Source organism: Centroberyx affinis, unplaced genomic scaffold, assembly GCF_046629955.1.
Source record: "Centroberyx affinis isolate AG114_WGS23_722 - 3 ecotype Tasmania unplaced genomic scaffold, CSIRO-AGI_Caff_v1 ptg000934l_1, whole genome shotgun sequence".
Taxonomy (NCBI): Eukaryota; Metazoa; Chordata; class Actinopteri; order Beryciformes; family Berycidae; genus Centroberyx; species Centroberyx affinis.
In genome coordinates this window covers 1-135,474 of record NW_027279511.1, presented here as the reverse complement: position 1 = coordinate 135,474, position 135,474 = coordinate 1, and the positions used below count along the sequence as shown (strand labels likewise).

Genomic DNA, 135,474 nt, shown 5'->3' with positions numbered 1-135,474 from the left:
TTCACTATCATTCATAAATACAGCAGTCACTCCCAAAGACTGACAGTGTGCACATGCACGTTCTGATTTACTACATTTCCCAGAATGCCTTTGACACTGTGTGTTGTACATGACCGGAGTAAAGTTGATATTTTGGGTATTGGCTATTCTGTGGATATATTTTCTTAAATATTGCAACCAGTGGCTGTAAATTGTTGTTACTTTTCCAGTTGTCACAAATATATTCATCAATGTGGTTTTACCTGGTTTTCTTTACAAGCTACTGAAGGTGGAAAAACAAATATCCACCGAATATCCAATGGCAAGCTAACTTCACTTTGGTTATTACGTGTAGGTGGAGAGAGCAATGAATGATTATATTTCTGTTGTGCACTAGGGTAGAAATAGTCCTTCAAATGCTGTTGCCTGACTTTGAGATAGATGTCTAACAAACCTTCACTTTTCAGCCATATGTAGCCCAGTTGTAGCCTAGACACTACACAGCTTTTCACTGGCTAATGCTCACTCTGCACAGTCTTTTCCTGGCAAATTGTAGCTGTCCAGTACATCAACAGTCTTCTGCTGTTGACCACTGGGAGCTGCCCAGTACAACAACAGTCTTCTACTTTTGGCTACAGCAGTCACACGCTGTGATTGAATGGAAGTTTGGATCTGTGCGAAGGAACTTTCAGGGATGAAAAATTCTCATGCATGTCATCACTGAAAGATCCTCCTCACTCAGCCACTGTTTATGTTCAGTAAGGTACTTACCTGCTTTCTCACGTCCCTGTAGTTTGCTCTCCATCCTCCTCCACTGGCAGCTCAACCTGGAAAACAGCTGTGAGGCCTGCTGCACCATTCCAGCACGGCACGTTTAAAGCATCAACTCACCTGGGTAAACTTGCATTAGAGACACTGTGTGTTTTTGCGATACGAAGACGGTATATTATGAAAAACTGCAACATTTCTGGAAATGTAACATATCCCGACCAATATTTTTGAACAATATGAATGATTTCTGAGCAATGTCCGATTCTCCCTCTCTCTTTCTCACAAACACATTCGGACATTGAACGCAACTCAAAGTACACAGAAAAGATCTGGATTATGATTGGTTGAGGAGGCTTGACAATGATTATTGTAGGAAAAAAAATATTGTCACCCCAGGAAAATTTGCCTAAATGAACCTTAAAGTTGTCTTTTATAGTCTAAAACTAAAAAACTGTGTTGAATTTGGCTTGAATTTTGCTAATGTATGCTAGCTAGGTAACAGTGCTGGTCTTTGTGCTGACTGCTGTGCTGCTAGCTAAGTTATGGGAGGCAGGTACTGTAAGTGATAGGTAAGTGAGCTTGATCTTGAACACAGCCTGCTCAACTGTTCAGAAGATACAGTGTACCAACAATCAGGTTAATTGCCTACCTCTGCTGACTTGAAACAGCCCACTCAACACTTCAGACAACTAGGAATCATGGCATTTGATTGGCTGTTGCTGGTCACATGTCTAAAACAACAGTAAACATGTCATCCTACATGAATGATGCAGGCACCGTTTTGGGCCAATCAGTGACAAGATGTATCATCCCTCCAAGTTTCAAATCAAATTTTGACCATTAATTATAGCGCCCTCCTCAAGCCAATCAATGTAGTTTTTTAAATGCCAGAACACAGTGCCAAAATGCATCATCCTTCCAAGTTTTATCAAAATCAGACCAGTGTTGTCTGAGATATCATATTGAGTTAAAACACTTCACCTTTAATTATATTATATTAATAGCCAGATGAATCAATGTTTAAAACTGCCCCTGCTGTGAACTTTCATAGCTTGTTACTGGATTTAACTTGCTGTGTCTAATGGCTGCTAATTTTGTAACTGTTCTCACACAGTGGTGACCTCATAGCAATAATTTCCTAATGTGATAATACGATTAACAGGCTTTCATTTTGTCATTGTCTTTGTTGTAAAAAGTAGCAAGGGAAAAACTGAAGTCATGACATCAGTTCACCTCAACATCATTACCCCATTAGCAGTGTTTGCTGCTGACACAATCGAACTGCTTAAAGAATGACATAATACTGTATTTAAAACATGAGAAACAAATGTAACGGGATGGGGCTGATAGCAAGATTTTAACCAATGTAAATAATAAAATTGTGGTTCTCAACGTGGGGTCAGGGGACCACCAGGGGTCCTTGAGGGGGTTCCACGGGGTCCCCAACAAATTGGTGAAGTGTTAAACTAAACCATTATTTAATTTACAAGAAGTTAACACCATTAGAGAATGTAGAAAAATTACTGTTTTGATCATAGTTTCACTGTTATCGCTCTACCTGCAATACAGACAGTCATGGAATTCTGGACAAAATCATATCTAACAATACAAATAGTCTCAGATTTGGGTCAGACAGACAAAATTGCATCAAATGGGGGTCCATGGTCATAATGTGTACTAAGGGGTCCTTGATATGAAAAAGGTTGAGAATCACTGCTGTACTTTGGTGTAAATGCTGCTGTTAGAAAAACCCCAGTGCATGTGGTCAAGTCACTGTTGTCACTCTCTCTCTCTCGCTCTCTCTCTCTCATTGAGCATGTGCAAATATCTCTTGTTGAACTCTAAGGATGTACCTAGCTAACCTCGGGAATTTCAGCCTCTGCTGACCACGGACAGCACAGGGATTTTGCCTTTTCCAGCCATCAGTGGGCTTCATGAATAGTTTCCATGCAAATGTAGCTCCCAGGCTTGATTTTCCTCTCATTAAAAAAACAGGCCCTAAAACTCCAGTTCAGCACGACGAATCTCTCCGGTCATCACATTTCCCCACTAAAACAATGCAACGGTGTGCCGACTCAGCACTTCCTCCTCCACCTCCAGCTTTTGTTGCAGGAGCGTGCCTGCTTCTCAGGCTGTCATTTTATTGACTGTTGGTGAGAAGGTTCAGAGCCGTGCATGGGGTGGTGATTCATGCTCAAACACACACTAACACACACACACACCATACACACACTCAAATGTGCATTACATCACTGTGGTGTAGGAGTTTATGCTCTTGACCAGTGAAGTTGAGTTAGAGATGAGGCTCAGCTATAGATGTGTGGGTCTTGCATTACCAGGTGTAGCTACCACTGAGCCATGTGTTCTGCATTTCGTGGCCATCTGAGACTTAATTTCCCAGCTTCATTGCATCACAGTTGTGCCGAAAGAGTTGTGGTGGCGGTGATGATAAAACTCGTAACATGCAGTGGAAGCTGGACTTTGTGTATGGGATGAGATTGACGTTCTTGTGTGAGCAGTCACCAATGATCACATATGCAGAAATCATCACTGTCCGGCAGGAAATGGTGTTGCCTGAAATGGGTCCGATCATTACTTTAAAGCATGACCTCATTTGGCTCTGGCCAACCTGTGTTGGACTATAATTGGCAGGTTCGTAGGAGTGAAGCTGAAACCATCGTTATGAGCTCATGAAGTAGATTTTGAAAGGTCACCCCAAGATTTACACCCCCTCAGTTTTTACCAGCAAACAGTGAGAACTGGGCTATATGTGTTATTTTACTGTCTAACACATCTTGAAACAAGAGTAACATTCAAATTCACTCCTACAATGGCACCTTGGTTGTGTAACATGTTTATATGGTTGTGCGCATATTTCAGTTGCCCAAATGAAATAGTTCAAAAATGTATTAATCTACAGGCCATATGATAAATAATACAACTAAAAGGTCCATCCACATATTTGGATAATGGTAGTCGCCTACTATCACTCAACACAGTGTATGCTAAAGTGTTAGCATGTAGCACCAGAGACAATGATCTACCGGGGACACATTGATGATTCTGGTGTTCTCATCCCTCAACAGGTAAGTTGACCAACACTCCAAAATCTCTCTGAATTCCCTCAAGTATAACAGGGAGTAGTATGATGAGAGGAAACCTCCCCTGATAGCTAGTGGTTGATTGACATTGACACATATTGCTTTCTTAGCTGGCCCAGGTTATTAAGGATGTGTCTGTCCAAGACATGTTGGGAGAATTATGACATTCTCACAGAAAAGCCTGCATGTTTATTTTCCCATTGTTAAGCATCCAATTATGTAAATAATTCATGATGACAATGAACTGTTTTGAGAAATTAGAGACCACACACATCCCTACATTTGATCTAACAGAATAAACATATTCCAACATGTTTGAATTTGGGTTGCATAGAAAACTAGACTCCAATTGGATGCAATATTTATTCTAATTATATATATATATTTTTAAATCTTTGTCTTGTTATCAGACATCTGTTTTTGTAGTTCAGTTTTTCCACAAGTGATATTCAGGGAACTGTGAAAAAAAAATGTGTCTTTGAATGAGAATCAGTTATTCCAATCATGTGCTGTGTATAGTTCCAGTTTACAGGAATCTCAAGAGAACACACTGCAGAGAATACACTGCACCTGGAACAGAAAGCCGGCTTGTTGTAGGAAGCATTGTGCTTTGTCATACATTACAAAGTCTTTAGCAAAGCTTTCCCTGAAGTCCAAGCACGTCACTGCAATTTCCGTAGGAACGCAAGCTTAAAAGCGAGCAGCATCATTTAATCAGAATGTGTTTAACCATAATGTCAACTCAGTGGAGGATTACTTGTAAGCTGCGACCAGACGCTGCCTGCAGCCTTTTTGCTTACTTGCCGAGGCTGCAGTCGCGCAGCCTTTCTTCTCTCTTAAGGCAGGATGTCAATAAACTCACAGAAGCTTTTGGTCAAGCCAGACAGAGGAACTGCTTGGAAGCGTTTTATGGAGGATCTCGTAAGTTCAGCGCACAGATGTTGAGTTTATCCCAGGCTGAAGGCAGAGCGGGACCTGAAGATGGAATCTGCAAAATCGTGTACATGAAGCTTGTGATCGGTGCGGCATAGATAACGCTATGTAGCAATATGATACCTGCACTTTTGCTGTGCAGCCAATGTATATTTCAAGGTGTCAGAAGAAGGTGAAGCTGCACTCTTGTGTTGTTGGTGCCATACTCCACCAAAAGAGCAACACCTTCAGTCATTTTTATAGCCAGTCACCCACAAAGGGGCTACAGTGTATGTGTACAGTAGACCCAGCCAACATTTAGGTATAGAGCAGAGTTTGACATAGTTACCTCTGGCTGACTCTTCCCCAGACCTACACTAATACCAAGAAGAAAGACAGGACGCTACAGTGAGTAATGCACTGCTTAACGGAGCTTTTATTTGTTATCTTTTGCTTCTTAAACCTTTAAAGGGGTCATGGGTCAAAGAAGTTGCCTGGGGTGAGAAGTAGCCAGTCGCTTAAGTAAACACCGTGCTCGCAATATCAGCTGAGCGCACAGAGAGAGAGAGAGATAAGAGAGAGATAAGAGAGAGAGAGAGAGAGAACAGGGAGCCCACATTAGAGGGCCAGAATCTGGTAACAGGATCCAGTGAGGTGGAGGGTGACATCATGAAGAAAGACAGATATGTAGGCAAGCAGGGAGTTAGACAGGCAGGTAAGGGTGTGGATGGCTTTGATCAAGTCCCAAGTCAGTCTCAAGTCTTAATGTAGATTACCAAGTCAAGTCCATGTCATCAATTTCAAGTCTCAAGTCTAAATATAGAACAGCAAGTCAAGTCAGAACAAATCAGTCCAGTATCAATTTCATTTCTTAAAGAAAACTAAATATCTAGGACTTTTCAATGCAATATGGTTTCAATAGGGTAAAAACTTTGTAAGTGCATCTTTACACATAATTAACACATAACACACAAACACAAGATCTTTTGTCAAGACTAGAGAAACCTTTTCAAGTCATCAAAGTACAAGTCAAAGTCAAGTCCCAAGTATTCTCCTCATGCATCAAGTCAAGTCTTAAGCAATCAAAATTGCATCTGACTGGAGTCCAGGTCATGTGACTCGACTCCCCACCTCTGGATTACATAGAGCATCATGTATCACCACTAACACTTATTTTGCTACAGTGTGAGTCTCCTATTCTCACGAAGCATTTCAAGTGTAGTTGTGCTTCATCTCGTGAGGAGTAGTGTGTCACTTGATGGGGGCCTTGAGTGCGGAGGGTGGGAGGGGGCCCTCTCTTAGGGCCAGTAGGTGTCACTGTTCCTCTGCAGCACCTCTCTTCCCACAGTGGGAGTGAGACAGAGACGCTGCAGGCTACTCTCATTCAGCATCATCGCTCCTGATAATAGATCACGTCTCCCTCCCTCCTCGCTCTCAGCACCAGCACTTCCCAGAACCGTCTGCAGTCCTGCTGCTGCTCTGTGACATATTTCACCCTTTTTCCACACACCACAGCTTGCCTACCTTGTGCTAACCCCCTCTCCAAGGAACCCAAAGAGAAAAAAAACAGGACTCTGTTTGAACAAGTGATGCGAACATGTGGGATTGGATCCGGCATTCTGCCCTGTTCCTCACAAATGGTGGTGTGAGAAGTAGTTCCCTCTATAGAGAAAAGCAGTTGTTGAAGGCAGTATGAATAGTCCGTCGACTGATGGTGTCCGCCCATTGACTATTATGGTTCATAGCATGTCAGTAAAGAGAAACATAACTCTAAATGTTAGCTTTTTTCCTTTACCTCCAAGTAAGAGTTTCTAGCTCTTTCTGGTCTGTTTTTATGTTCATTTTTTTCCATTTTCTCCCTTAACCAACCACCTGGTGTGTGTTCTTATCATTACAGAAATGATGGGGTTAAACATTCCACTTCACATCCGTGTTGGTGAGCTCCTCTGTATTTTAAACCATGTGAAAGCAATTTTCCATACTCTCCATACGTCCAAACCCTTGCCTTTCCCATTTCAAGCATGCATGTATTTTATTCCTGTAGCGTATGCTGTGTGCCTGTGTTCAATTAATATATGAAAACACGTATACCGACCAAGAAACTGTACATTCTGCAACAGTTGGCATTATTTCTTCCATCCTTCATCACAACTTTTATCCCACAATAAAAATCCAGACAATGCATTTGCTTCCCAGAAATGATAGAAGATGCTTATAAAAGGCTATATGAATGGGACCAGGCATTTTAGATTCTTCATGCCTTTACCAGTTTGTCTCATTTTATAACAGAGAATGATTGGAACTGGTCATTCAAATCACTTCTTCCACGTTAACTAATGCATGAGTCGTCCCAACATTTCTGAGCCAGCTATGTCATTTGGTTTCAATAGAATTTAACTTAACTGCACTTTATTACCCACAATAAAACTGCATTTAGGGCTCCCCCACCAACTGCTGTTGCCCCACCACTTTAAATCTCTCTCATTAAAATTAGAATGAAATTCAACCAAATTCCTGCTGGATGAGATCTAGAAATACCACATTTGAGATAACAATGGACAATCTTAAGTGTTAATTTTATTGGATGTCAACTTCGAGAATAATTGCATTAACATAAATTAAATGTAAATGTTGCAAGCCAGTTTTATGTCTTTCCTACAGAGAGTATTATGAAAAGTGACCTCAAAGACTCTGGAAGACAATAGAGCTTTTGTGCTTTTTGTGCCTGCCTGCTGTTCGAGTCAGGACAGTTATCAAAAAGATAGATCACCAAAACGCCATGGGACGCTTCTCTAATAGCTTACTGCTGACACAAACTTCACACAAACGCTCATGGATTTTTTGTTTTTATGCATTATGAAACAATTAAATCCTAAATGATGATCGCTGGTTAATTCAGAAAACATGTTTTCCTGGAGCGGACTCCGTTCCAGATGTGATCACCTGGCATTTGGATGAATCATTTTCGGCATCAGAAGACCCCCGACTGGGAGCGTTTTAGCCCGAAGACCACGTTTATGAGTAAAAAGTCCCAGTCGCATCCCTTTGATCTCACGCTTATTGCCTTACTGTCATTCAATGTTTTCTATCATAACGGCTCGAATTTTCTCAACCATCTTTCGTCTTCATCATCTTCTGGTGTGTAATGGCGTCTCTGGAGGATTTAGTGTGTAAAGACTAAGGGACGCTGTTCTCTGTTCCGTCAAGATGGGTGGACAGCTGGGTCTCTCTCTGTCATCTGCAGCCTTACAGGCCTGAACCACAGGCCACATGAAGCTCTGTGCTCCTGATACACATCTGCTGCGCTGAGGTCTAGACGTCGCACGACACACACACACACACACACTGCTCAATACCCACACTTACAGATGCTTGCACACGCACAAACACACATGCACGAGTGCACACACACAGAACCACAGGCATGTGTTGCCTTGTTTACAGCATGTGTGCTCGCACAAATGTGGACACACACATTTTTGTATTGCTATACTTGTGAGGACCTTCCATTGACTACATTCATTTTCTGACCGTTAATCCTAATAACCTAATACCAGACTCACCCTAACCTTAACCTTAACTTAATTCTAGATCTAATTTTAGCCCTATCCAACCTTAAACCAAACCCCAATTTTAACCCTAACCCTAAAGTAAGCCATTGTAGAAGTGAGGACAGGCAAAGTGTCCTCATTTTGGAGGAATGTCCTCATCTTTCTATCCTTGTGAGGACTTTTGGTCCTCATAAAGACGATAGTATAATGACACACTCACACATAGTCTAGCTGATCCCTTTTGTTTTCCATATAGAGGATAAGCAACACCATAGCATCTACAGTAAGCATCTACTGTATAAGCAATAATAATAATAATCTGGGATTCAGAGGAGAGAGGAGAGGAGGAGATACTAATATCTGTATCTGACTTTGTGTGAGGCGTGACACTTGGCTATTGACAGTTGTTTACTTAACCTCGGAATCAATTCAGGATGTTGCAACACATGTCAGCATAATGTGTGACGATTGCAATAAATCATTTGAAGTCATTAGGTCTTCCTCTGGTGCGTGATGTTTTTGTTTTGAATCAATCTGTTTCTGCAAATTATCTAAAGGGGTCTCAGATCGTAAGCCTCGGGATGCAATCTTACTCACATCTGCCTAATTAATGTGAGATCCTTGGCTCCAGATTCCAAACACACCCACCAGCCAGACAGATAGACAGATAGAGAGATTAGTCATTATAATTTTTTTGTGCTTGCCTCTATATCTGGACGCAAGCCTCGTATAGATTTGTGAGCCGTCTTTGAGGTCTTCCCAGTCTCACTTCCCATGTTGACTACTCTGGTCAGTTTACTTTTGCATGTAGTGCTGAGTTTACCAAACCAGACTGACGTGTTGTAGCACAGAACACTTTCAATGATGCTTCTGTATGCCATCTCTAAAACATCACGGTTTGCCTCATCAAAGTTTCCTAAGTTTCCTAATGAGGTGCAGCCGCTGCAGGCATTTTCATAGGTGATTATCGAAAAAAAGTTCCAAGATGCTTAAAACTGCGAAGCATTTCTACTTCTTCACCATTAATCACATCAGGTGGAAGCAGATTTAAAACATGCTTGTTGTTTGTGAAAAACAACTTTGGTTTTTCCCACATTAATCTCCAAAGCACTTCACTGACGCCAGTTCTGGAGAGCAGAGATGGAATGAAAGTACTGGCTCTCCTTTGAGGAATCCAGCTCAGAGAACAGACCAACCAGTGCCATGTTGTCTGCATATTTAAACAGATGAAAACCATCTTCCAAAATGCTCAAATTGTTAGTACACTCTATAGACAGAAAACCGTACAGGGGGCAAGACACCCTTGTGGTGTTTCTGTGTTCTGTTCTGTTTCTGAGACTGAAGCTTGGGCAAAAAACCCAAGTAGTCCGATGATAAGTTTAAAGACCTGTAATAGCTCATAATTGACCTCTTTGAGTACGGGATGGACCAGAGGGCTGACCAACATGTTGTAAGCTAACATGCCTGAACATGCCAGTTGCAGAGTTGGTACTTGGTTTGAATACAGCCACAATGGTCAATTAATTGGCTTCTATTCAAATACTGAAACCTTGTCACTGCTCTTTATGGTACACAAGAAGAAAACAACTTGAAGCCACAGCCTAATTACGCATGATTTAATGGCAAGCTCTGGTAAGAAAATGCTAAGGCTGAGAAAAGGGGCAGCAAGGCTGTGAGAATGCGATTAAACAATCACACGTTTCGTGTTGCAACATTTTCCAACAGGCTTTACTGAAAAATTCTGTTATGAACTAATGGATTTTTTTTGCCTTTGCAGTTTTCTCAGAGACTGAAAGCTAAAAGTAGGTATCTGATGAACCTCCCTCCATATGAGCCAATAGTGAACATTCCGATATAGAAGAATCCATACAGTAATGCAGCAGTGAGAGAGGCCAACACACATCTGTGTGCCATTTCCAATGGCAGCCTATCACTCCCCAGTCATGTGCAGCAATTAAGCAGCCACAATACCAATCCCAATGTTGATTTATGATACCAGTAACCATACACCAGTGATATGGCATTCTGCTGAACGCCCACCATTTACCAAACTCTATAATGATGGCCAAAGGCAAACCCCTGCTCTCTGTATTCCATCTTTACTGGCTTCTATATGGAGTACATCAAATCCAGACAAGCAACCCAACCAAAAGAGATCTGTGGCCATGCAGCTCTCAGTTGTGGCAGTGAAAGGGATTTGAATGGGTCCCTCACCCCGGGGGCGAAAACAAACCCTGAAATTTGCACCATGTATCCCTCTCTGTTTCTGCCTGCCCAGCACTTTCTGTTAATTGTCGCAGATGCTTGGAGAGCAACAGACCAGATTTGACGGTGCGTGAATTCACCCCGACGCAAAGTAACGTTCGTTTACGTTGTGTTAATTTGTTGAGTGGGGGAAAGTTGTTCCGAGGATCTTGGATCAATTTTTTGCATATTCATTCATTAGGGCTGTGGTTTGGAGTGGGGGGAGGGGGTGGGCATGTAAGCCGATCCTAGCTATCTAACAAAGATGGCTTCACGCTGGAGTCGGAGCCTGGCCATACATGAGGCTTGGCTCGCTGAGAGAGACTTTCCATTCCTCTGGACACCGCAGGTCCAGCTGCTGCTCTGCTGCCTGCTCTGTATGCAGCACCTAGCCACATAAAAGCCCAGCGCGTTCTCAGAGAATCGTACAGCCCCCCGGCATTTTACAATCACAATCGAATGTTTATTTGGGGCCATTATATAATTCTGTTACAAGGGAAACCTCAAGGTCCAAATTTAGCACGGCACTCTATATAAGGATAATTGGGTGGTACATAGAACAATGGATGTTGTGTGCACTTATCTTATCGCGGATGTTTATCCCAGATTAGCGGATTAGTCATCATTTTCACATAATTACAAGCAATGAATCATGCTGTTTTACTGTACATCTCCTGACTTTTCGCTTTTTATGAAGTACATTTGAAAGATTTCTATAGTGGATGAAATACTGCTTTGATTGGCTCAACATATAATATCTAGTGGTCACTTTTTTCAATGCAGGCGATGCACTGAAAATAAACCGATTCATCTCACGATATAGTCACGCCTGTTCGTGCAACTGGATGGGAATATGGTCTTGATGCGTTGCCATGTATCAACATATGGCCTTGTGGTGTGAGGAAACATTAGGCTGCTAATGATCTCTCTTATGTACAATCCAGCAACACCATTAGCTCTTCAATGAGGGCTTAATCAAGCCACAATCATGTGAAACGCTCCCCATGTTCACTCAATCATTCAAGAGCCGGGATGTAAATATTTAAGATTTATGACTTGCTGATTTTCAGGTTTCCTCTCCTTCTTTAGATATACCAACATAATGATGGTTGGCCACAGACAATACTGAGTGGATTGTTCTCACAGTGCTGGCAAGTGTTACTCAAGGTCTCCACAAGACATTTTTATATGACAAAGAGAGGATTTATAAGCTGCTATAGAAAATAAGCAATGCTGCGGTGGTGGGTCTGTCATGAAATGATAGGGCCATATGCCTCCCAGGTCTTCTGTTCAATTAAAATCCTTTACTGTTTCTCAGTGGTGAGAAAAATATCCCTCTCCTCAGCAAGAAGCCCTTTCATTTTTCATAAATAAAGCATATTGTTGTTGCTCATATTGTTGTGGTTTTAATGAATATTCTCATTTTGATACATCGATCCCTCGGGAGCTTTTAATTTTTACTTCCAACTGAGGAAAGTGACATGGAATGGGCCTGTTTATTACATACAAAAAAAGAATGAAAGCCGCTTTTCTGTATACTTAAGTTCTATAGGGACAAATAATTTTGAGAACAATAGACAGCATTTATTATAACTGATCGCATCTGGATGATTTATCTTCATTGGGTAATGTCTAGTGTGAGAATTAAAGCAGAATGAATGGATTATGTATAATCATTCAGCAGATGATACAGCTGTGATATTGTAACCTTTGATGTATTGTGAACTTTCATATTGCGATTCTGATGTCTAAAATACTAAGCTAAAATGCACTGAGAAAGTTAATGTAGTCAAGCCTGCTGTAGTCAAGCTGTCAATGATAGTTGTTTGATCAGAGTGGGAGTGTGAAGAAACCCTCCATGTCAGTGAAGATCTTTGAGAAGCGTGTTCCCCTTGAATTTCTACCTACAGAGGGTTCGATTTGAAACGTCTGACTGGACCTATTCATCTCAGCTCCAATGTTTTGACGTGTGCACCTCAACACACAGTGGACACACACTTTGTAAATCATTTGATGAGTACTGGTGAGCTTGCTAATGGTTCCTTACTGACTGAAAGCCTCATATCAAAGCTCAAGTTGATTGTGAACAGTGTGTGACGCCGTGTGAAAGTGTTGTATGCAGCCCATGGCATCATCTGGACACCAAGGCAAAACAGTAGTGTCCATTAATAAATGTCATTTACTGTTAAATTCTAGTTGCAGAAGTACAAATTGATGCCCCCTACTTTATAATCACACAGCAAAGCTTCCTTGTGAAAGGCCATTTCACTGACCAGATGTGAAGCATTCGCTAGGCCTGGCCAGTTGGCCTGCATTGAAAGGGGTCAGTTGAAGTGAATCCTCACAGGAAGATGATACAATAATTGTCAGATCAAATATCTCCGGTGCTATTTCACCCAGACTGAACTGCAGATATTCCAAACTGCTGACAGGAAGGCAGAGAGCACTCTGTTCGTTTCTTGCTTTAAAACTCAGGACCTGAGGGAAAATTACTGTTCCTGGGTTGTTTGCATAAAAACGAACATCAGACAGTGTTCAAAGGGACGTGACATTTTAAAATTTTTTACTGTAGTACAGTGGCAGCGCTAGGGTTGAGCGTGCGTTTAATCTTGCATGCCAAAAGGCTTCAATTACTTCTCTATAGAGAGTGTTGCCAGTTTGCACAGAAGGCCCTCGCAAGTTTTCCCTGCATAAATCCTTCCTCTATTTGACACATAGAGTGAGCAGGACTGCCAGCCAACAGGTACATTACTACTGTTTGTTATAGGAATAGCGGTGAGCAACATGCTATTTTCAATTCATTAAAATGACATTTTCTAAACATACCCTGCCAAATTAGTGGTAGCTGGAAAGAATAAAGTTAAACATTGCTATGAATATTGCCTAGTAACCATAACTTAAACAGTAGGAGTGTATTCCACCATCTTTTGTCTTTGAGAGGCTTTAGGCTAATGTATGTTTTTACTGGAACAGGGAGCTATAGCAATAGAAGCAAAACCATAAAGAAAAAAATGATACAGTAGGAATGAACATGCTGCAATTACATAACGGCACGTGAATTCTGACATACCCTCACTTTAAATGTCCTATACTGTACCACACTCCCCACACGAGCAATTTAGCTGTACCATCCATGCTGCTGGCGGTTGCCACATCATGGGAAAGAAGAAGTAACAGTGCCAACATCTCCACAAACACACCAAGCTGCTTCCATCCAGACCTCCAACCCGCTGTGTGATTCCTATCGGTGCTTCCGCAACTCTATGTTGGCACATGACACTGTACCAATGTCAACAGTAGTTATGGGAAGACGTCAGAGCCTAATAGGGAAAACATGGTTCCACTTCATCCTGGTAGGTGGGCTCTGAGATCTCATCCTCGTCCCTCATCCTTGAGTCTGTTTTGATCGGGACACTTCTCGTCCACATGGACCGATCGGAGGAGACGTCAACAGTGGAACTGCTTGACTGCACATTAACACCATGATTCTTGTTGTTTCAGCTGGTTATAACTCATCATGTGCATGCTGGTTAGTTGCTTTCTGATGTGATGCATGGGTGTTTGCATGTTTGTCAGAGAGAGACAGAGAGAGAGAGAGAGAGAAAGACATTCAGAGACAGGGACAGAAAGAGGCAGCAAAGTCAAGGCACTTCACATTAATGCACAAGGTTAACCATTTATTACAGGCTTCATACCATTGGATGAAAAAAGTAGACTGTGGTCAAAGCTTAACTTCCACCACATTGTACCTCTGCCACTATCTCTACAAACTCAACCTCACCTCATGAGCCTGCACCCAATTACAAATTTAAAGCAGGTTGTTGTTGGTCGCAGGGGAAGAAACGCAAACTCTGCATTCCCCCAATGTTTAGCTTTCAGCTAGATGAGATCTCGAAATGTCGCACCATAGGAAGTCTCATCTGCAGTTAATTACACCAAAAAGGGAAAAAGTTGATATTTCAAAATGTATGCTGCCTCAGGGGGGAAAATGAGCGGATTCTTCACAAGTGTTTGAAGAACAGCTGCTGTTCGTATTTTTGTTGGAGCTGACCATCGTTCAACCTTTTGGACTCTGTATCTGGACAATGTGGACACATGAGAAGATGGAATTAGAAATGTATTCAATATTCTGCTCTATTTCATGTACGAGAGTAAATTTACAGCACCTTGGACCTCCAATTTAGCAACTGGCAGAACAATACTGTAACTATAGACGTGTGTAATCACTTCCATCTTATGCCACAATAATCCAGGGGTCGATACATGTCTTCCCTTCTCTCTTTGTCACAGCTCTAGGGACGTGCTGTATGGAGTATTTTTACCGGGCCAGATGAGACTGTTTAACGTGCATCTGGTCTGAGGTCCAGATGAGCTTGTCCATTCAGTAAATTCCATCCAGGAAGTGGAGGCACACAGCCTTTCACATCACTCTGCCCGTTCCCGTGCTGAAATAATACCCATAGAGGCCCGTGGAACATGGGACCAGATGCAGAACAATCCATTTGACGCAACACGCCGTGAACCATCTCATTGAATTATCGTGCTTTGAACTATGAGGTCAGCGGGCCGACTTAACCAGAGCACAGGGACATTTAGCAAGTTCCCCATTTGGAGTGTCAGCGACGTGACTGATTGTTCACACGAGTATTGCACTTCATGCGCTTTCATTCGGAGCCAATGAATATTTCCTGAAGATGTCAATGAAGACACAGAATACAGCGCTGGGCTCAGCTGTGAAGATCTATTACCGGCTGCATCCAAGACAAGCTCAGCGAACTGCAGTATGAGCAAGTCTGATAGGAAATACACAACGGGGTAATGAAACAAACCTTTCCATGTATCACACTTGCCTCACTGGATGCTTATCAGAAATATACAGAAATACAAAGTACATAAGAAAATTACATATTTGGTGGTCAACGCTATTTAATAGCTAAATTGCAAACTTGGGGTTCCCCATACTGTTCTATTGCAAGTGTTTCTGTCCCTGTAGAATCTATCCTAACACCCTCCTCATGCAAATCTTACAATAATGAAGCTATAATCCTTTATTATTCTAAACATATTGAACTAAATGTAGGTCCATTTTTGCCCTTTTCAATAGTTGATCTTGGGAGTTTCAAATACCAAAGCTGCACATGACAAAACTCGACAAGGGTTATGATGCTTCAGTGGCATCTTCTTGGCTAAAAATGTGCAGAAGAAGCACATAGACACTGTATTAGAACATAAGCATCTATCAGGTAATACACAAATTCACCACATCTGCTTATTTTGTTTCATATGCACCTATTTTAGGGATTGACGTGAGACACAGGATGCTATTCTTATGAAAAAGGAGAGTGAAATTAGTATTTGTTAAAATGAACATTTTCCTTAAGAGATAGACCGGAGAAAGAGATAGATCAGAGATGCAGAACTGTAAACAGTGAAATCTGCTGGCAATTGACAGGTGATGGGAGACTGACTTCATGGACTCATGAAACGTCTGTCTAAACTGAGTGCTGCTATCAGTTCCAGACCAGGAAATGAACCCTAATCGCCAGAAAATGATCCTAACCACTGTCAGAGTTTTCATTTTTTTCTGATTTATTCTCCACAGAGCTACACATTCGTGTGATATCACAGATGAGAAGGGTGGAAAGACTCTCCTCTCCTGTCACTTCCTCCTACTAGTTATAATGGAGCAGCAATCAGGTCACTAATATAACTTGTGCTCTTCCAGTTTCAAAGTTGAGATTCGGTGGTTTTTTCCCTTTACAGCCTGTGGGCAAGCCGTTTATCATTCCATAACTATGTTGAAGGAAAACAAACACTAAGTGCAGCCATGAATCTCCATAGCTGAACAGACATGCTGACTACAGTATTGAGATTTATGGAGTAATTAATGCTTGGAGAATTTCTCCACATATGAGTGCATGAAGTATAGTGGTGTGTGCTTGTCCTCAGAGTTTGAATGCACATTCTTGATCAGAGGAGAATATAATCATATACTGTATATCATTATATTCACACTTTTTCAATTCATACACCAAGGTTCAAGTAAAGATGAATCTCCTAATTCTCCGTGACAGCTCAGAAAACATGCCAGCGCAAGTGAAGAGAAGTGTTGATTTTTCCTCAGATCTGCCATCATTAACTCATGTGATATTTGCTAAGTGAGAAAGCGTCTTGGCTTGGCTCTTGCAGAAGAACGCTCATTATCTCAAACGGAGATCGAGGCGGCCACGTATCCCGCTGAAAGCTTTACAGCCTTTTTTTTTTCTCAATGCCATTGCATAACGAGTTATTCCAGTCCAGACAGAGAATATGAGAATAAGGGAGTTTTGGATGACATAACGGTGCCATCGCAAGTTATTTATGGTCATTTGGATTGGACAAATATTGGATAGTAATGAGCCTGTCATACAGGGAGAAAATCATTTTCTTCGAAAGAATGCGGGCCCTCATGGCTATTAAAGAAAGACATCTCAGTTGAAATCAGTCTGGGGGATAGATCACGAGCAGAGGCCAAAACTCAGGACTTGTGTCTCTTTTAGTTACCAGCATTTCAGAGATGGACAGTAAACCTCATCAACAGCTGCTATCACTCTCTGTCTGTCTGAAAGTCTCACGACTCTTCCCCAGAACTTTCCACTCTGCGGTTATTACAAATACGAGCACACGGACCCAAACAGTAATCTGTCTGCTATGTTGCTGTTACGCCATTTCCCGGATCCACTTAGGAAACAATAGATTTGAGCGGACTTCTCCTCTGCAGACGGGTGACCTTGTTGAGAAAGTATTACGGTGGTCTGGAGGTAATGAACTGCCTCTGTGCAAAGTAGAACTCCAACATGTCAAATCTGCAGACCTGCAGATGCACATGCAAATGAAGACCCTTTCAACTCGGTTCATGCTCAGGTCATTAAAAAAAAGTAATTTTAGAACTTCAACAGATATTTCAAGTGAAATAATTCAGCGTGGAATATTGCTTCATTTCCACCGCAGCATTAAATCGCTCTGTTTTATCTACTGCAAAATTGCCAGAGATCCGTGTCTGATATTGTCAGACACAAGTTTCAACATAAATTAGTTTTCACCCTCAATCCAAAAAGTAGTTTATCAAGCCCGAGAATTTCACAGTCTCTCTTCGTTAAAGAGTGGATCGGACCTGCTCATATTTCTTCCAGGATTCTAGGCCCACAATTAATCTACGGCATGCGGGTTGAATTAATTTACTTTTATATCTTCCTGTTTGGCAATGGCAATCTCTCTTTGGCTCTGCTGGCGGCAAAGGGAGTGATGTTCTTGCAGGCATGCCAGGGAGGATAACAGTTTGACCCAGTGTTCAAATGTTTTTTAATATAAGGACACATCATTCACTGATTATCTCTGAACGAGTCTGCTCAAATGGTGTAAGTGACGTGGATTTATTATACGGCACCAGCAACGATATGCCGTAAAATAATGTTAATGTGATGGTGGTGTTAGGCTGTTTGCAGAGGCTGCACCTTGAATGGATGTTTTAGCTTTCAGCACACTCTGTTCATTGAAATCTACACCTTCATTTCAGTGTTTTTTATTTGCACTGCATGCAGTGAAATCCAAACTCTGAGGAGGGAAACCATAAAGCGGAGGAAGTATAATTAAACACGCGCAAATGTGTAGATCCTGTTGAAAGCCCCGCACGCTGTAATCAACAAATGTCTTTGTCAACACATCACAGTAATCATTTCTCAGGATCGACTCCCGGCCCATTTACAGTGTTGCAGTCCTGTTGATGTTTTTCAGCTGCGAGAGGGCTGGGAACGAGCCTTTGTTGTGGGGGCTCAGCATTCCCAGGCGGCCACGCCATTAAACACACCAGATGATTGACAGGCGGCAATCAGAGGAAGCCAGGAGGCCTGTTTCTGTAACTGATCCCAAAAATACACAAGTCAAGCGCTGCTGGATGGAAAACAAATGGAAGGGGGTTTTTTGGGGGGGGGGGGGGTTCAGGAAAAGCTCACCGCACGATAAGCATCTGAAAATGAAAAGGAAAGAGAGCGATAATTACATTTAAGCTTTAATTCGGAGTTCTGTTTAGTTTCACGAGCATCCAGCGAGCGCACCTGCCAGAGAGGAGACATGTTGTTCTGCCGCGAATCGGACAAACGTCGGCGCTCGTGTCCCGGTCTGCACCTTTCACCTGTGAGCTGCTTCCTCAACTCTCTTCAGCTCTTCACTTTGATCCTGACAGAGCAGGCAGTAAAAGCCTCACGCTGCACGGCCGACACGTCCAAAGCACTGAGCTGTAAAACCGGCCGCCGTCACATTCCTCCATCTTGGATTTGACTGTGCGTGACCTCTGCATGGCATCTGTGCCAGGATTCGCTCTCCCTGAGAAACAATAACACATGTCCACGTTACGATGGAGGGAATCCCTTTACTGGAAAGGCCCTTTCCTGCCCTCTCTCTCTCTCTTTCTGTAAGATTGCACTGCACTATACGTCCTGTAGAGGCTGTAGATGAACGCATCACATCTTCACAGAGCGTGTTTGAGCTTGAAAGAATACACCTAGCTGGGCTTTATATTGGCTTCGTCTCAGGAATTCCCTCGCACCTCCGCTCTTCCTTCCACCTCTTCATTACAGGTACATTTACAAGTGCTGCATGGCAGCACATCAATTTAAACCCACTTTAAATTACAGTGGTGCTGTAGATGGAAGCTGTGAAGCTTCGCTCTGACAAGATATGTATGTGTTTATAAGGCTACAGAAGATTCACAGCATCTGCGTCTGATGCAATACACCCTTAATTGTATTGAACTTTATTGTAGGATAAACCCCTTGAGATGAATCATCTCGTTTTCAAGGAGGTCCTTGAAACACAAATACATTTACAATACAACAAACCGAAAGAAAATCACAGGTACACATAGACACGTACAAATACATATACAAAGGCTCCCACGCCCTCTCCACCCCCAACCAACCCGCACCCCACAAACCCTTTATAATGAATTAAACATAATTAGAAAGAAGAACAAGTTGCTTTAAGATGAGCAAATATGCTAATCCTAAAAATGCGAAGCGAAGACATGGATCAATGGATTAATGTGATGCTTTGATGTGTTTCATTCATTAAAACTCCACAGGAAAAAAATAAAGTTGTGTTTGCTGATGACTTCTTTAAAGTATAAAAAAAAGTCTGGATGTTATAAATGATGAAAATACTTCAAGCTGTCTTTGGTATGAATTGGAAATATCTTCCATCCCTGCAGAATGTCAGCTTACAAAATGCAGACCCACTCAACAAGAGATAGCAGGCACTCTAGAGACTTTACTGGTAATGAGCAACAGGCGCCAATCTCTCTGGTAATAACCGCTTGTTATACATCATCCAGTCAGTATTCCTGCTTCAAGGCAAGAGGCGTACCGGCTTAACCTCTTACCATCGGAATCATCGGGAATATGCTCATCAAAACGGAAAATATTTGTGAGGCTACGGATCTCAAACTGTCTGTTAAGAGTAAGGATGCTTCTGTTAAGTAAAATTTATGCAACGACGAGAACGCCTCCCATGGTAAATATGTGAGGTGTGAGTAAAGATGACCAGAAAAGCTGACCCACACCTCTCTCATTTCCCATCATCCCCCCCAGTGGCACCTATCCACAACTATAGCCACAATAAAACAGGGAAAGACAAATAGCTAGACAGATGGAAGGACACCCTCACACACACACACACACACAATTCCAGAGAAAGTCAGACAAACAAGAAAAAAAAAGAAAAAAAAGAAACAAGAAAAAAAACCCCAGAAAGAGTGGGTCTGAGAACATCTGCAACTAACTGTCTATGCAAAAATCTGTTGAAAGCATTATGATTTGTTCATGACCAATGGCTCTTCACTTCTATGAAACATGGAAAATTTATTGACTGAGTTGAGTTGTTGACAATGTTTTCATTTGTGCTGAGCGAATTGGCACGCAAGGTTTTTTTTTTTTAGAGATTTTCAGAGGGGATAAAAGAGGAGAGAGGTTTCAGATACACTGTATCTGCTTCACTGCATCCTCCGCTGAGTCTGCCCACGGCCTCTTCAGCTTCGGTCTGCGCTGCGCGATCTCAGCCCGGATGGAAATGTGTGAAAAGCGTCGGGGGAGCTTTCCCCGCGCTCCGCTCTGGTCGGGATCAGCTCTGACTGTTTGGCTGAGGTGCGCCGGGTGTTTTGATAGGAGGTGGGTGACATGATGCCCAAAGGCGAGAGCGGATTATATATCTCCCACATCTGTAGAAACTCTTAGAGAGACTCACGCACCAAGCCATTTGGAGATCCCGAAGCGCCGAGGGTGCCAAACCAAGCCGTCCAGTTTGTGTTGTAGCCGCTCCCCTAACTGTGAATATCATGACCAATACCAAAGCATTCATTCTGGAGCGCGCCATTGATGATTACTTCAAAATTATGATGTGAAAATAAGAAATAGACACGGGAAATTGTGATCAGTTCAGCAGCTACATCGGAAAAAAAAACAAAAGTTACTAGACCAAAGGTGCTATATCTGTGCGGTGGAAAGTCTAGGCTTTAAATCACACAATATTTTCCTCAACACACTGTCAGAAAAGGAAGATGCAGCCATTAGCTAGTATTAAGTTTATGCTCCCATGCTGGAGAAAATAACTGGAAAAAATGGAGGATGCCAAACCGAAAAAGAGACGAGAGCACGAAGTGAAGTAAAAAAAAAAAAGTGCAGACGTGTGATGGAAGGCTGGAGGCTGAGAAACGTGCTTGTTGGTGATAGCTGTCTGATGTATATCTGTGAAAACCAGTTCAGCATTCGGGGGCAAGCGATGTTGCTTGATTTGTGATATCTTTATTCTTTCCTATACTCATTCATATACTTATCGGAAAACTTACTCTACTGCTCATTACGCAACTCTCGTTTCTGCTGCAGTGTGGTTCAAGAACAAAATATAGTACTCTGAATACAGCGAGAAAGAGAGAGCCTTTCTCTCATTTTTCTTATAGAAATGGTGTATTTTATCTGAAGCTGTAGATCTTATGTAAAGGTAAAGTGAATGGTTGGCTCCTTGCTAGCAAAACAGAGCCAGCTGTCACAAATGTTATTACATATTGTTACTGTCTAATTACACTGTAATGGTTGGCGGTAAATCATTTCCGAAAATTTTTAATTTGCGTGAGCCGAAATAATGCACCGCCAGATGTCTGAGTTGGAGTGAAAATGCAGCATTCACCTAGGTAAGAATAGACAATTCAATAGACGAAGCTTCAAGCCAACTAGGAATCGATGTTACCATGCTTTTAAAAGCTTGGCTGCTTTCATAACACAAAGAAATTCACCTGGGAAGATCATTATATCGCCTTGTTTACCTTGGACGCCTCAGAGGAACTCCCAGATCTTTCCTACCATTCTGGCAGGAGACATAAACAGGGCCTGCCATCGCAGAAAATCCTTTAAATAATATTATCATACTTCATCCAATTTGTTTACAATGGCATCGGGGTTGAAATTAAGAGATGCTCGATAAATTTGGGGGGAAGATAAACAACAAGAAATGCCAAAGGTTATAATAGCACAGGCTTTGTGGAGACCTTGTGTCGGTCGCATCAGCGTGACTAATAGAGTAAGAACAGGCCGACGATGGTAGTGGAGGGTTTGCAGTGTGACGTCAGCAGTAGAGCCATTCCCCTCCAGCTCACAAAATCTATTAACAATATGATATATTATCAACATTTCAGCGCTTACTTATTCTGTGTGACGGTTTAAAAACAAAACATACATGAAGAAAGTCAAAACTGACTCCCGATCTTTTGCTTTTATTGGAACGGAAAAATCCACAAACCCAAAACGTTAACGAATCGCTCAATGAAACTGTGACAGGAACAGCTATTTGTCTCCGGTAATAACGGGAGCGTTCTCTGCAGCTCCCAAACAACTCGTCTCCCGTCTTTCCCTAACCGTCTCTGTCTCTGGCCGGTGGGGCTTTTCTGCTGATTGTGTGCGTTCGCCCACCGGTCTCTGATTAGGCTCCAGCTTAATTTCAAATCCAGTTGAGGTGTTTCCAGTGTTTGTTTGAAGCCTCAAACAAATCTTCTGGAAATACAAGCTTTCCCATAAACCGCAGGACAGAAAACAGAGGAAACGGTTTCAGCACATGGCTGGCTGGAGATGGGGAGAGGCTCAGACAGTAATATATACTCTGTTTGGATGACATTGCCAGAAACCGCTGAACAACAAAAATGTATATATTAAGGCTACCGGGAGACCGTGCTCGCGCCGCACAAGGTCTTGGAGGACTTCGTGTTGCATGTACTGAAGCTATTTGTGATATAACTGCACCAACAGTGGTAAACATGTGACTGAAGCCAATGCTGTAGGTGGTGCGCTCCATGCCATCACTGAGATATTTGGGGCGATACAAGAAAAAACCTAAACTTTGTATGTTATTGCAACTTTCTGCTCCTGTGCTTACATGTGTGATATCTCTGACAAACTGTGTTCTTCTTAAATTGATTGAAAACCAAAAAATATATAAAGACAACCCCTAAGATTCCCAGACGTTACGCTCGATCACGGTGGACAAAGAGGCCAACGTTTTCCATCCGATCCAGTCTCGCAAATTGGCGATGTAATCTTCACGGTCACAACATCCCAGTGAAATAAGGTACTTATCTACTTGCCTCTATTATCATCATTAATATCCATTTGGTGCATGCAGTGTAATGTCATTGCCAGATGCAGAGCTGAGTGGGAGTCAGAGAGCAGGGATTCTGGCCCTGCGCCCACTGACAATTCAGAGGGATCACTGGATCTGCAGACACATTAAGTGTGTGTTTGTCTGTGTGTGTTTGTCTGTGTGTGTGTGTGTGCATGCTACTGTGTGTAGTCGCATATGTATCTGTGTGCTTGTGTATTGGATTTTTGCCCCTGCTGATTTAGCGCTATGAGCAGACGGGAGGAACCGTGATGTTCCACCCGCTCGCACCTTGATCTCCGCTCGGCTGGCGTCACCCAGCACCACGTCTAACCCTCAGACTCCTCAGGCTCCTCTGTGCGATGGATATCACCTCATGATGAACAGCTTTGGTCAGAACGGTGGTTTGCAGATCAGCATAGCCACTGTCCTAACCATACTGCGGGGGGAAAAAATACATTGGATTTGATTGATTGCCAGAGTGCGGTCAGAACTGGCTGGTGAAAATAAAGCCAGAGAGACAGGTAATTGATATGAAATGCTTCAGTCTAAATGTATATCTAAGCTCAGCTGATAGCATGAGGATGCCAGAGACTCCCATGTCCCACATTTCAAGTGAGGTTAAAGAAATAATCTGCAACTTTTTTATACAAATAAATGTCCGTTTTGATACTCTCTGTCACCGATTGATACCAACCTATATCCACTTCAAGAAAGCTTTTGCATTTTTGTTGTCTTTCCTGGGAAAAATCAGTTTTATGTTTCCTGCAGCAGCAACATCAGTTTGTTTGGAATAAGCAGATGAAGAACTGGGTAGTTAGCATGAGCAGTGATAGCCACCATGGCTGAACAGACAAAGAAAAGAGAAACTCAAACTGCATCAACAGAAAATCCAAGGAAAAGGATTTATTGTTTTTTTTTTTTAAAGAAAAATCGTTTTGCTATTGTTTCTTAGCAGCAGTCTCCATTGAGTGTCTTTATGTGCCTATATTGAGTGCAAAACACCAACGCAACGACCGCTTATTACCAAAGGTGTCGCCAAAATCAAGAAAAACAAGAATCACTTTAATGTATAGTTATGAACAAAACAAAAACATAAAGAAGATTGTACCTCTATTACAATTTACAAGAAAAAATCTTTCTCCTGTCCCTGACCTTCAACGCACAATGCCAGCAATAAAGTTCTTTGTAGAGCAGATCAATCTTATCAAATACCTGTATAAACTCCCTCCAGAAAGCTGCAGTTCATTTGCAGCTTATGTGGTTGTTGTGCTGATTTGTTCCTTACGTGGATTTTGTTTCCAATCTGTTGCTTTATTCACCGTACATGACCTCACCGCTGGCACAAACAACCAGCGCCAAGCAGCTAATAAACTTTGATTTTTAGCATCCCCCATATGCTACGTGCTCTGACACCCCTCCCTCCCTTAACCTCGGAGTGTTACACAGAGAAGTCATAAGGAAATATACCGTATCTAGCATTCTTATTCCTGGAAGGTGATTAAAAGTGATGGAAATGACTCTCCGAAGGGGTTTAGCGGTTAACAGAAGAAGGAGGTTAGCTCAATATTTCACGGTCAGTGTGCATGTCTGGCCCAACGCTGGGGAATTGTTTGTGAGTGCGTCTATTTAGCGCTGCTTTTTTGCTCTCAGCAATGGGGCAAAGGAAAGACAGGCTAGGAAATGGAAACCTTCAATACGGGAAGGGCTTTATTTTATTAAATCTGGAACAGTGTGGGAGAGTCCAAGTTCTTGTGGCACAGATATCCCTCAATCAGTCTTTTCTCAAATAACAAAGAACAGTCCTCTAAAGGCAGTGCAGCAGTACAATGACCAAATGGAAGATGTCCACATATGTACATAAGTAACCGAATTGTCCTACCTGAGACATAGTAAGCCCAAATATTAGTCATGTAAGTCACTCTGGATAAGAGTGTCAGCAAAATGCCTTAAATGAGAAATCAAGGAAAATCAAGTTTCTTTTTTGGTCCTGTGGGTTTGTACGGAATTAAGGATTAGGGCCACAAGTGAAAAATGTATTTGAGTTCTGAGATTCTCAGAATGCTGACTTTATTCTCAGAATTCTGAGATTAATCTCAGAACTCAAATACATTTTTCACATCAGCAAGCCTCAAAGCCTCAGAGTTAGCCTCAGATATAGTGGCTGCAGTCATTGTTACTATTTGACCTGACTGATGACTGGGGGAAGTTAAAGTGTGATAAGTGGATGTTCTGTGGCTGGAATGTCCTTTGGATCCAGGAACACTTGTTGTTGCCATTTCATTCATTCTTCTGGCACCATCTTCTCTATTTTTGGGTGTTGACTCTCACTTTCTCTATGTCCTCTAATTGGTTTTCTGAGGACAGCAACTACTTACATGGTCACTGTGTTGTAGAGCTGCACAACAGGACAGGGCCCATATTTTGGGACACAGTTATTTTCTGTGGACTAAGTGTTTGATATTGTTAGGTAAATTAGCATCACTCAAAAAGCATTTGATCAAAGACGTCTATGAATTCTATAGACTTATGTACTTTTCTCCATATTCTTTGTCTAACAAATGGAAATTTCAGGAAAATTGAGACTGATTTCCTTAGTGAGAGCTATTCATCTAAGTATACGCTATTGGGTCTATAGATTGGTTACAGATGGAAAGTGTTGCAGCAGCAGCCATTTCCTGCTGTCTCCTCTCTGTGTATCATCACTGTTTTATGTCACAAAAAATACAACCTGATCGATAATCAGGCAGCGGAGATCCACTGCCGTGGGACCGGACTCGTAACGTGACAAGCCTCCTGACATAAACAACTCCGTACCCTCATTTTTCCCCCATCACTCCACTTCACAGACAGTGGTCCAATTCTTTGGGATGGCTGTGGGGCTTCTGTGAAGCTGTGGATGAAGAGCGCTGGATGCGACCCAGTGGTGTGACCACCCTGAAGGAGAGATTAGCATGCTTATAGCCTGGGCCAGCCAGGCAGTAATTCAGCCTGTCAGCTCTGGCCAGGCCACATCTCTCTGCTAATGTTGAAGGATTATCAGTGACTTACGGACCAACACAGAAAATCACGATTGCCTCTGCAGCCCCATAATTCATCTGCAATTGTTACATCCGCGATGAATATCGCTAATAGCTACAGCTGTTGGTAACATGGTGGATAATGTCTGCAGGATGATGTCATTACTGACATGCAGCTAACATTGGATGCCTGCCACAGAGGAGAAGAGGATTATGGTTTTATTGGTCAGATTGTTGTGAATTTACAAGGGTTTCGAGAGAGGATGAGGCAAACATAAAAGTGTGTCAATTGTAGTAAAATTTCTAAGCGTTTTTAATACTTTATTAGTATATTGTGAAAAGAGGACAAACAGGAGAGATAAAGGGGATGATGAGTGTGTGATGACAGTCTTTAGCTGGATTTGGACCCCCAGCGTCACACGGGATGCCACCAGGACGCTTCAATTGTGGTAAGGTTTTGAAGAACTTTGAATCTTCCCTCAATAAAGCAGGATTAAATGCAGTAGCCACATTAGTCTGTGCTGTTGTCTTTCCAGCTCACAGGCTTCCTCCTCTCCACTCTCCAGCACATGTGTTGTGAATTAGCCTGCTGGCAACAGCTGTAATCTGGAATCTTCCTCCGATGGATGTGGCCCAGGCAGACTTTTACTCATCCCCTGCTGACAGATCTTAGTGGAAAGTCTGTGTCCAGTTATGCTGTAAAAATACTCAAGACCAAACCTGACCAGAGGTGATCAGAGGGAAAAACAGGTCGGTAGCAGAGATGCCACCGTGACACATCAGGGCACGATTATTATCGCTCTGTTACATCACTGCCTGAGGAAAAGTGAGCTCTCCAAATTCACTGTGACTCTCTTTGTCTCCATGGGGAGCATCAAATTCTTTCACTTTAAAATGGCCTCACCTCACACAGTTAGCCCAATACTGGAGCCTATTAAGTTAATCTGTTGCTGGCTATCATCACTCGTGATAGCTATGTTATTTTGATGTTACTTTGCTAGCTATCGCAAGTTTTCCTTGTCTGTATGTAGAAGCGCCTCATTAATAAGAAGTCCTTGTGGCATATGTTTCCAATTATGCCTCATTAATCTCCTAGCTACTGAGTTGCTAGATGGGGTGTCTTTGAAAATCCAGTGACAGGTTTACGACCATGTTGTGAGATGTGCAAATGAGTAGGCAAGTGACTGTTGGAGTAATGACATTTCATGTTCAAGCACACTCTAATTTACCTTGGGTTGTTCCAAATGCTCTTTCCAGCTTCCAGAGGATTATGGCTCCTCCGGACACCTGCTCCTGCTGATTCAGCAGAAACTGCCATGGAACGATACCTCGTTCAAATGATGAATTACACTGTGAATTATGTGTCTGCATTTTTTCAATGTGTAGCTTCCTAGACTCGCTGCAGTTTAGAGAGTCATGATAAAATGGTGACTACCTAGCCAGCCAAGTAGGAAACAAATCATAATTGCTATTTTAGGAAATTGTGATGCTTAGACTTGGGATGAGAGATGTGTGTTTTTATGTATAGATTGATGAATCACTGAATGGGTGCAAAGAAAAGCACTGACAAATGCAATTTTGATCTCTCATTTGTAGGTTGTCACCTACAAATGATGCAGTCCCATCTGGGCCAGTCAGTGACAACATGTCACCTTGTTTTGAGCTGTAATTGCAGCACTCCACGTGGGCCAATGAAACACGGTGGTGCGATGCAGCAATTCCCTATGTTTCGTCAAATTTCAATCAGTGTCTGAGATATCACGTCATGGATGAACAAATGAACAAACAGAAGAAGACCAATCCATAGTCCCTGCTATGTTTACATTCCCACAATAATGCTACTATTTCCAATAGTCTGAGTAAGACAACAGTGTGATCAAGCCGTTTATATGATTCTAAAAAGTGATGCGTCCCATAATAATCCTTGAGACGTGGTTATTGCAAGTGTTATGTTTTCAAGTTAGGCGCCATGCACTGACAGAACAACAGTCACCAACTACACATGCAAAACTTGATCACAATTAAAGAAATGTGATTAAAGTGTATGCTGTATGCATGTGTGTGATAGAGCATAGTGACACTAACATAATCAGAGTATGGTGTTTACATAGGTCATGCCTGACTCGCATTGTTGTCGTAATCGCATTACACTTGCATTTTTGTATCCATGTAAATGTGGTCACTAAGACAGGACTTTCAGCCTGTTCCTGTTTAAAGGGAGGATAGATGTTTAATGAAAATACACCCCAAACAAGTCACATTTCAAGACACTTGGAGGTACAGAGAGTTTGTCCTAACTTTGAAGCCCCTGACCACTCGTCTCCTTCTCCGGGTCCCTGTATGGCTGTAGGAATATTCGACCAGGCAATCACTGGAGACAGAACGGTAATTTCATTTCTGAATCTGATGGCAAACCACAAAGCAGAAACTATCTGTGCTTGTCTGCATTTCTCCTGTTACACGATGGTTGCTTGATGTCTACATGGACATGTGGCAACACTTAGTTAGATTAGAGATTTTTTTCCACTGGTGCGAGGATCATTCAAGCTTTTTTTTTTTTTTTTGTTCACTTCACAGCTAAGGGTTCAAGGCTCCAGGTTTAATCAGACTTGACAGAAATGTAAACCTGTGTATTTATGTTGAATATGGCTTGTTTAGTTCTTAAGCTGCAAAGCTTAAGAATCAGACAGTCGGTTGTGTGCCAAGAGATCCCCAGACAGTTGATGGATCAAGTTATCTCAGTTGACTGATCCATGTCTTCTTTTGTTATGATTGGACAATACTTCCACAAGACAATAGATCATTTGTATTACATATTCAAACTTGAGTTGGGTTTAGACAATATAGGTAACAGAAAAAGATAAAACTGTATTTAAACGCACAGTATGCAATTTCTGCTGCTAGGGGGTCTCTCAATCAAAACAATAACAAAAGACGTCGTGAAGTAGTGTGGGATTGTGGGAGTTTTTTTTACGGGGACAGCTTCGGCGACAGAACGCGCAGCAAACGGGAATGAATAATCGTGATCTGTCACGAGTGAGCGATAAAAACAATAGAATGGAAAAAACAACAGAGTGGCTAGCTAGCTAGTTGGCCGACTTCCTTCCTCACTCTCTGACGTATCATCGGGTTTTTCCCGTGTTTCCCCGGAAGTTAGGGGGTAAAGGGGATATGACGCCATTGACAGGCGACCAAATGAAACACACCGTTACCTTGAATAAAATTACAGATTCCTTTGGGTTTGAACATTGTTGGAAACATTTGGGATAATGTACGTACACAACTCAAAAAAATATATAACATAGGTCTAGTCGTTTTTAGATATTTTAATGCGGAAATGTTACATATTGTACCTTTAAGCCACAAAGACTTTTTCACCTTGCTAGCTAATTCCCTATGTCATAATATATACTGTATATATACCTATTTAACAATAGGCTATATATCTCATAATTTACAACATTTTTTATGTTCTTGTATTTTTATGTCAAAACCCCACCACTGAAGTTATTTGCTTATCACTGACTGACAGCATAATTGACAAACTGTTTGCCTCATGAAATCGCATCTGGTCTGCAGGCAGCTTTTTAGCTCTTTGCAGGTAAGAAGTAGCTAGCTAATGTAAACAACACCAGCAGCAGCACTACAAAGAATCCTCATCCAAAAACGAAATGTATTGATTTTTTGCAAATGTACGACCATCTAGGAAAAGAAATGATATGCCAAAAATTACAAAGAAAAAGGGGTAAGGGTGTTTGTGGAGTGCTGGAAGACTGGTAGGACTATGTACAGATAAACTCACTATATGAGTTCAGCCTGTATATAATTGTAATATGTATATAATTTTAAAGCTGATTGATTTTACTTTGTTAAACTTGAAAATTACATTGCTTATACTGAGCTAATAATAATAAAATATGAAATATAAAACAGAGAACAAAGATTTATTTTAGAGCATTATCTGCCTCATTAAACTTGAATATTACATTATGAAGTTAGCAATAATTTGTCCGGACTAATAGAAATGTATCCCTAAGTTCCACCCCTGTTTATACTTTGATCTGATGGTAGCAATAGTTTGTTGTTTCAGTATTAAGACATTGTATATCATCTCCAAATGATTCTATCCAGTTATTAGTTTCAATCATAATTTTCCAATTTTAAATATCCACAGTAAGCTTATGTACATGGAACATGTTATAGTAAACTTGTCAGCATACACATTACATGTAAACGATTAAAGATGTCCTCACATATACTGTTTTGACCATTTTCATTCAAATAACTGCACTTTCAAAGGCACGAAACACAAGTAGTCCAAAGCATGTGCATAATGAGCTAAGTGATTTATTGGTCCAGCTATGAATGTGCGTGGAAGGCATCCGAGCCTCGGACAGTATGAGTCACGCATCCCGGACTGCCTCAGGTCCTTCCTCTGCAGGTAGCGGGCCCGGCGATGGCAGAGCCGGCTGCTCTGCAGATCGGCACGATGGAAACACTGCTTCTGTGGTTCATTTAAAAGGACAACAGAGCAAGGCCAAAAAAGCCACCTTTATTTATAGCTTTTGCTCACAGACTACCATTGAGAAGCCTGGGCAGCTTTTATCCTGGACATCAATCTGCTTAATAAGCATCTTGTCTTTTTACTGTGCTGCAGTTGGTGGGATTATGTTACGCATAGCACTTGAGAATGGCAATTATTGTTTATTATTATTTTGTGAATGTATATAGAATGCTATACTTGAGGTCTTAAGTGGTGCCAGACTCTGTAGTAACAGACAATTTATGCAGTTCAAATACAACAATAGCTGTTTAAAGCATAATTTCTCTCTGGATGAAGTTGTGAAGGCAGTCATGGTTTGCTGACTGTTGCCGTCATAAAGTTAACACCAGACAACACAGAAATAAACCATTGCACACTAGTTCTCATTTCTCCTTTCTTTTTCTCTTGATATGATTTCCATCTATAAAATTCTAGTGTTCAATTCCAGGAAAGGAAAGGATTGTTTGGAGTCAATGAATCAGTGGAATATGAGGCTGGCCGTGCATCATATCATGGAAAGCTGACCAACTCATGTGGAGTAAATGTTAGTTTGCAATGGAGACTTATTAAGCATATTCCATTTAATAAACAAGTGTTATGTGGCATTAGGTATTTATGGTCTCCCATTATGGTCAATGAATGTTGCTTTTAGAAACATTGTTTGTCATATTTATTGATGAATTTCAGTTGCAAAACCCCATTAGCGGCATGTTGTTGTTATGAAATATATGTTATTATTAGGTCAGTGGAAAAAAGGTCACCTAGGCACAAACTGAGTTCACAGCAAGGCAGTGAAAAGGACTATGGGAGCTCTCATTAATCACCTTCCTAATGTAACTACCGCATTTGTTTTCCTTTTTATGAAATATGTTATGAAATATAATATCCCCATGAGCCCTCAAAGCCTGATATGAGCTCACTGGAGAAAGATGTCACTTGGGCACTAATTGAATTCACCGCTTAGCAGCAAAACCAACTGTGGCAGCTCTCATTAATCATCTACTTCACCTAAGTACTGCATTTGTTTTCTCTTTTCATTTTAAAGCTTCAGTTTGGAAGCCGTATCCTGTTCATTTTCCCCTCTGTTCTAAAGACTGGAGCCAGTTTCCGTACTTCCACTGGGCTGTCAGACACTGTCGCTGATGCTTTACTGCTGTACATTAAACAAAGATTGGACTTATCCATTGTTAGTTTCTGCACAGCAGTTCAACATTTCTAAGAGGGAGGTTGTCACTGTGTTTAAAGTGGAACTATTGGATTAAATGCATAATCAGCAGTGCTTTGATTAATATGCTAAAATAATCAGAGGTTTTGGTCTGTTAACATCAATAATGATCACTGAATGTGTGTCGCCACTGGATACATACTGTGTCCACTATGTGCCTAGAGCTATCTACTAAATTTCAAACTATATGATTGACAATACTTAACTGCTCCACCCCAAAACAGCTATTGGCAATGAACCTTGCATTTCTGGGTCCTTTTTGTTGTTTGGTGATGTATTTTGGGCCAAACGTACACAATGTGACGTCACACTGAGATATTTAGTACAGTTACAGTTGAGTTTGAAGGAGAAAAAATTGCAGCTATCTAAAACTTTCTACCCCTACCAGTTTCCATCATACAGGGAGAAATCCACTGTAGAAGAGGCAGAGAGACCAGTTTCTCCACCAACAGTAGCCTCAATAGACCAGAATGCAGTCCAGCCACAAGACATGTTGCATTTTGAGTAAGAGGCACAGCCGCAACCAGACACGCCCCAATGTTCACAAACTAATTGGCCACCTAGACACAGTATATTTATATGTCCACATGTTCACCTTTGATTAAAAGCAACAAGTTCAGGCAGTTCTCTGGAGGTTGTTGAAAGGCATTCTGGGAAATGTAGGAAATCACTAACTGAAGTCAAAGTAGAGGAGGCAGGTTGAGGGAAAGTGGATACACCAAAAAAGTAAATGACAAAACTTCATCACAGAATAACTTATGGAATGCACTGAACACAAATCACAAATCGATATCTAAAATGTAAGCGTGTCCAAGGGTGGATTTCCCCTTTAAGAACTCTACTGCCCACTGAGAACCCAGCAACACATTCAGCATGGGTTTCCACTTGACACAACAGATGGTAAGATAACCTTCAAACGCCAGACTGTGTGTAAAAGTCAATTAAGAAATCAAGACTAGACATTCCTCAAACCACAACCCAGGGCTGGGAAATTGGTAGTGTTTGTTCTTTCCTTTCTTGCTAAGCAGAGATTGGAGCAATCTGTGCTATTTTCAGCCTTACAAGCTTCCTACTAATGTTGAATTAAAGAGTGAGTCAGGACTAAGCTATTTACATGGGCTAATAAGAAGCACTCTCTGACACACTGTAGCTGACTGGAAGCCAGACTGCTAACCACACACTGAACGCACACATGATGTCATGTAAGGACACATATAAGGATCAACTACTGAGCTAGAACACTGTTTCTGTAACCTCTGAACGGATCAAACATTAGACCATTTAGGAGCATGTAAGCCACAATTACAATATTTCTCCATATTTGCAGGAACAGGAAAGGATGTTCGATTTTACTGCCTGTTAAGTTAAGTACAATGCTGTAAATACCCGAACCCCAGATCTCTCTGACGCCGATGCTCATGGGAGAGAGAGCAAACTCCTTACTCCGCTCTGCGTCGTCACAAAATGCAAGCGCAATGAAGTGCTGACATTTTTGCAAAACCTATAATTGCACGGTTCTCAATGCTGGTCACCTAAACAGAGAGATCAGATGTCAGCCAATCTAGTTAGCATTAGTCTGTTGTCTTTCATCCAAGTTTCCTCTCGTTGCAGCATCTTAGATTTTCAAGTGTGTGGGAAAGTTTTTTTGGGTGGAGACCGACCCCTTTCAGCCCAGCGGAGTATGACCTCAAACGCAGTAACAATGGGAGAGTGTCAAAAGGTCAAAGAGATACCCAGACCACCAACACAGATAATGGTGTTCTTTGTTCGACTGAGTAACCTCTATGGCTGCCATAAACATTAAATCCTGGATATGAGCTATAACTGCCCCGAGGCTCCGATGGTCCCACTTGGGGGATTGTTGCTAAGTGGCACTTTTGTGGTTGTGGTTAATGAATAGATGCTGTTCACAGAAGGAGGGCATTGGTCATTCATTCACTATGATGGTGCTAAAAGGCCATGGGTTCCTCCATCCTAGGTGCAATGGCTCTCATTGTTACCAAACCTAATTAAAATAAAAATAAAAACTTGATTAAAAAAAACACATGATTGATAAGAAATTTGCCCATTGGCTTCTTTACCTAAATGTTCCATACATGACCAAAGGACTAAATGACAGGACTCAACATGCAAAATGATTCATGTAACCTAGAGCAAAAATTTATTAGAAGTGAAGCTATGGAGCAGGCTACATGCACTCCTGTTTATATATGCAGAAAGCAAAATATTAAAGATGCTAAATTGAGGCTTTTACCATTATAAATCACAATGAAATTAGATGCAATGACATTATAAAGAGAGTAGAGAAAAAGTGCGACCAATTGTCACTATAGAGAGCTTTCAGGTGACGTAACGCACCCTCCAGCATCTGTCTCCGCAAAATTGAATGGACATGGTTAATTTCTGTGCTGCTTTCATTTCAGTGCCACCATCTTATGCCAAAATATTGTTTCCATGAGTGCTTTGAGGGAAAATCCAAGTTCAACCCTAGACATATAAGACCTGGCGAAATGGTGGAGAATATGTTACCTGCCATTGAGTCTGACATCATTCAGCCTCCCAATTTTCTTGAACTTAAACATGACTATGAAGTAATTTCCCCTGTGCAATACATATAATTTCAAGCCGCATATATACTCTGTAGGATTTAAAATTAGGATTCGATGATCATCATTCATTTGATGAGCAGCCTAATTCAGTGCTACTTCATTTGAAGGAAACAATAATGTCAGATGGTGGCATTACTATAGCTGTAATGCCCTTCAATCTCTGTGCATTGATTATTTTCTTTCAGGTATTACTAGCTCAATTACCACAGAATAGGGATTTGCAGCACGGGCAACAGAAAATTTGACAGAAAATTCAAAGTCAAAATCCATGCCAATAGTCTCAGCCACATAAACTATAAATAGGTTCATCACTAACGGAAATTCATTTCAATTTGAGCTGTTTCATATCCCCAGATCACAAATATAAAGACATTTACAAGGCTATTTCAGATTTTAATAAAGCTTTGTGGCTTACAAACTATATCCAAAACATACTGCATGAGGACGGTTTAACTAGATGCCCACTTCTGCTCCTTGGACTTGAGCTTCTCATGAACTCAGATGACCCCTTGTGCTGAGTGAGCAATAATCAATGAGGAGTATAATGAGACTGTAATTGTATGACAGCAAGACCATTTACACAGGTGCTTCCTGTTTCACTGGAGGAACCGAAAACATGCAGAAGAAGAGCTGAACCTGGGATCTTGCTGTAAGAGCAGCGATTACTATCTCATCTGGAGGAGATCCTCTCTTCAACGAGTAGAAGCACCAGATCTTGTCAGTGAGTGACCCCAATCCCCAGCCTGCGTCATCTCTCAAACAGAGGTTTAACGCAATTAGGAAGAAATTCTGCTTGTCTGCTGCTCCCGCGCAACTCGGAATGGCACTGGCTCGGAAGAATGTGATCTTTTCACCCTCTGTTCTGTGTTGCTTCAGCTAATTTGGGCAGGAGAAGAGCGGAGCATTATGGTTTTGAAACGAAAAACGCAATCCTGGCAGCGGCTCCTATAGTGGGTATTGTACCCCCATTTTATGGTGTAGCGTTTGGGGGAGCCTTTTATTTTTCCATCAAAGAAAAACCTCAAATGTCCAGGGCCATTGCATGAAACAGGAATTGGTTTGCATGTAATTACCCACTGGAAAGTTCACAGTCTCTCCTCTTTTGCATCATTTCATGTTCCTAGACCTCTAAGTACAGCATTAATCATCTACAGTATAGGTCAGAGTGAAGCTTTACACAGTACATGGCAGTCCTTCTCAAACCAATAAAAAAAATTATAATAACAGCATGCAAGCTTCACAAAACTGCGCTTCAGCTCCCAATTCCCATTGCATTCTGTTTCTGAACAGTTATTTCTAAGGTATGTGCTGAGTGCTGAGCGTTTCACTCAATTGTTGATCTAGAAATCAAAGCCAGAGGGGAAGTTTGGTGACAATTTGTGTCTGAGTAATATTTGCATGGCCAATATAAGCTGTCAGCAGCAGGACTTGGACATGCTCTGCGTGTAAATACGCACTGTGCTCAAGCAAGACGTGCATTTTGGGTACAAAGTTAGGAACAAAAGCAATGTTCTGCTGCTTAGAACACAAAGGAAGCATTCACATCAAAGGACTCATATTTTTAAGGCAAGAGTTTCATTGATCTGGACAATGTTTTCCAAAAAAGTGAGTAAAAAATTCCACTTCACAGTGCCTCAGTGATTCTTTTGGCAGTAAGTGATTCTCCCTTTTCATGCCAGATTGTATGGCTGTATCTAATGTTCCCGCTAGAAGAGGCAGGTCAGTTGATTTCTTCCATGAACAGGGGCATCACTAACACCCTTGTTTCTCTTCTGACTGAACTCTGATACATTTTCTGCTCTCTGGACAATCCCTCATTCAGTAATGCATATATCTATACAGCTGCTTCCCCGGCGGCTTGATCCAAATGTTTTTTTCCTCCTACTATTCTTTGGCTACACCATCTTCCCCTGAGAATCTCATGTTGTCTTTTTATACATACTTGTCCAACTGTAGGAGGATTCATCACTGCATAAAATATGTTGGAACTCAGCCATCATTCAGTGACGCCATGACAGTTACAGATTTCAGGTACAGAAAACAGGCAAAGCTTTACATAAGCTCCAGTTTGTAGCACCTGAACATGAGTCCAATGGCTATCAGTTGTCCATGGAAACCAAACTTCATGTAAAATGCCTCCAAAAACATCCCTCTAGTAAAATCCCGCTCTCACTCAAATGTCTGGAGAAATCATTGAATTAGAGAATGAGACAGTATGTAGTGAAACCTGCCTTACAACATTTCTTGAGATGACCAACAGAAAGGTTGTCTCAATAAACCAAAACTGTTATTAAAACCCATCTTATATTGACTGAAACACAACTAAACCAAACCTGAAATATTATATCAAGAAGGGCCTCTCGATGTATGATGGTGAACTCCCTCCTACCAATAAGGGAGGGGGTTGACAGTGGTATTTGTGTTTCCCACCAACTGAAAGAGCAGCATCATACAGGCGGCTCATTTTGTGCCATAATCTACCAAAAACCAAAACCCAAATGATAAGAGCATCTGTATCCCCGCCTGGTTTGACATCATGACGAAAGCTCGGTGCCAGCGAAACGCTCACTCTTCTGCTATTTCTGGTTTCCCAAAAAGGTTTTACTGGAATGATTGTGGAAAATGACACAAGAGAACATCTGAACGTTTTCCAGTGATTCATGCTTTTTTTCTGATGCATAATGTGATAGGGGGTAATTACAAGGCCGCTATAAATGGGCAGTAAATAGATGTTTTAAGAGGGTGGAAAGGGGGACAAATGCCATAAAACCATGAGACAAACAGCAGTGCCTTAGGGATACATACTAAGTTTAACCATAAAGTTCGAAACTTTAAGATTAAATGCAACAAAGATGCACAAATCAAAGAATAAAACTGTTAGAGCCGTTACTAGAATAGTTTCCAAAGTCATCCCAGCACCATGCCATGTCAGCATTTTTGATAGCAATACATGTTATTACATTCAGACAGATATGTGAGATTCAACAATGAATATAGCATCAGCATATCAAATGACAGGTTTTATGGCCTTTTTATCCGCTCTAACTACGAAATAAAGAGCAAAGAGCGAACTCCCTGCTCCTGAATGCTTGAACTGAGACTTCCATGGCAGATGGAAAATGTGAGTGGATGAAGAGAAAACAGTGGAAAAAGTTCCGGCCATGGTTTGAACATGTCTAATTGAAGCAGACAGTGCTTGACTGCAGAGACAAGGATCCCATTTTCTGTACATATTTCACAGCAGGCATGGCAGCCCTTCAGCCCATGAATAAATAAATCAATAACAACTTAAAGGTGTAAAAACTCTGCGGAGTGCCAAAGCAGACTTTTCATGGCCACCTCATTTAACAGAAAGCAGACATAACATTTGACAAAGAATCCTATTAAATACAGTTCTCAAAGAAAAAATGAAAGTCTCTGCTGGTCCCGTGGTCTGGCAGGTCAGAATTTGGCTAATTGCGGGACAGAATGCATTCTGGGTAGTGACAGTACATCCACAGATGACTCCTGTTGCAGCACACAAGGATCCCTTCACAAGTCTTCCCTTCACTAGGTAGCAGCCAATTCTCTCAGCTTGGGCTTTCCTTATTCTCAGGTGATCTATTTTTATATCATCATGACTCTTTCCCTCATTCAGTCCCAGTAACACGTGCAGAGGAACCTTACTTTAACAGAGTGAACCTGTCCGATCAAGAGTGTTTCAGTGGGGATTAATGAAAGGCCTCTATTTGCTTTTGGTATTTTGACAACAAAACATAATTACCTTAAGCACCAATTGCATTAACATTGAGAATTACACAATTCAACCTCAGTCGGAGATAATTTGATTTGAATTAACATGTTGTATTGATGTAAGCAATATGCTGCGTGTCTTTTACTTAATGTCCCATGGTCTGTTATAGGACATGACTTTAGCTCTGGTGAGATTTCAGTCTTTCTGTATACTTTCCAAAAACACATCGATTTTGTCAGTACTAAGCCACACAAATCGTTGATTAACAATGTCAAAGCAGCTCTAAAAACCTGTATGTGTCATGGATGTAAGTAAACTACATTTATTTTTTGTGATGAACAACTAAAATTGCAGCACATAACCCAGCACTGAACTCCTAGTTGCTTTAGGCACATAGCAGCTAAAGCTTAATGCCTATTACTACTTTTGGCATTGTCACAGCCCACACTGAAGTGACATGAGTTCCCTTTTTTTCCCATAACAATTTGTTGATAAGATGGTGATTTGGACTATAGCATGGCTATGGACTGACATGGGACTGGACTGTTTGAATCAGCTCAACATTAATGTTTTTAAAGCAGTTGTTCATATCAGGACATGGAACTGAATGGCAGCTGAGTTCCTGCTGCCTGAGTTTCATTTACTTTAAATTCCTGATGACCGACCAAATATAGTGCTCTGTGCTATATGTGTTCAATTGTTTTGAAGTAGATCTCTGTGTAGGAGAAATGGAAATGGATAAATGTCGCATGTTCACATTGAATAGACCATGAACATGCAATGTGTGGGTGTACACAAGCATGAACGCTTTTGAAGACAACGGTTTTAGTGAAGACTAAATCCTGGTATAAATATACAGTAGGTCTTTTGGACTCATAGTGCAATCGTTTGGCTTCAGAACACTTGGATTATGCTGCACGAGCTGTTTGGAGTCATTTTATGGTCACTTTTTGCCGTTTTTAAAACTCTAAAGAACCAGTTCCCATTCACTTCAGTGGAGAAAGATGGGGAAAGATGGAGTGTGTTATATGGACATAGAAACTTCACAGTTTTCTTTTAGATATTTATTCATGTATGTATGTATGCATGTATTTACTTATTTATTTTGGGCGTACGTGGTCGCAACTATTGCAAATTCGCGCTTGTTTTCTTTTATTCTATCCACTCTCTGTATCCTGTGCTAACTTCTTTCAATTTCATTGCTCTGGACATCCTGGCTGATATAAGTCACAGCTGAGACTTTTATTGGTCCTGTGAGCTTTGGGGACAGCAGTGATGGTCAGCAGAGCTGGCAGCTTGGATCAAAGAAGTCACACACACAGACACACAGATACACAGAAACACATACACACTGGCTGACTGGCCTTTTCCAGTCACTTGGAGGCAGCACTGTTCCTCTAACAAGCAGTGTCTGAGAGCCTGTCATCATAAGCTTGGTCTTAGTGGCCCAAACAGGTTGGCTCCCAGCCAGGATCATGGTGGAAGTCCGCCTGCTGACTCACTGCAGAAGGACATGGAGTGAACTCTCAGCCTCGACTTGAACACACACCGAGGGGTCTCTCTACATCCAGGGTAGCATCCAAAGAAAGCAGTTACGAATTAATAATTATCTAACTATTCCTTACAAAGGTCAAGCCTGTCTGGATGTACCTCCAATGGCCTGACTTCAGCTCACTTCCAATTTACATGTTGCGTAAGTGCTGCCTCTTGAGACATCAGACTGAGTAATATTCAATGGCAGTATTGTTTTTCATAACCTTCATCTGTGCTATTAACATATCACTGTAAATTGGAAATAGTCTGTAATGTGCTGACAATTTGCTGAGTCATGTAATTGCATCCAATCTTGCTATTAATACATTTGTTATCTATTACTTTTCTATCGAAGATTAATATTACCATCACTATCATTATCATGAGATATGTGGAACACTGTGTGAAATTTCTTTGTGAACTTCAGAACTAGACATTTGTGTTCATGTGTGTTTATATGGCAGGTGCTGCTGCCTCTTTGGGTCTCACAGATGTAGATCAGACACCTTGCCTCCTCTCAAAAACAGACTTTTATGGACACTATTTTTAAACAGGGCCCTTGTTTAAACCTGGGAAAAGGTCATGGTTGTCCCGCTCAGACAGGGAGGGAATCTGGGTCAGGCGGGAAGACTTGGCTCTTCCAATGATCACTATTGTATCCAACACGTCACTGCAGTCATGTGAAATGTCTTTCTCAAAGAGCACAGGATATCATTTCTTTTTATTTCAGCAATTCACTGGATGACACCATGGTTTAAAATAAACTCTGGGCACATGCTGCTGACGGTCTGCCAAAGTTTGACTCCCATCAGTCGAGAAAACAATGTGAAAGAAGCCCAGGATACTCCGTCAAGTCATACTGAGATGATATGACAACATAACAAATCGTTATCAATTTCAAAGACAGACATGATCTCCATTGTCTTTGGGAAAGGGAGGAAAATGAATAAACAGGGAGGGGAAAGGAGGAACATTTCTATCATGATGGCTTTTTAATCTGCAGACAGGAAAGTGAAATCACCTCAGGGTCTCCGTGCAGGTCTGGATGTGAACATGGGGAGAGAGTTACCTTCGAGGAATCCCCGGGATTAGCCTGGAACCACCTCTGAATCACGCGAGAGCCGCGGTCATTCTCCACTTCCCTCGTCGTTAAGCCAGCCTGGGAGAAGAGCGATAATTATCTGGCTGCGCGGGGACCGAAGGGAAACCAGAGGGAGGAGGGAAAAGCCGTATGCTTCCATTGCGCTCCCTCAGATCTGATCAGAGCTGTTGTTGTGCACAGTAAAACCTGGTGGGGTGGAGGGAACTAAGAGACAAAACCGAAGACATCTGCTGAAACCTGGCCGGACCTTCAGTCACAGCATTGAAATACAACTAGCGTCTGGTAATGCAGAACACATGGCGCGCAGAGAGAAGTTTTATAGATAGGTGAAGTAAATATGACAGGATCCAGTGGATCCAGTAGATGAATGATGAATGGGAGAAAACCTGATTGCCATCTATTTAGCGCCGCCTGTCTAAGATGTGACCAGGACCAGAACTCTGACTACAGGCTGAAGCTGTAATGCTCTGGCTGTCACCACCAGTCCAAAGCCCAATTCTGAGTCATCTTTGCCAAGGCAGAGAGATCCCAGGAGGCGGCCTTGTTCATTGTATTTGCAGTGTTACACTTGGAGGTTGGCAGCATCCCGAGCTCCTAAACCCCCCCAGCAAACCTGAAGCCAGAAACATTGTCAAGTACTGTATTGTATGTATTGATCCTACATTGGACAAAACCCATGGCCTGGAAGGCAACTTAATGGAAACATTTGCTTCTTTATTACCTGGGTGACCCACAGTGACTGGAGGAGGGGGAGAAACACACCGCTTTTACATAAGATGAGCATAAGAAAAAATTGGAGCGGACAGAAGTGCTAGTGTGAGGCTTTAAGGCTCCTGATTGCTTTTTCATGCCTTTGGCTCCTATAGCTTGGGAGAACAATGCAGCAGAAGGCGGTAGCTGCAGATTATATCATAGTGTCTGCAAAGCAGGAGCAAAATAGGCCTATAAAACCACAAAATAAGCTCCACAGAGGAAGTAGGTCAGACACATGAAACGGCTCAGTCACAGTGACCTAAACATAGAGGACATGTCTGACAGCCTCTAGCTCCTACATGGCGACAATGATACTTCTACACAAATGATCAGCGGCTGAACTTGAGATGTACTAATGACAGCAAGTGGTGCAACAAGCCTCTAACATGGGAAGTGAGGGGAGTTTTAAACCCCTGTGCTAAACTAAAGGAAAACACCAGGTTTGCAAGACAAGAAAATCACCTCCTCCATCGGGAGTCTCTGGTGTCTCCTGAAGTCCTCGCTTATCGCTTAACATAACACTACAGATTTCTGCACAACCAGTGGAAAGTTTGGAAAGGCTGATGCTATTATCGCAGATGGGCTTTTCTCTTCATAAGACCCTGTCAGCACTGAAACTGACCCTCACAGTTGATGGTCAAAGGGTAGAGGGGCAGAGATCCATGACAGAGCTTTGAAAGTTTTAAGAAAGATGACCAAATTTTACAGCAGTCAGGCAGTTATATAACCTATTACACATGTCAGAACTCATTCAAAGGCAAAAACGATGCCAAACACTGTCCATATGCGCAATGGTACATATGGACCTGCAGTGCAGCTTGGCCCAAAGCCGAAGGTATGGGGGAGATACAAAGTGAAAATAGATGAATTCTGAGGGAGCAATGGGAGAACTTGAGGGGCTGAGAGATGGAAGTGGGTGAAAACATATGCTCCTCTGAAGTGGAAAGGGAGTCAAGTTTTTTTATCTTTTCCTATCTAGATCACTCTTTGTGTGAATTGACTACAACTGTCTTTGCATCAGTGCATAGCCAATTTGTACTGCAAATTGGAGGCATACAGAAAATTTGAGATTGTGACATTTAATTGAAAGCCAGGCTGTAACATTGCAGAAAAAACATGTAGAACAAACTGCACCATGTCAAGGGAAAGTACAGTACATAAAAAGATGAAAAGAAGAGAAGGCCAATTGCTCCTGTATGCAGCGCACTATTCGTTGTACTAGATTTTACTGCAACATGTAAAATCAAACAAAACCAAAGTTCTACACATCTGCCAGAGAACTCCAAGTCATCCGATGTACAGTATAATATTATGTTGAGTGGTGCCATTTGAACTGTTGAAGGCGAAACCATAACCGCCGAACCGCTGAAACTCTCTCTTAATCGTCACTTATCTGACATCTTGGGGTAAGGATTAGGCACAAATTACAAACTCCATCAGACATCAAAACCTTCCATTCATGATTCATTCTAAAACCAACATGAGAGCGCACAATGTTTTGACTATTTTATTTAGCAGCAGTGCAAAAATTGTGAGTGAAAATTTGATTAACTTTGGCAACATGGTCGACCTTTATGCCAGTGAAAATGACATAGGGCTCTCAGCCTTAATCAGTTTAAACCCGTGATTGAGTTTTCCATTAGATTACTAAGGCTGTGCTTTTTCCAGAAACATGCAAGAACGTCAACATGTACCGCTGAGTCGTCAAGCTGCACCATACTGAAAAAACAAGGTATTATTAGAATTGGCCTCGTTCACACAGGTTGGAAAAAGCTGAAGAAGAACTGTGTTTTGTCCATCCATTCATATTAAACTACAGCATAATTTTACGTGTACAAATCTGATTCTGGTTAAGCTCTGGTTGGATATCTACAGATGATTTTGTTTGTACATAGACTCACAGCTCTGCAGCTGCGTCTGGACCTGGGACATCTCTGCGTCTCTGGGATGTCTTCCCCTAACTCTAAACCAGAAATTCTAAACCCAGGAGGGAGAAAAGACTCTTTTTGCTCAGACTAAGATTAATTAGAACATTAAAGAATAGTGATTAATCGTGTTTCAAAGAGACCCGGCCTTAATTGCAGTAGTTATAGTAAATTACAGGGATATTATGTTGTGTTTTGGTATCGCCATTTACCTCATATTGAAACACGAAATCCATAGAACAGCATGATTCAGACTCGCTTTGACTGGAGCCAAACACAACAACATAGAATGGACTACTGAATATGTTTTGGCTGGATTTGCTGTAATTACCCAAATTAATTATAGATCAGTGTTTTTGCAACAAATCATTCAACACTTTGCTCAGTAATGGCAATTAAACAATCAAACAATGTTGTCATTTTCTTGAAGTTCAGTAAGTTTATAAAATTATTAAATATAGTTTCTGTGCAACAAATTTCAGCATGGATAGACTTGGGTTGTATTCCACATCTGCACAGTATATCTAGTGTCTCTCTGTTGTACATTAAAACCAAAGTGCTGAAATGTCAAACTTTCAAATGCAAAACAGAGCCAGCACTTCTGGGTGCTCCGTATGCTGCCATTGCACATTATTTGGTGAGGATGTCTGATGTGTGTGTGTGTGTGTGTGTGTGTGTGTGTGCGTGTGTGTGTGTGTGTGTGTGTGACCACAACTCTGTAGAAATGGTTTTCGTCGGGTCCTGCTCCTCAGACCGTAAAAGCACAGTAGTGAACGCTGAGCGGAGCCGACAGTGAGCATCTGTCAAGTCCATCACCCATAGAAATGGGATTATGAACCTCCACTATCATCTATGTGGAATGTCCCTCCCACACGGATGAAGACCATCGGGCTCCATAGCACCTTCATATTGTCCGCCCCCCCACCCCCAGCTCCCTCATTTGTTGCAGACATTACTCATAGACGCATGATATCAACCCCAGACTTCAAAAGAAGAGATACACAGAAATCACACAATGATTCACATGATATTTCCAAGTGTGCAATCTAGGATAATGACACAAAGATTAAATTCTGGATTCTACTGAAGACTTTTTTTAAATCTTAAATAGATGATGCTTGAGCAAAGGTCACCACATTCCATAATGATGACTGCTTTAATGGCCATGGTGGAAACACCAAGTCAAAGCACCAAGCCTTGATGTATGTTCTGTAATCTAAAACCGGCGTGTTCCGCTGAGACGTCCGACGATGACTTCAGTGTGAAGCTGCAAAATGCCTCCAAACGACCGGCGAGGGACACATGGAGCGGCCTGTAGTTTTATTTCCCTGGCAGTTGACTACTTGTTAACTGTAGCAGTATGGATAAAATTAAGAGTGCTTGTCTGAAACCATGTTAATCTGTAATTCTAAAGGATTGTGATAAAATAATGTTTGCGGAGGGGAACTGCTGCCCTTTAAAGCTAGAAACAAAACAAATCAGTGCTGTGATGACATCAAGTCAAATACACAAATACAATGAATGTCTTCATCAATAGCATTAGGTCTAAGTAATGCAGGCTCAAAATCCTGCACAGCTTTTCCAGTTTTACTTCAATACTTAAGTGTCAATTAGGTCTACCCGCAAAAAAGGAACTATTTTAAGATCAAGTTGAAGAAGAAATCCAACTAGAGTTTATAGATGAAGACCCAAGGAAGCCACATATGGTCAGAAAATTGTTATCTTTTGTGCATATGTACACTGAAGATACAAAATATTACGGACATGTTCCTGATACTGAGTTGCAGCCCCTTTTGCACAATCCACATCTCAACTGTCTCAAAGCTTCAAAATCCTTCTTAACTCATCTGCTTGTCTTATGCCTTATCTTGCCTTTTCCGGTGTAGATTTAAGAAGGGAAATCAATAAGGGATAATGGCTTTTACCTGGATTCACCTCATCTGTGTACTTCATGAAAGGAATTAAGTATCCCCAGTGTTTTGTTATTTCAGTGTTAACGCAGCCATTGTGTGGCCAGTGGTTCTGAGGCAGAAAACGTGCCCACATCATCCTCAAACCACCCTGGGTCCTGTCAGTGTCCACAAACTAAATCGCTATGTCACTAATTGAGGAGCTTGAAAAAATCTAGCTTGAGGACAATACAGTTTATTGATGAGTGAAAGGCTTCATGTTCACAAACTCAAGGTGAACTCCTGTATGTGTGGTCATACTTAAACACATGGGAGTTCTAATTCAAGGTGGCTTTTTGTGGTTCAACAAATGGCTGTTAGTCTTGTAGTGGTATGAGCTTTGTTGAAAAGGAAATACTCATCCAAACCTCTTCTACTTCAGCTGGCTTTTGACCATTATGTCTAAATCTCCTGAACAATTTACTGTTTGTACTAATTTCCTCTCTGCAAAAAAGAAAAATCAACAATTCTGTATGTACAAGGGAATGAATGAAAACATGACCCATGCTAAAACACGAGGAGGACTTTTTCTTTTCTTCTCTTGCCTTTCCCGGCACAGCCGGCATTTTTCCTCCTCTCACTAACATTCACAGACGCCCCTGGGAGCTGAGTCACAGAGACTCTTCCACCTCTGGGGGTTCCCCTCCTCCCCTCCGCCCCCCTGCTTAGCTCATCCCTCCCCAAGGCCACGGGTCATCATGACCAAGGCCCCGCCGGCTGCCAGCAGACGAGAGAGGGTTTTCTCAAAGGTCGCTCTGCGAGGGGAAAAAGTGACACAGCACAATGTTGACCGTGGTAAGCGTTTTTCCTCACTGCCCTCTGGGAGGGGGAGTCATTTGAGCTGGTTTGGCTGGACAGCGGACTTCCAGGCCCCCTCACCGTCACCCACACTAACATCTGAATTATCTCAAAATGTCTAGTTGCAACATCCGGCTCTTTGTCTTGGTGTCTTTCAGTATTTATTTCAGTATTCATTTTAGAAATTCAATTAGATTAAGTTAAAATTTAAACTCTCCTACAATGCTTTAGGGGCTCTAATTTGCTCCATCTCATTCATTCATCATTCTATTCCTTGACTGATTTACTTGAGATCAGGACATAAATAGAAGTTTCCATCTCGACTTTGCACTCACTTTTAAAAGAGCAATGACTGTTAGGACGGAAGATTTCTCAACATGAGGCATCAGACAAACTGTTTTCATTCCAGCAGAGCAATGTGAAGCACCTACAGTATCTGTTTATCATTTAGCGCTTGTTTATAGGAGCACCCCGTCCCACTTCAGCGCAGACACAACGTATGAAGTCATGGGGCTTCGTCCCGTCCTCAGAACTGAATCTCTCGCTCCGAGGCATACTGTTAATTGCGTCGCATCTTATCTTACATTCGACAGCTGATTGCATGAAAACCCTCAGCCCGCTCCAGACCACTTCAGACAGCAGACGACGTTAGCGTGGCACAAACTTGTGGAACTTTAGAAACAAGTAAACCTTCCCTCAATCCTCCCATGAAATCACTCTTTCTATATTTGCAAGTGGTTTGTAACTTAATCAAGACAAGCTGACGCAATTGACGGCGGTGCCTCGGGGAAACCATGTCAATCTTCAGTCTTCTAGTGTTGCTACATCAGATCGTGGAGATACCGTACTGCCATCTTTGCCACAGTTACTTGACGAACGCCAGATCACACAGAACAGGAACTGCTTCGGGATGTCCGATGTTGTCTTTAGCATGAAGTATAACTAGAGGCTGCAGCGCGCCGCCGCATGAGGCTTGATTTCTGCATCATTTGGCTTGTATTGCTGTGAAACCTCACTGGGCTTATAGGATTGGACAGTTAGGCTGTAATAAGTGAGCCCTAATAGAGGCAGATGGACCATGTCAAAAGTTGGAGATGACTTATTGCAATAAAATATTTCACAGCTGCCTGGCAACATTGAAACAGCTCCCCAAAAAGGAAGAATAAACATATAAACTGGTTAGCGTTTGGATGACAAAGGCTTAGGAGAAGATTGAATTCATTAGATTGGACCTTCAGCGTTTACAGGCAATAACTCACCAGATGATCATTCATAGCTACATTCTTGAGACCTGGAGGACCAGTCATTTTCATATTTTAAAGTGCCTATAACATTCGATTGCTGCCTCACACACACAAAGATCTCCTGGACTATTTTCACCTCACAAACCCTCTTTAAGACACAACGACTAAAAAGACACCAGAGCATCTGGGACCACTACGGCTCGGCCTCACACACACAAAGATCTCCTGGACTATTTTCACCTCACAAACCCTCTTTAAGACACAACGACTAAAAAGACACCAGAGCATCTGGGACCACTACGGCTCGGCAGTAAATACACGATCAGAGCTCGCTCTCCAACAAGGTCAGACATTTCGCAAACATCAACAAGACCTTTTGTGGGCTAGGCAGAGGAATCAAAACACTTGTTGGCCGCCTACCAGTCCTCCATCTCCACAGCTGTGCTCTCCATGTGCTGCTTCCTGCAAAGGAGGGCAGAGCTCGGAGCCGGGGTGGAGGACCATCATACCTTGCAGTATGGACAGCAAACAGGGAACAGGGAAACAGTTCAGTTAAACTCAAAGACAGTGAGATGAAAAAGGCTAATGAGAGGCACTGGGACCATTAATATCAGACCTCGGCATACATCTCCATACCTCCTCTGATGACGAACAAAGCATTCATAACGTTTCATGGCCTTGCGAGAGCTATATATCACGGTTAAGATAACGATGAAACAAAAATAATATGACATTTATGCAGCCGGTATCTCTTATTAGCGTTTTAAGGGATGTGTGGAGCAGTAACAGGATCCTTTGGAAGGGATACGGTGTGTGATTTTATCGAGAAAATATACTGCGCAGCTCTTTGTTTTGTTTCCACTCTGTGGGACGTTTTGGGGACAGGTAGCGGGGCAGATGAGGACGCGGGTTCTTGAAGAGGAGTAATTCACGACTGGAGCTCTTGGTTTTTTTTTACCGGGTCAGCTGGAGAGCTGCTGGCCTGCCTCCTCATCGCGCTCATTTAGCATATTCAAAGGGGAGCGCTGCGGGGCTGTTGCTTTTGGCTTCTCCGCCGGTGGAAACCTACTGTCTGCATGCTGAATATTTGCCCTTTAAGGAGTCAACCCCCTTCAAGTTCAAAAGGACTAGTTCATTCCTTCCTAAAGTGTTGTTTGGCAAGCCATGAATCAAAGGCACTCACTCCTAATGGGTGGCTTCTGAGGCAGAGCATTTTGTATACATTTGTTGTCCAACTGTCCAGTGATTTTCCTTCGAAACCAGATTCAATATAAGCTGAGATGGTGACTGTTTAACAGTGTTTTCCAATTGTAAAGTAGGGTTGGACCAATACATCAGGCCAATTGGCCTTTTATTAAGAATATCCGCCAGCCAGTGTCGTCCACTTCCAGTATGATGGATATGATGCAGTGGTTCTCTGTGGGAAGCCCGTAACTTGAATTGATTCTAATGACGTTTTGACTGGACTCCACACAAGTATGCATGAATGTTACTCTTATTCTTATTCTCCTGGGTTTCAATGGAGAGTTTTAATGTCGCATGCTGTTCCAGAGGCTTGTCCACCCTGCCAAGAATACAATTCTGTGGGAATATAATTTTTTTGAGATTTTTTGAGCAAAATAGCTGCTGCTATAATTGCAGCTATCTGCAGCTGCAATCCAAAAATATCTGTATCAGTATCGGCCTTCAAAAACCCATATCGGTCGACCCCTATTTATAAAAGTCCACTGTTGTGGAAAGGCAATATATGTAATATGTAGCTGTTAGGGAGACCATTTTTCAACCAATGGACCTGGGTTCAAGGCCCTGTGTCTGATCCTGACCTTTGACCTCCATGGAGGGGGTAAGAGAAAAGAAAATATCTGTACGGGGATAAAAAAAAGTATCATGTTGTTATTAAATTGATCCTGGCTGTCAAAAATGATGCATGGTATGATGTAGGCACATTATAGCAACACTCATCTGTCTTTGCCTCCCCTCCTTCCCCTCTCACCCAGTCACCCAATCAAATTCCATGATCTGTTTCCATGTAGAGCCTGCATCGTAATAGTAGATATACTGCACAGTATGTCACATTTATGATAAGCAGAGCTGTAACATGGTTTCATGAAAATATGAAAACTTTCCACATGTTTTCATGTTCCACTGCATGATTTCCATTATTTTGGCTGCGATCCCTACAATTCTCATGCCAGTGCTTTCACTGCCCTCCTAAAAGTCCGAATAAAATTTTACTTCTCTATCACTTATGATTACTTTTCAATACCGGGTTCATTTCTCCCGTGTGCTGTCCGGTGCCCACGCATGGTTCCATTCTTTTATCATCATGGTATTAAATCCTCATAAAGCGTCCTGCAGGAATTCACCGTAAATCACGCCGCTTGATTAATGGCATGCAGCGGATTGTAAATTGTTTAACAAAGATACAAGGAAAATGTCTCGCAACATTCTTTAAACTTTTACTCCGCTACGCAGTTCCACAATAAATCAGAAACTGGTGGGAATGGCAGTGGTGAAGTCCTGCTTCCTTTGAACCTCCATTCACTCTGTGTGTTTTGACATGCCAGCGGGACTGATATCGCGTCACACGGCTGATATGAATTTGCTGCTGTCATACGGAAACACTGTGAGAAGCCTTTGAAAGTCCAGGGTGCCTTATGGACACTGACCTTCTGCAACTGAGCATAAAAGCGTCTCGTCATGGAGCGAAATATGACCTTACTTATATAACATTAAAGTTTCGATCATCCCAGTCCACATTACATTTATTAAGCATATGGTAAGGATTTGAAATTGTTTTCTCGGTCTGAAATTCTGACTGGAGATTTCTGCGTGGGGAAGAAAATTGGCCGCCCTCGGCCTCCAGACTTCATCACAACGCTAAAAACATCCTCCAAAGCCAATGGCTTCAGTTGTAAATTATTCTGTCTGCACATGCACACACACTATCATCATTTGATTAAGAAATACCCCTCCATTTGGAAATCTCATACCCCATAACACTGTCAATAAACCTACTTGAAGAGAGACAGCATATAGCATCTGAACTGCATGACATTGAGGGGGGACAACTGGAACTTAAACAGGGAGTTCGTTAAAGTCCGTAACGACCACAGAGTCTGGAACGCGGCCCACTTGAAGCTGCCACAAAGTGATCACAGATGCACACTGAGATCGTCATCGGGCTCGAAGAAATCAGAAGACAGAAAGCAGACAGAGTAAGACAGGATCTATCACTGGGGACAATTGAGTTTTGTGACTTCAGGGGGGAAATACAATCTGATTGAGTGTGGTGGGGAAATAAAGGACTTTGTGGCTGCTGTATTGTCTTGGTGGGCTGACGTTAAAACACAAAGCAGGGACTGGTGTTGAGGAATTGTATGAACAGCTAAAGTATCACTCAAAACAGGTGTCAACAAGTTTCAACAAGGTCAAGTTTCATGGAGCGTTATTCTGAGGTGAATATTGTAAATAAAAATAAGTGGGTTAATGTAAAGCATTTGCAGTGCAGAGACTAAATGCAAATGGAAAAATGATAAATATAAATAATAAAATTACACCCACTTTGAGTAGCTTTAAAAGGAGGGTGAAAAAAATGTTGATGGATAAGGATTTAAGCAGAATTTATTAATCGTCTTTTTGTATAAGACATGTAGTATTTGTATATTACTGGTCTGTTGTATTTATTGTTATATTGACTCATTGTCACTGCTTCGACTGCCATCATGCCCATAGCCTTCTTGGACTAGAGCAGTAGTTCTGAACGCGGGGTCTGGGGACCACCAGGGGTCCTTAAGGGGGTTCCAGGGGGTCCCCAGCAAACTGGTGAATTGTTAAACTTCACCATTATTTCAGTTAACACAGAGAATGTAGAAGAATGACTATTTTGGTCACAGTTTCACTGTTATTCCTCTACCTACTCTACAGATAGTCATGGAATTCTGGACAAAATCATTTCTAACAATAAAAATATTCTCAGATTTGGGTCCGAGAGACAAAATGTCATCAAATTGGGGGCTAATTAGGGGTCCTTGATATGAAAAAGGTTGAGAACCACTGGACTAGAGGACCACAATGGAAATAAGTCCTGGACTTTCTTGTGTTTTATCTTTGATTGTGCATTACATTATATTGCATTTATGTAACTTGTTTTAAAACGATCAAATAAATCAAATCAAATCAAAACCTGTGCAAGTAAAAGTTTAGCTGTGGTATCATGAAGTGTGCACTGAGAAGACAGAGCGGTGGTACTTGGACAATCTCCCTCACAAGACAATCTATGGAGAGATGTACATGGCTGTCTGTGTTCTCTAGATTTAAAGTGCTGTCATGTAAGCTCATCTCCAAAGTGCTTTCACAGACTTGCCTCTGCCTCTGCCTCCTCCACCACTAACATGTACCAGCTGTTCAGACTCGTACTTTACCTGCAAGCATTCTCATCAAATGAAAACCTGTATCAAATTTATTTCAGGAACCAAGATGCTAAATTAAAGGCTTTTGCAAAGGCTGCTTTGCATGTTGTGTGCGTACGTCAGGAACTAAGAGTGAAATCACAGAGCGAGTGTGTCTCTTCTAAGCAGTTGAGGGGCTCCAAAGAGGAGTTCTCTCCCCCATGTGTGCTTGTGGTGCTGATCTCGACTTTGATACCACGCCTCCAGTTGTTATCTCTGGCATGTTGTGCACAAGTCCTCCTCAGTAATGCTTTTCCCTTCATCACGATGAATACAAATGGCGCCAGTTGGTCGTTACCTCATGCATCTCTTATTTTCCCATTAGATATGCCTAATGAATGGAAATCTGTGATTTTTTTTGAATATCTGCATGATCTCTTTTTGCATAGTTTCCTAATGGAAATCTATGCATAATCTTTAAAAGCTGATAAGACAACAAAAAGCTAAACTGAGTGCTGAGTGGATGTAAAAGGCTGTGAAGGAGTTTCTCATCGAGGAAAATCACACAATTTCAGACTGTTGGTCTCACATCTCGCCGCGCTCCCTCCTCCCACTTCTTGTCGCCCTGACATGAACTCACATTCCGGACTGCTCAGGATATTTTTGACTGACACAAGGAGGACAGAGGTTCCAACTTCAAAGCATACTTCTCCAGGCCTTGTATTAGGAGGAACAAGATTGGTCACTCAAGGTCAAAGCAAATATGTTATTTTGAGAAGAATTTAGTGTATAAGGAAGATCATTCCTTGTTGAGGTGTCAGTGAAGGCAGTCTGTTAAATAAGGTGATGGTCTCATCTCAGTGTTTCCATCTATAGAGGTAATGGACTTTTCAGAGCAATTTATCATCCACATACAAGCAATCCTCTGGTCATCTTCTGCTAAATGGACATTTCTAGAAAGTGCAACCAGTGCTTTGGCTGTGTACAGCTACTATGGCTAGTTGTATTGGATCGAAGTATATTGATTGACATTGGCATTGACCAGTCAGAGCTATCTGGTTGAATAGCAGAAGGTGCATTGTGTGTGTGTATGCCAGTCGAGTTGAGATCTAAAGTGCTTATAGAGGACATTGCACTGTGTCATATGCCAGCTAACCTGTATAAATGTTATCGGAGTACAAGTGAACATTGGTTCATTTGTGCATTAGTGATAAGAGAATTTCAAGAATCATCAGTGAGAGACATAAATGACTGGAAGACTGAAACAAAATGCTACATTTTCAGTAGTTTTATTGAAAAATGCCTCTTCTGTTTCAGAAATAAATAAGAAAATAAGGCTGTGGAATTCACAAAATGTGCAGTTAAAACATGAGAAAAGCAATTCTATGTCCATAGTCTTGCAAGCAAATCCCAACTGCAGTGATACAAAACAACAACTATATTCTGATGTAGAAATCCTCAGTAAATATACAACACATACATGCAATTCCACATTCGGTAAAAAAAAAGAAAAAAAAAAAAGAAGTGTGTTTTGTTACAATAGGTCAGATTAACATTTGGTTTACAGGTCTTATAAAACACCACACTGAACAATCTTTGGGAGGCGTACGTAAATGTAAAGGGATAAAATCAATTGTCCTGTTATTGATATGGAGTATGGCAAACAGCTTTACATAGTGAAATTTGCTACTGACTGTGACAAAACATGGGTATTCTGACAGGGTTCAAAATCATACATACTTTCTTCCGTATATTTGCTGACTCTCACATGATTAGTGCATTACACATTGGACTCCGATAAACAGTTGATGCAGTTATATTACAAGCAGAGACACTTAAGGGAACACTTAGCAAGCACACAGGTTTCGTAATGACAGAACATCTAGTGTTGTACTCGTCTTGCTAGACTTTCTCATGTTGCCAAAAATATATGTTCAATAAAGCCAGGGGTATCAAACCCGTAAGTTCTGTTTTTTTTTTTTTTGTTTTGTTTTGTTTTTTTCTGAATATCACTTCATTCTCACATCTGTGATCATGGAACTTATTTCATGTAACACTTTTTGCAGCTATGACGCTATTCTCTCTGTATCGTCTCTGGGTAGTGACCTCTTTCCTCGTTGGTTTCGTGAGTAACCGGGCGATTGTATTGCCTCATATTCTTCGGCTGGCTCCTCGGGTATAGACACTACGGCAGGTTCGGGCTCGTAGCGGTTGGCTAGAAAATATTCGGTTTGGCCAATCAAAAAAAGTGTTCCTTCTACAATCTTTCACATGCACAATTTAAATTATATTGCACTACGCTTCCTAAAATGGACTTCCTAAAAATGCCCTACGTCAGACTATTGCATTGTTTCTTTACTCTTTCCGGGAAGTCGGAAAGATTTTATTGCTCGTTCAAACATGGTATGACTGAAAAATACATATAAGTACCAAAAGAACTGATAGAAAAACTGCTTCAAAATGTTGTGATGAAATTTACAATAACACCATCAAGGCATTAGATAGATAATAATGGCTCACCATTAAGTAAAATAACCACCTGATACTAAAAAATATAAATGGAAATGGCAGGACAGCAACATTTAGCACTGATTTGGTAACACAAAGAACATGATGATTAAATGTACAAATGGAACATGCTTCAGTCTGGACCAGAGCATTAGCTGTTTAAATCACTTAAGGCATTGTAAACAGAGGTTATGCTGGTAGTAAGTAAGCAGAGGGTTATAAGGCTCAAGCTCAATACAGATGTTAACTTGGATTTTTTAGTGAAATGTTGTGGTTCATACATCATTTACAAGGCAAAAAATTAGTTTATTTACAGGTATCACCTCTACATTAATACTTCTCTGAAATCCATTTTGTTAGTAGTTGTTTTTGGGTGGTTTTTGTACATGCTCCTTCCTTCGTAGAAATGCTCTCTCTCTGTTTTTTCCCCATCGGATTTTGGTTCAAGATGCAAACAGGCCAGTGGGTTGCCATCACTGTAGCTTGTAGCTGTGAGATGATGTTAGTGCCAGTCCACTCCTTTCTGTTTTGATTTTTTTTTATTGCTTGTTTTAATGTCGTTGTTGTTAATTGTGTCCGTGGTGATTATCCTTACATGCCCCTTAGCAAATGGGCAAACATCTCAGAAACAGGACTTCAAAGTGTAAGCAGCACAGGCGACTTAGAAAGTTTACTATGCCGAACCTGAAAATAGTTCAAAGAGGGTGTGAGTATTCTCTGTGGAACAAAGTTATGAGCATCTAATTCTACATAAGTGATCACAGGCTACTAGGTAGAATGCTTTACATGCCAGTTTCAATACTCTATATCCAATGTATGGATTTCTTGGAATATAGTGGTTCCCAGTAAAACTTCTTATACTTATAAATAGGAATTTCACTTCTTTCAAACATCAATACTTTTGGAACCCTTATATCCATACCTCCATACATTATCAAAGCAAGTAGTAGTGCACTGAGTTGCAAATGAAATTAGTGTGCATACACTTAGTCTTTCATCTAATATAGTGCCATGCAGGGCCTACATAGTGGTGAGTGTACCTGTGTATCCTTGGCCGTTGTAAGGGATGCCGACACACTGGGAGGAGTCGCAGTAGCCAGGGGGGCCGGGTGGTCCTCTCACCCCGGAAGTACCCTGGCGGCCTGGAGGGCCACGGGGTCCGGCGGAGCCTGAGGGACCTGGGGGGCCTGTTCTGGACTCGCCCGGTGGCCCTGCGAGAGACAGAGAGAGACGGTGAGCACAATGGTTTCAGCGGGGAGTCTTCAGGAGCCGAGCACTGACATCACCCATAAGTCTCCAGTGGAAACGGTAGGGGTACCACTGGGCTGTAGCACTGTAATTTAAATATTTCGAAGGCTCAATTAAAAAGCTTGACCAAAAAAAACAACAGAGATGGAGTCAGGGGCTCTTTAGGAGTTAGTAGTTACCCCCTGGCCCCGTCTGTCTAGACGGTAAAAACTCAGGATGGAATTTTCCCCCACTCTCTCTCACTCCGACTCCCCTAAGTGAGCCCATGTGTTGTCAATGAAGCCACCAAAGAAATCTCATTGTACAACAATCTGATTCTCCCACACAACACAAGAGTGAGTCATCAGCGTGGACTTCCTCCTACTGGTCCTCAGTTGTTTTTCTCACTTCATTCACAGAAACAGACATGGCATGTATGGTGTGGTGGGGCAGACATCAAGAGATGGTGCCTGCTGTTTTCCCCAGTATCCTCACAGGGACAGGAAACCTTCTGAAGTGGCGAGCTTTTTACAGAAAACATATTGGATATTGTTTGCAATTGAGGGCGAAGCTATGGCTTTCTTCATGCCGACAAATTACCCTAATAACAACTTTCAACACAGAATCAAAGGTTTCAGTTGTTTCTAGAGCTGCATCATGACCTAAAGAGAAGACTGATCCAAGATTGTAAAAATGCAGAAAAACCTCTCTCTAATGACGAACGTAAATACATTCCATTTACAGTATAATATTTCACCATTTTTGGGACTTCCTATGATATGCTGTAAATGATGCTAAATATACACATAAATCCTTATGAAAGGAAAGAATTGGGAATATGTTTGGGGCGTTCGCTAAGAATTTATGCAGTACAGCTGCCCAAACGAAGGTCCTGGAGACATATAGGTAAATCTTGGCCTCTCATTGGAATCTGTCATTTTTATTGGACTAAGGGGAGTACACTCCGTGTCACAGAAAGTCCACAAGAAAGGTGAAAAAGCTGTCACTGTGGAACTGGGTTTGAACAGAGTTTTAAAAAAAGCTGGAAGAGAACAGTGTGAGAACGGCAGACCGTCTCCAGCTGCTGCAGAACAATGTTCTACAGAAAGCCTTCAGGCGGATGCTTGTGGCCCATGCTTCATTGTAATGGGAGATGGCGCATGATAGCCTCGGTGTTGGACTTTGCATCTAACCTCACAGTTTTACTGTAATGGGAAAACCAGACTAAAAGAGTCTGAGATGGGCTGTTTTATTTAAAGATAGAGAACAACCAATTGTGTTACCTGGTGGACCACTTAGTCCTCTTTGTCCTCTGGTTCCAGTTCCTGGAGATCCTCTCTCTCCCTTCTCTCCTGCCAAACCTATATAAACCAGCCAGAAGAGGAGAAATCAGTATCGACAAAAACTCAACAAAGCTCCTCTGGAAAGCCACAAATAACCATATCTGGAAATGAGTTGAAATCTAAGGGTCAGGTATGAAGCACAGGAACAGTGAAGTATGATGAAAAAGTATTCCGTCATGCTAACCAGATCCTTCATGTGTAGACTACACAAGCTAATGCAATTATGTTGTTATTCCCTTCATGCTGGACCAGCACTACGGTCTCATGATGAATGCCACCATGTCCTTAATTATTTTATTGCTCAACATTTGCTTATTATTTCCCTGGTTGCTGTGCTGCAACAATTCCAAACATTCAGAAGATGAGAGGAGCAGTCAAAAGCACCTCTTTCTCCTTGATTTCCAGGTAAACCTGGACTTCCAGGGAAGCCAGTTCGGCCAGGCTGTCCGGGCTCTCCGCGAGATCCCGGGTTGCCAGGTGGGCCAGCAGGGCCGGGTGGTCCTGGACTGTTGCTACGGTAACCAGAGGGGATCTGGTTGAGCATCATGTCAATTCTGCTCATTTGGCCTTCAAGAGAAGAACAAAAATACTTGTAAGGGCCAAAAATATGGATTATAAATACTATAAAATTCCCTATGGATTAAGAAAGCTTTTACTCACTGTTCACAAGCTGTTCACAAACTTGTCTGGCAATGGAACGCATCATGTTTTGGGATGCAAAGTCTCCCTAGAAAACAAAGATATTACCATGAAACGAGTTGGAATTGCTCTTCTTGGGTCATTTCACAATGGTGTATAATTTCTTAAAAACTTATTACATACCCTCTCTCCCTTTTCTCCTTTTATGCCAACTGCTCCCTGTTAAAGTTGGAAGAAAAACATGTTGTTTGAGATTTGCAACAACGCTTGACGCAATATAAAGAACCACAAATGCAAATGGCTTTAAAACTATGCACTTGAGGTTAAATATCTGATTAATTTGAGATGAAATCTTCCCATTTTTGTAAGAACACGTAACAGCAGGGTAACCAAAGAGTCTCATTCTCAACATGTCACAACATTGTCCTGACTCATCATGGTCATCGTATCTTCACTGCAAATGAACATGCATCCTCATGCGACCATAAAGTTGTATGATGTTATACAATACATACTGGATTTCCTGTGTCTCCTTGTTTCCCTGGTTTCCCAGTAATTCCTGGTACTCCTGGATTTCCAGGACTTCCCTGAAACAGTCAGAAAGAGTAACATTTATCTTTAAGTTACTGCACAGTAAACATAATTGCAACAGTTAACTCCTGCTCCCTATTAACTGTTGTGTAACAAGCTTTACATTAGGATGTATGCTTCAACATCTGCAGCAGAGGCACGTCGTACACTGTGCCAAGAGCACTAAAGAGGAGGTGGAAACACACACACACACACACACACACACACAGAAGGGATGGGATGCACACACCAGCCACTGCTAATGGCTCTTGGAGCAGTCAGAATGGTATAGTGCATGTGAATGCAATGCTGGCACGTTGCCTGTTGGCATCTTGGCAGGATTAAGTAGACACAGACCTCCTCAAACCACAGAAAAAGAAAATGAGATGCATGCTCCATTCTCATAACAGTGGAGAGGCCGAGAGACTACAGTCTCCTTTTTTATGTGCTGTTCCAGCGGAGTGCAACTGTGGAGCCAGAGGAGTAATTGTTGTAGATAGATCAGGAAGTAAAGCACGCTCCAAGGGATATTTACGTCTCTTGTATGTACAACACAAAGACATACAGACAAACACACACACTCACCATTGGCCCTGGTGGGCCTCTGGGTCCAGATGGTCCCTCCTTTCCTGGTGGTCCCTGTGTAGAAACAACATACAATCACACATGGGGTAACAGCACACTGGGGACCCTATTTGTGCAATACATCAGTGTCATGGAGTTATATTGGTTTCAGCCTTGAGTCTGTCTTTATACTGAAAATGCTGCTGGAAAATAAATGACCATGTCCCAGTCCTGGCTGACTCAAGTGAGAACATGCAGTGCAACTGAAAAAACTACAAGACAGTACTTCTGTGCACGCTGTGCTAAGTAGGTGCTCACATGCAAAACATATGCTTAAGTAAGTGTTGGATGTATTCGCAGGCTTTCAACAGTGTGTGTACATAAAGCAGGCCTGGAGGTCGATCTTACCCGCACTCCGGCTGGTCCGACGGGGCCTAGACGACCGGCAGGCCCAGAAGGACCCTGGGAAAAAGTAGACACACTTAATCAAACGCTAATGATCAGGAACAACACATTTATATAGCTCCCAAATGTTCCTCTGTTGAACTAACAAAAAAATTCCCAGTGATGAAGCCAAAGATGATAGACCATCTTAGTTCCCCGAAAACAGTGACTATTTCCTTTTTGTCTGTTGACGCATGATGTTAACTGGAAATGTGCATAGACAAATGGGCTTGATTGTTTGAAGTAACCAACCACCCCCATGTCTGATTTCCCTTATAACCAGTGATGATGTTCTCTCCACTTGAATGGTGGGAGTTGGCTGAATGACTGGTTCCTCAGCCACGAGATGACAATGTAAAATGGCCTTCAGATACTATAGGAATCTTCTCATAATGCCACAAACAAGCTTAAATCTGAAGGTCCATTGTCTTTGGACTTTAAACAGCAATGATGTCCAAAATCTAAAGAACCTTCAAGAACATATTCAAGAAGTCAGAGGGTCACCTTTGAAGGTGATGGTAATTCAGTTGTACGACTGATCTTGTTAGACTGCTCTTCCATCCAAAGTCCCCAAGACAACATCTGAGTCAAAGATGTTCTTGAACAGTCTTTGAGTCTTTACTAAGTCCTCATCATCTTCAATTACCAGGTTGTGGAAGAACATGTTCCATTCCTCATTTCCCATTGGTAACACGAGTCTATGCTTCGTAATAATTTAACTGCATCACTGGCCTTCTACTGTGTGTCAATCAAAGGGGTTGATTTGAGAGTCTGGGTCTCCCTGGGGAGGGCATGGTCTACCTCCCACTCTGAGTGTGGTTTCAACCTCGCCATGTGGACCGAATCCAGGCTCCAGTAGCAATGCTGCTCTCCGTGGATAGTCTCCTGTTTCCTGTTCATAAACCACAGATGGTGAAGGAAATTAGACAACAGTACTTACTTGCAGGCCAGGCAGGCCTGGGTCTCCGGGATCTCCCTTTGGTCCGGGCCGACCCTGAATGAGGGGGAGGAGGAGGAAGAGGAGGAGGAGGAGGAGGAATAGACAGGTTTGAGTTAGAGCACGAAGCGAAAACTTGGCAAGAAACTTGACTGCTTTGGTCTTCCTCTTATCCACTTAGTTTGTAATTGTGATTGATTTCATACCCATGTGGTGACAACATCCGCAGGTATGAAAATAGGGAAGAAGTCTAGCTGCCTAGGCAGAATTAATAGGAACCTTCGCATTGTAATGCCCAACAGCGTTAGGTGTAAATCCCACTCACTGGTGGATTTCTAACAGAGAATATTTCATCTGTGCTACACTTTCCCCGCAAACTATAAATCCACAACATGACCACTAATCATGTGTGAGGCTAACCACGGTGGCTGCCCTATACATTGAATATTCCAGCTACCACTGTGACACTGAGCTATTTCTACACTACTTTCTGTGTACCTAATGTAATATGTGAATAATGGTTGGAGGTTTTATGGTGTAGGTGAACTTGACTTACAGGTTTCTCCGGGTAGAGACAATCCGTTGGGGCCTTGTGGACCTGGTGGTCCCATTGTGCCTGGGGGTCCTTGCTCACCACGTGGACCCATTGAACCCTACAGCATTGCCCAAACACAAAACAAAACAGTTAGAAAACACATAGTCACACTCTTTAAAGAGACCCCCCCCCCCCACAGACAACTGTAATCAGCCGTTCTCCAGCACAGATAGAGACAAAGAACCTTAACAGTGTTGAGAAATGGGCCTTCAGACCACTTGACATACGCCGCCTTTAAATCAAGTTGAGGAAAAATATACAGCAGTATTCGATAAGTGAATTCAGATGTGTGCAATTTGCTTTGTCTGATGGTGCATGCTAATGTAGTGCTGTGCAGTTCAGCAGTAATTGCTTTTGAAATACCATGGCACTGAATGTAAGTTGCCTTTATTATCTACAAGTTTGGTTTTATTAGTAATGTAAGCAGCTTTCTTGGTTATGAAACTGGTTCAATATATTTGTGTGAAACATAATTCAACGTAATATACTTAAGAATTCAAGGACTGTAAATAACCATGCATAAGAATGTAAAAAAATGTGATTCAAGATTGAACTTACAACTGGGCCACCTTCTCCTCTCTCTCCTCGTGGTCCCTTAGAACCTGGGCTGCCCTGGGAAAGCGAGGAGAGTCAAAGACAGAGAGTGAGTGTAACAACAGGAGCAGATTCCAGAGGCCCTAAAACCCCAAGCCATGAGAAATCCTCACTGGGGCTTAGTGAGGTTACCGAGCGCACATATTCCAGACCTCTCTTCAAGGCTTTTGCCGTTGTTTTTTCCGACGGGCATTTATCTTTTGACACTTCTCCCTAAGCCCACACCTCGCTGCATGCCATTGGTCTCATCCCCCTCTCAACTGCTCTTTCCAAGGGAAAAGAAAATACCAATCCTGATGCTAGGGATGTCCTCAGTCTACTTAAGCTCAGCCTGTGCAGCAGGCAAACAACGCTAAGGAGCCCTGTATTGCTGCGAGGCTATTGCAGCAGTACGCCTCTCTGTCGAGATCATCAGAGAAAAGTATGGTATCATCATCATCATCAAAACACGGATGACTTCTGAGAAAAACCTTTGCAATCGGGCGAGAACAGACAGAGGAAGAGGAGGTGAAGAGAGACAAGGAGGGACGGTGGGATGTGTAATGTCTTTACCGAAGGTCCAGGAGGTCCCTGAGGGCCGATGCTGTCCTGTGCGCATGTGCAGGAGTGGGGAAGGGACGGGCACTTGGCCTCATCTCTCTGAAATGGAAGAAGGAGAAGGAGAAATGAGAAACGAGAAATATATACATACAGACACACTTCAGAGGAGTGCTGTTATGGTTCATTTGACACCCCTTGTTAATTGGGACCATGTCTTGGCAGCCCATAAAATAGAGGGTAAAAAACTCAAAATTCTCGATGTAAGTCGGTGACATTGTCCTGGCAAACAGTGCCTTTGACTTTCCTCAGAGTTTAAGAGGAGGAGACAGATCAGAAAGCCTGGAAAGGTCATGATGGAACAGTGGCTCATGCTGAAATGTGACTGGAATCAGCAAAGTCAGTATGGGGGTTTAGCACTAAACGCTTCATGACAGCTGAAAACCTTGTCCATATTTTGGGAAATGAGCATTTGACATAAGTTATATAACTGCAATCATTGACATGATGCATTAATATCTGATGCAAATTATACACAAATGACTTATAATTGGCTAACTGCACATGCATCCGGTATTTAACATATAACAAATGAATGTGATTTGCTGTCTGCTCCGTGATCTGAAGGAGCAGTCTTGTTTTCATGTAATTGGGACGGCATATTGGCAACACTCCGATTAGTGCAATTACACAGGATACAATGTTCTATTCAGTTCAGCTGGGGCAGTTTCTATTTAAATAGCAGTCTATTTCTCAGCCTTGCATTTAGCCTAATGACTATGCATCCTAAACTGTAAAGCCTCTAGAAGACATGCATGTGTAAGTAAGAACACTGGTTCTCTTACTATAGTTTCTAAACAGTGGGTGGTGGAGGATAGGAAGAGAAAAAGTACATTAGTAATGTCCTATTCTATCTTTCTACTCATGCACTTTTTTGTGTAAAATAGATACAACGTGAAAGAAACCTGGCAAAATATCCCTCTAATATACCTTTAGATGGCATTTAAATTAGAAGACTGGACAGCACAATTATATTTATGTGACTCAGAAAAGACCAAACGACTCTAAAATGAAGCTTGTTCTTACTGTGGAGGGCAGGTCGCAGCATCTGTCCCGGCTGGTCCAGCTCAAGCTGCAGACAATATCGAACATCTGGAGCTGGAACTACACAACAGAGAAAGGGAAAAGGGTGTTACAAATGGCTCCCATTCAGGATGAAAAGGCACATCTTCAAAAAGAGACCATAGCAAACCAAGATGGAGACCCTCAGAAAGATGAGAGTGAGATTCAGCCTTTCATCCTTTCAACACTCACTGGGAGTAGTTAAATCTTAATTGTGCATCTGCGCAAGAGGTTTTGGGCATTAATTCTTTGGAAAGTTGTGAGATGCTCCTCCAAACTTGTTTTTTCCAAGCATTTTTAACAAGTTTTAGTTTTTTCACTTACTGTTGCAGATTGCCTCTTTCCGCCCCCAGTCTTGGCCATCTTGCCAAGCACTTCATAGCCATCCAATGTGATGTTGTTGGCCTCCTTGATGGGCTTCTCTGCCACCTCTTGGCAATCCACGTTGAGCTTGACTTTCTCTGGGGAGATGCTGATGTGGAGCTGCAGGAGAGACAGGATGGAGAGAGGGCACTGTTAACAAAACATTCTTGTCTTCTCAATACTCAACAACTGCCAACTTTGTTGCAATACAATTGCTTGGCAAAGAGTAAGAACATTTAGAGCTTTTGAAAAGCTGGGTTTGGCATTCAAATCTATTTGGAAGGGGCATGATTGCTCTTTAAAAGAGAAGGGACATTCTTTGAGAAACTGCAACAACCTCCTTGAACCTATCTGAACCATGTTGTCTGATGCTTCTAAAGATGCTGATACTCTATTCCACATAATTACTAGATGTAGGGAATTGTTTAGTCTTTGCAGAACTATGTTAATTACAGATTCTGATATTACCCCAGAGTGGTCACTGATTTGGCCTGAAACTCATGTTCACTGCCTCTACTGATGAATGGAACATTAAAAAAGGAAATATACAACAGTTGCCATTTCCATGTAGCCTCAAAGCTATAGGCAGTGATTGTATAACAACATACAGTGCAATGACAAAGTGCCAGATTTTGAAATTTCCTGTCGAGGGAACCCTGCTCCACATCTTGAAATTATATCATTTGTGGTGCGCCATCAAAAGTGCTACACTTTCCATACTTTCCCTTCACAGTTGCAAATTTTCCCCTTCTGAACAGTCAGACAAGCGTTCTTTCTGTCAGAAAAAGCAAGCTAACATTTCTTTCTACAAAGCCGTGCCGACCACAGCCTAGGCCATAGTTCTTGGCAACGAATCACAAAATTACAGTTGACTTCCTTGGCAACAGAACAGACTATCTGGTGGACCGCAAGGGGAGAGGGTGTCGGTTATCCCAGGATCCTGGCATGGATATATTATACCATGATGCTCTTGAGGGCTTACCAAAATAACTTTCAATGATATACTGGGAGGCAAATAATGAGTATGTATATATTACCTCACTGACCAATAAGTAAACATAATAAAAAACACTTCAGTCACTGGAAAATAAGGCTTCATGAAAACTAGTTTTCTAGTGACCACTGCTACCTCAGTTGATGGTACTTGCTGTCAAGATGATCTGGTCTTGGTGCGCTGAAGTGATGAAAGATGAGTAACTTTCATTCATCAACTTCAGTTCTAAACACTGTGTTTCACTGTGTCAACACTCTACGGATACATATGGTAAGATTTCAGGCCGCCATTGTCTTCTTTCTCGCCAATACACTTAGCATATTTCCATTATTTCAACCACATTCCATTCCATTGTATTGTCCTTGGCTTTGTGTCCTTGCTGTTCCTCCATTTTCGTAATCCTGAACCTTCAAGTCTTCACGGTCACAATTTTGTGCATGCACCGTTCTACTACTCAGCAGGTGGTGTGACTCCTCTTCATAAAAATGCAACTAAGATTAAATTAGCTTTCACTGAAAATAAGAGGAAATGAAAATCTCCATCAAAGGGGTGTTTTAAGAATGCTTGGACTGATCATAAAATCCCCATTTGGGTTGATCACTTTCAATTTATCATTCCAGAAGGTAAGCTCCCATGTCCAATCTGGGACGTGGGAACAGACAATGCAATTTTCCAGGCCGGGCTTCTGATGAATTTAGGTTAGAAAAGTTAATATATAATTTCCTGTGTTTCTAGTGTGGTTTCTTGGGTCATTAAGTCTACTTGGCCAGGTCCCAGAACGAAGACGTCTTTACGTCTACGACAAAGTGCTGTCACGAATGAAGAACACAAAGAGTGCACTCAGGATACTCTGGCAAAGAGTCCATTAGGCCTATAAAGAACTGAGAGCCAGCATCATGGAGTGCTGTGGCTTTGTGGAGATCTCTGTTCACCTCCCCCTCTTTCTCAATTAGCGCATGCATATACTGGCACAGCCTTCCCAACCCAGTCCCTGAAAGGAAAGTTTGAAGGACTGAGTTCAAGAGTTCTCATAGAACAATAAAGTTTGTGTATTTTTCAGCATGGGGGCGAACCTGTACATTGTATGGGCTGCAGCCACTGAAACGGTCAAACTTCGACTGAACTCTGAATACATACTGTAGGTCCACAATGGTACCAATAGTCAACATGAGTTATGGAAAAATGTCTTCTCTTTGGCTAAGAGGAAAGATCCCTCTAAAGACCCCCACCCCTAGAGTGCGGGAAGGGATTCCCCAGTGGGCTAGCGAGTGGCTAGCATCTGCTAAAGCAATCTTTGAGAGCTTTCCCACATGTTGGACCAGCGGTGAAGCAGACCCCGACCTCTCCAACCTGGGTTACTCTTTATTCACTGGCCACTCTCTGACACGGTGTTGCGATATCAAAGTACACAAAGTGCACGCTATATATTTAACACTTGGCAAAAACACAGTTCAAATGAGTTGAATGGGTTGGGTGGAGGTAGGTTAATGGGACCTTTGCAAAGAATTCTCATGGAAATGCTAAATTACCGATACCGACCTATCTGACACTAGTAGTACATAAATAAATATGTACTGGAGTGGTCCGTAACTCAATGCTTTAGGGTCAACATTTGGTCTTTTTCTTTGACGAAGAGTCCCAAATGGTGTTCTGGACAATAAGCCCAGCTGTCATTTGTGACAAACCTCACCACTGGTCACTGCGGTGTCAGCGCACACACACTCAGGTCACTCAGTAATAGCCATGGACAAAGTGTTGGGAAACCACTGACAACACATAAACACACACCACCACATTAGTCGGCAGTGGCACTCACTCAGTAGACCAGCAAATAAGCAGGTAGGTAAACCACTGCAGACTCGCTTGTTCATGGAAAAGCAACGACTGCACCACAAACTAGCCACCCAGTGTACATTCAGACTAGAGGCTCCACCATGGCCACAGACTGAGTACACACACACACACACACACACACACACAATCACACACACAATCACACACATACACACACCAGGCTACTTTCCAACTAGAGCAGCAATGATGTCATTTTGGTGATGTCATTTACATCTAGCCCTGACCCAACATTTTCCAGGGTCCCATTCATTCATGGAGTTACCCTATAATTAGATGTGTGGCTGCACAATGGTCAAACTGGGAAGCCATTTACTGTAAGTTCTGATCAGGAAGCCAATACATCGCTCTCATCAGCTTTTCACAAAGAAAAGAACTGTGCTCTGTAATAGCAGCAAGTGGGCGACTTTTGATGTGGGATAAGACCCTAGTTAAGGAAAAAGGGTCATTCAGTTTGATTACCTTAGAACTACGGAAAAAAATTAACTTTCGTACAAAATAGGGGGCACATTGTTCTTCTTGGGAACAAAGTTGAGTGGATTGGACATGCCTCTTAGTACATTAGAACCAGTCTTTTTTCCTCCAGTGATGAATCTAGCATCTTAAGCCATTCCAGGTCAGTATGAAAATATACTGTCCTTCATTGTTCTGCTCACTACGCCCTACAGTGGTGGAACATAACAGAGGATGTTTTATATTCACTCCTCCTTTGAGTTGGAAGTGAAGGCATTTGATGTCTTCTTTTACCCCTCGAGAGACTCCATACTGTACAAACACTGTTTATCACGGTTGTTAAGCTTGGCATGTAGGCCTAATGCAGTGGCTAAATCATTAAAGAAAAACGATGGGTTTCAAAACAAAAATACCATATTGGATAATTATTTCAAGTGAGATGAGAAGTTTTGACAGAATGATTGATTGATGAGTAATTCTCATTTTAATGAATCATTCACTAAACGTTCCCCTAAGAGACTTTATTCTCAAATTCTACCATTAAAGTCAGAGTGGATGATGGCATGAATCATCTTCAGAGTCACGAAAATGTAGACGCTAGACAGTTGGAAACATCTGAGTTCAACCTTTAAAGTCTGTGGTGGAGCCTTATTCCCACAGCTTTAAGAATAGAGTGGGATTCTGTTTCTGCGGTCGGCAACCAGTTTCAAGAAGGAGATTCTGCTTATTTAGTGAAAAATATGCATTCAAGGCTTCAGGATGTGTTCTTGAAACGATACCTCATGCCACTTAGTGGATGTTTCATTTTTTGCCAGCGAGAGCCTGGCGAGTTGCCTAATACAGTCATTTATCAAAAACAAGTTGAACCCAAACAAATAGTGATTCAATCTGCTCCTGACCGCTACTACAGAATGGTTTGGAGCTCGGTCAACCGCTACCATGACAGTATTGAGTCTGCACATGGTCAGACCTCCATGACTAAGTGTAACAGTTTGCACATTATGCTGGGTCACTAAGGTATCGGAATCACCCTCCAACCTCTCCGTAACCTTATTTATAGTCTCCCCGACCCATTCATCAACATAACTGCCCATGGTCTAAGAAAACAAAGCTTGATGCCAAATCGTAAAAAAGGCCCAAAGACTACTTTGACATCAGACCTACACCACTGAAAGATGGATAGCAGAGAACTTCAGTCAGGGGAAACAAGATACATAGAACTCCAGTCTTGGCATTGACTGATTGCACGATCTTCACATTAAAAGGTAATTCGGCCAAATTAAATGAGGCATAGAAACCACACATGGAGATATGAAAGGATTTGAAAAGAAAAAAAAAAACAATATGTGAAAGGATTTGAAAAGAATAATCAGCACACAGGTGACTGCAAAAGATTCTCAGGCAGACTAAAAGCCACCAAGTCTTTCCCTTGCCAAACTTTAATGATATCACTATGCGGCACACACAACAGTCCTCTCTTTAAGAATTATGCATAGTGTTTACCTTGTGGAAGCTCCCATGGAAAACTCGCTTCACTTGCTCCTCATTAAATGTGGCTTTTTGGATCTCTCCTCGGGTGTCCTTGTTGTAGAACGTGATTGTTTTGCTGGAAGCTGAAAAGAGAAGAGCCTCTGATGAATCCCTGACAGTGTGTTACGATGCGGTGGCACGCAAAGCACATACAGGACTATAGAGAACACATGGCTGTACAGAGAGGAGAGGGATAAAGAGAAGTCTAGGAGGGATTAAGTCCTTACGACTGATTATTAGCATGCATTTAACACACATTTGTAAAAGACACTTATTTAAAAGTGAATACCTATGTATTATGACTAAAAGCCAAACCAAAATCAAAACCAAACTTGAAAGCAGTGGATTGAAGTAAATCACTAAAAAATGTAATTAATTCCAATATTCCTTCACTTCTTAGTACTTCCTATCGTATCCCAAAAAAGATCAATTAATTTTGCCTCTGTAAAAGAGGTAAGAGAGGACTGAAGGGCAAGTCATTTTTAAATAAAGAGTGCACAGCTGTGTATATGTTGGGTCAGCCACAGCGACTTCCCCCTCCAGCTGAGGCCCAAAGCATGATGGGGGGGGGGGGGCTTACGGTTGACGGTGACCCCGACCTCGGGGTTGTTGCTGCTGTCGGAAATCTGCCAGATATCAAAGGGTTCGGTGGTTGTGTCGGGCAGGAGGCGGAAGAGCAGGATGATGGTGTAGGACGGGGGAAGACCCTCTGGGTGGATCTCCCTGTTAAACACATACATCTGTGCTGAGGCATGGGTCAGAAACACAGGACACCAACTTTCCACCGCCGCTGACAGAGACTGACTTGTCACTGTGCTCCCACTAATCCTCTCTGACAGGCTATCACCATGTCAGAGCTATTCGAGTGGTTCAAACAAGAAGTAAACATGTTTGTACAATTGTACAGGTCCATCAGCCAATATGCAACACAAGACCCATTGTGAGTTCTCAAGGGCCAAGACAGAGATGTAACAATGCTGTCAATGCGGCACCAGCACCACTAAATCTTACTAAAAAGACACAGCATCCAGTCTGTCACATATGCTGCAGAACCTGTAAATGATTGCCAGTTCTTCCCTGGCCTTGTAGAAATTGCCCACATACTGAAAGTATTTTCTGTCCCCTCTGCTTCGGCTGCGGCTCGAAGTGTTTCCATTTGTGCACATTAAGTCAATGGCTTAGCCCACGCACACAAAATATGCATCATTATAGACAAATTAACAAAGTATGCTAAAGAGGTTGAATACTTGAGCGGTTCTGCAATTGCCTAAGGACATTTTAATGGGGCCCAATAAAGAGACAGAGTTCTTGAACCAGGGGTGATTTGTTTGCTCCCAATATGACATATGTGGGAGGGCGGGCCTGGTCCAGGGAGTGTTCAATTCTATGACCCAAATCATTTTCTCTTGCTAACACCTCATATTCCACAAGCTGCAACAACAAATAGGGCTGGCGTGTGGGCTTAGGGCCTAAGGGCACTGGGGAAACCCCCAGGACTACAGAGGCCATTGAGCATCATTATGAATAATGACTGTGGGCTGGGCAGGATTATGGTGCATGGGAGAGAAGAAGAAGAAGAGAGGCCAATGGACCGGGAACATGCACAAAGAAAGACCTACAAACACACAGGCAGGAACACGAACATAAACGCACCCCCACTTGCCAAGATATGTGCAAAGACACCAACAGAGGTGCAGAGGAATGCGGTACAAACACCAGTACATAAACACTCTCTCTTTCTCACACACACATATAGCCTTTAACCCCAGGTCTTACTTGGTGGGCTGGTTGATGAAGGAATTCTTGTGCAGCCTGTAGGCGATGTAGCTGTTGAAGGAGCCCGGCTCCATGGACACACCGTTCATGCCGGCAAACGTCCTGTCTGTGATGTTAAAGGCCTCCAGCATCCTGAAACCTGCAAGGAACAAACAGCTATGTTGAAAGTTTGGGAATAGAAATAGTAGCTGTTGCATTTTAAACTTCAATTCCCAGATCATCAACTTTACATGCAATCAAATGATATAGCTAGAGGGGATTTTTTACTTCAAAATAAGAGCGTTTTATTAACATTAATATGCTCGGTAGGGCTTTGTCAATGTATTCAGTATGTATGCATGGTGATGCTGTGTGCTTACCAGGTGTGGTGAAGCCATTGATGTAGATCAGAGGACAAGCTAAAAAGAGGAGAGAGGTTGTTAGGAGTTGATAAAACAGAATGAGGATCAAACAGAGTGATTCATCTCTCTTAGTACATCGCCTCTGGAAAGAAATCAGTTGAAAGGCACAGCAATTGGATAAGCTTCCTGTTACCCCCTTCAGGTTTACTAGCAAATCACCAGAGCAAAAAGTTACAACATCAAAGTCAAAAGAACAGTATTCCTCTGGGGGTGCGATATTTTCACTTTGCTTTTTTTTTTTACTGTAATGTTAATCTCGATGTGCATCTCTGCCTTACTGGAAGTAGCGGTTTCACAGATGAAGGTGATCAGGTTGTCCTGGATCTTGGCGAAGGCGTCAAAGTCGTCCACCACGAAGACATGCCTCTCACTAGGCTTGCTGCCGATGTTTCTCAACTCTGTCATGTCCACATCGGCCACACCGACCACAAACACACTGTAGCCTGGGGGGCAAAACACACACACACACACACACACACAAACACACACACACAAAATACAAAGACCATTGTTAAGCTTCCAATATCCAAGGGCAGTTCCATCACTATAGGGATCATTACAGCAGTTTATTATATTGGCCAGCAAACATTGGCCCTGACAGAGGAAAATGAAGCTTGGAAGCAAATAGAAATTTACGATAATTCAAAACAGCTCTGTTATATATATGTACATACAACACAAACCAAATAGATTTCCATTATTGTGAAGATGAATCCAAACATACCGGAGTGCTGCAGCTTTTCAGCGCTCTTCTTGACTTCGTCCTGGGAACGTCCGTCTGTGACCACCACCAGCACCTTCGGGACGTTCCTCCTCATGCCGCTGTCGGAGGTGAAAACCTTCTCGTAGACATGCTTCAGAGAGACACCTGGGCGGAGGAGGAGGAGGAGGAAGGAAAGAGGACAGAGAGGGCATCAAATCTGAATTCATCTTGTTTAGTGCGTCTACTTTCCTTAGACGCATTCCTTAGATTTCCAATGCCAGTCGAGATATAGATTCTGTAGATTCTGATCAGTGATAAATGGATTCATGTACCTGTCTTGGTGTTTCCTCCTCTGTAGCGGACTGTCTTCAAAGCTGACAGCACTATGCCCTTGTCATGGTAGGTGTTCAGCTTGAACTCGGTCTTGGCGTCGTCACTGTACTGCACAAATGACACCTGTTCCCAGAGGAGAAGAGAGAACAAAAAAGAGAGTTGGATGACAGTGACTGACAACAAAACACCAAAGCATTCAGGAAAACATCTAAAAAATATCTCCAAATTCCAACACCTCCCTACTGAATCCAGTGAGAAATAAACATCAAACGCAGCGGCAACAGTTGTGCTAACCTGCATGCCCTTAGAGCTGATGACATCGAAGGCTCCGGTCATGCTGACGACGAACTGGATGACCTTGTTGAAGCTCTCGTCTCCGATACTCCAAGAACCATCAATGAGGAAGACCAGGTCTGCCTTGGCACCTTTGCACACTGTGGTTCGGAAACAACGACATGAATGGCTAATTTAGGCTGCGGTAGATAAGGTATGGATAACTGATGACCAAAGGTTTCCATGTAACATCGCACCCCATGTCCTGGCATAATATATATAATATATAAAAAGCTATTAGAGAAGTAGAATAATCTTAGCACAAATATGCTAACTTCAAACCTATCCTTACCGTCGAGAGCAGGGGGAACCGTTACTGGAGGAGGGGGGGGAGGGGGCTCTGTTGGCAGCTCTGTGGGTTTGACCACTGCAACACACACACACACACACACACACACACACACACAGTTGAAGGTGACATGGTTTGACGAGCCAATATTCATGTGATCATTCAGAAATGGGGAATTCCTTTTACCAATAAGCTCAAACACTGAATTTTATCTTCACCTTACCACAGATTTAAATCAATCAAATTGGACCAAGTGCGCTTTTATGTGTTAGACTGACAATCATTGACAGAGAAGGCTTTTTCTCTTACATGTCCTCTCCTTGACGCTGACTCCGGGTCCCTCCAGGTTGGGGGTTTGGGTGTAGACGGTGGCGTTGTAGAGGGCGTCGGGGGTCAAGCCATTGAAACAGTAATTACTCTCTGAGCCTCTGACAGTGATCTCCTGGGCTCCACTGTTGGAGGCTGGAGGAGAGGAGGAGGAGAAGGAGAGAGAAGAGAAAGAACGGTAACGATACAAAATGAGAAGAGAAGAGAGCCGAGGGAAAGGAAAATTTAACAGAATAGGAGGCAATTATTAGAGACACACACCGATGGAAGCAATAGACTTCCAGTCTAATGTTTAATATTATTTGACATCGCTCATGCAAACAGGAATTTGCATAATCGCCTTGAGTGTTCTTCCATCCATCTGTAATGGCTACCATACAGTAAACATTTCACTCTACCTCAGTACTCCAATATATTTTCTTTCCTTTCCCCCGTCTCTCCCTTTTTTTATCTGACTATATTGACAATTCACTTGGAGAATTGGTTTTAACAAAATCCAGATTACATAAATCCAATTTGCAAACCTCTAACTCACTTGGACCAAGTCTGTATAGACAAAGCTGGGATGTAGTAGAGTAATACACTTACGGTCAAAGGGATTGATTTTGAGTCTGTAGGAGGTGGCTGCTCTGTGAGGGGCCCAGCGGATGCAGAAGGAGTCATAGCCAACGTCGTAGGTGGTCAGGTCCGTCACATTCAGGTACACTGAAGGAAAGACTCATCCTTAGTACACATTCACGATCACAACAATACCTATTTTTGCATGAATAACTCAATGAAAGTGAATGATATTTTCCTGGAGAAACTGGAGACCATCAGTCAATCCTTCAGTTTTATACAGATGAAGCAGTCGCCCGATAAAAGATGGCGATATCTACGTACATGTGGTGCCTTGTCCGATCAGAGGTGCGCTGACGCCTGTCTCATACTGGGCCAGCACCTTCAGGTCATAGGTGGTTCCGGGCTTCAGGTTATGGAGTTGGTGGGAGGTCACGTCTCCAACAAACACCTCCAAGGACTCATCTGAGCCTGAAGGGAGACATAAACATATTTGTAGTTTGATCCTCATGATTAGTCTCCACATGTGTTTGCAGAAAAAAAACTCCCTATGACTTGGGAACTGCTACTGTGAAATACATGTTTCCTGCTGCAATAACACCAGTCCCTGACACTGTGCCCCTTTAAAGACATCTCCATACCTTCAGGCTGGTAGATCAGCTTGTATCCGTTAACCCTGGAGGGGGCGGGGTCCCAGGACACCCTGAAGCGGGTGTACCACTCATCAGAAACGCGCAGATTCCTGGGGCCAAGCATACCCACTGTGGGGAAACAGGACACGACAGCATAGTCAACACAGGCTTCAGTTCACTGCTATGGGACGCAAATTCTTCCAATTCCAATGTATTTATTATTAGTGAACTGTCAGCAGGGTAATTACTGCATTATGGTTCATTTTGGTTTTTGGATTATGAGTAATTTATCTTAACATGCAATCAAGAAGATTGTAAAAAAAAAAAAAAGAGTGATATATGATATGAGGTAGTCTTTGATTTGAAAGGCGGAATTAGGCAAGACACTGGGCAGTTATACTAATGTGAGCGCTCCTCTCACTGGAGGACAGCCAGTTCATAATTCTCTGGCAAAGACTCTTAGTGCTCTTGGCCTTCATGACAAGTCAAGAATTTCACTTATTTCACTTTTGTTACAATGATCCAGGATCATAATCAATGGATCAGTCTATTCAGATTTTCTGCTGGGAATTCTACTGTGTGTGTGTGTTATCCTCAATACGTGTCTGTGTCCACATGCCTCAATATTATGTCCTTAAATGCTCTCTGCCTCAGTTAATTAGATACTCGGAATGTATGTGTTAAAGGCTGCATCAAAATTCCCCCAAAAAGTTGGAAGGATTATATAGTTTGTACCTGTGCGCCCGTCTCCTTCCAGCTCTCCTCCTGGTCCATCAGCATAGATGGCAGTCACTTTGATATTATAAGGCGTGTCTGGATCCAGGTTCTGCAGGATCACATTGTTCCTGTTCCCTGGTACTGTAGTCTGCAACACAAAACACATATCAGTGTGTTAGATATAGATTATTAACAGGGACAGAGAGCCAATCAGGGGTAACTGAGATAACTTTGGCTAAAAAACACTGACTATCTCAGATAGTCAGACAAGCAACACAGTGAGCTTTATGTTCCTGTGGCAGTGTGCCTGCTTACGTATTCCTCGATGGGGTCTCCGGTGGTCTGGGCGTAGGTGATGCGGTACTGCATGACAGGACCCTCGGCATGCTCCCAGGTCACAGACAGAGAACTGGTGGTGGGATCGTACACACGCAGGTTCCTAGGGCCACTACGGGGAACTGGGCGAGGGAACACAAAGAGTTAATATAGAAAATAAGGACTAACTGTAGGTTCCATGCTCATTGTTACCAAAAGCCAAGTGAGTCACAGAGTTCTTCTCATTCAATGTGATAATTTGATAATGTGTGGAAAATTAAGCAATAATCCACAAGAGGCCGTCACTTACAGTGATTTGAGAACAGTTAAGAGGTGTTGTTAGTTGGCATGACGCAAAGTGGAGTAAAACCCTCGTAGTTGTTCCAAAATCTCTGCAAATCACAGCTTCGCCTGGCTCAAAGCTTTTAGGGCGATAACACATCGCAACAACAACGCAAATTTTCAATAAATCCTTTAGTCAATAATAATCAAAGATAATAATAATTGTAATAAAATGATACTCTTTCACCAAGCGATATAGTTCTTGAACAGTAGCTAAACAAAGTGGCTTCAGACATGACTGAATCAGAACAGATGACAAAGCAGGCCTGGTCCTTGAAATGGAGGCCCAGGCACTGTACATGGGATCAGGATCACTGCAGGTCAGCGTTCTCTTATCATGAGTCTGCAGGTTTTCTTTCCAGCCAAACACTACAGCCGCTGATTTCAGTGATTAGCTCCTTCAGCTAAAGAGGGTGGACTAATCAGAAAAAAATGAGATGCTGTAGTGTTTGGCTGGAATGGAAGCCTGTATTCTCTTGGGCCTCGATGGCAAGTGACTGAAGGCCACTGCTGCAGAAGACAACTGCAGCAAGTCACTCATAACTGAAAATCGTATACCAGACCTACAGTCTTACTCTGAGAGCTTTGGTGCATATAGTCCCTGCTGACTGCTCTCAGACTATTTCTCCCACTTGATGATGCAAACTGGCCCAGGTTCTTACGTGTTATGCCGCTGTCGCTGATAGTGGGTCCCTCTCCATCGCTGTACAGAGCAACCACCCCGACATTGTAGGGGGTGTCTGGGAGCAGCTGCTGCAGCAGGGCCGTGGTGGTGGTTCCCGGTACCACAACCTGCACAGACACACCCAACAGGTCAGGAATAGAGACTCATTGCAGAAATGCCGCTGTAATTACTTTTGGAGAGCTATAGTGCAGCTGCAGTACGTGCAAACTCATGTCTTAGCTCAAGATTGAAAAAATCAAATTGATTCAACGGATATAGAGGCTAGTAAAACGCCTGTGGTTGTTTTCAAGAACGGGAGGTGCTGACAATTTTCTGTATGGGTGCACAGACATAACGCAGAACCCCCCGCCCGATACATACACACACACGCAAACAGACACCTTTCCCCCTCTCTCTGACAGCTGTTTGTGTTGTACACGCCCTCTAACAGCTCCCTCGCACTCAATGACCACTTTGTGTTGTCAGCACCGAGTGAAAGGGAGAGCCGAGTGTGCCTTTGATGTCAGGGGCCCTCGCTGACAGCCAGTACTGTTGAGAAACACAGTTTAACGGTACTGACAGCTGATTACAGTGGGGCCGCCTCCTCTTACCTCTCTCGCTGTCTATCTATGGGCTAGTTGGTTAAACCCTGTAAGGTCAGTGCTGCTTTAGGGCTCTGGCCTGGTGATACGGATTGCGCGCGTGTGAGTGTGTGCGCTTTTCTGTGAGCCACCAATGGAAAGGGAGAATCTAGGGTTGTGTATGCGAGAGAGGAAACACACTTATCCATGTGTGATTGTTAGGCTAGCGAGTGCGTCTGTGTGTGCGGTCAAATAAATCTAGCTAGCCTAGCCTCTCATCTCCTTAAACCAATCTTCATGTCACATGCCAATGCAACTACAAAGTCCCGTCACATCTGCTTTACTTCTCTTTTGAACGTAACGACCCATTGCGACACTTGCAATACACTCCAGTGTCCACTAATGTTTTTCACAAAAATTTACTGTTGGGAGTTGGGAGTTCAGAAATGTTCCCATTGCTCAAAACCAATATTACAAGCTGCTTGGTTAAGCTGGTAATTCATGCTACAAATCTCCAACCAGTGTTAAATTTGATGGTGCTGGCTGAAAAAGGCCACATTGGCGGCGATGCACACCGCTGGCTCCGGCGGTGGAAAAGGCCTAAGCCTGCCATAAATGTATAACAAACAGGGATAAAGGCAGCGAGTACCTCTCTATCAATAAAATGGAAAATACTTCACTCTTCAAAGACCTAATGTTCCTAGAATCCCAATAAAAGCAACGGGTCTCGATGGCGCAATCTTTCTGGCAGATGCCGGAGTGAGCTGTTGGTGTGTCATGTCAAATAACACTTTAGAAGTTGTTTGTGGATTCTCAAAGCACCAGCAGAAATCCTTTCCACGTGAAGATGTGGGCACACTGATGCCAGATGCCACATACCGTGTAGAGGGAGGCGAGTCACAATTAAAGAATTTCTGCTTTAATTAACACATCTTGGTTTAAATCTTTAGCAGTTAGTTAAAAAAGAATGCAACTGGCAGTAACTGCACACACGCACGCATATGAACAAATGGTCTCAAGTACACCATTTGGTTTGCAGGTGTGTGTTTTCCTCCCAACAGGTCCGGGTGAGGCAGCTCCTTTCCCCACGGTTAAATGACTCACGGTATAAATGCTGTACAAAATCTGAAGTGGGTTGTTGCTTTGGGCCACACCTGCACACACCTTCGTCTGTAAGTGCTCTAACTCTCTGCTCTCTTAATGAATGCCTGTATGTGTGTATGTGTGTGTGTGTGTGTGTGTGAATGAGATAAGGTTTCAAAAGCATCAGCCAAATCCCTGTATGCAATGCGTTTGTGTGTAAACGAGCGATAAGATGTTTGCTTGAGTTGCCAAAACTTTACTTGAATTTATGGTACATCTGTGCACCTGAGTCCATTTTCTTTGCATACATATGTACTGTACTAGACTGCCTTTCCCCTTCCCACACAGTGGGTGGTGGTTGACTCACCGACTCGGAGGGCCTGGTGCCGGTCAGCGGGGCGTAGACCACCCGGTACTGCTGGACTGGGCCTGTGGCAGCCTCCCAGCGCACGTTCAGAGTGTTGGTGGTGGGGTTGAAAACCTGGATGTTCCTGACGGGGCTACGCTCCACTGGGGAGGCAGGAATGTAGGGGGGGGAGAATGGAGTGAGGGGGGTGAGAGGAGGGGGTTAGAGGAAGGGAAAGAGATAAGAAAGTGAAAGGTTATGATCGGGATAAGGTAAAGCAAAAAGAGGGTGGAGAGTGGGAAGAGGAGTGATGGGAGGAGGGGTGGACAGAGAGGAGAGAGTGATGACAGGGTGAAGGATATATTGTACAGATGGGGAAGATAAAGAGAAATGACGAGAGAAGGCAGAAGAGAGAAAAGGGCAGTGTGTTGGGACACATTTACAAGTGTCTAAATGGCACTCTTGTGAATCTCCTACTTAGAGCTACTGTGACGCTCACTTTGTCTCAGCTGACAATACATGGTCTAGACTAGTTTAGTGGACAGACAGAGTAGTTCAATGAACACATGAGAACATTTCAATAAAGTGAGAACAATACTCTCCAGCACCCCACAGAGACAAGTTTAAGACATTGCTTAACAATATTGCTATCAACAGGACACTTCCTTTTAGGACGCTAGAGGAGATACAAGGAGTTTGTGCTGCCCTCTGTGAAAATTGCCTTCTAAAAACCAAAGCAGATGTTTGCAGGCTTTGTACCGCTCTGCATCGAAGTCTCATAAACGCAGAGTGGGAAAAACACAGCAAGTGAGCTTCCTTGCTTTAAAGTTTCAGAGACCAGAGACTGCTGCCTACAAAGCTGCTTTGAATTTTAAGGCGCATTTTACACAGTCAATGACTAAGCAATGTCAGCTGAAATAGTAAAAGCAGATCCTTGGTTAAATTAAATAAGCTGACTCAAGACTAAATTGAAATGCGGTAGTTTGCTTAGATTCACGTCAACACTGAAGAGGCAATGCATCCCACGGAACCTCAAAACCACAGGTACTTGGCGTCAAAGTCTTCAAAGTCACGATGTCCCAGTTTCATAGGGGTACAATCTGATATACAAATAAGGTTTTTGCTTTACATGTCTAGGAAAAACCCACTTTGAACATTAGAGACCATTGCTACTCAAGGGAAAATGGGGTAACAGTAGCAAGTATGAAGCATGACCTTAGCCAAGTGAGTTGAGAGCCATAAATAATATAATACCCTCCATTCATTTGTATCCCTCCTCTGTTTCTTTTTCCCCAAAGGGAAGCCAATTACTCACTACATACCCTCCACCATCCCCCCAACCCTACCATCATCCTGACCACTACCCGCCATTCCAGACTATAAATGGACAATATTACGGTAAGTAGAGAGGAGACACCATTATAATGCTGCCAACCCGGAGGAATTCCTTCCTACGCAATCACCCCTCAAAATGCTGACTCATTCCCAGCAGAGGTTGGCGGTTTGAAATTGTGGGACAAACTGGAATAAGACCAACGTTCACAAAGCTGACTGCAAACCAAGTTGATTGAACTTTATTCTGGTGCCATTTCAGTGCCATGTTAGATTTTACGCTCATGCAACACATGAAATGTACATGCAAGACGTGAATCAAATGTACATTAATTCAGTCCATGAGAAACAAATGGCATCTAATCTGTTTGGCTTGGTCTACAGGTATTGAAAGACTTTTGGATGATTTTACAAAGCAAATCAACAGCTACGACTAGATGCCTTATTGAAGCTTACTGACATACCGTGAAAGAGTGCCAGCAACTGAGGCCAGTGAGTTCATTCTGGACAGATATGAATGGATTTATGCTAGCTGAGGAAAAGAATCCCACTGCCTTCATACAGTATATCATTCTCAAAAGTCTTTCAAAGATGTTACCGCTCCCTCTAAATGTATCTTCTCTGCAGTCATCTCCATTGTAACTTACGTGTCTTGCCGTTCTCAGACATGCGTTGTCCCTCTCCGGCGGAGTAGACAGGCATCACAGTGACAGTATAGACCGTATCAGACTGCAGGTTCTTCAGGACTGTGTTGATGGTGCTTCCAGATACTTGCTCCTGGATAGATACAACATACAACCAGACACACATTGGGTCATGCTCTGGGCAGTGGAGGTATGGGCTCTTCATTGTTATAAAACGAAAAACATTTCCTTCAACCTTAATTGGGTGGTTTATAGGGACAGAAACTAGAGGGGGAGCCAATTTGTTTTAGTTATACAAACACTGAAGCAGAGCTGCTCTGGAGGAAGAAAAAATGTCACTGGTTGAGTTAAATCTCAATGGGCAGAGCCAAAGAACCACAGTTCTTCTGATTAAGTAACATTAGACTGAAGCCCAGTGAAAAGATAAGGGGTAAGAGAGGAGGTAGCTAATATTATGAAGCTTAGCGCATTTGTTACTAACTGAAAAAAAATGCAATCTAGCTATACTAGTGTATCAAGGTAAGCTAGTTAGCTTAGCTGACCTTCCAAGATCGTGAATGCCATGGTCATGAAAGAATGAAAAAAGAAGTCATTGTCATTTATATTTTTCATTTATATTTTGACCAAGTTCCTTCTTTGCCATTCAAGTTTGCCAGTTACGTAGCTAACTTGCGCTCCAAAAAACTATTGTTCTTTGGCTCCACCCATTGAGGTTTAACTCAACCAATGAGATTATTTCTGCCTCAATGAAAGGTTTCTATAGATAAAACTCCAAGACTCCAGAATAAACTCCAGCCTACCATCTCCTCAGCTCCTCCAGCTGCAGGGACGTAGAAGATCCTGTACTGACGCACGTTGCCTTCAGCAGGCTCCCATTGGACATTCAGGGTGCTGGTGGTGGGGTCAGTGACCTGCAGGTTCCTAACACCACCCAGAGGCTCTGGAGTGACATAAAAGTAAGATACACTTAGGAATAGCAACATTTTTACTGAATGGTCATATAGTGCTTTGTTGTGCATATTCATTGCAAGATCGTGGTAGCTATCCAATTTTTAGACACTAATGCTCTGAGAGTATTTCTCTGAGTGTACTACTTATCTCAGTCATACCATCCTAAAACCATCACAATTACACAAATGTATTCTCTGATGTCACTGCTATTATGTAATCCATTTATCATTTGATTTGTTACAATGATTGACAACAACTAAAAGGCAAGACAATCACCATGACATCTTTACAAAGCAATTGCCAGTAAAAAAGAGTTACTTACTGGTCTTGCCAGGGCCGTTCAGCTCCCTGCTGACTCCTCTGGCGTAGACTGCTACCACAGTGATGGAGTATTCAGTGTCAGGGGTCAACTTGGGAAGCAGGACTGTGGTCTTCTTCCCTCCAATCTGGGTCTGGTTGGGGGGGGGAGTAAATCTTAGCTTCCTTGGCTTACAGTATATTACTGTCACTTAGAAACTGTCTCCAAATGACAAAAATCACTGATTAAGTTAGAAAAAAAGGATAAGTTACTCCAATAGTTCACTAGTTCAGTGGGTTAGAAGTTAACTTGGCAACAGGATTCCCTTGGAAGGCTGTTGTATCTCCTTAACAAAATGTCTAAAGAATAAATCTGTCTTGCTTAAGCTTTAAAAACAACCATTTGCAGCTCTAGTATCAGCTGAGGGAAAAGATATTTGATCTGTGTCTAGGATGGGATACAGAGTTTAACAGCTCCCCCCTGGGTTCCTTAAATTGATGCCGATAACCTGATGGAAAGAATTTTACCTGAAAAACTGTAGACATTTTAGAGGAGGGATGTTGTGACTGTTTTTGGATATGGTTACTAGAGTGTGTGCCAGCCAAGGTAAATCTATACCCTGATGGCCGAAACCGTTGGATGTCTTGTCATAACGGGCATGAGTGGTGGTGAATTTACTGCATTGCTTTTGGCTTAAGGGATGCTGTAAGGAGTGGGGTTTGTCTGTGTCTGTATGTGTGCTTAGACCTCCTCTTTAATCCTCCACGGATCTATTTAATCACCGACAGCTTTTCTGAAATGACTGGCTAAAAGTCTTATCAGCAAGCCATAAGAAAACAGAGGGACGATAGTCTTATCATTCGCCACCGCCACAACTTTCCTTGTACACAAGTGCAAAGCATGTGTCAGCCATTCCCTAAAACAGACTTGTTGTCCCAGATGAAACAATGCAAAGCCCTGTGGGCTAACTATACTTGTTGAAATCCTGACAGTGAACCAAGAAGACTTGGCTGATGTTGGATTGTAGGCTTCCAGTTTTCCTTCAACTTTTCAGCGTGATATCACCCAGGCAATCAGTACAACTAAGTTTCCTCCAATCATAAAGAAGAAAACGTTCCGTCCCGTGTTAAAGGGAAACTAGTGGTCAACAAATGACCTACATACCACCAGCTGTGCTTAAGTTGAATTTTGTACAGAATGTTTGACAAGGTAAAAACTGAAAAAAATCAATGTACACCTTCAGCTGCACTCTTCACCATGAAAGAATGTTGGATGCTAAATTCCTTAACATCTGGGCCATATAAAAATAAGGGAAACAACAGTGAACTGATAGCCAGGCTTTGTGAGTGCAGCAGCAGCAAGAGAGTTTTGCTCAGTAGTTTAAACACACACTATAGCATATGACCCCTCTCTCATTACACAAACATACACTGACCTGGCTGGGTCAATGCATTTCCACCTCCCACTGCCTATTTAAACACACACACACACACACACACACACACACACACACGCACGCACGTGCGCGCGCACACACACACACACACACACACACACACACTGATAACAGCACCTCTCATCTCTAAAGTATCTGCTCAGTGCCTCCCAACCCCATAGTGCTGATCAGCCAAGGTTTGGATTTTGTAGATCTCTCTTAAGCAACTCTTTACATCCTATAAACACAAAGTACTGAGGGTTAAAAAAAATACTTGACCTCAGCCCAAGACTGGTAAAAAAAACTTGGGAGGATTTAACAATGATATAAGGGGCTGTTAAATGCAGCTGCCACAGCTTATCTGTGCAGGTGTGTGTATGCGTGTGTATGAATGTGTGTGCCTAAAGCGCTATCATTTCATTTGTTCATGGGAATGAGACTTGCTTGTGGATATTTCCTTAAAAGCAATCAGAAATGTCTGACAGCAAATTGAAACCAAAAATTACGCTGGCGGCCAAAAAGCCTCTTGCTTATTCAGTAAGGCAGCCGAGTGCATGAGCAGCAGGAGCCAGTCTGCAGTGTCAGGGAACATTGAGAGAAACTAGGAGGGGTTTCCTCAATATGACTGACGCCATATCCCAACAACAGATTAAGTGATTAGACTTAGAATAAACTAAAATAATGCAATTTCCAGTGGCATATTGGAGTTTTAGTTATACAAATATTTCTTGGAGGCAGAGTTGCTCTGCAGGCAGAAATAATCCCAATGATTGAGTTAAAGCTCAGTGGAAGGAGCCATGAACCACAGTTTTTCTGGCTAAGTAACATTAGACTGAAGCCCAGTGAAGAAAGCAAAGGGTAAGAGAGAAGGGAGCTAATATTTCAAAGTCTAGCACTCTTACTACTAACTGAAAAAATGCAATCTAGCCATACAAGTTATTTAGGTTAGCTAGTTAGCCTAGCTGACTTCCAATTTCAAACTAGCCATACTAGCCTATAGCTATCTGGGTAAGCTAGTTAACTAGACCTTCCAAGATCATGAATGCCATGCTCAAAAGGGGAAGTTACTGCCATTCATATTTGTTATTTATATTTTGACCAGAGTTCCATCTTTGCCATTCAAGTTTGCCAGTTAGCCAACTTGCACGTGGAAAAACTGTGGTTCTTTGGCTCCGCCCATTTAGGTCTAACTCAACCAGTGAGATTATTTCTGCCTCTAGAGCAGCTCTGCCTGAGAAATGTTTGTATAACTTAAACTCCAATCTGCTTTCCAGAGTTTTGGGATTCTCTGTATGAGAAATAACAACACATTGTCTTCATATAGGTCATTTTGTGAAGGTTGATAGACCTCCCAGGCAGAATATGTCCACACTGTGTCTGTGTGTGCATGTCTGTTGGTCTGTTGTGTGTCCTTACAGTCTGGGTCTTGCCTCCAGCGGTGGGGACGTAGGTGATCCTATAGTTCTGGACGCGTCCTGGGGCGGGATTCCACCTGGCGTTCAGACTGGTGGTGGTGGCGTTGAACACAACCAGGTCGGTGGGAGGTCCGTTCAGTACTGGAAACACACACGCACACACACATCATAATTACTACCATGTTAACATGTGTAGCTATCATATTTAGTAATAGCAGATGCTCTGCAGACTTCCTTAAAAAAATCTTTTAAAGGCACAATCCTTGATAATTTGGTCAGCTCACATCAACATGTCCTACATATCTTGAAGAATTTCTAAATTCTTTATGACTCATTGTTGTCACCCCATCTTGGATCAAAACATTGATGAATTCATTCATAAATAATGCACACATTGGTAGAACAAGGTAGACATGTCACTGATTTGAATCAAGGATTGCAGCTTTAAAGAAGAAAAGACAATCTTCCTCTGGGACTTTGTCTTTTCTGAAGCAGGAATGAATTCTCTGGAACAGCAATGGATTGATGGAAGGATGATTAATGGATGGATGGATTGATGAATGGGTGGATGGATATGATGGATTTATGGGTGGAGAGGAATGGGTTTTAAGCAATGATGGACAAGAAGTATGGGATGACATAGTCCAACATACGGATGAAGGGATTCAAATCCCTGTCTTGCACTGCATGCATAGTTGAGGTCCTTCATCAACCATATTGTCTGAGTAAGAACATATTTTTTGCAGACAACCTTGGGATGATTGGCAGAGACAATGGGACACACACAAACAGACAGACAAACACATAATAAAAATGGCTGTTTCAGCAGCAGCGCAGCACCACTGGAGCGGTGTATGGGTTAAGTGCCTTGCTCAATGACGCAATGATGGTAGTCCGATGAACCACAGCGCTGATGACTAGGCAAAATAATGAAACATGCTTTCATTACAATCCTCTTGGTTTACCACAAATATACTTACTTGGACCACTTTGCTTGGACACTATAGAAGCAGAAATAGAAAGGTATAATGGACACACCCTTCACTGAACACATTCATTCACATTTCATTCTTTTTCATTTTCAAATGTAAAAGTAGATAAAAGTTTTTGAGGGACAGTGACAGTATTGATTTATAGCATATATTTGGAAAGGGTTGAAGCATCATTGGTCTAGAAGTGAAATTAAATAGAATGGACATGAAAACCATCTAAAACTTGCATAAAGATCCTCAAGAGAGATCCATTATTTCCAGTGACTGAGGCAAACTTAGTTAAGTGAAGTGATTGGTGAAGTCATCATCATATGGCTTCCAGGGTGTGGATCTTACATGTCCTCTCAGTGCCCAGCAGATCCTCGCTCTCTGATTCATCAGGGTAGATGGCAGTAACAGACACATCATAGGGCGTGTCTGGCTCCAAGTTCTCCAGGACGTGGGTTGTCTCATCATTGTTAAGGATGGCCTGATGAGGAGAACACAAACAGCATGTGGGAAGGTGCTTGGCTAAAACACCAGCCAGTACAAACCAAAGACAAGATCCATATTGGATTGTGGTATTATGATCACGATTGGTGTTTGGTGCGAGGGTCTGTTTTTCACATGTTCTGACTGCCTCCACGGGAGGGTTCTGTCAAAGCATCGCCAAAGCCCTCTCTGCGGTGCTCATCAAGGAATACCATGTATGATTTATTACAAACGCAAACGTCTTGGACAGCTGCTGTTCTCTTACGTATTGGAAGTTGCTATCTCCCTTCTTGGTCCAGCCGATGCGGTAGAGGGCCACATCAGGGGCTCCGTGCTCCCAGGAGGCTCTGAAGCTGGTCTGGGTCACTTCTGAGAAGCGCAGGTTCTTGGGGGCAGGAACCACATCTACAGAGTAGAGGGAAGGGAGTTACGATGACCAATCACATTAGACAACTATTGCCAATTGAGAACTTCTTTGACCAGTGTGATCGCTATCTCAGTGAGAAGTAGGCTGATCAGGACTTTGCCATTATGCTTATCCTCATTATGATAACGACATGTGTTTTCATTCTTACCAGTGATGGCATCTCCCAACATAGGCAGACCAGGTCCCTCATCATAGATAGGAGTAACAGCCAGACCATACTCGGTCTGTGAGATCAGGTTGTCCAGTTCCCTGGTGGTCACACTTCCACCCACTTCCAGCTGTGGACAAAATCAAACACAATTGATATTGCACAAAATGTCCAATCATTAATGCCTATATATAGAGCTTTGTGAATACTGTTTCCTGTACTGGACATAAATGGAATTTCAAATGTCTCCCTCTTCAAGGCCATATTGCCAAATTTTGCCAAAGTCTTGGGAAAGTCTCATTCCATTCTCAGTGAGAGTTTCCAAGAACACTGGAGACAGAGGTAGTGTGCGTCCAATGAGTCTGGTCGGAAACTTGACCAGGAGGCACAAAAATCATGCTTGTGTCCAGAGGAAAATGGAAACAAATAAGACACTCAAGAAACAACAAAAAACACTAGAAAATATTATGAAACACACAGAAAAGTTATTGAAAATACAATATTGGCTTTACTGCTCTCCATTCCATTCTGTTTTACTTACTGAACTTCAAGACATTGAATTCAAGGGATAATTCATTCTGAATACCCATGAATTTAAAAACACCATCTCTGCCTCTTTGCCTGATCTTTTGTTGTTGCATTTGAGTTATAAATCTGAACTGACACTTCACTGGATTTGTCTCTGAGGACCATATATCCACGCTGAAGGCTTTTCCTGGATAAAGAAAGCACTGTGGTCTGCGTTGTGAGTGGCATGCTGTCACTAATTGGGTTGTATCACATTATCCGTCAGGTCAGAGGTGACGCCTTGCTGCTTTCTGGGCAGCAAGCTCTTCCTCCCCACGCCCCACGGGTTTGACATTCAGCCCATGTGTCACTTTCCCATGTGCATTTTTCATCTTTTAAGTCCCACAGAGGAGTTATGAGGCTCACCTCCACCTGATTTATGCCTAAGGAAGTAGCAAATGACCCGCGCCAGAACCTGCTGCTGCAGCCCGAGAACTCCCAAAAGGGGTCATGCGACCATAAAATATTCATCCTGCTCCACCAATGGGATGAGGACAAAACAGACTACACCTGTCAATCTATAATCCACCCCCCCACCCACCAACACCACCACTTTGCAAATCCATCCTAGTTAGTGATAGATAGTTTTATAATATTTCCATCAGACTCCAGTTCCAGGAACACTCCCTGAGGTCCGCCTACCCAGCTGCAGTTTCTATCATGCGGTCTAAGATAATATACTGAGTGATCAGTTAAAAATATCAATATAAATTCATCACCATCAAACCTAATGGCTAAAACAGAAAACCTGAATTGGATTGGTAAAAGTGTAGAATGTTGATGATCTTGCAGAGGAGGCATGGAAACCAAACTCACCTCTTTAGCTTCTCCATCCTCAGGCTTGTAGGTGATGAGGTATTTGCGAACAGCGCCCGGAGCAGCGTCCCAGATGAGCCTCATGGTGCTGTGGGTGACATCACGCACCCTCAGCACACCCGCGGGTGGCAGGGGCACTGAACAAGGGACAGAAGAGTAGGGTTAGGTTTAGAAGATATGGACAGGACTTTGGTTGGGCATGAAAGACAAGAACACAATGTTGAGTCTGTCCCACCAGTCCCAGTAAGCATACATACAAACGTGCACATATGGCATATAGATGGATGTAGGCTATCATCACTAAACACTAAACACACTAAACACTCAGTTTTATGAAATATGTTCTGCACAAAGAGATCAACTGTTGATTCAGCGACTACATACGGGTGACTCCCTGCTCGGTGAGCGGCTCGCTGGCTGACTCTCCGTGCAGGGCGAAGATGGAAAGCGTGTAGGCCGTGTTGGGGAGCAACCTCACCAGCTGGACTTCGGTTATGTCCCCTCCCACCCTCATCTGCAAGGGGATCAGACCATAAAACAACATGGGGTCAGAGAGGAAGCTTATGACATGGATTCCTCAGCGACTTAGAAAGAGACATTTGGATAAGAACGTTAGAAGAGCATTCTGGTGCAGCGAGATCTGCCAAATCCGGTTTTGACCCTTTGGATTTGACACCTCATGAACAAATGATGATGTTCCCTTGGCAGAGTGAGCTCATGGTCTACCCACCCCTTTGTGTCTAACAATCAAATTCTGTGTTTTCCCTTTTTCCTTGTCAGTTGAATGGAGAAGCGAACACTGGTGGCTTTGTAAGATGTTATTACAGTGTATGACATCTGTATTTTGTCAGGAATTGCTGACAGGAGGTTGGCGTGTTTGGTCACTGGCAGTGTTTTCGTGTTTGTGTGTGTGTGTGTGTGTGTGTGTGTGTGTGTGTGTGTGTGTGTGCGTGTGTGTCCACGCATGCGCACATATGCATGTCAATATGTGTGCATGTTTTCCAAGTCCAAAACTATGTCATATCCACAGCTGGTTGGCTTGTTCTCCTTATGTCTCTGTGTGTGCGGGCATGCATGGGTGTGTGTTCTCAGTGGGTGTCACTCTCACCTCCTGTTCAACAGTGGGCTGGGTGGCATTGATGGCACTGTAGAGGAGCATGTAGCCCGTAGCACCCTCCGCCTCCTCCCATCTCACCCGCATGGTGGTGGTCTGCTCATCATAGATGGTCATCTTCCTCACTGCACTGACAGGCACTGGATGGCCAGGCAACAATGTTAGAGGGTACAATGTAAGTAGCAAATATACATCCATGCTCACATGCATGTACGGATACTCACAGTTAGAGATTAGCTAGCCAGGCTGATTTCATTCACGTGGTGAAAACTCAAGAATAAGAGTGCTTTTATGTGTGCTTTTATAGAGATATAACTCAGGCTATTAAAGCTGTGCTATTCTAGAGGGTTAAATAAAACAACAACCAACAACAACTTAAAAGAAACAAAGAAAGAAGTTGAAACCGCGCCTGAACCTCAGTGTGATTATGTAAAGAGCCTCTGAGTTTTCATTTAATTAAAATATGCTCATGCTATCTTTATGCGGCCACATATGGTTTTATAAAGAAGACTCAGATATTCTGCCTTTGAACATTTGATTAATGGAGACCACACAGGAATCACAGTTATTGAGTGCAGATAATATGTGTTATGCAACTGGGCCTTAATCAGAGAGTTTCAATGATGGCGGCTGACACAACAGTGAATTGTTATTCACACAACTAAATGCTGGAAGTGCAAGAGCGTTAAAGAATCTGCTGAGTTGAGCTGTTGTTCCTAGTCAACCCCAGGTATCTGGGCAACGTAAAGTGTAAAGTCTCTAAGAATCATAGTATTGGAGTAACGATTTTACATAGGATCATTGGTCTGGTCATGTGACCTATATCTTACCATACATGAATTTCCATGCAAGCCTCAGTTTGAATTAATGACTATGGGCCTAGAGGTAAGCAAAACACATAGAAAGAAAAGACATACGTGTGGTCTCGGTTCCTTTGAGAGGCTCACTGCTCTCCTCCCCCACCACGGAGTAGACGTTGACCAGGTACTGGGTCAGAGGGTTGAGGCTCTGGAGAACCACTGTGGTCTCTGTACCATCCACAAACACCTAAGAGAATGGGGCAAGTTAACAGATGGCAAATAAAATGGTAATCCATAAGATTTTTGTCAATCAAACAGTGTGTCCAGCACTGTGATGTGTTTTCCTTGGATTCTCTGTTGGTGAAGTTGAAGTTGGTGAGTTTCTGTAGGTGGCCCTCATTTCTTTGTCTGTTCAGCCATGGTGGCTATCATTGCTCATGCTAACTATCCAGTTCTTCTTCTATTTATTTAAAAAACAAAAAACTGTTGCTGCTGTCAGAAATATAAAATGCATCACTTCCTTTGTGTCAGAGGATTTTTCCTTTCCTTTACACCAACCCAACACTGGGCATTTAGAACAGCAAATGTAAAAGCTTTCATGAACTGAATCACTATTGTGTTGTATCATCGGCAATTAGAGAGTAGCAAAACTGACATTTATTTATGTGAAAACGTCATGGATTATTACTTTAAGTGTGTGTGTAATGTATATTTGTGTGTGCATGCTCATACGTTATAGGTGAGTATGTGAGAGAGATGGAGGGGGGGTGTTCATTCAAAGAAACCACGATAAACAAACATGTACCGGGTTCTGTTTACCATGAACGATAATCAATTAAGCAGCGCAAACAAACAAAGGCTCTATCTGTTTCCAGCGTTGGCACAAGTGGCTCTTAAAGCGTTCCAATTAAAACCACAAAACCCTCCGACCAAACTCAGCTGGACCCAACCCCAGCGTGTGCTTCAACTCCAGATCCATAAACACAAATAAAACCTCATCCACTGTGTTCACTAACAAGCAAAACCATGGGAGCTGGACAAAAACAAACATATCCTACATGTAATTAGATTCAGATACTAAAAATGGATGTATTCCACACGTTGTGGAGCCAGGACCCTGCTGTCCAACAGAGCTATTTCACATGAACTCATTATTTGCTTTGTAATCCTCTAAACTGAAGGCTGTGTGTTTTTATTGCCTTGCCTTCTGTCAGATCTTAATGTAATTAGACACCCATACTGTGAGAGGCCAACACAAACTTGAATGGCTGGAATGGGAGGTTTAAATTGAGTTTCCATTAGCCTCAGCCACAGTGGGTCAGGCCATACGGCTGAGCCAAGATCCCCTCCAAACCCATACAGCAAGATACATTACACCAGTGCTTTTGTTTGATGAGTGAATTAGTGGTATATAGATGCGTCTCTACCTGCTGTGGGCGTCCAGTCAGAGTCATGTACTCCACGCGGTACTGCTCCACGGGGCCTTCGGGCGCAGTCCATGTGGCTCGGAACGAGTAGTGGGTCACGTCTGATGTCACCAGGTCAGTGGGTGCCTCAAGCGCACCTCCTTTTCAGGTGCAAGAATAGAGAGGGAACATTAGAACAGACATCATTACGCAAGAGTAGGGGTTAACGCTTCCTCCTTCCAGTGCTTGAGCTGGTAATTACTGATGTGGAACTACTAAGATGTAGTAACACAAGAATACATGGGTAGATAAGGCCCGCCAAAACATTAGGAACGTTATGTGATATCAAGGAGCTAAAAAAAAAACCTAGATGTGGCAACGCATCAGCGACAAACCCAAATAGACGCACTTTCTTCTCATAGAGACTGCAAAGCCACATCCTCTCCAAGCGGTTCCCCTAGCATACAAGTATCCAATAGCAGCTCTTTAATTTGATTAAGGAGCAGACGATATCCCGTTCCAGGGAGGCAGAAAGAACATTAAGGGAGGAAGAAAATAGAAAGATCTGTGATAATTTCCAGGGGTTGGCTGGTTCTTTGCTTCTAGTGTTGCCTTCCATGGTGGGCCAGACATGTAGTAACTGTCTGTGGGTCTGGAATACTCTACACTATGTTTATACTGCATATCAAGAGCCCAAGAATGGTGCAGCTGGCTCAGAGTACCTATGGCTATTATTGTTTTTTTCAAGCTAGAAGGCTGCTGTTGCAAGGTCACGTCAGTGCAATCAAACTGCTTAAAACAGAGTATCTCTCAATCTATCATTAATATATATCTAAATGAGAGTGTAGCTGTTTCTTCTTTGCTTCCTTCACTTATATCTGTCAGTTATGTGCATACTCTGATGTAAACTCATATGTACCTGGCCCCTTGACACTGTTACAGAGGTTATCTGTAAGGTTGTCCACAATGTCCAACAGGAAGGAGAAGTCGGCCACATTGTACATGTGAATCTCATCTGGATCAGTGGCAATGGACCTCAGCTCGTTCTCATCGGCATTCTTCACACCTTAAAAACAATGGAGTCAAAGGTCATTAGTTATTTTTTTAATTTGAGAAAAGTAGAGTGAATGATATTATACAAATAGAGGTGATAAGTGAGAAGTGAAGGGTGATGATGAGGATCAAGAAGAGGATCAAGAAGTCATAAATGTCCACACTTCAAAGGGTTCACTAATTTTCTAAGTTGGATAAACAGGGCTTAGAATTCTATTTTATACAGGGAATTTCCCACAGCAGGTTTTTGAAATAAAGCCCGAGGAAAAATGACCTGAATGATCTTTACTTACCGATGGCATAGAGCTCAATGCCCTGGTCGCGCAGGTTCTGAGAGTTTGCAATAATGTCGTCCTGGGACTTGCCGTCAGTGATCAGCACACCGATCTTTCGAGAGTTGGGTCGCATCCCGACATTCTCTTTGAAATTGTTCTGGAGGATGTAGTTCAAAGCCAGACCTGCAGTGAAGACATAGACCTTCATTCATCACCCTGATTACAACTCGCTGAACTGATTCTCTGTGGCCTTTCCAGCGAGAAGCTAAACAAACACCATGATGAAGCGCAGAAATGGATGCATGGGTAAAATTTTGACACACAGTATAAATTTTCCCATTACAACTATATGATCTCACAATATCACAGATGCACAGTGTATTCGTTTTAAATATCTTTCCACTTAACTGTTCTGCACCTACAGAAATAGAAGTGGCTGTAGTACCACTGTGTATGCACAGTAAATAAACATAGTATAGTACCAGTCAAGGTGTTGCCTCCTTTGTAGGGCAGGTTAGCCACAGCTTCCAGCAGTGACTCCCTGGTTCTGTGGGCGTTCAGGTGCCACTCAGTCTTTGGGTCCCCACTGTATTGGGCCAAACCTGAAGCCATCACACCAAGAAACCTTTGTCAGACGTTACCCATCAACACCCATCGTATAGAGACAATTCTTAGTAATAACCCATTGACTTTGAGCATGCACAGTCCGGGTAGACCCACCGATCTGGACCCTTTCGGGGCCAATGTCGAAGACTCCCACCATGCGGCCGATGAAGGCACGGATGGTCTTGAAGTTGAGACGTCCGATACTCCAGGAGCCGTCCACCAGCAGCACGATGTCGGCCTGGGCCGTGGTCTTACACATCACATCTGAGAGGTCAAAGGTTAGACGGTCTTAACTGGAGGAAATCGTAGCTTTCAAATGAGATACAGTTCCATGTTCAGTTGTTATACAAACGAGTGTATGTGACCACTTATGATTTAGAGGTGTGAAAGGTGAAGGAAAGGCACAGAGAAGAGGTCCATGACATAAAATTACTATTTTGGCATTAAACTACACAAAATGACACCAAAACATTTTCCAAAATGCTAAACACATTTTCACATTTCCTTTCATTGTGTTCACAAGTTTTTCTTCCTTTTCTGAAACATTTTTTTTTATCAAAGTACAGTTATTTTCCAGGTGTCATATAATTATTGTCTTCTTGTCTTCTGACATGTCGAGGCAGTTTTTCTCGTGGTTCTTCTTTTTGGAGTCACTCATGAGCTCGTCCCAGGGGCAAATCAGGAGTATACACCCCTTGTGACCCATGATATATGACAGGCCTCCTCTGTGAGAGATAACTGTGCCTTCCATAGCAGCACGGTAGCACTCTGATCCCGTCTTCCAAACACCTGTATGATGACAAGGAAGGCATCCCATCTGCAGCGCCTAAAAGAAGGCTGCAGATGTGCAAGGGGGGTAGGCAGACGTTGTGCAATCTGCCACTGTCTGCAACTGAAAACAGGTTACATGATATTTGATTTACAGTTTTTTGCTCATCCCCTACCCACCCAAAAAGCCCAACCCCCACCACAGATGAACAGCTGTCTGACTTGAGACAGAGAGAAAGGGAGAGAGAGAGAATCAACAGGTCTGCATGGAGGTCTGCTAGGTATATTCCAGTTATACAGTCATAAGAAAGAATATTATCTGAGACATAAAGGGAGTCATTCATCTTTACAGATGTTTATCCTGGTCAGAAGTATGCCTTTAACCAAATAAATAATCTTCTTTTACTTTATTACAGCTGTGGTTCTCAACCATGTACCAAGGCCCAAGAGTCTGAAGGGTTTTATTCTAGTCAAACTCTCATTTCACCACTTAATTACCCCCTCTCTGGTTGAAAGTGCCAATCAGTGAAATGGGCTGCTGTAGGGGTTTGGTTGGAATGAAAACCTGCAGACTCTTGGGTAGCGATACAGAATTGAGAACCACTGGATTACTGTGGATTATCTCATTATCACCTCCTTTGGATAGGATAAAAATACTTGATATCCATTATGATGAAAACTCGTGACATAGTTTAGTTTGTGTAAAATTGTTCGAAATTGCTTCTTCTTTGCTTCATTGGGAACTAACGGAGGCAATAGATGACACTGGGGAGAGCCGGATTCTCTCATCTCCTTCTGTTTGATGTTTAGGAGCTGGGCCCTACTGGATGTGTATCTGCTCCTTATTAGGAAGAGGCTTGCAGCTGAGCGGTCAAGCTGACCTCTCCCGTTCCTTCCATTCAACACGTAACATTTTTCCTCTCCTCACACTTACTTGCTCTGACTGGCGAGGTAGTAAAACATTTTATAATTGCAAACAGATTATACATGTGGGGGTCACTTCTACCTTGGCTGTGCTCGGGCCCAAAATAAAAAGAGAAAGCCCAATGTGACACGATGAAGAAAGCAAGAAAAGGGCAGACAGATGGAATTGCCATTACATCTGTTATTTCGTGAGACAATTAGCTTTGAGGAAAGGCATTTAGGGCAACTCATCAGCTTTTACGGGCCGTGGGATTAGAGTGTATTTTCCTAAGTAAAATTTTACTATGTGATACATGTCTCCACTGTTTGACTGTTGCTGGCTAAAGACACAACATACAGTAACGCACTGTCTAAAAAGTGGTGAAAGGGATCATAACAAAATGGCTGAAGTCCTTGTAAGTTCTTGGTGATGAAGTCTTTTGAGGCAAACTAATTACTGTTATACTTATGAATGTATACATTTTCTGCAAAGCCCAATGTCAGAATATTAGGTAAGGTTTAAGAGGATGCATTACCTGGCGTCTCAAAAGGAGGTGGATCGGGCTCATCAGAGAGCGTGGTTTTCTCCTCGCCAGCCAATGGCATACTCTCTCCTCCATCAAACATACCAAACACACTCACTGTGTATTTGGTTTCAGCTCTGTACAATAAAGCAAATCATTTTCAGCATTTCAACTTAGGAAAATGAGAATGAGAAGTGAGAAATATACTAATGCGAATTAGATCAGAGATTTAGCCTGAAGGCTCACCTTAGCTCCTCCAGCACCACAGTGTTGTCATAGGGCCCGACCGTGAGTTCTCCCAGGTCAAAGTCATCCCCTATGGGGTGGAAAGTGACCTTGTAGCCCTTAACCTCGCCGGGAGCGTGGTCCCAGGTCACACGGAAACTGGTCTTGGTGGGTTCTGAGGTCTGGAGGTTCCTGGGGCTTTTGTAAGGTGACACTGGAGAAGAGAGAAACGGAATAATACTGGTACATAATGGTGTAATACTGTGTGACGACATATTCAAAACTGAATCTTTAAGTGCTACGATGTAGATTAAATGAAGATGAAGAAAAAATGATAGAGCAACGTACGTGTTGTTCCTTCTCCTTGCCTTGCTCTGCCTTCTCCACGGCGGTACACCGGCAGCACGGTGATGTCGTAGGTGGTGCGGGAAGTGAGGCGTCTCAGAACGGTGGAGGTGGTGCCGCCGGGCACCTTGGCAGCCAGCTGGCGCCCTCCGGACTGGGGCTTGTAAGTCACGCGGTAGTTGACCACGTTGCCAGGCGCCGGTTGCCATGCCACCTTCATGCTCTTCTCCGTCTCCTCAGAGACAACTATCACTCTGCCGGCAGCCGAGACTGCAAAGAAGGAAAAAAACGGAATGAAGGTTAAACTGGGGAAAGTGACTGATGGATGGGCTGATGGAAAATGTAGACTTTCGGGCCTTGTTCAGATGGAATGTGTGTTAAATGTGTGCTTAACCACCTACGTTCCCAATATACCTTTGGAAATATAAGCGGTATGGCTTTCCTGCCAGTGGGTAAAGTAAACGCTAACACGCTTGGCTACCTCAGAGTCTTTCATCAGGGTATCGGCTCAGTTTCCATATGCTTGTGAACACAAACCCACCCAAATACAGCTCAGTTTTCACAAGTATACATTGAACAGGCCCAAATTTACAAGATTGATCGTGTTTAGTTGGTCGGGTTTGGAGCCAAGCGTAGACGTTTTGTGAATTTGAGTAAACCCACAGTTCTGTTTTTTCCATTGTGTGTCCATAGAGTGTTGTTTTTTTTTTCAGAACAGGAAGGGCAAGTGTGAATTGTCAGAGCCCTCTAAACGAGCCGAGGAAAATATTCAGACAGCTCTACTTCAGAGGGAGGCTTTTTATGAACGGAAAAAAGCAGCGCATCCAAGTTTTCAGTGTGTGGCTCAGCCCAAACAGACTTGTGATTTCTGTTGAGCAGAAGGAAAGAGAAGGAAAGATGGTGGGCGCAGGGAAGGCATGAGCAAAGTGATCATGGTTATAAACCATACGAGCCTCCAGAGTTGACTCAAGGTTGTTTTTGGTGTATATGGCACCTGTCTCGCTTGCCAGAATCAATAAACAATAACGACGGTTGGACATATTTTTCCGTTTGCACATTCCATTTCACGAACTGGTGGACAAATTCCCTCCCAATTGGTGCGAGTTTCCGTTCAATGTGCTTTTCTCATTTGAGCATGAGAGTCTAACAGGGGAAACGCCAGTGTCTATCTGTCCTGCATCTCCCATGAAAGCCGGGTGCAGGTGTGCTGGACATTACATCACCTCTGCATGTGCACATAACACACACGTGCACATTCTTGATGGCACGCTACACCACGCAAAGACTTATAACACCCTTATTACAAAAGCATCTCTGTGACGTTCTCGATGGCACAGGTGAATGCCAACAGCGATGACGTTAACTCTCAGCTCGAAAGAATGAGCTGTGAATGTCAATGACTGATTACTTTTTCCACATCACACCCAAAAAGGGGCTCACGGCTTAACATTGTTTCCTGGATAACTGTGAAACCTATGTCACTGCTCCACATAGCTAAAGGATGAGCGCCTGAGTTCTATTTGCAGCTTAACAGGCATATGAAAACTTTAAGAGTTATGATGTGTTTAGGACAATAAAGTCTAAGTCTAGGCTTGCATTCCGGGCTTTTAAAATGGTCATCTTAACACACTCAGTGGATTCAGGACCTGTTTTCTAAGGTACCATGAAATGGCTGTCCATTCCTTCCAGGTGCTTTCTCTGTGCTGCCCCTTTTTAGTGTTCAGATACATATGAAATGTCTTTTGGTATCAGGGTCATAGTGTCTTTTGTTGGCCTACATCATCCTTTTCTAGCAGCACACTTCTTAGGTAACCAGGGGAAGAGGCACCCAGAAACTCAAAATGTAGTGCAGAGGGAGGGAAAGGGAAGGAAGAAAAGAGGGAGGGAGGGGCAGAAACAGTGACAGAGAGAGAGAGAGAGAGAAAGAAAGAAAGAAAGAAAGAAAGAAATTGGAGGAGTTACAAAGAAAGTGATATGGAGCGGATGTAGAAAACGAGAGGGAGAGAAGTGAAGGATAGAAGGGCTACCAGAGTGAGCGTATGGTGGAAGCGTTAAAGCAGCTGAAGTGACTTACCATCTGTGGTTTCCTCTCCTACCAGTGGCTCCCCCTCTCCGTGGCCGTAGCCGGCGTACACCGAGACCTGATAGCGCGTCTCTGGGGTAAGACCCTCCAGAACCGTCTCGGTAATGTCTCCTCGGACCGTCTTTTCTCCGGCCTCCTCGCTGATCAGAGACTTCCACTTGAGCCGGTAGTGACGAACGTTGCCGGGCGCCGCAGTCCAAGACACGGCAAAACTGGTGTCGGTGACATCTTTGGTCACCAGGTCTTTGGGCGAGCCAAGTTCTGTGGGATACAAGTTCAAAGAAACAACATTAGAAACTGAGCTAGAAACAGAACTTGTGTAGAGGGAAAGTGGGAATGGAAAATAAGTATCATTATCAGGTGTGCTGGGCCCTGTTTACCAAAAGAAATGGGTCTAATTTTGCTTTGTTTTGCTGCGTTCCAAAGCACAACAATTGGACTAAGATGTTGGCGTTAGGTCTAAAATGTTTTGGGAACTCCAGCCCAGTGACGCCTTTCTCTAGGTGGTGTTGATTTCTAATGCAGATACATGGGAGTTTGAGGAAGTGGGCGTGACACGAAATGGACAAAATGAACAGCCCGAGCGATAAACCACCAACAATCATCCATCTGTCTCCGCTTTAACCCCTCAGGGTCTGTTTGAACAACCTGATTTACTCCCTTCATAATCAGACTCCTGGAAAAATCTCTGCAAAACTAATCACAAATCACATAGCCTCAGCACCTCTCCCGGCAGCACTTTCATTTTCCATTGAAACAGAGGAAACCCGATCCACAAAAGTGTGTTTGCTACAATTGCAGATGTTGCCCTTCCCCTTTCTCTCCTTCGCTCGTTTTTCCTGAGAGACCATCGGGGAAGGAGAGAGGCACAGCAATACAGTAGAGGGATTTTGTGGTGGTGTTTCATGATGAGCAGCCAGCAGATGCTTGGCTTAGCAGGATGCCCCCATTGAGATGGACTCTCAACACTCTGGTCTGGCTGCGGCAAAGAGAAGCTGCATCCACCGCAGCAGGATGGACCGCCACACATACCCTCCCACACAACCTCCGGGATATAGACCGATTCAAACCCCTGAATCCCCACATGCCAGCACCTAATGACAATATAATCATAGCCAGAGCGAGGCAGTCGGGTGGTCTTAAATGATGAATGAGGTTTGATGAATAAGCCAATTGCAAAGGATGAGAGGCAACACAAATCTGCTGCTAGTGAAATGCATATTAACTTGGAATTGTTAAGCAGCCGTATTCAAGAAAAGGCAGTCAAGTCAAATCACTGTGTCCATCTGTCAATCTACGTCTCCTCCTGAGTGTTCATCCATTACAGATGAATTGGCGACTACTTCAAGTGACTGATCTAAACAGACAGAAATAACAGCGGCAGTCCCGCCTGCCAAGTGTGATCTGCACCTTGAGCACAGAGCCCAGACATGAAGAGTAATGAATTCGACCAGGAATTAATGAAGAGTTCCAGATTTGGAGGACAATCGAGAACAATGTGGGCCTTTTATAGATGCCCAGATCACTCCATCCAAAGGATTGGCTTTGCCAAGCAAACAGCAAAGGATGAACTTGACTGACTTTTCCGGCTGTGTGTGAACCAAGGGCGACAGGATCACAGGATAATGACTTCTGCAGACAGTGGCCCACTTACGTACTAGAAGACAAGCTAGGAGAAGGGCCCACACCAAGAAGTAAAGCACGCACATACATAAAACACATGGGCCACAGACCTGGCTGAAGCGTCGTGGCAATGTATTTCTTTACAAATGCGTGTAAGACATGCATTTATAAATAACTGTCAATTGTTTAATTTCGTGTAAGCATGCCAACGACTAATGACTGCTATACATGTCCTACACATCTAATTTCAGGCTAATAAAACCATTCAGAATCTCCTTATCTGGGTTCGATTCTCCGTATCACCCATACTGCATCCCACCCTGAAAGGAGAAGGTTGCTCTCAAACCAAGGCCTTGGGCAAGACCAGATCACAAATACGCATCAAGGCCTCACCCATTTCACTCAAAAAACCACATATGACGCAAAGGAAGATCATCTAAGAGGCTTCCTGTGAGACATGTGTTGACATGACCTTCACATCTGCAGCCAAAGATGCCTAAAGCCTGAAGATATAATTGACTCCCGTAATACATAAACATCAAAACACCAAAGGAAAATGCGTAGGAAACAATCTATACACCACAATTGAGACCATCTTTTGCGCTGAAAAGTATTGAAATGATTTTAGAATATGGATGATTCATTTGGACCTCAGCCTAAATGGAAAGAAAAGTGTCAAACACCCTGAGTTTAAAGAACCAACTAAGCCGTGTCTTATTAAGTCTTGTTCCTTCTGTAAGCTCCTCCAAAATCACTCCAGGAAATACACAGCTCCTTTAAAGTGCCATTTCAGCACTGGCACTCCTTTTCAAATTTCCCTTATTTTATTGCTCTTGGTTCACTAAGACACACATCTAAGCCACGGAGATGAAGAGTTCACTATCTGTCTGCCAGGGGTGCCCATGTCTAGCCTTTTACCTCAAAGGACCTCTAGACTGGTGGAGAAAAACAGACTGGCAGTGCCACTGACAGAGCCTGGCATTGCCTAAAGCCCAGTTTCCATAGGCATCACTGCGAGAGGAAATAAAACCAGGCTGCTGTGGTGTTTCGCCACTCACTAATTGCATGTAACTTTAAGGTTTGAGGTTAGCCGACAGAGTAATTGGAAAACAAATAAAAATCTGGTAACTGTAATCTATTACTGTTACTAAACACAGTATTTGGATTACAGATGCGATTGAAAAAAAACACATGTTTACTTGTTGGATTACTCATGAATGTAATGAATGTAATGAAAGAAGAAAAAAAAAGGATTGGGAGACTACGAACAAAAATTTTTGAAACTTCCTTAAATAATGGTTGCGTGTACTTCAGATTGCAGTGAGTGATCCAGTGAATTATGTCTCAATTACAATGTTATGTAGTAGTAAGTACCATTTTATTTGGAATTTAAAGCTCAATCGCATGTTACAGACAGTACAGTTTGGAATTTGTTTCTTTTTATGTCCCTCTGAGGCCTACATGTATGCATTTCACCAGAGGGGTGAGACCATTTGGAGTGCCCTATAGTCCAAGTAGGGATTCAGTATCTACAGTGATGGACAGAGCGGCTGTTTCAGGGACTGAAGATGTGACCTTCCACTACCCTTCCCTCTACTCATCTCCTCCCACTCTCTGTCTGTCCTTGGCCCCACCCTGGAAGAAGGTGAACAGCCAGTTCTCTTTGAGACCAGACAGACAGTTCATGCAGCTTTTAAGTTCCTCTTAGGTAACACCTTCCACATGTTGGGTAAGACTCCCTCTTCTTAAGTAAAATAAATATTCTCCCCATGTTGGTGTAGGTGTGTTATTTGGGATGTGCATCTTGGCAATTACAATGACACCTTCTCTCTCTTGGAGATGCAATTATTTCCGTTAGTCAGTTCGATTCAACAGGATGTTATAATTCAGTCCTACTCAAGACTTCTGTATTGGCTACTGTCCAATGTTAGCCACAAGGGGTGTTATTGTGAAAGCCATTTTCCTCCGCTGAGCTCTCGCCTACATGGACGACTTCACAGAGAGGGTCCCTCAAAGCTAGTGGCACTCAAAACAATGAGATCAGTGTTGAGGTGCGCTGACGTCATGACAGCCTAATAGGGCTAACTAAACAAAGTGCTTTGTCGCGGACCACAGAGCTGGTCTGCTTGTTCCTGTGGGGGTGTATGGTTGATGACTGTGCAGATTTGACCTGAGGAAGCCATTTATGTAATCAAAGCCCTTTGGTCAGCGTAGGAACAAAGAACATGGAAAATCCAGCCAAAAAATGCTCCTTTCTTCTAATTCACTTCGCAGAACATAAACAAACATGCATCATTCAGGTTGTGAATTCAAAATGGCAGCATGAAACTCCACAGAAGGACACAGTATGAGTCAATGTCCTCATATTCAACCCAGTGCACAGGTCCCTGTGGTCTGTAATAAATGGCCCTGTTAAATAACGACACACCTGGCACCGGGGACCTCGCTCCTGCCAGCAGTGCAGGGAGGTGACATTAAGAAACAAGGACTTCACTCTTGCCGATGAATAGAATAGCCGTGGTGTGTTGGTGGGCTCAAACTGCTTTTCAGAGAGACGTCCATTTGACAGCTAAGCTTAGAGTCAGAGATGTGAAACAAGAAAGACAGCCACAGCACTGTTTTCATCTTGGCACACGAAAAAAAATTAATAAAACACAATGCCCATTTTTTATTAATGCTACAACAACAGCCACTGTCTGATCTATTAGCACCAGAGTGAGAGGTCATAATTGCCAAATGGGGCTAATCACTCTCCTCCCATTTATTTTCAGCTTGGCCAATTTCCTTTAGGCCTTTGTCTTGGGTCAACCCTTATGGCAACAATTACTTATCTCTTAACCAAGCAAATGATCTCCAATCCAATCCATAGCCCAGGTCAGAGGCTAGTACAGGCCATTCTATCTTTCCAAGCCATATCAGCCTTCTAAACCCGACTCTGAGCTGTCACCCTACTCCAATAAAAATGTCGTACAAGGTTTGGTGACCTTTGGTTCAGCTGCCACAAGCAGAAGTGACTGGGGGAGAGAGACATTCTTCTATGTGGGATACAGTGCCTTTGTTGTTGTCGAGCCCCCTAGAGCTAACCCCCCCCCTCTCTCTCAACACACACCTCACCCTCAGACTTCCTTCCCGCTGGTGTGACCCTGACAATAACATCTCCCCCCTCTCTGTGCTGGACCCTACAGCAAAAGACAACTCCTGAAAAGCAGATGTTCCTCCCTCTCAAGTGCAAGGACCCTCCTTCTAAGACTGTCTGCTATGGACAGAAAAAGAGGCTCAACCACAGATTTGGCATTGCCTTCATCTCCCCTTGAAGTACAGTGAGATGACTTTTGTTGCTGGTCACAGTCAGATGACTGTAAAACTGGCAGCTCGACAGCCAGAGATCAGTGGCATTGCAAATCCATATGATTTACCAATAGTCAGACTGATATCTGAGGTTCATTATAAAACATTCCCCATATGTCTTATAAAGCATTGTAAAACAATAAACCATATGTCCTAAGCAGGCCGAGATGGAGAGGTATTAAAGCTCCTGAACCAGCCAGGCATATGGCTCTCTATGTCTGTTCCAAGCCATTCCATGAGTTCTCCTGGTTTACAAGCATCCCCCCACCCATTTCCATCTCACTGCCTTCATGGGCGGCAAAGCCAACCTAACCTACAGTCTGTGCCAAAGGAATTACATCAAGTGCCACATTCCAGCCTTTTCCTCACCAACCACAGCCCATATAGTCAACCAACCTTGCAAAGTAAAAGCTCAGCTTCCTTAATTCTGATGCAGTCTGCTGCAAAGAATGCCAACCGCACCATTCTTGGAGGGACTTAGAGACAATGGACTTCACTTCAACAGTTTGACACCATGCATGATCTCATATCCATGAAAAATCGAGAAATATGAAGATTTTGATGCTGTCAAAGACTAGCAAAATCTCAATAACTGTGCATACTTTGTAATATCCGAGGTTGCTTGCCTCTTGAAAGGAAGCAGAGCACAGTACATTTGTCTACTCAGCACTACCCACTCGCTGTGCCCACAGCCTCAATCCATGCTTCACACTTCTGTCTTGCATCGGCTATAGCAGTAATCAGTACCATGCAGAGAGTTCAAAGTAGCTATTACAAAAGTCTCCTTTACCTTCCAAAGTGGTTCCTGTGCCCAGAAGAGGTTCGCCCAAACCAGAGGAGTATCGAGCGCTAACAAACAGCTCGTATTCAGTGGCTGGCTGGAGGTTCTTGAGCAGAGCCTCGGTAATATCTCCCTTCACACCAATCTCCTTCCTCTCACCGCCCTCGGCAGGTTTGAAGGCGATGCGGTACTGAACGACATTCCCTGGAGCGGCCTGCCATGCCAGTTTCATTGTGGATGTGGTCTCGTCAAAGACGCGAAGGTCGCGAGGAGAACCTCGGACTGAAAGCAAACAAAAATGGATCAGCCAATCATTCATAGTATACATCGAGTGTTAATTAAGTATAGTCTGTGCTGGACTGCATTTAAGCCAGAGAAATTATCTTTGGCAATTTTGGGTTGCTTCTTATTACACAAAAACATTTGTTCCACATGCAGTTCGCCACTTCTTATTGACCACCAGTTCCTGACTCACCTTCCTTGGTGGTGCCATCCACCTGCATCTCCTCCCCTATGCCTGTAGCATACTCAGCAGACACAGACACACGGTAGGTGGTGATGGGGAAAAGCTCCTGGAGCACTATGGTGGTCTCAGGTCCAGTGGTCTGGGCCTCCAGGATCTCTCCGACACCACTCAGTGGGATGTAGGACAGGCGGTACCGGATCACCGTACCCGGAGCAGCTTGCCATGACACCCTGAAACTGTCTGTCGTCTCCTCCGTTACTCGTAGGTTTCGTACAGTCCCTTGTTCTGAAAAAGAGAGAGAACTTTTTAGATGGAGGCCAGACATCCTCATCCTGATGACTATTATGGCGACCACTTTTAGCATACTCCTAAGTTCCTAATCAATTCCTTTTACCTTCAAGTGTGGTCTCTTCACCAGTCAAAGGGAAACTGTCTCCTTTGTCATACTGAGCGAAGATGTTGACCTCGTAGGTGGTGAGGGGGAAAAGGTGGGGCAGGACGGCGGTGGTGGTGTCGCCAGGCACCGCCAGGGAAATGTAGTCTCCAGTGACGTCTTCAGCCTTGCGGAAGCGCACCAGGTAGGACATAACACTGGTGGCAGCAGACGTCCAGGTGGTACGGAAGCTTCTGGAGGTAACCTCAGAGAACTCCAGATTTTGGGGTGGAAGCAGACCTGAAAACAAATAGGTACTTGTTAAAAATGTTCCTCATCGAAGGCAGTGGACTGGCACGAACCATGTAAAGGCACAAATGTAAATTAGTATATATACATGTATACTGACCATACATCTGTGAGTTTTATGGGGCTAGTTCTGCTTCATTCACTGTTCCTCTCTGTCCATAGCCTTCTATTACTGCTCTGGCATAATTGTACACATTCAGCTAATGAGGCTAAAAGAAGTTGTCAAGCGTGAAATGCTAGACTCACTAATTGCTCTGGGTTTTGGGATTACAGGCATCAGTATCAATAAGCATAGTGTGTGGAGTGATGTCATTCTACCACTGTTGGAATAGTAGCCATGGCTCTACTGCCTCTCAGCGCTTTTGAATCAAATTTATGGTCAGGTCATAACACACTGTTGTTCCAGTTGCTGTAGTGTTTTAAAACAGTAAATGATAACAAATGGTGTGATGGAGCCTCTCCGAACAGTGAGCATGTGGTTTCTGGTATTTGTAGGAAGGCTAACCTCAAGTGAGTTGAGAAAGTTTTGCTTGTGTCTCCTTGTCTGAAAGCATCAGACTCTATACAGTATTTATCCTGCTGTATTTCACTTTTTCTTGATTGCATTGGCTCTTTGCCATTTAGACCTAGTCCTATGGACCTGCCAGCCAGTAAGCTAGTACAGTGTCTAATAAAGTATGAACCTACAGGACAGTGCTAACATGGACAAATGGAAATTACCCACTGGAAGCACTTTTTGATGAGCAAAACCAGAACTGAAGCCAGGATTTTGGGCATTTTATATAGCTAAGCTCTAGGTCACCAACTGTGACCTAGCTTGTACAGATATGCAACCATCCTACTTACTCCTCTTCTTAATGTTGAGCAGCTCCTGTTCAATCCTCAGACAGATGGACTGAGTCAGCTCCTTGGAGATCCTCTGGAAGGCATCAAAGTCCTCCACCTCAAAGACGTGGTTGTCTGCCGGGGTATTAGCGATGGCCTCCAGCTCTGTCCTCACTGCATCCTTCACACCAACGGCAAAGATTTCCACATCAGTATTCCGCAGGTTGGTCGCCGCATCCTTGAAAGAGTCAGATGACTTCCCGTCTGTGATGAGGACCATGACGCGGGGGACGTTTTGTCTCGCTCCACGGCTGCGGATAAAGATCTTCTCCTTGACATAAGTCATGGCTTTGCCGGTGTTAGTAGAGCCTCCGCGGTAGGGGAAGGTGCGCACGGCCTTGACCACAGCATTAATGTCATGGTGGGTGTTTAGGGCAAACTCAGTGTGGGGATCGCGGCTGTACTGGACCAAGCTAAGCTGCACCTTGCTGGGTCCAACGTCAAAGGAGTTGACTAGCACCTCCAGGAAGGCACGGACCTTGGCAAAATTTTGTAATCCAATACTGTAAGAGCCATCGACCAGTAGGACCACGTCAGCCTGCACATCCACTCCCAGAGAGCATTCTGGGTAAAGACAGGAAATCATGGGTTATGTAAAGGCCTTGTATGGCCTTCATGAAGAAACAAAAGGGAATATGTGTGTCTGTAGGGACTTTGTGATTGCGTGTATGTGGATGTGCGTCTAACTTGGACAAGGAGAAAAGGAGAGGTGATAAGGCATCCACAACAAACCAGCTCACCTGTCGACACCTTGACAGGCTGGGTCTTCTCCATGGCCATGACGGGTTCGCTGGGCGTCAGACCTTTGAGGGCGTACAGGCTGATCTCGTACTCGGTCTCAGGGGAAAGGTCACGGACATTGATGGACGTCTGGGCGGGTCCCATGTACAGCTCTTGGCGTTTCATTCCGGGCAGCATGGGGGCGAGGGTGAGCTTGTAGCCTGAGATTTCACCCAGGGAGGGGTCCCATGTCACCCTCATAGACTTGGAGGCAATTTCTGTCACCTGCAGGTTAGAGGCTGGCTCCACCACTAAGGAAAAATGGCAGGAAATGAAGAAGAGTTGGGGTGAATGGGACAGGTGGGAGAATCTGATGACACAAGTGAGCTTGATCTGATGAGCTGTTTACAATGTAGCCTGAACAGATGAACTGCCCAAACAGCTTCCCATTCATTTAATGTCAAAAGCATAGAACCCTAAGTAATGTAATACTAAACCTGAACTTAAACAATGAAAGATCCATTGACTTACTTTCTTCTCCGCTGACGAGAGAGTTGAGCTGGTCATCAACACCAGAGCACACCTCCGTGATGATCTGCTTCTGCACCTCCTGGATCATGTCAAAGTTGGGCACGTTGTACACATGTTTGCCGTGAGGTGTGGAGGCCATTTCCCTCAGCTCATCCTCATCTGCTCCTTTGATGCCTGAATTATGAAACGTGAAGCGCAACAATGTTACGTCACAAGGCTTTAACTCACCGGCTGCATTGCACATGTGGTAGAGTGCAGTTACTTCAATGTTTTTCAACATAATGTGTATGTTAGAAAAAAATATTCCGCGACTTGTGCTACGTCCACTAGGGATCTCGCAACCAAAAATCAATGGAAAATAAAGCAGTTTCCAAGAACAGGCAGACATTCACATGGGAGAGCAGTATTCAACAAAACACTGAATAATAAACCATACCTAGGACAAATATTTCCACTCCGATGTTCCTAAGTCTTTTAGCATACTCCTCCACTGGGTCCTGGGATTTTCCATCAGTGATGATCATGGCTACCTTTGGAAAAGCTTTCCTGGATCCAGCTGCTTCCGTGAAGATGTTTCTCAGCAGGTAATCTATGGCATCACCTAGAGACAGCGAGTGGATGTTTATCATTAAGTCATATATCATCCCATCAAGGAAGATTAAGGTAATATTCAGGTTTGCAGGCCTACATCCATGTTTAAGAAAGAAGCCAACACTGAAAATTGTGCTCATATATGGGCACATATTGGCCCATATATGTTCCATAAAACATTGGAGCTTCTGAAAATCGTATTTCTTTGTAGATCATTAACTAGAAGGCATCAATAAATCTTGCATCTCTGGTCCATCCAAATGGTCCTCCCTCTAATGAATCCTTACCTGTCATAGTGTTTCCTCCCTTGTACGGCAAGGTGCCGATGGCCCGGAGCAGGTCTCCTCTCTTGGTGTAGCGGGTGAGGGGGAACTCTGTGCGGGTGTCTGTGCTGTACTGGACCACGGCCACCCGGGTCTTGTCCTCGCCAATGTCAAAGGCCCCTGCCATGGCGCTGATGAAGCTGCGGATGTGCTTAAAGTTCTCCCTGCCCACGCTCCACGAGCCGTCCACCAGAAAGACCAGATCTGCTATCGCACTGACCGAACACTCTGAGGACAGAGGGTGGAGAGAGAGGACAAAGAGTCACCTCAAGTAATGGAACCATGCAAAAATGAAATACTCGTAAAAGAAACTGATCAACCAAAGTGCACAGCTTGGTTTATCCAGATTGGGACCAGTTCGGGTTTTACTACTGGGTCGTGATTGATGGAAAAACTTGAAATGTAGGGAAGCGCATCATTTGTGCCCAGAACTAGGCTTTTTCCCAGTCCAGAAATGTGCCAGTAGAATATGGTCCTGTGAGACCGAAGGTGCCAAGGTATGGTAGCAACACCTTGGTTTTGGAACATTATTCTTGCTTTGGCACATTTCTCATCCTGGCTGTCTAAATAAAATCAAATCCCTGACAGTTTGTTGGATGGCTCGGAGATATGCGTTCTGACATCAAAGGAAATATCAGCCAAAGAAGACCGGTGCCAAACAGTGGGCTGGTAGAGTCATTCCAGCAGAGACAAGAATGTGGCTTTATAGACTAAACATTCAGCAGAGGTTTCACCAGCAATGTTCAGTTTTATACTTTCAAATCCTGGTGGGCTTTAAATCACAGATGAAATTCTCTGGAACATTTAAGATGACTCTATTGAAATAATTGGCAGGACTTATGTGGATGGACTTAAATCCTCATTCCCCCAGGTCTCATTGACTCTGAATTTCGTCCCTCACATCTCATAAGCCTCATACTTTAAAGGATGTTATTATTATTTTTTTTTTTTTCAAATTCTCTCTCCTAATGTCAAGACGAAGGCATCAAAGTAGGGGTTTAGTCACACAATTAGAGCGGTTGTGAAAGGAACGCTATGAGCGTTTTACCATAAATAAGGGTTTAGGAGCATCTGGACCTACGGGTGCAGTTTCCAGCAGAAGAATCAACACGGCGGGGGGAAAAAGTGAGTCTCCCTGCCACTCACCGCAGACTGGACTCTCGGACAGGGGCAGAGGACAGGTTGAAAGAGTGGACATCTGATCAAGAGCTGTAATGCTTTTCCACATCTTTTAACAGTTAAGGGGACGAGATTCGCAGCTAGGTGGCAAAACGGTGACATCATTGACACTCTGCTTGGGATCATTGGAGCAGTTCCACCCCCCCTTTCACTACATGACGCATAACAGAACCCCTGTCTCCTCGCTTCAAGCCTTCCTCTCCTGTTTTTTTTGATGTGCAGACTGGTTTCAATTAAGGGGACTAATGTGTACGTTCCCAGCCACTGTCGGAGCCCTGTCCGCTCGGCCGGTGACAACTCGACAGAAAGTAAAATGTAGGTCTGAGCAAAATATTCCGGCAGGGGAAAAAAAAATATTATGATGGAAGTCCTATGGAAAAACATTTATTAAAAAAAAGTGAATCTGCAGGGGGAATTGGAAAGGACAGGCCCTGTTCAGATTTTGGTTGACACTACAGTAAACATACTCACTGATTGCATCTGACTGTGGCCTCCTGACTCGTCCGCTGGTGTTGCTGGACTGGACTGAAACACAGGAAACACTCGCGGAGTTAGCAGCGCACACATTGCCGCCCCTGTCTCATGTGCGCCTTTTCACAGCGGAAAAAGGCAAGAGAATCAACACGTCATAAAAGCCGGTCGACGGGATCAAAACCGCATACACACAAACACATATCTTTCTGCTACATTAGCTATAAACAGTTAAGTGATTCAGGCTTCAATAAACAGATGTGATTCCTTACTGTTTGCCATTGCCATAAAAAAGAAGGAGTCTGTCCCAGCCCGTTTTAATCTTTGATGTGAGACCAATGAACAGCTCCATATAAAATGAATTGGATAAAAATGGAAAATTTGACTGTGACAGTATCCACAGTGATATTTCTGGAGATAAGGACACATTTTGCGGCTCGCATTACTACAAAAGAAAACTCCTTACTTCAAATAGAAGAGTAGCCTATTATATATGCTTCTAAAATATCTTACACAAGCATTGTATTAACTGTGTACTTACATGTCAGTGATAACATTCGCCGTTCTGATCACTGAACAATATGACCCAACTTAAGGAACTTAAGAACTTTTTGACAAACAATCTCAATTAACCCAATATTAAGCGTGTACTTACTGGTCAGTTGTCCAAAGATGGGGATGCTCTCCTCGGTGCCATCATAGGAGTTTATGGACACCGAGTAGTCAAGGTCAGGGGTCAGGTCAGTGATAGAGGTTGTAGTGGCAGAAGAGGGGAGGCTGAGTTCCCTGGCCGGTTCATCTGGGAGAGGGAATGGAGAGTTTGCAGTTACAATGGTTTCAGAGATCAATAGAGTAGAATTAGTCAATACTAATAATGTTATCAGTGAGTTAAGTGTTGAACCCATACTGACCTGTGTCTGAGATTACTTGTATTCTGTAGCCCTCTATCCTTGATGAGGGTCTTGTCCATGACATTTGCACTGTGTTTTCATTTAGAATTTTAAATTTCAAGTCTGAAGGGGGTTCCACTGCAAACAAGAGGTGAAACAATATTAAATCACAGCAAACATAAAGCTGTGTATGACTACTGTGATATTTATGATCAAATCAAAAGTAAGGCATTTGTTGTTTTTTTTCAATCAGGCATTCACATTGATCCCAACGACAAACACTTCATGACTGAAGCGGACTTGTTCATTGTTGGGGACAGACGAATAGAACTGACATCCATTTGTGACGGTGACAAATAAAGAACACGTAACAACACTGGAAAAGTGGTGAGAAGCCATTTTGGAGGAAAAATGGCGTTTGTTTGAGTTGCGCGACCGAGGCGGCCAGCAACTCAAGCACCGGACAACTCCACACAAACTCTACCAAAGTGCAAACATTGAGTGAACCATCCAACACATGCTGAGTGCAGTCATCACAACGCATGCCCCAACCACAAATTAAACTGCCTTCATGACGGAGCTGGTCTCAGCATCACAGAAGTACAACAATCATTTCATTCACAAGTTACTGATTATACAATGGAATCAAGGTTGCCAGGTAGTTATTGAAGTAACACTGACAGAATTGGACACCATATGTTATATATACATCGTATATAAACATATTTCAAAGATGAGAAGTGATTTGTTGTTTATTTAGACTCTTTACACAAGTGATTGGCACACATCCATTGCAAACCTCTCAAAAAGAATACACAATTTGTCGCTGGGGACTCTTGTGTACTTTCTTTTCACTGGCAGCGTAATGCATGAGAAGGCGTGAGGGGACGAGACACTACTTTGGACAATCAAAATGAAGAGGCTGTTGAGAGACACTATAACAGAGGAAGTGTGTACATTGAAATAAACACAGGAAGACATCGACAGTTACAGTCGGACAAGACCACGCGCCTCCATATGGGGCTGACTCGATCACAGCGTCATGCATCATGTACATGAGAAAGTTGTTTGGCTCAACAACTTTGATTGACTGGACGGTAGTTTCCATGTACAGTGGGGACCACACAGACAGATGACAAACATATTTTAAAATGATATTCTTTCTTACTGGATCTTGGCATGCAGCCTTGGCAGGCTAGTGGCTGAGAAAGGTTTAAACCAAGGTTAAAGAGGAGGGGTGTTAAAACTTAGTACGTGTTGTTTATATGTACAATTATGGCAGAAGTATTTTGAGAGTTGAATTCCAAAATGCTGTCCTTCCATTTAGAAAAAAAAAAATCATTGCCTGGAGTTTATCATTCATTATCTCTAAAGTGTAGAGGATCTAGTCTTAAAAAAAAAATGGTAACAATTCATGGCCTACAGTTATCCATTATCTTTTTTAAAAAAAAAGTGCCATATAGTTTGTTTTAACTGTATGTCATCAATCATTTTGTACAAGTATGTGTCATTTTTTTTTAAATGATGGATATTTCATTTTGTAATGAAACTCTTCACTTGAGTCTAATGAGTGAAGTTGAATGTGTTTCAAGACCAGCTGAACTTCAAAGACCATATTGGGGAGATTCTAAACTTCTCCTTACAACTTAGATATGACTCTGCTGAAAAGGTATATTATTACATAGCAAATTAGTCTTGCATGGCAATAATGTGTTATTGAAGAGTCTAGGTAAGACAAGACGAACAAAGTAAACTCGGCTTAGTATGCAAGAAAATTACAGTGCTAAAAGATCTTAACACGATATAATTTCCACTATGCAAACAACACTGAGTTGCAGTACTTTGCTAGATAGGCCCTAATTCTTCCACTAGTCCATAATGGGGACGATGAAAAGTAAAGCATGCATGCAGAAGACTGGAACATATCAGGAAAGAGCTTTGCCATGTAGATGCATGCATGTGTTAAACAGGAGAAGGGCCCCATGGCAGGCAAGAATATCATTGTAAAATACACTTGGAGGAGGAAGCCATAGCGTGGGACACTGAATGCACAGGCAGATGACAAACAGGAGCCCACCGAAAATTTAAAAAGCTGGCATTGGAGGATCACCAACCTGGCATATCAACTCAAGGAGCCCGGATGGGCCGGTTTCCCCCTCATTTCTCCACGAGTACTCATCTCCGACACCAAACGCACTTTGACATGTTGGTGTGTGTGTGTGTGTGTGTGTGTGTGTGTGTGTGTGTGTGAGTAGCGTGGTGAGGTGTGAAGCTGACGGTGGATGAGAAAATTTGGAAGAAAGTTTTAGGCGGGTCTTCACTCACGTGAGCAACGCGCTTGCCTCTCCCAAGTTTTTTCATCGCAAGAAGGTGTGAACATGTCGTATCAGTTTGTTACTGTTTCTTTGATCTTATCTTCTTGTGTTAAAAAAGAAAAAGCCCTAGAGGAAGAAAGACGGTACTGTCGAATAACAACCTCTGGTGAGCTGGGACTTGTGGTTGCTCTTGTCAGGTATATATGGATGTCTGTCCCATCAGTTCCTAATAAAGGACACCTCTGTGGCTCCCAGAGGCCAGAGCCTGGCTACTGTTCTGTTAGTAACCTCAGCCTCCAGCCAGCCAGCCAGCCTGGCCTGCACTACTGCCAGGAGGAGAGACCAAGCGGAGGAGGAAAGAACACCGACTCTCCCAAAGAGGCAGGACAGATGCCAAAGTAATTCCACAACATGTGCTGACATTAAACATTACTGCATATTAACTTTCCATATGGATTGCAACTCAGCGTTTTTGCGAATGCCCGCAAAAAAGAAGCCCGAGAAAGGCTCTTTGTCTTTGCGCTGTCTGAGGATTAATTTGCGATTCTCGTATTACGTCTTTCCATTCCGTGAGTGAAGATATATGAGAGGAGACGTTCGGCTCCTCTCCCCCCGCCGGGCAGCTTTTCAGGAGGAAAAAATCTTGAAATTTTCCATACCATATTGCCATATTCACTATTTGGACTAAAATTGTTTGCATATGAAATTACTTTGAGTCATATATTGTCAAAACTATTGATAGATTATAACAGTCTATTAGCTCATGTGACATGTACAGCATGTAATAAGCATTTAATTACTATTGCAACAATGATACTATATAAGCACAGAAGACCTATTGCTTTTTTGTTAAGTACTGTTACTATTGTACTATGTACTATTACTGTATACTGTTGTTACACATGTAATAACTAAAAAAAACTGTATTTACTTAGAGAGGTATGACTAAATACAATACTTTTATATCAACCACTGTATAACCACTGCAGATTAGATTTACACAGGTTTACAAGAATCTACTGCAACCTCAAGATAATCATCATGAGTTGAAAATAAGTGATCGCACATTTCTATGCATAATTACCATAGATTTGGCAATGTTTCTACCAAATTTGGTTTTGGACACGGAGCAGACCCTCACTATCACAAATGCAAATCGAAAACAGCAACAGCTCTGCTAAAGTGATTACAGAGGAACATTTAGCCATGAAATGGCTTTTGTTCTGCTCCTTGTCCGTGCCCTGCTGTTGGAAATTGTAAATTGTAAATGAAATTAACTTCAGTGTACTTGGTTGCTTATCTTTGCCAAATCGGAATGAGAAAATGACGCCTGAGGTATTGGTTTTAAACCGACTAAATTACAGCCTAAATAAAAGTAAGTGGGATCTGGATTTGGATTTTACATCAAAGACGGCAATGTGTCTTTTGACAGATAAATCTGACAAAATATGCTGCAAGTGGGGGATAAAGGCATGACAAACATCAGGAAATCAGACAGTAAGTCTGACATACACACACAGTCAAATATCATACACATGAAGCTGGGAATAACTTTATTCAGATGATTAACACAGATACTTATTGCAGTGTTTCCATGTGATGGCTCTCTGACTTAAAAACAAAAACTAATCACTGTAACATCAAACAACGGATGGTGAGAGAGAGGAGAGAGAGAGAGAGAGAGAGAGAGAGAGAGAGAGAGGGACAGTATGTTGGTGGACTGTGGGGTGCTGGTTTCATTTACCTTGAGCTTCTACGGAGCATAATAGAGCTGCGAGGAAGGCAGCGGTGGCCACTGACAGCCCGATCTTCATGTTTGGCCCTTGAGGGTCAGCAGCGCATCAATCAGTCTGAGGACAGAGGGAGAACACTGGGCTTCAGCTGCAGACTGGGCACAGCCAGGAGTCTGTAACACAACCTGGTGTGACTGGGGGCCAAATGCCAAGGGACACACTGGTGTCTAATTTACTGCTGCCTCAAATCAGACAGATTTAGACAGTGTGACCGGAAGCTCGGCTATTTTGCCTTCAAAATAAAAGCAGAATTTGTCACTTGGAAAAAAGGACTGAACAATGGGGTGAGCAACAAAAGATCGTATCAAAATAAAGGACAACAAAAGTGAGATGAAAATAAAGGACATTTTGGGGAAAAAAGTTAATTTTCATTTACTAGAGATTGCTGCTTTTACATAGATCTATTCTTCATTTTCAAGTTGGCAAGGATATTATTTTGCTAAAGCCTAAGTTATGGAAAAGTCTCTGAATTTAATATGATTTGCCACCAAAAATTCCAACCCGCTTATAATGACTAAATTTATGGAGCAATGACTGATGACTGATGGTCATCAGTGATGGTCAATGTCATAAATTATCAGACATAGGTCCAATTATCAGAGGGAACATTGGTCCTGAATGTGATTTTTTAAGATCTTCCAAATAGATTTCTAGGTATTTTTGCTTGATCTAGTTATTTTCAATTGTGATGATAAAAACAATATAGATACAATTGACACCCCCTTATGCTTATACCGCGAGTGCCACACCTTGCCATACCTAACGTTACCTAACTGACGCCAGTGTATTTCCATACTTCTATTAGGCTACTCAAAAAAAAAAAAAAACGTCTCAACACAAACTCATCAATATGGGTTTTATTTTTATTTTTATTTTTCCCGGAAATCCTATGTTTTATTCAGGCTGGCTTGACACTGGTAATTTCTGTGTGATTCACTTTGTTAAAAAAAAATTAAGCAAACGCTGCTCAAGGGCAGTTTTCAACTATCAAGTGAACTTCAAATAATTTGTCTCTACCATGTTTAAAAGAGATTTACTACTACGAATTAGGATGCCTTAACAAAAATATTCCTATAGGGCCTTATAGTGAATACTGTGTTTAGAGTGACCTTATCGTACTTAATGGGAGCCAATTTTATTTATCTCCTATGATATCACTATAATATTATATAATATTCCCATAGGGACAAAGTTTTGCTGAACTCTTACACTGAATGAACAAAATATTAGGGGAATCTTCCTCCACTTTTGCACAATCCACATCTCAACTATCTCAAAGCTTTTTGTGCATTCATTGTAGAGTTCTTATGAAACGGATTGAAGCTCTTTTCCGTAAAGTGTAGCCTGATTATATTCATCTCTAAGTAGACCTGTCCATTCCTCCCATATACATATGGGCTAAAAAAAAACTCTGCCTGCAGCCTCAGTCATCTTTACTATAGGCTGTGCGCCCCGCCTGGTGCACCAAGACGCAAACTGCAGTCAGGGGCCAAACTCTCTCTCTTGGCCCTTAGAGGACACGGAGCCCATCTCCTCAAAAACCCGTAATTTGACAAAATCTTCAATACCCCCACCCTGCTGTTGAAAATCAGCACGGACCTCACTGCCAGTGACACCGCTCCGGTTTATTTCCACATTGCAGTCATTCCAAACCCATGCCACCGCATTTTGATTCAATTCAATTCAGTAAGAGATTGTAGTTCTACTCTTGGCCGTTCCTGCAACGACTCAGTAATTTATTCCAGCTAAAAAAAATCGATAAAAGATCTAATATTGAGTGTAATATAATAAGCCTGAGAAAACCCACAAAACCCATTTTCATCAGAAAGAAACGACCGAATTATTGCAAAATTCACCGTAAATAAGTTTTATATTCTCTGTCAAATCGTTCGTGAAGGCAAAATAGTTAAGTAAAATAAGTTAAATTCTAATAAAAAACTTCTAAATAAATTTAAGTCCGCTTACTCACCTATTCAACCCCCCAGAAAATGAACCGACACAGTGTTGAGCGCAGCCTCCTTGACGCGTCCCCCTCTGTCTGGAAGGCAGCAGAGAAATTTCAGGAGCTGCGGCTGGAGCCTCTCTCTGCTCTCTGGCTACTGGAAGCTCCACCAGCAGATGTCCAAGAAGGAAAAGCCTCTTTCCAAGTGGGAAGAATCTTTCCACCATCGGCTACTTAATAGGGGGGCAGTTCCCAACTCTCAATTTACCATCAGAGGGGTTTTTCTTACGAAACCGCTGCCCGTCAGTTGATGCATGTCCTCCCAGAGACGGATGCACTTTTTGGAAATTGCATTTTTCTCTGCATTCCTTTGGCTTGGCGAATTGATGTGTTTCCACTGTCAGACTAACTAGTACACAACGGGGGCAGCGTTGAGGAAAATGGCTTTGTTCAATTGATAAGTGCAATGGACAACCTTTTATTTGGGGTACTTAGTTGTTCAAATATCTGCTTAATTATTAAAAGTTGGAACTTTTATCGTTTTCAAAATCTCTTGAGGTCTTTCTCTTGATTAATGCATTGAAGGTGACAACAGAAATAAATATATATATATATATATATATATATATAATCTTCCTAATGAAAGGAAGTTTACTTATTTCACCGTTTATTTATAATATGAGCTGTTAACGACATCACTCTACTAGAAAAGATCACTTCTCTGTTTAATCACACTAATAGGGACAGCGAAGTCTTTCAACAGTAGCCTGTCCATCTGCTGCCAAAATGAAAGCGTTGCAGGTCGATTGTTGTTCGCTGCTGCCCTCTAGTGTTCGAAACAAAGAAACACACATTGATTAACTCTCAGTAAGGAATAGACCAGTTGTATAATGATGGCTGTCTCCTATTTTAGCATCATTAGATCCTCCATCCACAGCGCAATGAGTGACAGATGTTCATATCAAGATCCTCTGTAACGTGAGACAGGAGATGAAGTCAAACCACTGGGCCGCCATCTTTGTGCCCACTGTCCACTAATGTGAACACTTAACTTAGTTCTTAACCCGCTGCAGAAGCAATCAGTTACAAAAACAAACACTATTAACTGAGATCTGTTTATTGTTTATTATCTGCGGCTCATGAATTGTACAACCAATAAATATTGATCCCAAGCATGAAACATATTGACATTATTGATAGGACAAATAATCTCCCAGATTTCAAATCTGCACAACAGAGAAGAGAGTTTAAGTATTACATTTGTGTTCTAATCAGACAATAAAAATAAAGTCCAATCTGCCAATCACGGTTCACTATGGCTTCTTGGGCATCGCTGCAGTGAACAGCTCGTATACAACGTATCCGCTGCCTGTGGAGAGATCAGACAGACAAGATGCACATAACATAGCTAGACACACTTTCATGACGACCTGCTTAATTTGCTCCCAAACTCATTCCAGTAAAAACATGAAGGTCACATCACTGACATCAAATATGTTTATTCTAAAAGCCATGTCTGGGGTATCTGAGGTGAGCATGATTGAACAAATCTCAAATGAACGGTGACATACCGAAAATGGTCAGAGTCATTGTGGCTCTGTACAGAAGAGCATCCTTTGTGCCGCCCTTCAGGTGGATCGGCATGCCGTTATCCTCCTGTTCAAACAGCAAAGAAGAAAGTCATACAATCACCAAATGACTAATGCCTGAGAGCTTTGATCTTCATGTGTTTTTGGCTCTACAGATACGGTTTGCGGTGGTCTGATTTTTGTAAAGTAATACTTTTAACTGTTGGAATAAATATCAAAAACAAGAGCGTGTGTTTCAGCATAATGCTTTAGATTAAAGATAACACAACTCTGCCAATAACATTATGACCCAGCTGTTCTCCGCACACCATGTCTACAGTTTACTGGAAAACTTACCATTTATACAACTGGAGCTCATCGCTGGGTCACCATGGCAATTCAGCAATGACTTGCAGTACAGTATGCAAAGAAGCAGTAATTGCTCTGAGATTTAGAAGCAAGGGTCGGCCATGTGTCAGCTATGGTGATTTCTACTGCTATGCAGGGAGCAGCAAAGCCTGCCACATTGGAACATTGATTTGGCATTGGATTTTTGCTTATCAAACTGCATGCATAATTAGTAGAGCTCCAGCCCCAACTACAGCCTAAAGTCATCCTAGGGGTAAAATCCATGATACATACTTATCTGTCAGGCTACAAAGAGGATATAATTAGATTCTGTCTCCAGAACCTGGGAATAAAATACACACTTTAACATTAACATTAGCATTATCATTACTTAAAGATACCATATTTTGTCTCACTTCATATATTGACAAATGAAGTTATACTAAGTTATTAATCACAACAAGTCAAAGAAGCACATTACTATTTTAAAGTAATGACAAAAGGTACCTACAAACCTAATCAAATTAGGCCTACATACTCAGGCTGCTTATACTGCCTCAGACTTAAAATCAGACAGACAGACAGACAATTTCAGCTGTGTGAAATGGGCTTTTTCCCTACCTCACACTGTGAAAAATATTACTGTCTCCTACCAACAATGCTTCCCAAGTCAGCATTGCTGTCTAGGAGCAGTGAAAGGATATCAAACTCTACTTCAAATCTACAATATTACCTTTGCCTTATTCGTCCTGTTAAGTGTCAAAAAGAGAAACAGTCCTTAAATCTAGATTATTCATCTAATCAGACCTGGGCTCCCTCAACCCAAACTTGTCACTGGGTCTGACAGAGTGTCAGATAATATTGTTACAAAGGTCAGCAGAGGTTCTAATTAGATCCTCAGTTTTACTGAGGGTGTCATTGTTGGCCTTGATGAGATTACCTGAAACAGTTTCTGTTTGTCCTTAACAGTGTTATCAACCTGTCTGCGGGCACTGCTGGTGATGGTCCGCTTAGAGAGCAGCCGAAGACCCTGGTGGCACAAGCAATTCATTGAGGGCCGACAGTTATCTCTGATTCATGACAAATTTAAACAGGGAGAGCGTGAGGGAAATGACATCAAATAGTAACACTTAGCTAGCTAGCAATGCATCTGTGACAGGTCAACTGCTTCTGACTCGGTGGCTAGAGCCATTTCTACGCTCGTCTTGTTGCTTAACTTTCCTTGAGAAACAAATTCAAGTGATGATACAGTCCGTAACAAGATTGACAACTAGAATATATTCATTTCTGAAATTAAACAGCTTGATTTCACAACGTTAGCTACATACCTACTAACTACTACCTAGCTAACGCTGACTAGCATAGTTCAGGTTACCGTTAGCCGGATTGGCTAAATAACATTGAGAAATCTTGCTGATTTACAGCGTAGTTACCTATTACTGATACATTTAAGGGCGTGTTATGGTATGGTAACGTTTTATGGTAAATAAAACATATGAAATTGCTGTCTTACCATAAGTTGTCTGTACATTTTGGCACACTTCTGTGTGGGAAGCTAGGAGGTTAAAGCACAGCACAAGGACACTGACAGTTTGACTTCCCACAATCCTTTGGGTGGTCTTACACTTCCGGTCGCATCAGAATTCATTAGTAGCATTTCACGTCATACTTATTGTTATTTATCATTTATACAGTAATGATAATAACAACAACAACAACAATAATAACATAACTGCTATTGTTATTGCTGTTAATGCAGTATTTCACAATTGGAGAAATTCATAAAATATTTTTTAAATATTTAACCTCAAAGGGTCCTTTTGAAAAAAACACCACACAAGCATAAAGTAACAGTCAAAGAACATGTGGATATCTCAATTTATGTCAGTGCATGTGTGTCTTTCCCTTTGCAACAATTCGACTGATATGGGCATGTGAAGGCCAATGAGCATATTTTTAGACTGAAGCTGCCGAACGCTAATATTTGGTACCAATATGGAATATCTGTACATTTGACCATATTCATGCCAAAAACTTTCTGTATTCAGCGTTTCCCCCAGTTTTTTATTCTTGGCAGGGTGGACAAGGCTCTGAAACAGCATTCAGACCATATGACACTAAAACTTATAATAAGATAGTTATAATGAGTTATAATAACAATAATAACAATTGTATTTTTATGCATACTTGTGTGGAGTCTGATGAAAATGTTGCTTTAGAATCAGTTCAGGTTAAGGGCTTTTTAACAAGTCTACCAACTACTGTAATCTACAATACTATGCAGTCACCTTAGTGCTGATATGATGTTGACCTATGAAATCACAAATGACAACAATGCATTGACCAACAGTTCTTTAATACGACCCTACAAACTTTATAAAAACCCATAAACTTTAGATTTAAACAGTTTACTCGGATTTATGATAAATTATAGAACATGTTATTATAAAGGAGGGCGGAATGAAATGAGGGGGAATAAAAGCTTAACAAATGTGACACTTTTAAAGTGCATATCATTTGGTCAACATCGAAGTATGGAAGGGAATTTAATCAACAATCAGCTCAAAATATAAAAACTGAAGAATTTCTGTGCTATTGTCGGCAAGAGATGCAACCTGATATACAACAATTTACAGAACACTGGATAAAGTGGTATAGTATAACTTCTCCATGATTAATAAATTTTACTTTGTAAGATCAGAAACTGAGCATTCTCAATAATTCCTAAGAAAGACGCCTTATGAATGGCCCAATCAGTGCTGAGAGCAGGTAACATAACCACATTTTTGGTATCATTTGTCATTAATATTCTATGCCTCTGCAAGGATAAAATAGTTTTTCTTAAACATCAATGTTTCCCGTAATTACCGGCAAATACGCAATTTCTCTATGAGTATTCCATCCTATATTAAAGCCAATCTGAAAGAACAACAGAGGTATGTCAATGAAATACAATGGTACATTCATCAGCAGGACAACAGTACATAATATGGACAAAAACTCACTTGAAAAATACATACATCCTTCAATAATTAAGCCAGTCGCAAAGCACTGCTAAAATAAAATACATAGACTTTTGATAATGTATAGATAAATAGAAAATAAAACACATTTATGTATCTGAAGACCAGAAATAACATTCTCAGCAGCCATCTTGAAGCTACGCCATACGCACAGACACAGAACCCAAAGCTCCAGCATCCTTCTCTCGCCTTCATAGTCCTACATATTTAGCCCAGCTTTTTAAAAAAACAGACACTTGACTACAGCCCTCACTTGCGGGAGGTTAGCGTGTATGCTGACATTACACAGACACGTAACACACGTTTACAAAGACCAGTGCATTCAGGCTAAAATGGACGAGCGGTCCAGAACGGGGGCCTTGCAGGGCCGCCCGCGCATGCGAGGGGGGGGGGGGGGGGGGGGGTTTAGTTGGGAATGTCGGCGCTGTTGTTGCGGTTGTCGTATTTGTGGTGGATGATGAGCAGGACCACGCCCAGGAAGAAGCAGACCGAGCCCACGGTGATGTAGGCGATGCCCAGGAAGGGGTTCTTGCCGCCCATCCAGGAGATGGTGCTCAGGATCATGCGCTTCCGGCCTTCGAAGCTGCGCACGGGGTAATCTGATCACACACGGTTAAAGGAAATGACCTCTGGATCGACTGAAAAGTACATTTTAAAGCAAGATTTATAAATGGACCATGTCAAGTATTTTCAATCACAGATATACCCTTAATGTATTGAAATTAGTGTTAAAAACTTTTGCGAACATTATTAAGCAGTTTACCTAAATTATAGCTCATTCTGCTCATTCATCTTTATCAACCCAGCTGGTCTGTGATGCTTCCTACCAAAGAATATGAAAGGGATGAGAGGGAAAGATCTAACGTTGGTGAGTCCAGCTTTCTCTGGATGAAGCGCTCGCTTTTGCTGTTTGTATCTTGATCTTAAGTTTCAATTTGTCTCTTCCTGGAGGTGGAAAAGATTTCCCACCAGTGTCCACACTGACACCAGAATTTCATTTGGGCAAATAGGGCAAATCTAGGACATCTCAATAAGGGGAGGATTGGACACTCTTCTCTGTTGCAGCTCCACTTTCTGACTTATGAGATGGGTGGATTTTTACATAAAAATCTTGCCTAGTGCAGCTTCACATACGGAATTTCAAACAGGAGTAAGATCCATCTGGATCATGGAAACCAGCCCTGCAGCCTCTAGTTTGGATTAGACAGTATGGGGTTTATAGTTGGCATTAAAAGGATACTGTAGGTGACCTCCAGGACGTATTTGCCACTGGGCAGAGTGGGGGTCATGCTGGCCTTCTTCTGGATGATGCGGTAGAGCTTGCGGAAGGTGGGCAGGGCGGCCGTGCGCATCCACACGATGAAGTCCTCATTGATGAATCCGTTGTTGTCAACGTCCAAGGGATCCAGCTCATAAACTGGCTTCCTCCAGTTCACCGGCTTGCTTGTGCCTGAGGAAGGAGGAGACACGACCAAGTTAGTAACAGCAACTCAACTGCTTATAAGCCAGAGAGGTCCTGTGCACAGAGCGGTAAAATCACCTTGGAAAGCTGCAGTGAGGTTGTTGTTGTTTCCACCGGGATTCCTGAACTTCACATGCTTGTCCGTCCACCACGCAATGCCCTTCTTCACCAGAGGAATGGCAGTTCTGGAGCCATTGGCATCAATGTAATACAACTCCAGAGTGTCTGGGAACAGAGGAACACATTAAAATGAAGTGAAAGTCAATATTCCCACAGGTCAGACAAGCTCTTACATGATGAATGAAGTGCTGCAAATGAGCAGAACATCTGCAAACTGATAGGTCAAGCTTTATTAAAAATCCTACTAAAAGCTCTGTACAAAACAGTCAGATAAGATTGCGGCAGAGCAAGAGAGTGCCAATATTCCTTTTAATGCTGTGGAGAAAACGGCAAAGCCGTGTGTCGAGTTTCAAGTTTCTTACCGTTGAAGAGACTGTTGGCTATAGCCCCACATGGAGCAATAGGCAGGCCATCACTCGTGCGGTACGGCTCACATTCCTTGCTCGGGTTCTGTAAATGCATTTATTGAAAACTCTGCCTGATGGACCCAAAAAATGTCATGTTCCAAGATGACACTCATCATGTCCTTACATACCTTCAAAGACGACCTATCACCATTCAGCTGGCTGTCATCCCTGGACTTCACATAGCGTCTGTGGTTCTGATAGAAGTTGGATAAGCCGTAGTACATAAAGACATTGCTCTGCAGGGGAGGAGAGAAAGAGACAGGGTGCATCAGCAGGGAGGCAGCAACAGGTATCTCACTGAACCAATACTATCTGTGCCTGGGTCAATTCACCAGTCGCAGGACGGGGATAGCTGAGCTCTTGTAACAGTCTAGCAATAGGCGTAGCTGATACTGAAACTTCCCTCTTTTATCTTATCCTGTTTCGTACAGAATCGTACACAACACAGAGTAACTTACTTAAGTCTCCATATGTACCAAATACTGTTTTCTCAGAGCAGACTGGTGTCGTTTTATCTGGATTTTACTTTCCAGCTACACTTCAAAATTACAAATCATTAGATTGTGTTATGTTCATTTATCAGCCATATCTGGGTTGTAGCAAACATTATCGGTTAGGCTTATCCAGAAAGCCTTGAGATGAAAGGCAAGTGTAAAGTACAGTCTAAGCCGAGGGATTCCTATAAGTAATCAATAGCAGCCTTCTGAAGAGGTTGCTGGACTGAACCGTTAAGTGTATAGTGTATGCCCTAAAACTGGAATAATCAATGTTACGAAGGCTTGAGCCAAACCTTGAGTGTCTCCTCGAACACAAATAGGCCTTAATGGACATTCGCTGTCAGGAGAGCAGTTCTAGTATACTCAGAGCAGCACTATCAGTTCTGGGCCTGAATGCATGAATTATTCATTGGGTCCACGGCTCACCTCAAATGGCTGTTCCAGGGTAAAGGGGACAGAACAGTTGCATGATGTTGTGCTGTTCCAGCTGAAGTTCTGGGCGCAGTTGAAGCATGGACTTGACATATCAACTCCAGTGTAATCAACCTGAAAATGATGGACCAGTTAGATTAGCAAACAGTGGCGTAGTCTCGATACGTGCCATTCCCTCTTGTATGGAAATATCATCACAATCACAACCCATTCAAACATATAGCAATTAATTGTGGTCTTGCTTGTAGTTAAATACAAATCCCATTTAACATAATTCCAGACGATTTAAAATCGAAACGACTCACTCTTCAATTCGGCGTACATATAATCCACCAAGCAGGATTTATTTCAATAAAATGTACACTTTTAGAACGGGTTTACACTGCTCGCTACCGCCCACCACTGTGTATTTTGGTTGAATAAGATGGTAAGAACAAGAGGAAGCAATTCTAACAGTTGGAATTGAATTAAATGCTGCTTGGTGGATTGTATGTATCCCGAATTGAAGAGCAACGTCTATCAATTCCGAAAAATATTGAGCCATACTTTATGGTGTGTATGCTTTTGCCGTTAAGCAAGGTTACGTTACATTACCAGACGTTTAAAAGGAGTTTGGCGTACCGTTCTCTCCATACAAGAGAGAACTAACTTCGAAGAAAAGGAAATTATTACAATTGTTTGTCCTGTTGACGTTCAATAGTAGTAGTTACTGCAGAAGATGCAAAACTGACAGACATATTTACTGTAACTTTACCTCATACTCTTTGATGTTGTTTGATGTGACGTACAGGCCGATTCCAATGGGGATGAAGATGAGCCCAATAACGAAGAAAGCAGGGAGGACGGTGCCGGCTGTCAGGATGGGCTGCCAGGCTGGCAGTCTCTGCTGTTTGAACGCAGTGTTGTCCGGCTTTTTGCTTTTGACAGCCCCAGCGCCACCATGACTCGATGAACCCGAATGGTGTCCGTCCTCTTCCTTAGCGTTGTAGCTTGACGCCATCATGGCTGCAATCCCCTTCGAGCAAAATAATCCACTTTAGTTGACAGATGGCAGTTGTTCGTCAAGCCCCACACGCCGGGCAAAAAGACGAAACGCTAAAGCAAATGGTAATGTTATTCACGGAGTGTAACTACCCTGCTATCTATTTCAAATATCTATTCATTGTGGTGTTGATTTTAGCTGGTTTGCTAATCTCGTCCAAGAGGAAGAAGCAGGAAGTTTCTGAACCAATAGGATGATTTTACGTAGTAGTTACGTCAGCACAGGCGATGGACACGCCCCTTTCTCACATGGCCCGTGGTGCACAAACATCTGAGGGATGCAGAATACAAGGAGACCTGAATGTTGATGGATAACACTGGTTTGAAATTAAATATGTATGTATGTATATATATACATACAATACCAAGCATCACAGTTGGAGTTTGACATCGAAAATGAATGAATAATTCCTACATTGGGCCTTAATGTGGTTTCCTTGCATTTTGAAATAAGAATGTGAAATATCTGAGGACTACTTTTAATTTGCTTTACGTTTGATGATTGCCTATTTTTCTCCCTAGATCAACTGACCAAATATGTGTAGCTCATCTGCTTTACTGGACACATTATTATTCTTTGATTCAAAGTGGGCTTTTAGGACAGGCAAGTGAGCATTCCACTGTTGGACGACGACCATGAGAATTTGGCCGGCTGCCTGCCAGGCACAGGATTTTAAGGCCATGATCTGTTTTGATTCATCTTCTTGTCACACACACACAGCAGGTAAATACAAACTTTGACAACTTGGCACATTAATGTGAAATTAATTAAACGGCTGCATGCAGTGAATTCTGCCAACTTGCAAAGATAAACAGAACCGTCTTTGTCATGAGAGAATGAGGTTTTGTGTTGCTTATTTTCACACAAATATTCTAAATTTAGCATTTCACACTCCACTTTTAAAAGTCTATTTTATTTAAAATACATTTTACAAAATCCTTTACACAAAAAGGAAACATCACTTACATGAAAACAAATATTGTGACTTATGATGTGTCAAATTCTTTACAAAATATATCAACAAAACTCAATGTAGGTGAGACAACCACTCATTAATGCAAGAAGTAGTTAGTAGCAGCATAGTCTGACATAGTATTTGACCCAAATCCCCATCAAAATACATCCTGTAAATATGTAGAAAATGTTGCCATATAAATGACAGAAATGGATACAAGACAGACAAGCACAAAAGACTTTGCAAAAATATAAAATATACTCCTGATTTCAAGTACAACAAAATTCCACTGCATACCATAATGTCTAGTGTTATATTGCTGAGTTGAATAAGGACACAGCACAGCTCTTAGTCTATTGTGACTGTTATTTGCATCTTTGTCATGCCGTGTTTAGATATGTATGAGTATCTCACTGGTGCCATTTCTGAGCACCTCATACCCATTCATCACCTTGGATTATAGATGGATTCTTGTGTCCTGTCCTCTCCTCTGTGTCCATCAGGCTTTTCCTCCATTTTGAAAGGCACTACTGTTCACTGTAGATTTCTTAACTTCTATCCTCATGGACTGGCTCTCTGCTCGTGATTCCAGCCTCACTCCGCCCGAGATCCCCAGGGCTCCCAGCACAGCCTTCCCTGTCTTCAGGCTCTTGGACATTGGGATGCGGGTCAGCCCAGTGCGGGGTGGCTGGGCATCATGCCCAGTCTGTTTAAGAAAGGGGAGAGAGGGTACAGTTGTTCAGACGGGAGAATGAAGAGAGAAGAGCACTTCAGGGGAACATAAAGAGTAAATAACGGACAAAGGGAAAAACCCATTACAGGAAGGGGGGATTCTGAAATTCTAAACAATGTAACTGAGCATATGCATTGTATGAACTGTGTGAGTGAAAAATGTAAATATTTGTTCATTCTTTCATTTCAACCTCAGCGGGTGAGTGCTTACCCATGCTAGGTTTCAGTGTGCTGTACCAGTGCAAGGCTGTTTTGTGTCAGCAAGAGGGCACTGAGCCCTGCGTGGCTGTTTGTGAATGTAAACAGTGCATAACAACTATAAATTGCAGCATGATTGTAGCATGGTGGCAAGATGCCACGTCATTACAGCTCCGTTGTGCTGAGGCCTGTCCATCAGGCCATTGCTGTCACGCTATCCATCTGCTCCACAAAGAGCATATTATAAGGTTCACTGAAACACCACCACAATGTTGCCTCCTCACCCATTATTGCTTTCTAACAGTGGAAAATGAAGCTGTCAGTTATCTTACATAATAAGAAATATACGTGTAATATAGAATAGGAAACCAATGTCACTCTCAATGCTTTCATAAATACTTGGTAGAAAATGAAGGCAATGAAAGACAGCCTTGGTTTAACTTGAGGAAACTTACCACACTTTGTGTGGGTCTGGAAGGGGTGGACGTAACAGGAGTGATGGTAATACTACTCATCACTTTGCTGGGTGTGGTCCTGGTAGCAGTGGTGGTGATTTGGCGAGGGGAGCGCAGAACTGTCCCAGTAGATAAGGTCATCTCTTTGCTCTCTGTTACAGTAGCAACTGGCCTTACTACCATCTTAGGGCCGTTGTTGTTGCCCAGATGAATATGGATCTTGTTATCGTCAGTAGTGGTGATGATGTTGGTGTTGGTGTGGCACTTCCTTATAGGCATCGGGACCATCTGCTTCTCAGGGGTGACCTTGAACACTGCCCGGCCCATGGTCATCTCCTGGGGTTCTGGAGAGGCAGAAGTATCAGCTACTACAGAGGTGCTGACTGTCATGATGGAGATGGGGGACAAGGGCCTTCCTGAGGCCGAGGAGGAAGCTCGGCTGCTTTCTGGGGACTTGGCCCTGGATATAGTTGTGATGGTGACTGGGGACTTGGCTCTTTCGGGGCCCCGAGGCCCAGCGGTGGACCTCCCCCTCTGGGTGGCTGCGGAGTGGTTGGGAATGATTGTGATTTTGGACTTGGGATGGGCTGGGTTGGGGCTGAGGGGAGCTGAGCTGGAGAAGAAGTCATCAGCAGTGGGGCTGCTGATCTCAAGAGTGGCCGTGCTGTTTTGGTGGTCTGGAGTCACTCGGATGTGTAACGGCTGCCCTTGCTTTTGGGACATAGTCAGTTCAGAGGGCAAGGTACCTCCGTTGATGTGCAGTGGCTTTTCCAGGCTGTTTCCGTGAGGGGTGTTTTCCTTTTTCCTCATCCAGGGAATCCAGGATTTCTTCATACCTAGGTCACTGCTAGATGAAGGGCAGCGTTCAATGGCACTAGTTTTCTCTGTTGGCTTCTTCAGGCACTTCTGTCTGAGGTTGTTCATGATATGATTCTCTTCTTGGACAGACTTCCTGATAAACACAGCTGGGGTATCCTCCTCTGCTGTGCCATTGGGTGACACCTCCGTCTGTACCCCAGTGGAAGTCATAGCAACGTCCACCATTCTCCTCCCATTCAAGCTGGGCCGTAGAGCTCGACTATGACGCTTAGTCACCTCCAGCTCTTTGGTGAGATGGAAAACCTCAATGCCCATGTTCTTGGCTTTCTCCTCCTCTTCCAAGAACCTCTGCTGTAGGACAGAATAATCCACCTGGAGCTGAGAGAGCTGGTCTTCTTTGTGCATCAGTTCATGGATCTTCTCCTTGAGGGCCACAACGTCAGACTGCAGGTCCCTGGTTTTGGCCTCCTCTCTTTTGCATCGTTGTCGGAGGTCTTCTTCCTGGCTTTCCTCTTCTCCTTTCTCTATTGCTTTGTTTCGTGCTATCTGATTCCTCATTTCCTCAACCTGCTGTGAAAGAATGTTGGCTTTGTCTTGCTCAGTTATGAACTTTTTCTCCAAGAGGTCGTACTGATCCTCTGTCTTGATCAAATCTCCCTCTACCACCTCAAGTTGTTTGAGACGGTTTTTCAGGCGATCGATTTCAAAAGTCAGTTCCTTAACTTTGTTATCTTCTCTCTTAGAAGGGTCAGACATCCTTCCCAGTTCACATTTCATTGTGTTCTTCATTGATAGCTTTTCTGCTTGCTCCAACCCATCTAATCTCTTTTTCATTTGGCTGACTTTAGAATTAAGATCCTTACTTTTATCCATTTCATAAGCCAGCTTAGTGCTTAGCTCTCCCTTTTCAATGGTTAGAGTCTCTACTTTGGTTTCCATCTCTGATTTCAACCTCAAGAGCTTTTTGCTTTCCTCTATCAATCTCTCAGTCACCTCCATAACCTTGCCCTGCTCGAGTTTGACCATCTTATTCAGATCCTCCTTTTTCTTCTCATCTGACTTCATTCTTTCCATCAGGTTCTTTCGTTCATCCATCAAAGCAACGGTCAATGACTTCAGCTTACTCAAGTCATCCTTAAGGCTCAGCTCAGACTTTTCTAATCGCACCTCAGAAGACTCAACCTCTTTCATACGGATTCTGAGTGCTATGAGTTCATCTGAGAGCTCTTTGGTCAGGGCCCTCTCTCTCTCCAGAGCAGTGTGCAGCTGGGTGCACTCAGCCTTGCTGACGCTGAATGCACCCTCTAGCTTCTCCAGCTCCATCATTCTTTTCTGGAGCTTCTCCACCTCCAGCCTAAGGTCTTTGCTCTTGCTATCCTCCTCTTGCAGTCTCTTCCTCAGCTCCTTACACTGACTTTCAGTCTTAGTAATCTCCTCATCCTTTCCCTCCATCTCCAACACCCGCTTCCGGAGGTTCTCCAACTCAGCAATTAAGTTGGAGTTGCCACACTCCCCTTTACTGATCTTCTCCCTCAACTCCTGCAGTTCCTCCTCAGATTTCTTCAAGGACCTGTTGCTCTCCTCTAGCTCCTCCACTTTATGCGTAAGCCCCAAAAGTTTGGCATTAAGCTGACGGTTGTGGGACTCCTGACTGGCCAGTTTGGCATTCATCTCCTCGTGCTGTTGGGTGAGCTTGGCCGACTTCTCCTTGAGCTCAGCCTCCAGGCTCTGCACCCTGTTGCTGTCCTCCTGAGCACGCCCGCTGGCTTCGCTTAGTGCCTGCTCGCGCTGCTGTAGCTGCTGGCTGAGTTCCTGGACCCGCTGGCTCTGTTGGTCCATCTGCTCCAGGTGCAGTTGGCGCTCATCCACCAGCATCAGGGCAAAGGACTTCAGTTTGACCAGCTCCTCCCGCACCTTGGCCAGGCGTTTAGAGTGCTCCTTCTCTTTCCGCACCTGGTAGGCTTTCTCGTTCTCAAGCAACCTCTTCAATCTAACAATGAGAGTGGAGAAAAAAAGGCAACATTAGCACATTACAGTACAGTACATGACATTAGTATACTGTATAGTACATGGTGAATGGTATTTCATTGATTTCAAAGTTACCATCTACCGTACGTATCTGTGTTTGTCATTATGTCTTGGAAATAGAAAATATTTGTATTCAAGGATGCACAGATTTATCTTATTTATATTTCAGTAATAATACAATCATGAGTCTACCCAAAGATAATATTAAAGTTTTCCAGACTGTCAAACTTGGCTGTCATTATGGAAGTGACTATCTCAGAATACATAGAAACGTATCCCAAAGACACAATTTTCTCATGAAACATATCTATGTTATCATTTGCTGATACATAACTTTATGGCATGAAAAATTATGTATTGACAACTAAAATTTCACAACTAAAAGTTAAGTCTATAAAAGTGACTGCAACACTAAAAGCCATTTGTAAGATTCTATGACAGATAAGATCATTGATAATTAGCACATTGTGCAGTAAAAGGATAATGTATGATATATTGTAGAGAATAAGAGCTAAAATCAAATACTTAACCATTTCTATCTAGTTGCTAGCCATGTCCCTAAAATGAAAACTGGCAAAGCTCTACACTATAACTGCCAAATACTCCTGCTATTTTCATCCTTGCTGATGGGATAAAGACTAAGAACACAAACTGTGAGTGAAAGTTTAACTAACGCCCCCTCACCGAGTGGTCTCCTTTTCTCTCAGCTTCTTTCTATGCTGCTCATGCCCATTCTCATCTCAGCCTCCAACAAAATGCATGCAAAGCAGACCGAATGCAAAGTTGCATTGTTTCTCTGTGCACTCCCAGGAATAGACTGATAGAATATTCAACCTCAACATTTTTGCAATGCAAAAGAAACCAAATGTTATAGGCGGCACTGACACGAGTCAACTTCTGCATCATTCCACAGCCCAAACAGCCTCCAAAAGTTCAAAACAAGCTCCATTTAAAACTTACCCACTCTGGATGCACTACAAGCAGCTCATAACCATTTTTGCCATTCTACTAACTCCAATGAGAATAGATGCGAGCTGGCAGGGGGCCCCTTCTCCACAGGGCATCCACCGTCACATTCCAAGCATGTCATCCGGACAATGAAAGGTGAATAAATACAGTGTAGCACCACCGGACCTCTAGTCCATGATGTCACCTCACCCATATAAGGCAGAGATGTGTGCATGAGAGAGTGTGTGCCGCTCTACTTTGGACTCTGTGAAGGGGGTGGGACCCTTGCCAAAGGAGGAGTGTTCTGCAAACCTCCCCCCAAATTTTCATGTTTTCACTAACACACAACATGGAATGTTTGAGGGGGGAAACAAATACAAACATCTTGTTAGAGAGTCTGCAAAGGCACTACAAAGTGTGTTTCACCATCATGCTCACAGCAGCATGAAGAAATATCAACATCTTTGAGAGAAATGCTGTCTCAGAAAAAAAATCAAGTTCAGTGCAAGTTTGATGCAAATCAAGTTATATCTCCATCTCCCAAAGCGCACAGGAAATTGCCTCCACAGACAGGAAGGTCTGATCTCACTGGTACAGGAGACAGGACAGTGAGAGCGTCTGCTGCAGTTCCACCCGAGGGGAAAGTGGACCTGAGCTGCGTTCCCTGCTAACCTCACATGTAATGAGAAACCCAGATATGGATGAGCTAGGTGGCTCCCTTGAGCTGAAGGATTTTTAAGAGGTGTTGTGCCAAAATCGCTTGCATGGGACTGTATAGATACTATAGATCATACTTCGAACCACAGTAGAAGACAAAGGAATTTCTATTCAATCATAACCATAAGTACAGTATACAAGAAAGGGCTCTCCGGCCATGTGGATTGCACCAGATGTATGGACAATGCATCAAGTTGATATCAGTTCAACTATAATGAACACATCATTGCCTCACATCTCCGAGGATGCATTCAATCTGACATTCTAAATGTGGATCCTCAGTTTCTTAAGGGTGATAAACATCTACATTGATTCATATTACCAGGAACCTTCATTGCCAAGTGGGATTAGTGTGGCTGGCTACTGTACAAAGGAGCCATCCAGATCCCAGTTTACAGCTCTTGATATTCATACTTACACTGCCAGATGTCATTGACACCTTAGCAATTGGCACTCTAAAATTACTTTCACGCAAAGGTCAGAGTGATGATGTCAGCGGTACTTGGCGCCAATGGTCAAGGCATGTGTGTAATGTAGTTCAGTCTTGACCTTCAGGTTAAAAGCAAGACTCTACTCTGTTACCAAGGACATCTAGGCAGGAAGAAATACATGTGGTCAAGTGGCTGTGTAGGATGAGTGGTAATGTCCTCAAAATATCTGCTTAGCTACCAATCACTAAGGAGGAGATGAGATGTGGATTGTGCAGAGGGGCTGCAACTCAATATCAGGAACATTTAGTGTATATGTTAATTTCAATACAGTTTTAGCATATATCCAAGTGCATCTGAGGTTGAAGAAAGCTGATATCTTGACTTGTTGTCAAGGCCATTAAAAAGTGTTCATAAGAAAGAAAAACATGTTTTCCTAAGCAAATACACAGGTGCAATCTATAAGCCTGTATCCGCGAAAGAACATAGTTTCATCATGGAACAACACTTCACTCATCCCATGTTTCCTGGGGAATTTGCTCGGAGGCATTGCAGCCCGTCTGCGTCAGGAGGCCGAGGATTGAAGCAGACATGACCTGCCAAAAAGCTGTCAAAACACTGTGTTGTACAGTAATGACCACTCTTGACAGAGGAAAAGCATTAAGTGTTAAGCAAGAGAGCCGCAGTGATAGTGTACAGCATGTTAGATTGATGTGGTGTTAAAAGAAAGGAATCAGAAGCAGAGTGGACACTGGACTACTTGAAGGCAACCACAATAGGCCTATACAGTATGTCCATGATCTACTGTATGATGGCTGCATAATGTGTAGCTTTTGGTCTAAGGGATTTCTTTATTGAAATGACAAGAACACAGTCATGCATTCATTTCAGCTCTCAATTTCAATATAATTGCACTAGCCACCTGCAGATCTGCTGCGGCTCGACATTTTCTCTCTGTGTGCGTGACTTGTGCATGTGAAACGCCCTTCAGGAATGGGAGATGTTTCTTCTGTTAATCGTTGCACATACCTCCGCGCTAGTTAAATATCTTTACCTCTTGACATACAAATTGCTCCGTTGTCTGAGAGGGTGTTAATCGCTGATGGCTGCCAGTCAGAGGCAGCTTCTTTGGTGCCCGGCTTTTGCATTCCTGCAGACGTTTGGCACGGTTACCCTTGACTTTATCACTCCTCGCTCTCACAAGGATGGCCGTAGGTGATCTGATTGATAGGCATGGGATGATGACATGCTTCCATCTCATCTTAACAAAGAGCGGATGTCAAAACAGTGGTGTACCAGAGGCAGGCATAGTTTCTGTGTGTGTGTGTGTGTGTGTTTATGTGTATGTGTACGTGCAGGAAAGTCATTTGTGTGCATGCCATCTGCATCTGTTTATCTACAGTATGTTTACATTTATCCATCCATCCATCCATCTATCCATCCATCCATCCATTATGTATGGTATGGTTTAGATGCCTCCTCCTCCCCATTTTCAGGACAACCTGGCCCATTGTGGATCCCTCCATGACTCTCAGTCTGGCGGCATACCTGGCCAGTTTTGTGTCCTTCTACGGCACTAGAAAGGGGAATGTGGGCTCCGTGTGTGTTGAGAGGGCAAGAACTAGCAAAGCACATGTCCCCTTCACTCTCCCCATGGGGTGACAGGGGCCGGCCTGTACACAAGCCAAGCAACCCACTGGAAACTACCTGGCATAGGAAGGAGGTCACTCGATCTCAATCCCTATAGGATCAAGTGGAAGGCCGGTGCAGCGCAGGTCAGTTCAGTGGCTATTGTGTGTCGTGCTGAGATAGTGTAGTGGAGACCTACTGTCGGCCTTTGAATCTCAGGTTTGGATCAGGAGATTACGCTGGACTGGACTTAAAATTCAGCTTACATTCAGTGCTAAAATCAGTTTCTAAATTCACAGTTTCCTAGAGGCCTACCTGTACTATCACAACTACTTCCCTTAAAGCAAGTAATGTGCACATTAAAAGCGAAATCATGAACTTCACTTTCTTTTCATGATCTCTCTTCTGTCTCCGTATTCATCCATGCACAAATTTTGCTCGAGGTTAGATGTGTTGTGGGGTCAAGCTCAGTGGAATGTCACTCAAGTAAAACCCAGAGCAAAGTTCATGTTCCTCCCTAGAATGAACAAAACCAACCAGAACATACAGCAGTATGTCTTCAACCACCGCACTCTCAAACAGTATGAGTTGTACACACATTCATTCTGTGGCCTCGTTTTAATACTTTCTTACACGTAAAACACCCACTTTCCTCTACATGACTCGCAAAAAACCTGCTTTAATTTCTTCAAATCGGCCCGCGCATTGATTTACAATCATAACTGAATTGAATCTCAATGTGAATTCTTTATTGACATATTTTAAATCACGAGTAACCTCTCTCCGTGTCTCGGAAAGCAGCCAACAGAGCGCAGAGCTAAGCTAAGGTATGCTCCTGGTTTCCCGGCCCTCTGCTGCAGTCTGTGACAGCAGCTCAGCTGTCAGGACAGTGATTTAGCCTCCATGGTCTGTTTCCTGTGTCCTGCAGTAAAAGCTGAGGGGAGAGAGGCAGTGTGTGCATCCACTGGGTCAGTGCTGCGAGTGCTGTTTGAAGTTTTGACAGTTTATGAAATGCAGCGTATACCTGCTGACCCCTGGTCTGCTCTGCAGATGACTGGCTATATAGATTGCGCGCGCACACACACACACACACAGACACACACACACGCACGTGGTATGGGAGATGCAACAAATCCTCCCTCCAGTGCATGATGACAATAAATGCTGCCGCTCATAAAAAGCCGATGGCGCAAGATTCCTGTCTTCCATTGGGCCCTTATCTTTTATTTGAGAACAAATGCAAGAAAATATGCTTCATGTTTGCATAGTAATTGCTTATTTAATACAGGTCTAATCAACGGATGACATTGCTTACAATGTCACACATATTTTTCCACATATTTTTAAAGAAGCCTTTGATATTTGTTAAATTTTATTTTTCACATCTGTTACATCATTTTATTTATCTTCTTTTTTTTTTGCTTTATTTTATTACCTCCACCAAGGAGGTTATGTTTTCGGTGCCGTTTGTTTGTTTGTTTGTTTGTTTGTTTGTTTGTTTGTTTGTTTGTTTGTCTGATCGCAGGATTACGGAAAAACTACTGGCCCGAAACTTCGTGGAAGGGTGTAGCATGGGCCAAGGAAGAATCCATAAAATTTTGGAGCAGGTCCGGATCCGACTCACGAACAAGCAATAATAGCACAAACCTTGGCAGAGGTCTGCGCTCTCTGAGTGCCCTTCTAGTTTTTATCTATGTTATTTTACATTGTCTCCTTGTTGTCACTGTCTAAGCACTTTGTAGCCATGTTAAGAAAAGTGCTATATAAATAAAGTTATGATTATTGTTATTTCTTGCATA

General features: G+C 42.7%; 4 protein-coding genes across 5 annotated transcripts; all 4 read right to left on the bottom strand.

Annotated features, from left to right (window-relative positions):
* Positions 1-53,347: 53,347 nt before the first annotated feature.
* On the bottom strand, positions 53,348-116,037 carry col12a1a (collagen, type XII, alpha 1a). Its single transcript, XM_071521845.1, has 65 exons — positions 115,895-116,037; positions 113,877-113,982; positions 109,839-109,955; positions 109,583-109,726; positions 108,928-108,981; positions 107,242-107,505; positions 106,800-106,964; positions 106,364-106,537; positions 105,853-106,143; positions 105,074-105,676; positions 103,940-104,218; positions 103,555-103,830; positions 103,089-103,361; positions 97,319-97,588; positions 95,248-95,514; positions 94,921-95,113; positions 94,687-94,811; positions 92,594-92,743; positions 92,356-92,475; positions 91,892-92,056; positions 91,465-91,611; positions 90,567-90,703; positions 89,257-89,386; positions 88,334-88,479; positions 87,610-87,739; positions 87,226-87,362; positions 85,843-85,972; positions 85,533-85,672; positions 85,133-85,265; positions 83,806-83,945; positions 80,979-81,108; positions 80,506-80,645; positions 79,709-79,838; positions 77,751-77,893; positions 75,718-75,847; positions 74,714-74,856; positions 74,417-74,546; positions 73,691-73,810; positions 73,374-73,520; positions 73,076-73,196; positions 72,474-72,616; positions 72,168-72,242; positions 71,837-71,976; positions 71,542-71,665; positions 71,231-71,374; positions 70,785-70,949; positions 70,465-70,503; positions 70,106-70,244; positions 68,910-69,052; positions 68,303-68,412; positions 63,463-63,621; positions 63,103-63,180; positions 62,032-62,118; positions 61,444-61,497; positions 60,851-60,943; positions 60,294-60,350; positions 59,318-59,371; positions 58,931-58,984; positions 58,291-58,362; positions 57,959-57,994; positions 57,797-57,863; positions 57,521-57,703; positions 57,077-57,154; positions 55,607-55,777; positions 53,348-54,273 (listed from the first exon to the last, which is right to left on the bottom strand). Exons 2-65 carry the CDS (start codon positions 113,944-113,946, stop codon positions 54,125-54,127), a joined length of 9,318 nt encoding a protein of 3,105 aa, XP_071377946.1. The 5' UTR covers positions 113,947-113,982; positions 115,895-116,037; the 3' UTR covers positions 53,348-54,124.
* Positions 116,038-116,968: 931 nt separating this feature from the next.
* LOC139645958 (cytochrome c oxidase subunit 7A2, mitochondrial-like) lies at positions 116,969-119,398 on the bottom strand. Its single transcript, XM_071521843.1, has 4 exons — positions 119,297-119,398; positions 118,724-118,813; positions 117,439-117,523; positions 116,969-117,236 (listed from the first exon to the last, which is right to left on the bottom strand). The coding sequence occupies exons 1-4, from the start codon at positions 119,312-119,314 to the stop codon at positions 117,181-117,183; spliced, it is 249 nt and encodes an 82-aa protein (XP_071377944.1). The 5' UTR covers positions 119,315-119,398; the 3' UTR covers positions 116,969-117,180.
* A 722-nt stretch (positions 119,399-120,120) lies between these two features.
* LOC139645957 (cell cycle control protein 50A-like) lies at positions 120,121-124,927 on the bottom strand. 2 transcript variants are annotated; one of them, XM_071521840.1, is made up of 7 exons: positions 124,479-124,927; positions 123,719-123,838; positions 122,924-123,031; positions 122,751-122,838; positions 122,347-122,493; positions 122,047-122,256; positions 120,121-121,405 (listed from the first exon to the last, which is right to left on the bottom strand). In XM_071521840.1, the coding sequence occupies exons 1-7, from the start codon at positions 124,725-124,727 to the stop codon at positions 121,212-121,214; spliced, it is 1,116 nt and encodes a 371-aa protein (XP_071377941.1). In that variant the 5' UTR covers positions 124,728-124,927; the 3' UTR covers positions 120,121-121,211. The 2 variants fall into 2 exon arrangements, with proteins under 2 accessions (XP_071377941.1, XP_071377943.1); XM_071521842.1 differs by lacking the exon at positions 123,719-123,838.
* Positions 124,928-125,751: 824 nt separating this feature from the next.
* On the bottom strand, positions 125,752-129,915 carry LOC139645959 (filamin-A-interacting protein 1-like; the record flags this gene model as incomplete). The annotated part of the gene is made up of 2 exons (XM_071521844.1): positions 125,752-126,427; positions 127,107-129,915. Coding segments are annotated over 2 exons (3,016 nt in total), but the record flags the coding sequence as incomplete, so codon positions are not given.
* Positions 129,916-135,474: the final 5,559 nt, after the last annotated feature.

Excerpts from the sequence above, each read along its gene's own strand:
- col12a1a (XM_071521845.1), bottom strand. The coding sequence starts at position 113,946 with ATGAAGATCGGGCTGTCAGTGGCCACCGCTGCCTTCCTCGCAGCTCTA. Across the intron at positions 74,547-74,713 it reads GAGACCCCATCGAGGAATAC|ACTACAGTACCAGGGAACAG; the intron begins GTAAGCAGGCAC and ends TTTGTGTTGCAG. Across the intron at positions 57,995-58,290 it reads AAGGAGACACAGGAAATCCA|GGAGCAGTTGGCATAAAAGG; the intron begins GTATGTATTGTA and ends CAACTTTAACAG.
- LOC139645958 (XM_071521843.1), bottom strand. Across the intron at positions 117,524-118,723 it reads ACAAACAGAAACTGTTTCAG|GAGGATAACGGCATGCCGAT; the intron begins GTAATCTCATCA and ends CTGTTTGAACAG. Across the intron at positions 117,237-117,438 it reads AATGACTCTGACCATTTTCG|GCAGCGGATACGTTGTATAC; the intron begins GTATGTCACCGT and ends ATCTCTCCACAG.
- LOC139645957 (XM_071521840.1), bottom strand. The coding sequence starts at position 124,727 with ATGATGGCGTCAAGCTACAACGCTAAGGAAGAGGACGGACACCATTCG. Across the intron at positions 122,839-122,923 it reads GTGATAGGTCGTCTTTGAAG|AACCCGAGCAAGGAATGTGA; the intron begins GTATGTAAGGAC and ends ATGCATTTACAG. Across the intron at positions 122,494-122,750 it reads AGCCAACAGTCTCTTCAACG|ACACTCTGGAGTTGTATTAC; the intron begins GTAAGAAACTTG and ends CTCTGTTCCCAG.